This window comes from Artibeus jamaicensis, unplaced genomic scaffold (genome assembly GCF_021234435.1).
Source record: "Artibeus jamaicensis isolate MK-2021 breed Jamaican fruit bat unplaced genomic scaffold, CSHL_Jam_final scaffold_847, whole genome shotgun sequence".
NCBI lineage: Eukaryota > Metazoa > Chordata > Mammalia > Chiroptera > Phyllostomidae > Artibeus > Artibeus jamaicensis.
The window spans coordinates 3,557,552-3,701,730 of record NW_026522057.1 but is presented as its reverse complement, the minus strand read 5'-3'; the positions used below and the strand labels follow the sequence as shown (position 1 = coordinate 3,701,730).

General features: G+C 41.9%; 3 protein-coding genes across 5 annotated transcripts; 1 reads left to right on the top strand and 2 right to left on the bottom strand.

Annotated features, from left to right (window-relative positions):
* The first annotated feature begins 14,694 nt into the window (after window positions 1-14,694).
* On the top strand, window positions 14,695-17,260 carry GUCA2B (guanylate cyclase activator 2B). The gene is made up of 3 exons (XM_037149839.2): window positions 14,695-14,814; window positions 16,023-16,209; window positions 16,996-17,260. The coding sequence occupies exons 1-3, from the start codon at window positions 14,695-14,697 to the stop codon at window positions 17,055-17,057; spliced, it is 369 nt and encodes a 122-aa protein (XP_037005734.2). The 3' UTR covers window positions 17,058-17,260.
* A 3,866-nt stretch (window positions 17,261-21,126) lies between these two features.
* GUCA2A (guanylate cyclase activator 2A) lies at window positions 21,127-24,000 on the bottom strand. Its single transcript, XM_037149199.2, has 3 exons — window positions 23,912-24,000; window positions 21,787-21,967; window positions 21,127-21,343 (listed from the first exon to the last, which is right to left on the bottom strand). Exons 1-3 carry the CDS (start codon window positions 23,984-23,986, stop codon window positions 21,279-21,281), a joined length of 321 nt encoding a protein of 106 aa, XP_037005094.1. The 5' UTR covers window positions 23,987-24,000; the 3' UTR covers window positions 21,127-21,278.
* Window positions 24,001-34,344: 10,344 nt separating this feature from the next.
* On the bottom strand, window positions 34,345-140,223 carry FOXJ3 (forkhead box J3). 3 transcript variants are annotated; one of them, XM_053660372.1, is made up of 13 exons: window positions 140,052-140,223; window positions 120,502-120,563; window positions 101,350-101,674; window positions 94,925-94,999; window positions 75,557-75,640; window positions 66,255-66,356; window positions 53,550-53,678; window positions 50,281-50,455; window positions 47,113-47,529; window positions 43,548-43,649; window positions 42,974-43,165; window positions 39,361-39,468; window positions 34,345-37,452 (listed from the first exon to the last, which is right to left on the bottom strand). In XM_053660372.1, exons 2-13 carry the CDS (start codon window positions 120,543-120,545, stop codon window positions 37,337-37,339), a joined length of 1,869 nt encoding a protein of 622 aa, XP_053516347.1. In that variant the 5' UTR covers window positions 120,546-120,563; window positions 140,052-140,223; the 3' UTR covers window positions 34,345-37,336. The 3 variants fall into 3 exon arrangements, with proteins under 3 accessions (XP_053516347.1, XP_053516348.1, XP_037005205.2); XM_053660373.1 differs by lacking the exon at window positions 140,052-140,223 and adding an exon at window positions 120,744-120,845; XM_037149310.2 differs by lacking the exon at window positions 66,255-66,356.
* Between the last annotated feature and the right edge of the window lie 3,956 nt (window positions 140,224-144,179).

Sequence of the window (144,179 nt, the reverse complement as noted above, 5' to 3'; positions counted from 1 at the left end):
GTCTCGTCCAGTCTCCTGGCCTCAAGGAGGTCAAGTATGGATAGTTGTCCATCCATTTCGCAAGGATGGATAGTGCGGAGGGGCTCAGCCAGGGGACTTCTCCCAGGGAGTACATGGCAGCACCTGGAGACGGTTCTGATTGTCATGATTCTGAGTGGGGAAAGGGTGATATACGCGACTGGCCCTGCTGGATGGAGGCCAGGGATGCTGCTAAAAGTCCCACAGTGCACAGGGCAGCCTCTCACGATAAAGAACGGTTCGGCTGAAGCTGTCAGTAGCACCCAGGGTGAGAAAAAGGACCCTGGGGCTCAGGCATGAATTCGCTGAGTGCACACCCTCACGCCCTCCTGCTGCCGGAGCCTGTTCCTCCTGTTGTCTACCCTGCCAGCTGTGCCAGTTCAAGACTCCCCACCTTGGGTTTGTGTCCTCCCACCACACCCCCAAAATGTGCACACCAAAGAGCCAGTGGTGATTTCCATTGCAAACCATTTCTAAGCATCGTTAAAAATCTTCACTTGAGTTTGTGGGAAGAGGGCAGGAGCACCAGACTGTGAAAAGAGCTCTGTCTCCACCTAGCCCTGTCTGCCTGTGGAGTTTGCCTCCACTAGTGACAGGCTGGAATATGCATGAGACAGCCCACATCCCCAGGGGACCTTGACAACGATGAACACACAACCTGGGGCGGAGAAAACGCCGGGCCCTGCCCTTGGAGACTCGCCTTCCCTCCCTCAGCTCCCTTAGCGGTGCTGCCAACTGACTGACAGCATCGCTGAAACGCACGGATCCTTCAGCTCCCTCCCGCACTCCATCACGTGGGAAGGAGGTTTAAGGAACACAGCTCCGTAGAACTCATTTGCTACCAGGGCCTAGACGACACATTTGTAAAGCAGGGAACACTGACTGAGATTTGCTGGGGTTTCCCTGGGCCTCCTCCCCGTATCTTCTGAGCAGACCCCACCACCATGCCATGTACCCCCAAAAGTGTTGCTGCACCCCTGTGGATGCCCCTCCCCAGAGGTGGCTCTTCTCTAGAGCAAAATGACCCAGCTCCTGGGGCCACTTGGATGCAAGGTACACGTAGACACATAGGCTCTTAAGAATAAGAAGGAACTTTCAGGGTCACCCAGCTCAGCTCTCTGCTGACACAACACACCCCCAGACCCCCCCCCGGAGGGAGCCACCCGCCTCACCAGGTGACTTCTCCGCTTCTCTCTCTCCAACTGTTAGCCACCCTCCTGCTTCCTTCCATGTAGCTTCTGAGACAACAAGGCCACCCAGCAAATGCTCTCTGAAACCAACGGGGTTCCAGTGGAGGTTTTCCAGGGCAGTATTTGCCAAGCCTTTTCAGCAGGACACCTGTGGTCTGCCAGGACAGGCCACCACACCCCTCACTGTGCTCTCGAGTCAGGGGCCCTGGCTTTGCTGGCTCCTGGCTGTGCTGCTGGGGACACATCACCTCTCGGAGCCTCCGTTCTCTGTCTCTGAAGCGAATGCAGGCAAAACCCTGACAACTGCCTGCACAGGGCAGTTGCTCCATCACTGCTGAGAGCGGATGAGATGGTGACAATCTCCATAAAGGTCCCAACTCCCCAACAGCCTTCCAGGTCTTTCTCCAAATCATGGTGAAAGAAGAACTGGAACAACTGGGGGGACGTGTGTGTTGACAGCACAGTGGGATTTTACAGGACACACATCCTTAACGCTGCCCCTCGATTGCAATGCCTTGGGCCACCCAACCGTGCCTGAGAATCTTCAGAGTCCCTCCAGGAGCACCAGGAGTGGCACACCTGCCAGGGAAGCTGGGGACAAGCTGGTGTGCCATGTGAGGTCCGAATAAGACAAGAAACACCATTTCCACTGGAGCAATGAAAACATTGTGGAACGTGCAGACTACGTCACTCCTTTGAAGCCGAATGGCTGTTTCAACATGCTCATTCTGACCCTTTCCCCATATTGTTTCCATGGCTTCTCTGATCTGCTCATTCAAAAACCCATGTTGCCTTTCAGACAGACCGCCGTCTTCCAGTAATTCGCCAAAACGGCCAACCCGAAGGGAAAGAGGATGAGACATGAGCTGCGCGCTCTCTGGGCCTCGGAGAAAATGTTCCATTGTCCCGCTCGCGGATTCGTTACACGCAAGTCTACAAGGAAGGAGCAACTACAGACATCGAGGGGATGGGTGCTGTTCCCAAAGGAGCAGCCCGTAAGTGTCGCTATGGTCAGGCTGGAGGAGTTCACACGTATCCCAGCCTGCCACGGGCTTCGCTGTAAACAAACAAGTCAGAGGCAAGATCCTTGCCAAGCAGATGAATGCACCTGTGGAGCATATTCGCTCTAAATGCAGAGACGGGCTTCTTAAAGCGGGAGAAGGAGTATGAGCAGAAGCAGGAGGGTTCGACGGAAGCGCCAGCCTGCTCCACCCGAAGAAGCAGCGCACCTTGCGAGCACCAGTGGAAAGCAGCTGTGGAACCCTAGGTTGGAAACAGGCACCTGTATCAGCCCATTTATTCAAGAAATACTGAAGGGGCATGTACAGTGAGCCAGGTGTGTGCCCGAAGGTGGGGCATGACTGTGAGTGCCCGGACTGGGTCCCTCCTCACGAAGGGGAAGGCACGCCTGGCTGGGGGGTCTCACAGGTGCTGAGCGCCACGTCGGAGTAGAGGGGTCTGGGGACCACTCTGACGGCTTCGCGGGGGCGAGGGGGGTCCAAACACAGGGGAAGCACAAGATAAGGTCACGATGTCAGACTGCCTGGAGTCCTCGAGGACTTGAGGGAAACCCAGGGCACCTGGTATGTAGACAGAGAGGCCGGGAGCGTGCTGGGGGCAGCTGGAGAGGTAGTGTTCAGGGGCAAGCGTGTCTGGATCCTTTATCCCGAAGCAGTGGGGGAGCCGCAGTGGGGAGACTGCCCATTTTCACGGGGGCCCCTCCTGGTTGGCAGGCTGCTGCGTCAGTACCTCCTGCCCCAATGGAACAAACCGCCTCGGAATTTCGGAGGCACAGGACAGGGTTTATGGCACAGGCATCTGGAGTCCCGTGGGGCTCAGCTAGATGGCTCTGCTGCTCTCTCTGGGCTCATCCACCGGGCGTGGGGCGCGGCCTGGGGGCCGGTCCAGGCTGGCCCTGGCTGAACCAGCGGGTGACTTAATTCGCTGCGTGTGCCTCCTCCCCTCCAGCGGACCAGGCAGGAGTATTCATATGGAGATAGCAGAGAGGCCGACAAATAAGCAGAAACATGGAGGATTTCTGAAGACTTTGGCCTGGATCTGGCCGCCATCACTGCTGCCTCATTGTATGGGCAAAGCTATAGGATATATACTCAACTTTAAAGGGAGGAGCCCTGAGCTTACATGACGGCGGCGCCAATGCCGGGAGGGACAAGAAGTGGGAGCATTTAACCCACTCTATCTACCGAGTCCCCTCTCCTCAATGTGTTGATTCTTGAGAAGAAGCCAACCCCCAAAGCTTTGTCGTCATCTGAAACTCATCAGTAAACGGGGAAGTAACGGTGGAGGCGGCACACTGGCACTGAGGAGCCTCGAACTACAAGTGGCCCACATCACTTCCTCCCATTTCCAGTGACGAAGCCCAGCTGCAAGTCCCCAGCCAGACAGCTGCCCTCCAGTCAGGTCTGTAATAGTACAGGAGGGGACAGGGAACTCTGATGTGACCAGCCCTCTCTGCCACAGGAAGTGACTCACCACTGTGCTTCCCTAAGGCCCTAGGGAATGAGGATGAGTAGAAACTTCCTGCCTCATAGCAGTGCCCCAGGTAGAAGTGATGGCAACCGCCCTATGTCAGCCCAAATCGCCCAGCCAGATGTTTCACAGGGACACCAGAGAGCAGAGGGCCTGCTCAGGCATCGCCCCACCAGCGCTGCATGAAGCCAGTCTTCGCAGACCCCAACGCAGCAGGTAGAGAGAGAGGGGGGCACACTTCATTGTCCCTGGGCTCCATACAGCCTTCTGAAGTCACACCCAAGCTCCCTCCCAGTGGGGATAAGTGAGGGGATCCACCTCCCCCACTGAAAGTGCCCTCCCCCACAAAGAGACTGTCACGAATGCATGAGGACACCCAGCCAGCATCAAGCTCAGGGCCTCAGCCACCCGGGCAAGAGGAATCCCGGCGCCCTCGGCCTGCTCCGCCTCTGAGTGATGGCCCAGGAACTTGAGCCTCTGGAGAGCAGCAGGTCGGCTTGTCAACTGTCTCTCCCCAGACAGCCAAGACAGGAAGTGAATGCCAGCGATTCCCCTCGGCAGTGAGAAGGGGGACGCAATTAGAGCAAATTCTGCTTACAGTTCAGATTCAATATTTGGAAGGGATAAATCCTGAAATAAGAGATTGCCTGATTTCTCTCCCAAGCCTGTGAATGGTTCATTAGCTCCTATTTGACATTTGATGGTTGAGTCTGATTGGCTTTATTGTGGAGTTGGACTTCAAGAAGTCCCCAAGACAGAGCAATCAAGTTTCACAATGGTCCCCAACTGCAAAATTAAAAACATAAATGGCAGCTGTGCCTTGGACCTCAAAACACACTGCAGGAGAATTTGTATCTCATCCCCACTTAATGAACCTCAACTCTGCCCTGCACAGCGGGGCCCCTGACTCAGCAGTTAGGGTTTCCTCAGCGGCTCGGCCTGGGTGCGGCACACAAAGAAGCCCCAGACCAGAGCGTCATAAAAATGAGTGTGTCCCTGTCTTGCGTGGGGGCCGCGGAGGCACTGGAGGAATGTGAGACGGAGGTCATGCCCCGGATGGGAGGCAGACTAACTGTGCAGATGGGTCCTTTGCACCAAAAACAGAAACGATACAGATGGCAGATGCTCTGATCCCTGATTAGAGCGTAAGGGCTGCCGGAGTCCCCAAGAAGAGGAGAGTGGGAAGGCCCATGGTCAGGGCTGGCTTCCTGGAAGAAAGGGCCTGAGCAGGATGTAGGAGAGGGTAGGGGGAGGCACGCTGGGCCGGAGATACGAGCAAAGGGCCGGAGGAGCCCCACAGCTCCCCCACTTTCTCACTGGAGGCAGGCAGTGCTACCTGGACTTCCCCCCACATAGCACGGGGCTCCTGACCGGCCGTGGCCCCTTGAGGGCCGGGACTATGGTACCCATTTCTGAGCCCTGGCCCCCAACAAGTGTTTGTTGGCCAGATGAAGAAGTGCACCTGGCCCCCCAGTCCCTGTTATACACTCTCAGTACATTGTTGCTATTGTTACTGTTGCTAATGGTGTAGTTATAAACCAGCGTTTGTGTCATTTCTTTGTGAGACCAGGATTCCAGGAGCCCAGGAATCTCTGTAGGGTTGTATTTATGGGGGAAAGTGGAAAAAGCTCGCTTTCTCCCTCAGTAGCTCTTTTTAACACCTAGAAGGGACACTCAGAGGCTAGGGGGGACAGAGGGACACCTAGTGAGGGTCTACAATGTGTCTAGTACTATGAGGGGGTGTCTTATATCCACTTACTGCTCACAATGGCCAGGCATACAGGGCTTGTGACGCCAGCCCAGGAGCTCTGCCAGGCAGGTGAACCTCTCTGTGCCTTGATGTTCTCTGCAAGAGGGGTTTTCTTCAGCCCAGGGCCGTGTGAGGCACCTGTGTGCTTGTACTTGTACAGCCCTCCGGTCAGGGCCCGACCCATCACCAGCTACATACGGTGAATAGTGGCTGGCATTCCTGTGCCCTCCGTTCACCCTCACGATCCCCATGGTGCGACCAAGGTGCGTCATTTCCATCTCACAGCGGGAGCACTGGCACACGGAGAAGTGAACGTCCAGATGGGTGCTGGAGGGAGATGGGGGAGTTGAAGAAGGGGGAACACTCGGATCTGGCTGCCGAGGCCTGGACGCCTTCCCGGGTCCCCCATATATTCCCCAGTGTCCAGGCAGCCGCACTGCAACCTGCCTCCCCCAGCTCCCCACCTTTCTGTGTCCCCACCGTGAGCTCTGCTCCCACCCTGGCCCCAAAGCACCAGGTCTCCTGCCTCAGACACGACCCTTGTCACCACCCAGCCACTCGTCACAGCCAAGCATGTACAGTCTTTCTTCCAGCACCCAACACACACTCTTACACCGCCTCACACTCACATTCACACAGGCACATGCTGTCATGTCCTACTCAGGCTCATATCTACTCACAGGCATGTTCACATGCATGGCCTACACACTCATACATGCACATACCCACACACAGATACACATGGACACAAAAGCACACCCGTACACATGCTCGCACCAACACACTATTCTCACTCCTGGCTGCACATGCTCACACATGCGCTATCAGACGTATGGGGTCTGTCCGGGAAAAGTCCAGCTACTTGTGATATCATGAGAACAGTTTGCGCAACATAAATGTAACCCAGCAGCCAAGGACAGTGGACTGGATTGCACCTGTGTGAATAGTGATGATGTCACCGTACTAGTCAGTGGGGGCAGTAGATGGTGATGTGTGAGCGTGTGCCCTGTGTGACTGTTGCTTTCAAAATGACTGAGCAAGTCAAGCAGGGGCATCAGACTCATTTTCACCGGGGGCCACATCAGCCTCATGGTTGCCTTCAAAGGGCCGAAGGTAATTTTAGGACTGTATACATGTAACTACTCCTTAACAGTTAAGCGAGAGCTCAGCGCTGCCGCTGGGTAGAAACAAGGTTCTGGGCCGGGTAAAACAAGGTGGAGGGCGGGATTCGGCCCACGAGCCTTGTGTCTGTGGCCTGTGAAGGAAAGCTGCATCAGATTTTGTGTTAAGGTTGAACACTCCTCCGCGGAACTATTCAGATGAGTCCGAAGGCCGCAGGTGTAGGCAACTGATGATTGGCAGCTTCTTCACGACAACGTGCCTGCTCACTCACCACGTCTCGCGCAGTTTTTTGGCAAAACATCGAATCACCCAGGTGACTCAGCTCCCAATAGCCCAGATTCAGCACCCTGTGAGCTGGCTTTCCCCAAAACTCAAATCACCTTTGAAAGGGAAGGGATTTCAGACCATTAATGAAATGCAGGAAAATATGACAGGGCAGCTGATGGGGACTGGGAGGACTGTGTGAGGCCCCAAGGTGCCTACTTTGAAGGGGACAGGGGAATCACTGTCCTGTGCACAATGTTTTTTGTATCTTGTATCTTCTTCAATAAACGTCTCTATTTTTCATAGTAATTGGCTGGATGCTCTCTGGACAGCCCCATGCATCAGTTCATATTCACTCTCACTTGTAGATACAGAGAGCACACATATGTACACATGTCCCCATACATATGCTCATAGTCATGTAGGTGTGTACTCATATGCTTACGCACAAATACAAGCTCACACACACACCCAGGCCACACCTGCCTTTGACCACCGTGGGAGACGGACAGAACTGCTGGCAGGAGCCGGGGTCGGAGGCACACACGGCCTCCTCCCAGCAGAACAGCCCCACGCAGGAACACGGTCTCTGGAGGCCCCCGCCTCGTCCTCTCTTGTCCACTCATCCTTGTCTCTCTCTGGTTCTCCCACTGACTCTGCTGCCCACTGGCTGTCCCCAAGACCCGACTTCAGCACCAGGCCCTGCCTGGGGCCTGAGCTCTTTCCTTCCTCTCCTCCCCATTTCAGCCTTGCCGTTCATCTCAGCGTCTTCTCTCTGGAAACTGAGGACTCGGGCTTCCGCCAGAAAGTGAGGACTTTCCCCAGAGACCTCACTCATTGCCCTTCCTAGAAGCTCCAAGGAGTATCGCCAGGTGCTGTCACGGGCACGTGGTGGGACTCCCTCAGGCGTAGGCAAGGGGATAGAGAGGTTTTCCATTGCCCCTCAAATCAGGCAGCATAAATGTTTTTTCAACTTATAACTCTCAAGCGCTACCCCAGAGAGATACAGATTCATCTTCCTCTGCCTGCAGTGTTACCTGCCTTTCACCAGGGGGCAGTCCTGATCCACTTACTCGTGTTTAAACACATCACTCAACCCTCAGCCCAGAAAGAGGCTGGAGAGAAGGTAAACAAGCCTGTAGATCAGTACAGTATGGGTAGACTGGGTAAATGAGGCAAAGACAGATGAAATGAGATTCAGTTACTAATAGTGGGGCACACATTTGGTTCTGAGTTTCCTGTTGGTCAAAGCAAAAATAAAACCATTCACTGGGTCATCCACTTCTCCAGGGAAAAGCCAAAATTATACTTAGAAGGCTGCTGGGAGATCCACCACACCCTGGCTTGTGCGGCTCTCCATACGGGGTCTCCCAGATTGATTCTACTCCTGTGTCGGGCCCAGTACGATGATCCTTCTTTAAATTTATCACCTCTCCATTTCACTCAATTTGAAATGGTAGTCCAGAGCTCTTGCTCTGTAGCCAGGTCTCCATTCTCCCTGGGCCCACTCCCTCTCCTCCTCTCTGCCCTGATCCCACTCCAGTTAGATTTTCATACATTACTTTCCTGAAATTGGTCTTGCCAAACTCACCAGCAACTCCATGTTGCCAGACGCAGGGGCAGTTGCCAGGTTCAGCTTAGCAGAGCTAACCAGGTGAGCCAGTCCGTGCTCCTGAAGACACTTTCTGCACTGGTCTCCACCTATGCTGCCTCTCTGCCTGCCTTACTGATTCCTCCCGCTGTGTCTCACCTTCGACTGCTGCGTGCCCTTCGATCTGGGACCTCTCTGCTTCTCCATTCAATCACTCCCTCCATCCAGTTCCGGATACTCCCCGATGACCACAACGCGTGTACCTGTGGCCCTCGTCTCTACAGGCATCGCCAACATAACATGTCCAATCTTTGGGTCCTCTCAGCTGACATTTCTCATCTCACCGTTTGACTTGGAACAAGGTTAGAGTTGTCCTTGACTCCTTTCCCCACTCACCCTTCTGTCCTAGGAAACAGAGAATCCAGTGAATCTCGAGAAGCCAACCCTTTCTCACCACCTCTATTCCGATGCCCCGCCCAAGCCACTGGCACTGCTCTGTGGGCACTGGCTTTGCCTGGTTTGTTGGTTGGTGGGTCCCTTGTGCCCAGAATTGTTCTTGGCACATAGTAGGACATAGGTAAATGTTTGTTAAGTTATCAAATACCCTAGAGTTTGCTGTGCACAGAAGACACAAAAAGGATTCTGTATCTTGATAAATAAATGATTTTACAACTATAAAAATAATAACCAACATTTTCGAACATTCATCATGTGCCGGGCCCCTTACATGTGTCAGGAAGATGCAGGATGAGATGAATGAGGCTCAGAGAAGTAGGGAAGTATCCGAGGTCAACCTCTAGTGGCTGGTGGAGCAGACATTTCAATCATAGTGATTCATTCGATTTATAAACTATTTGTTGAGCACCAGTTACGTGCCAGGTATTGTTTATGGGGAAACCAAATAGACAAATTTCTTACTCTAATGTCTTACTAGAAATTACTTACTCTGTTTCTTACTCTAGTAGTTTCCTACTAGAGTTTACATTCTAATAAGGAGAGAAATGAAAGAAAAGAAACACATATATGAGACAAGAAAACAGGTAAAGAAATGAGTGGGAATAAGGGAAATCTCTTGAGAGAGGATGGTCAGGAAAGATGTGTTTGGGAAGGTGACATCTGAACAGAGACCTGGATGAAGTGAGGAGGTGAGCCACACACAAATGCGCAGGTAAAGAGCAAAGCACCCAAGGTAAATAGTCTTGGTATATGTGGGTGACAGTAAGGAAGCTGGTGTGGCTGGAACCCAGAGTGAAGGTCACAGATTTGGGGGTCGAGGTCGTGGATATGGAGGAATGGCACAGGGACTTTGCAGGCCTGTGGGAGCGCTTGAATTTTACCCTGAGTAAAGTGAGAAGCGATTACTAGGTTTGCACAGAGGAGAGAAATGATCTAACTTAGATTTGAATAGAATCGCCCTGGCTGATATGTGGAGGAAAGCCTACGGAGGGTCTAGAGTGGGCGTAGAGAGATCTGCCTGGAGATCTCTCTTGGCTAAGCTGTTGTGCCGTTATATGGTCAAATACTAGTCTAGATGTTGTTGTAAAGATATTATTTTAGATGTGATTGACATTTTATTTTTAATTAATGTATTTAATTGTTGTTCAAGTACAGTTTTCTGTCTTTTACTCCCATCCCAGCCCACCCCCACCCAGTGCTCCCCACCTCCCTCCCATTTTCACCCCCTTAGTTGTTGTCCATGTGTCCTTTATACTAGTTCCTGTAAATCCTTCCCCTTTTCCCCTGAAATTCCCTCTCCTCTCCCCTCTGGTCACTGTCAGCCTGTTCTCTATTTCAGTGTCTTTGGTTATATTTTGCTTGCTTGTTTGTTTTGTTGTTTAGGTTCCTGTTAAAGGTGAGATCATGTGGTATTTGTCTTTCACTGCCTCAGCATAATGCTTTCCTGTTCCATCCATGCTGTTGCAAAGGGCAGGAGTTCCTGCTTTCTTTCTGCCGCCTAGAATTCCATTGTGTAAATGTACCACAGTTTTTGGATCCATTCATTTACTGCTGGGCACCTAGGTTGCTTCCAACTCTTGACTATTGTAAATTGTACTGCTATGAACATTGGGGAGCATAGGTTTTTTTGAATTGGTGTTTCGGGGTTCGTAGGATATAGTGATTAACATTTTCAGTCAGTAGAATTTAAGCGATTAATGTAGGCAGTCTTCATCCAATCGACTGAAGGTCTAAAGAGCAAAGACTGCCCTGACTGGTGTGGCTCTGTTGGCTGGGCATTGTCCCACAAAGCGAAGAGTTGTGGGTTCAATCCCCAGTCGAGGCACATGCCCGTGTTGCAGATTCAGCGCCCATCAGGGCATGGGTGGGAGGCACCCAACTGACGTTCTTCCCTCTCACATCAATGCTTCTCCCCCTCCCTTTCTTCCTTCCTTCTCCTCTCTCTAAAAACAAATAAATAAAGTCTTTTTTCAATGGGGAGCGGGGGAGACTGAGGTTTCTTAAAGAAAAAGAAATTCTGACTGCAGCGCAGAAATCCTGCCTGAGTTTCTTGCCGGCCTGTCCTGCAATCTCAGACTCGAGATTGCAGCCTCAACTCTTATCTAAACTTCCAACCTTCCGGTTCCTTTAAACAAACCTAGATAGACAGACAGAGATCTATAATAGAATAGGATATCTACCTCTCTCCCCTTTTGATCTATTTCTCAGGAAAATCCTAATACAAGGCTGTTGCAATAACCCGTGGGAACAAGGGTCAGTGATGATGGCTTGGACTCAGCAGCAGTGGAGACGGTGAGACGTGAGTAGGGTCTAGAAACATTGTGAAGGCGGCAACACTGGATTTGGCTGTGAAATGAATTTGGAAAGTGAAAGAAAGAGGGGCATCGAGAATGACTCCCATATTTCTGTCCAGAGCAGTGGGATGAATGGTAGTACCCTCGACTCTTATTGGAGAAACTGAGGAGCAACATACACAAGTCCATAGCTGAGAGAAGAGGTCAGGCTAGGAAGTGAACAGAGCACCTACCGACAACTTCAAAGCCCTTGAGACTGGGTAAGACCATCAGTCTTGGTGACTGTAGACAAAGGAAAGTGGTCTGAGGACTGAGCTCTGAGGCCCCTGGGGCATTCTAAGACCTAGAGGTCAAAATGAGAAAGAAAAACCAACCAAGAAAAGTGAGAAGATGGGCCAATAAGATTGGCAAAAAAATCTGGAGAGTGTGCATCCCAGACACTAAGTGGAGAAAGTTCCTCACTCCAAGAAAGATGGAGTGGTTGGCTGTGGCAAGTGCTCCTGGGAAAACGGTCGGTTTGGAGTCGGGGAGAGTCACAGGCTCTGGGGCATCACGGGGGCAGGCACTTCACAGGGAAGCTGGTGTGGAGAAAGGAGCGGCCCAAACACACACAGAGGCCAACTGTCACTCACTCCGATAGAGGCTTCCACACAGAGACCAGCGTCACGGTCGCTTCCCACGTCCCTGGAACAGGGAGTGTCCTGAGAAGCATCTGTCTGCGGTGGTTCAGCGGATGCAGCAGCCAGGGTTTGCATCTGGTTCTGATGGATGGTGAGTCATTCGTGAAGCAATTAGGAGGCTATGGATTGAATTATGAATTCATGTCATGTTAGGTAGATAAGAAAATCACACCTGTTCCCAGAAAGAGTGACACATGGTGAAGCCCTGGCGGGAGGGGCTGGAAGGTGAAGAAGAGAAAGAGACCATGGCCTCAGGGCCACCAAACCCTGCAAGTTCGTTTCCTGTCCCTTGGTGTGGGGCGAGTGGGGACTGAGCTTGCTCTGGTGGAAAGAACGAGGATTCAGGGGTGGGGGGACAAGCCACCTCATGACAAACTCAAAAGCTGGAGACCGATCATCCTTCCACAGACGAGAACATGAGATCACAGAGGTGATGCCACCTGCCCGGGTCATACATTTGGTCATACCCAGTTCTGGGCAGATGGCACGGCATGGTGTTCGGGCTGCGCAGGACTGAGATCAGAATGGTTCCAGCTGTAGATTCCAAGATGGGGTTTGTTGGGGAGGACCCCATGATGACGAAGACGCAGGACCACCCCCGCCTACCCTGGGGTCCTGCCGGCCAGGCGTAGGCTGCTCACCCATCCTGGGCTCCGCTAGGATGGGATTTTTTTGTTTGTCCTCCCAACAGCCACTGTGAGGTTGCTCATTGCTTCTTCTACTTACCGACGAAGAACCAGAGGCTCAAAGAAGCTAAGTAACATATCTGAGATCACACAGCCGAAAAGTCATTCAAACCCAAAGCTTCTTCCCTCCAAGGCCAAAGCCCCTTTTCTTGCACCACCATAAGCCGAGCAGAGAATTCCAACTATAAAACCTGCTCGCCCCTCTGCCTCTCACAGTAACTGTAAAAAAACTAACACAACTGGAGCCACTTTAAAACGGAGCCCGAGCTGCTGGCCCAGAGGAACCACCTCGCATGTCGTCCGCCTCCAACCTTTGGAACGGCCCAGGGCCCAATAAACCATGGACTGGGCCTCTAGCAACACCGTGTCCCAAAGAGATGTTTGCAAAGATAACAAGAAAGCAGGTCATCGTGCTTACCAGACAGCTGGTTACCAGACTGAACCTGAAAAACGTTGTTTAGAATCTACATCTCTGTGTCGTTATCTGCGCTGACGGGAATAGGCCCCGTTCTGCTGATGTCCTTCTCCCCTTCCCTTTCTCATAAACATCTCTGGCCTTTGTCTCCTAATTGGAACATTATTTGGGCCACTATGTGAATCGGCGCTTCCCAAACAACTAGTCTTGGGTCTCTGATAATCGCGTGTTGCCTCCCACTTTGAAAGGTCTTGTACTGTTAGGGGTGCGTGGGGTCAGACGTGGTGCTCAAGCTGCTTGGTCTTTGGTCACTCAACTGCGAAGTGAAGACAAGCGTCACACCCATCCTACGGAACTAAACACGAGTGTGCTCATAAAAACAGCATTGCGCCCGGCACACGCTGTAGGTCCGAGGGACGGGAGCTGTGGGAACAGATGGCGACTTCCAGCTCACAGGTGGTAAAGCACGTAAGGGTCCATTAATGTCTTCACACTCTAAGGAGTGAAGGCTGAAGTCTGGATTCAAAGCAAGCTATGGGAGCTACCCGAGGGAAGAAAGGAGGTGAGCGTCGCAGGCAGGCGGAATGGGTCCGTGAGAGCATGAGACGAGATCAGTCAGGCCTGTGAGAGGAGGTCGTTCTGAGGGAGCGTGACGAGACCTTACGCACAGGTTGGAGGGTGAGCCTTGCCCACCTGGCCGGGCTTTCTGGGTTTCCATTCATCGTTCTATGTGGGTGCCTTCCATGTGCCGGGCTCAGTGCCCAGCAGGACTGAGGCCTGGCGCGGGCACTGTTTACAGCTGCCTGGGAAGGCAGCGGTGATAACGCCTTGTGGACTCTACCCTCTTGTCCCTGACCCAACCTTCAACTGCGGAGGCATGGGCCGCGCGCTGCCTGGGAAGCAGCTGTGAGCGTAGGGGCCCTGCCACGGCGCACGCTGCCCGGGGGAGAGGGCCAGCTCAGGCAGCCCCGTCCCTCTCCCGGTGCCTCACGCGGTGGGTCCCACCGCTCTGCTCGTTTGACAGAAGAGGAAACTAAGGCTCGGTCAGAGGTGATGTGGCCTGTCCAAGATGACACAGCTGCAGCAGACTCTGGACCCGGGGCAATCTGTCTCCGAGGCCAGGCTCTTTCCTCCATGCTGGGAGAGGCTACCGTGAAAGGCACGGACAGATGAGACGAGTCAAACGTGACCTGAGGCACCAGTGGGAGATGCTAGCAGCGGCAAGGTGAGAGCCTGGGCCCAGACTAATCAGCAGGATGGTCCTTAAATAGAGCTGGGAAGGGCAGGCAGAGGGGACGGGGACCTGTGGGCACAGGGATTTCTGTACGCACCTGCCTCACCTGGCACCAGCCTGTCTCCATCTTTTCCCCAGAGAGGAACCATGGACTGACCTGGTCACAGAGACCCACGTCCCTGCTTTGCCACTGACTAGTGCCATGACCTGGGGCGTGTCAGTCAACTCCCTGTTTGTAAAATGGTCTCCCTGTCATTTCACACGGTTGGGAATCTGGAAAAGTGGAGGAAATTGGTGTGGTCCAAGGCCCTCCCACAACATGAGGCACGCACTTGAGCCCTGGGCCGCCCTGCCTTCAGTCCCTTCCTGTGAATAGACTCTAGGCTGGTCACAGAGCCAGCCAGGTGGCAACCCCACCCTGGCTGGCCAGTTAATGAGTTACCAGGGTGCTGCAGCACGGCTTATAAAAGCTGCTGGCCAGGGGAGCAGATGGCAGTTTGGTGGATGGCTTTGGTGGGCTACAGTGGGGGCAAGAGGGGTGGTAGGACTATGTCAGGGCTTTTGCTTAAAGTGGCTGTGATCCTCCTGGTGGTCCTGCAGAGCACACAGTCAGTCTACATCCAGGTGAGTCCTTCCGGCCAGCATGGCCTTTGACTAAAGGTCCCCACGTTGGGAGGCTGGATGGAGAGGGGGCACTGAGAACGCCTGGGGTATGGGGGTGGGGGGCACAGGGCCTAGGATTCAGCCCAGTCCCAGTCACAGCCCCGGGACTAAGACACCGGTGGGTGTGGGCAGCTGTCGTGCCTGTGACTGTGGGGATGGTAATGACATCAATGACAATAAACTGCTGTTATTCATCATTGCTGTCCTAAAGACCCATCCTGGTCAGAGGCCAAAGTGTGGAATGAGACGTGCTGCCTGTCCTCGAGATGCCCAGAAGGGGGAGGGGAGGCCCCTGTGGGCTCCCATATGTGCCCGTGTATGGGTTCGGTGCAGGCGATGGCCAGGAAATGTGTCCTTGGTGGGGAACTTGAGCGGACGTTGCATGATGAGCAGGAGGCAGCCGGGCACAAAGGACACAGGCTGCTCCAGACGAAGGGCACAGCGTACGAAAAGCCCAGAAAGAAGACAGCGGGGAAGAGAAAGGGGAGGGAGGGCAGGTCTGGGCGCAGCAGGGGTGTCTCCGAGGCTCCAAGGAGTCACAGAAGCAGCACTTGTCTGTGGTGTGACAGGACGCCACTGGCCTTCCAGGCATGGCCGGGGACAGCTGCAGCTCAGGCGTCTCACACTGCTGACTGGGCAGGGCCTTCCTGAGAGGGCGTCCTGCAGAGAGATGCAAGAGAGCCTCGACCTCCCCTTCCAGCCCTGGCCTGGGGCCCGGCCGGCTTGGGGTGGCCATCGTTTTGTCATGCCAGTTCAGGGGAAGTCACTCAGTTATGGAGTAGGCCAGGCACTTGGGGCGGGGAGGACATGATTACCTCCATTTGTCAGCTGAAGCTCAGAGTTGGGGGGAGACAGGCACCTGGTTGGGAAGAGCTGGGATTAGAACCGGGGTCTGCTGATCTCCAAAGCCTGTGCCTTGAACCACTGTGCTCCACAGCCTCGCTGTGACCTCAACTAGCAGTTACTGGGGGCCTGTGGCACAAGGGTGTGAAGGGTCAGACACCACCTCGCACCTCCCAGACTGTCTTTCAGATGTGCCAGATTCAGCTGATTTGGCCCTGGGAGGGTGGCAATGGCTGAGAACAGGACAGGCTCACAGGCTCTGAGGAACCGCGGTCTCCCAGATGAGGGTCCCAGGTCCTCCCATCTTCTCCTCCTTCTGCCCCCAGTACCAGGGCTTCCAGGTGCAACTGGAGTCTGTGAAGAACATGAGTGACCTGGAGACGCAGTGGGTGTTCAGCCCCCGCCTGCGGGCCCGGAGCGCCCTGCCCACCGCATGCTATCACCCGGCCCTGCCGGCAGACCTCCAGCCCATCTGCACCTCCAAGGAAGCCTCCAGCATCTTCCAGGCCTTGAGTGAGTGTCCCCACCCCATGGAGCTTTCAGCCCCTATTCGGTCTCAGACTCCGTCTCAGGCTCATGCTCGTTCATCTTATGACACTTCTATTAAGCACCCAATGGATGAAGACAGGGAGATCCAAGAAACTCAATCCCTTACCCCCCACACACACGTTTTGGCATCAAAAGTCGGGCATGAGGAAGCCCCTCACTCCCAACAGCCTGGACCAGTCGGTTGTCCTATACAAAAGACTTTGCAGATGGGAGGCAAGGGGCCCTGGGAAAGGGACCCATAAGCAATGACAGAAATGCAGAGTGATAATGGGGGGCACAGTGCAGACACAGGGGAGATATGACTCATGTCTGGGGTGGCGTAGAGTCTTAAAGGCTTTCAAGAGGAGGTGACATCGAAGCCGAAATGTAAGGGATGAAGCGGAGCCGGTCAGGAGAATACAGTGACTAGCTGCTATCTACTGAGCACCTGCGCAAGGCCAGGCCCCACGCTAGTCCTTTTGCCTGCATTCCTTTCCCACAACCATGCTGTCGGCTGAGGTAAGAGACAGGGAAGCTCCGGCAGAGGGTGCGTGACCTGCCCAGGCTTAGCCAGGAAGGAGAGGACCTGGGACTTAGGCCCGGGATGTTCACTCTGCTTCTAAACTTTCATGCTCTTAATCTCTGAGAGAGATGGTGGCCCCCTCCCAGACCCTCTCCTCGGCGGGCCTTCCCTGGCCACCTGGCCAGCAGCTTCCTGGACCACACATCTCAAGTTCAGGTTCAGCTGACCGAACTTCTCTCCCTGCCCAGAGAACATCGCCAATGATGACTGTGAGCTGTGCGTGAATGTCGCCTGCACCGGCTGCTTCTGAGATGGCCCTGGGCACCTTGAGCCCACCCTGGACACCTTGGCCGCCCAAACCACTGCCCGCATAGCCCCATGGCCATCCAAGCCCTGGCCACCTCAGTCATTGCCACCCTCTCGAGGCCAAATCAGTCAGATCTGGCACAAAGCAGCTGGACCCACAGTTGGAGGAGCCTTTGACCCCTTAAGCATCCCTGCTGTTGAATAAAGATTCTCCACTCACACATGGAATCAGTCCCTTTGTTCATCCCCAGGAGCCATGGGCAGAGCCTCTTGGGAAGCTGGATGGGTGTGGACAAAGTTTAGACTAGAGTCAGGAATTTCCCTGGTTTCCAACACCCAGGGAGTTGGCTCACTAAGCCATGCTTGGTACAGAAGGGAATGAGGCTGGGGGGGGGGGCGGTATAATGAGGCACCCAAGGTCACAGAGCTAAGAAGCCACAGAGCATCCAAACTCATTTACCCGGAAGCTGCGCTCAAAGCCTGGCCCAGCCGCAGAGCCAGAGCTTCTGCTCTCCTGCTGGGGTGGGCGGGGGTGGTGCAGGGTGCAGGACGGGGGAGCTTCCTCTGGTGGTTAGGGCAGGAGTGGGTGAGCCCAGGATCACGTGGCACCCCTCCAGGAGCGCATCCTAGGGCTGGCTTCCCGGGCTGCCTGAGAAGATGGGCCTTTGTCCTTGACCCTTCTGTGCCTGAGCATCCCCCCTCCTTGGGCTCCCCAGGACCATCTGCCCAACTCCAGATAGATCTTTGCTCTCTCTCTCTCCATCCTGATGGCCCTGAAGAACATTAATAATAGCCACTGTTTATTGAGTTTTTGCTATTCTCTAGGCACTATTCTAAACCTTTGCCAGTATTAACTCACTAAGCCCTACAACATTCTAACCAAGCAGGTACTATTATTATCACCATGTCCACAGTACGAATAAGGAGACCCGGGTATGGAGATGACTAGTCGCAGGTCACAGGCTCAGCAAAGTGGCAAAGCAGGATTCTTCCTGGGATGTCTGGGTCGGAATCCATGCTCTGAAACCCCATGTTACTCGCTCTCTGTGACACCTGGCTGCGGGGCCCAGTGCCACCGCATTCCTGCAGTGGCCTTCAGGGCCTTAACTCCAGGCCCAGAACCATGCTGAGGCAGGGCCTTTCCACAGCATGGGCTCTCCCCCCACAGCCTCTGTGTAGGGCAGTCAGAGAGGAGGAGAGCCAGGTGCAAAGGGGCCCGGCCCTCTGAACTCAGCTCACACAGGGCCAGGGCGAAGGCCAAGATGCATTCCCCCTGCTGACTACCCAGTTCCGCTCGTGAGTCCTGCAGTCTCCTGGCCCACCAGGCCACAGACCACGGAGCTCCAGCCCCTTTCTCCTACTGCCCCCACAGGCCAGACTGGCTGGCTGGGGCCTTTGCAATGTGTCCTGTGTCCCTCTGGTCTCCTCCTACCCCTTTTACCATCACTCCAGCTGGGCCCTGAGCTCCCTCTCTGCCCTGCTTTCCCTATCCACCACACCAGAGGGACATCCCATGCTGCTCTGTCGGTGCTCATCGCCCTTGCCTGGCTCCCCGTGCTGCTTCTCAAGTCTAAACTGAGCGCCTCAGCCATCTGGCCTCATCTCTTACCGGTCCCTGCAGCTATGCTGGGCTCCCACCTGCCTGCCTGGGGAGGAGGCAGGGAAGAAAACTGCCACTGGCCAAGCATCTTCTATGTGCCAGACACAAGGCTGAGCCACCCACATAATAATAATAATAATAATAATAATAATAATAATAATAATAATCATAGCAGCATCGACAAAGCGCTCACCATGGGTCCAGCCGCCATAGCTCTGACAGCTTTGCCTCTATTACCTCATTTAATCTTCACTCAAGTGCATTTTATTTAGGGGTAAAAAACAAGCTTTAAAACAACTCATTTCTTAAAGTTCCAAAAGTGGAATTTGGAACTTCTGTCCCTCCTGTCTCTCCTCATTCTGTCATCCCCACTTTACAGATGAGAAAACTGAGGAAACAGGCTGCGTGACCTGCCCGCAGCTGGTGATGGGCAGAGCCGGCTCACACCCGGGGGCTCCAGAGTGGAGCATGAGATGATTCTGCTCCACCACCGGTCTCCTCGCATCCCCTGGCCCCTGGGAGGCAGGCTCTGTTCTCATCCCTACTTCTGGTGGAGGAAACCAAGTCTCACAGAGGGGCGCACGGCTTAGAAATGACATGCTCAGGCTCAGACTCAACCCGTGTGCCTCCCAGACTCTACCTGCCCATGTTAGTAAATAGAAGATTCATCCACTCGGCGCTAGCGGAGCCAAACACTAAACACCAAGAACTGCACTAGCTATTTTATTATAAATGGCACTACCCTGGACATGAGAGGCTATTATTCAAAAGCCTGAACCCCACCCCCCCAGTGCCGTGTAGGTTACAGATAATATAGGACCAAAATCACAAGACACTGTGATGGGTCATGTGGACAGATCTGAGGTCTGCTCTGGCATCTCTTGGTCTAGTTTCCTGAAAAAAGTAGCCAGGAGGTTAGTCCCCCTTAGGACTTAGGAGCTGACACCTAACTTAGCTTAGCAGAAAACCAGATCTTGTGACCCTTACCCAAGGAATGGCCGTGGTTCCTGGCTGCCTGAGGGGGTTAATGATTAGTAAGGGAAAGGGCTAAGGCTTACAGCACACCGTGAATGGAGTGCTCAGCTTGTACATCAGGTAGAAATCACACATTAAAGCACGACCCCCGTCTCACCCAACTGAAACATCCCAGAGCCTTGGACCTTCCTGCTTCTGTGGGCATCCTCACCAGCTCCACTTCTGGAAGGGAACCCCTCTGCCTCCCCATTTCCACACAGGTTTTGAAACTCCACCCATCCCAATGCAAATCCCAAGGGCTAATGCAAATGTCTGCCTCCCCCTCCCTTCACTAAGCCTTCCCTGACTTGGATGACTACACCTCACCCTCTGAATTCTGCAGCTCAGAGAACCCTGCTTCAATCACCCCGTGGCACTTCCTCTCCGCTCCACCCCCCAAGCTTACGTCCTCTTTCACCCTTCCCTTTACAGTTATGAACAGGTCTCCCTCCAGGCCTCACCTCCTCACCCCAGTCTGAACCATTCTCAGTTGCCCCTGGTTCCCCTTTCTTTTGTTTATTTATCTCTACCACTTATCGAATTCTCTTATGTTTGCAAACAGCCAGAACTTTACACACACACACATGTACACGCAGTATTTCCCCTAGTGTCGGAAGCAGGCGCTATGCCTATCCCAGTTTTACAGAGGAGGAAGGAGACTAAGACACAGAGAGGGAAAGCAACTTTCCTGACATCACACAGCACGTGGAAGGCCCAGGACTGGAACTGTGTAGCTCTTGCTTTCCCCTGCTCTCTGTTACAGTCTCCAGCCATCCTCCACGTGCTGGGCCTCGTGTGCTCTGACGGCCAGAGAGACTTCCTCGGGCACAGAAGCCATTATACTGCAGGGAGGCCAGAGCTGCGCGAGGGGTGCGAGTGACCAAAATGCCCTGGGAGCACCCAGGACAGAGTGGGAGCTGGAAGACCCTTCCTGGGAGAGGGGAAAGCCTTCTGAGGAGAGGCCCTGGGAGCGTGGGTGCCTGAGTGGGAGCTGACCTGGCCAGGAGTGTGGGCAGAGGAACAGCACAGAGGCGAGGGGGCCAGAGCAGGAGCTGTGGCCTGGGGTGGGGGCCCAGGGTGGTGGGGGGAGGGCAGGAAGCAATGCTAAAGTGGTCGGCAGGGACCAGGCGCCTTGATTGCTCTGGAGCTCGGGGCCAGTCTCATAGGTCCCTGTGACTACTGTGCTCCCATGTGGCTTAGTGACTTTGGTGACTCCAGGTGTGAAAGGAAAGCAGAGGTTCCACCTCCTCCGCTGGTGGTCTGCATATTCACGACCCTCAGTGCCTGTGTGCGGTGGTTGGTAGCTCAGCAGGGAGAGCAGGGTCCTTGCACTTAGCACAGCAAGCCCTGAGGGCAGGGAGGGCTTTCCTGAAATTGGATGATGAGTAGCCTGAGGGATGAAGAAATGAATGAAAGCAACACCAGGAGTACATGGGAATCTGGTTTATTAGATGCAGGTTGGAAAAGCTGCAGGCAGCTCGGATGGAGTTAGGGGCTGGGTCTTTCCAGGCTGTTCTCTCCTCAGTCCTCCGATGGGAGCAGGGTGGATTAAGCCGCCAGAGTGAGAGCCTTCTGTGGGGGAGGGGCAAAAGACAGCAAGCCCCTGCTGTCCTAGCATCCAGTACAGGCTGCATAGGCACAGATTTCACACAAGTTCGGGTCCTCAGCAATGGCCTCTGGACAGGAGAGATAGGGGTCCATGAGAGCCAGCTTCTCTTCCCCAAATCCCCCATCCTCCAGGAAGCCAAAGCTCAGACATCTGCCACCCAGCCCCCAGGAGAAACCTGGGCCTGTCCTCTGTGACCAGCTGGGCTTTCTGCCCCAAACCAAGACACAGGTACTGCTTAAGCCAACCAACCAATCAGAGCAGAAATTCTACCCAGAAAAGAGCTACAGCTAAGACTAGATGAACCATGACACAGAGCCACTTAAGCATCAACTCCAGCCAGGCCCTTCCTAAAGTAAGCCTTCCCAATCACAACTCAGAAGAGGGCTTCAAATGACCACCAATCAGAGCAGAGCCCCCCCCTGAAGCCCACCAATCAGAGCACATTTCTCCCTCAAGTGCCATCAGTCAGGGAATTCCCAAGCACCACCCATCAGAGAGGAAGCTACTCACCCAGCCTCTGGAGGACCTCCCTGGCATTACGCTCCTTGCAGAGAGGCCCGAGTTCTTTGGGAAAGTTGGGATGGTTACAGAGGGTGGGAGCCACACCAGAGCTCCTGCGGCTGGGCTGCCGGAGATCTCCGAGATCCTTGAGCTTCTTCACAGACTCCAAAGAAAAGGAGAACTTTCCATCCTGAGAGAGACATGTCCAGAGCATGAGGCCAGGCTGCAGCCTGCTCCCTGACCATATTTCTTCCAGTACTGGCCCCTCTCCAGCCCCCATGGCTTGAGCAGTGTTTGTGGCCAATGGAAACCAGACACCACTGCAGGCCCTTGTGAGGTGGTTAGAGCTCAGGACCCACAGCCAGACTGTGGGCTGGAATCCTGATTGTGCTCTGTGGCCATGTACAGGTCCTTACACTCTGAGAGCCCTACATTCTGCATGTTGTGAGGAATGGAGAAAACGGATGGAACGTGTCAGAGGTACAATAGGTGCCCAATATGTGGAGCCAGAGTGTTGATTTGTAGGAAGTGGTACACAGCTGGGACCAGGACCAGGTTCCACGTGGCCACGCCCAGGCCGTCTTCGCCCCTGCCTGACAGTCACGTGGGCTGATTACTTGGCCCCCAGCTGTAGCCTGCAGCCCGCAGCCTGGTTGAGGTTGGAGAAGCAATAAAAAGCCTCTCAGAGCCCTGCTGTGATAGAGAGGGAGCCCCCTACTGGATGCCAGACGGGCCTGTCACTGGCACCCACACCACATTCACACCCATGAACACGCGGTTCCTCCAGGATAACGGTGTGCGTCCCAAGATCCAGGTGGCTGCTTCCGCAGGGAGAACAGGACTGAGAAGTAAGATCTGGAATTGAATCTGAGGCTGGATAATAAGAAGCTAGGAAAATCCCTTGGCAAGTGGCATGGGGAAATTGAGACAGAGCTAAACACACTGGCCCAGCAATTTACAGCCAGGTACACGTCACCAGGGCCCCCTGGGTGAACTTTCCTCCCCGGGCATATCACTGGTCACATGGTTTAGACCCTCTGACCTTTCCTGGTCGTGGGTTTAGACCCCCTTGAATTCTCCTACTTAGAGTTACCACCTAGGCCTCAGTCGTATTTCACTCCCAGGCCCAGAAAAGCAGCACAACCAGCTGGGCGATGCTGGGACCAGCTGCAGTGACTAATGACCCCCCCCCCCGGCACTGACCAATCAGTGGAGACCACGATCCTGAAAGGGCACACCTGGAAAACTGATGAATATTCTGCTGAGACCTCCCCTTAGGCCTTCCCTAAGATTCTCACCTGCAAGAGAGAGAGAAAACCCTCGAAATGGATGCCCTAGCTCACTGTTCTCTGGGGAGGGGGCCCACGTCCTTTCCCCCTCCTCCACCCCCTCAGGCAGGCATCTCCTAAACTCGAAGGGACCCGAGGAGACTTGCAACCAGGGGAGCAGTGGGCAACGACAGCTGGTCCCAGGAGACCCCCTGAACCTACCTCCAAGGCTCCCTCCCTTTTCTCTGGCTCTCCGGTGAGGCCCCCCTCTTAGCCTCCTATTGCTTTTTCTACCCTAGGCCCTTCCTCGTTTCCTGTCCCCAGCTTTAATAAACATCCTCTCAAAATCGCCTCGACTTGTGTTGTGAAATCTTTTCTGCATAAAGTCAAGAACCCACCCACCACCAGCTGGCCCTAGGCAGACTAGCTCCGGGCCTGGTCCCCTTTCTGGTAACAAATCCAGCCCCTTCGCTTCCCAGCCATGTGCCCATAGCCAGTTCCAGAACTTCTCCGAGGCTCAATTTTCCTCCTCTGGAAAATGGAACAAATAATCCCTCCTTCCCAGAGTGATCTGGGGACCACAGTGAGGTACGGGAGGAACCTGGCCCATGTCTAGCCCTCAATAAACTGGCTGATCACCTGCCTTTCCCAAACAGCTATTTCTCTTCTCCCTGTCCGATACACATTTTCTTTCAAGTTTAAAGGGGGAGGTATGTGGGGCAGGACTGAGAAGGGGGACCCTGAGGAAGAGCCAAGGCTTAGGCATACACCCCCACACCAGCTCAAAAGAGGGGGTGCTGTCAGAGCACAAGCTCTGTGCGCTGGGGGCAGAGAGCCAGCTGGGCCAGGGTAGGGACGGGACTCACCTGCACAGTGACTCCCCCTGCCAGGGCAGCCCAGGACCCCAGGAGGCACAGTGCAGCGAGCAGAGAGGTGTTCATGGTAGCAGTGCCCAAGAGTGGGTGGCTGGTTCTGGATGCCAAAGGGAAACAATGGGCCTTTTAAAGAAGGCAGGGTTACTGAGTAACTCGGGAGCCTTTGTCAGAACCTCCTTGGCTCACTTGTAAATTAAGGCTAGTCAGTTAGGGCTCAAGATAACCTCGGCAGATAAGAGATCAGTCCCCTCTCTGGGCACTCAATTTGACACACAGCCAGCTGGGCCCTGCACTGGCCACCCGGACAGCTGCTCTGGGCAGGGCCCTGTGCTGGGGAGGGGCTGCGGCCCCGCCCAGCCCTTGAGGAGGGGTTCCAGACAGTGGCAATGCAGGGTTGTTAGGGGAGTGGGAGGAGACCGGGGTGGAGAATGGAGGGGGCACCTCACCCAGGCCAAGGTTAGAGCAGTTCAAGGAGACTTCCCAAAAAAGGTCACGCCAACCCCCAGTTCTGGAGAATGGGTGGCTATTTTCTTAGAGAAGGGATTGGGAGGAGAGACCATTTCTTGCAGATGATGCTACATTTATGACAGCCAGGAGGTGAGGTAGACCTGGGATATTCAGGGAAATGTGAGAAATTCAGCCTGAGGGGAGGAGGGCGTTTTGAGAGGGCGTCAAATCAAGTACCAGGTGCGGCCACTGTGACTTTGAGGAAGCCTCAGCTCTGCCATCCCGCAGGCTCGGGTTCAAGTCTTATCTACCTCGCTCAGTTTCAATGTGTGTGAACTTGGGCAAATTGTCCTCCCTCTGATCCTCAGTGTCCCTTGTGTCCTCTGTGGGGACTAATAAGCATACCTGCCTCATAGGGCTATTTTGAGGATTAAATGAGGCTGTAGCAATGTTTAGCTCAATGGCAGACACAGGGAAAGCAGTCAGAAAAGGGTAATTCGGTTATTATTCTTACCAATAGCAGCATCCACTTCTGGTCCCCACTGGCCTCTCCGGTGACCTGCCTACCTGGGGTGAGCCACAGCCTGTGCTCACCCTGTGCTGATCCCACTGTCCTGCCTGTCCTCCAGCCGCGGGCTGTCCTTAGATGAGCTCCTTCCCTCGGCCTCCCGGTTTCCTCCCCCGGGGCCCCAAGCTCCTCCTCTTCACTCCTGCTGTTTCTGCCTGCCGCCCACCCCCCACGTGTGCCCTTGCCCCCAACGAACCGGCCTGATCTCCCCACCCTGGCCTTCGCTGCCAGGCTCACCTCCCCAGCCCTTCCTGAACATGCTTCCTCACCTTTAAACATGATGTTCCACCTACCTGGAAGACTTTCCCTTTCCTGTCTCTAGATGAACTCCTCAAACTTTGAGGCCCAGGTCAAATAACCCCCACTGCATCCCGAGCTAAATAACCTCTCTTCGTCCCCAGAGAAGCACGTACATTCCCCTGCCAGGGATCTCGTTGGGTGGGATTACCTGGCTGTGTGTCTCTCCCCCAGTAGACTCTGACCCCCGTGAGGACTGGCATGGTGTGTGTTCATTGTGTTCTGTTGTGAGCAGGGCCCCCAGGCAGAGAGGAAGGGAGGTCCTACGAGCTTTTGACTCTAGTCTACAAACAAGCCTGGCCGGAAGCCAGGAAAGGGCCCGGGATAGAAATCCCTGGGTGGGGAGAGTCAATATTGAAGCAGGAATTGGAGGAAGCAGCACCTGACAAAGAGGGAACTTCAAAGGGGTCCAGCCCCAGGGAGGGGCAGCAAACACCAGTTCTATCCACCTTCCCAGGTACCCCTCTGAACTAGACTGGACTCCTCCCCTTAGTGACGTGTGTGTGCTGAGGGGTGTGTGTACACTGCATCTGTGTATGTGCTGAGGTGTGTGTGTATGCACTGAGGTGTGCATGCTGAGGTGTGTGTGCCTCACTCAGGTGTGTGTGTGCTGAAGTGTATGTGCATCTGAGGGATGTGTGTGTGTGTTCACACTGAGGTCTACACATCCAGTCCAGCCATGGGGTGGCCTGTGCTGAGAGCTGGGTGTCAGTGAGCCCCGGGGGAGGGTCCGGGGTGAGGCAGAGAACATTGGGGTCGTGGGTGGGGTCTGGGTTGAAGGTGAAGCTCAAGATACACCTCAGGGTCGAACTGAGTTCAGTGGGGACGAGGTGAGCGCCAGGCACAGGTCCGGAGTGCTGCTGAGGGTGGAGCTGGGTTGGGGTTGAGGTTAAATGGGGGGAGACGCCCCAGCAGTGAGTGGTGGGAGTCTGAGTTAGGATCCAAGCTGAGGGAGGTGTGGGTTAGGGTCAGGTATGGCATGGAGCTGAGGCTGGGGATGTCAAAGTGTCAGGATTAGGTTCAGAGCTGGGGGTTTGGTGAGGACTGGGTTGCTGCGGGGGACTGTAACCGACATGGAGGTTTGGGGTTCGGTGAGGGCTCCTTGGTAGAGTTAGGGTGGAGTCAAGTCTGAAGGTGAAGATGTGTTTGGGTTGTCTGTGTGAGGGGGACTGGATCTGAGACTAAGTGGGGGCTCCAGCTGGGTTGGGGTTTGGTTTTGCACAAAGGGTGGGGCCACTGGGGGCTGAAGGAGCCCTGTTTGTGGCTGGCGCTGATTTTTCAGTCTTTCCTTTGCTAGGGGACAGCAGGGTTGGATACACAGGCAAGGGGCCCTGGTTCCTGGAGCCCCTTTCTCCCTGAGTGCCCTGCCCAAGCCTTACCTGGTGCAAGGCCAGGCGGGGGTCAGGGTGCGAGGCTGTGGGAGTGATGTGAATCCGCACTGTGGGAAAGAGGAAACGGCTCCGAGGCCTCAGCCCTTTGGGCCTGCCCTGCCCAGCCTCACTTCTGACATCCACCCTGGGAAATGGGAAAAACTCCCCTTCCCTAACTGCCCCTACCCCCCACCAATTCCCCAGCTTGGCCTGCGCCCAGGTGTGAATTCAGGCCCCTGCCCTCCCCTCTGCATTGAAACCTCTGGGCACTGGATCTTGGGTCCTCCCAGTGCCCCAGGCTTCCTGGTCTCCAGGCCCACACCTGAGTTCTGAGGCACTGGTCCCCAGCACACCCCGCCCCCCGGCTCCCCACCCTTCATCATTCCTTATTGGTAGCAGGTGGGGCTGAGGGCCTCACATCCAAGGCCATCTCTTCTGGCAAACTCTCCCTCCTCCACGGCCTCCAGGCTACGCCACCTCCACTAGCTGTCTCTCCACCCGAAAACCCGTCATGGCTGCGGGAAACCTCCACAAGAAACCTGGGTTTGGGGCCCTTCATGATCAAGCCCCTGTTCACCCTTCAACCAGGGCCCCCAGGAGGGGACTAGGAAGAAGGGGCCCAGACCCGCAGTGCCCAGAAAGCCCCGCTGGCCTGACAGCCCAGGGCCAGAGTCCGGCCTCCTCAGCGAACAGCTGTGTGACCTTTCCAAGCCTCGGCGTCTGCATCTGAAAAATGGAGATAATAACAACTACAGTGTGCATTTCAGATTGTCTAGAAAACCTTCCTCGCTGATGCCCAGCAAGCCTGGGTTAGAACTGTATCCTGTCTCCACCGGCCTCCTACACGCTTCGTTATAAAACTTAGCAACTGTCTGCCTCGCCCAGGGTCCTGCCAGCTCCTGAAAGCAGAGCCCTGTTTTGCCGTCGTAGCCCCAGAGCTCACACAAGGCCTCAGGGGGCGGGGGGTGCTCCGAGCCCTCAGGGCTGTGGTATGCATAACAATCAGAACAGCAGCCAGGGCAGTGACTGTGCACTCGCTCTGGCCTGAGTGCTTTACAGGTGGGGAAGCCAGCCCCAGCCCCACAGCCCAGGCCCCCCTCACCCTTCTGCCAGCAGCTGCAGAGGACTCCCCACTGCCGGCTGCCCTCGGTGTGGCTGAGGAGGCTGATGCTATGCCTTTCGGCCCAGAGGTTGTTTAACTCTTGGGTTCGTGTGATCTAACATGGTTCCAGTGTTCACCAAGGCCCAGTCCTCGCGGGCCCGGCTCCCTCCCCTGCTGATCCCAGTGGGAAAGGCCTGGAACAGAGCCCAGCTGGGAGCCCACACGGGTCTGTGTGACCTTGAACGGGGTGTGGCCCCCACTGCACAGCCCCGCCATTCTGCTGGTGAACATGTCCGGCGGCTGTAACAATCTCGAGTTCCTCTGACAGCCCAGAACTGCCGGAGGGAGACATTACACCGTTTGTGGACCTCCTAACAGCTCTGGGAATACCTAAGAAGTAACTGTAGGACCCCGCTTCACGGATGGGCCAACTGCAGTTCAAGGCCCAGAGGAAGCGTCTGAACCGTGGTATGGGCCGTACGCTGCACAAGGGCACCGTGGGCCAAGCGTGGGGCCACCTTCTCGGAGGGGAAGGCACGACTTTCAGACTCACTGCCAGGGAGATTTGGTGGTGGTTGCGGCCACCAAGCCGTGAATTCCAGAACAGAAGCCAGTTCTCACAAATGCCAAAGAAGAGCCTTCTCCTCAGTCCTCACCTTCCGCTCTGCCTCCCTGGCCCCCGACTCCCACCTCCAGGGAAGGGGAAGAAGACAGGAGCCCCTGCTACTGCGTCAGTCCCCCTGGGGTAGGTCAGTGATGCCCATTTACAGAAGAGGGTGTCCAGTGTCACGCAGAAAGTGGGTGACTGAGGTAGAGTTTGAAGCCTATCGGCTTGAAGCCAGGCTGGGGTGCAGGGCTCCCTCACCTCCCCCAGGCCCTGGGGTGAGCTGGTTCTTTCTCTTGATGCTCTCGGGGCAGCTGGGGAGTGAAGGGAGGGTGTGTCTGGTTGTTTGCTCGGCAGTGTCATCTCACATCCCCGGGGCCTGGCCAGGATGAAGCCGTAGGGGAGCTCCATTCACCATCTGCTCCCCACCCCAGCCTGCTCTGGGCTTCGGCCTCAGAGACAACCTCCCTCACCTCAGGGCCGCCAGGGAAGGACAGGGACACAGCTGGAGCTCCCGCCACGTGTCCCAGCGCCCACAGGCTGGAAGGAGAAGGGTGGAACGTGGGCACAGATCTCAAGGGGCTCCGCGGGGTGCTGGGAGAGATGACCCCCCTGCAGCCAGTTTGGAGAATGTCTGACAGTGGAGGTCGGGGTGCCGCTGAACTGGGCTTCGAATGACGGGAAGATTCAAATCCACAGAGGTGGGGCGTGTGGGTCAAAGGCCCGGCTGGGCCATACGAAGCACAGACAGGAAGGGCGGATGGACAGAGAGCAGAGAGCTCTCTGTCTTCAGCAGTTAGGGCTGAAGCACAGTGTCCAGAGGTGCTGCGGGTGAGCAGGCGGAGAAGGAGGCTTTAAATGCCAGGCTAAGGTGTTTGCCCTGGATCAGGTGAGAAAGGGAAGCCATGGGAGATTTCAGAGTGGGGGGCGCGGGAGAGGGGCTGGGGCTTAGAAAGACCACCAAGGCACTTGGAGGAGAGAGCAGACTGCGCGGGTAGGCTGCTGTCCCGGAGAGGTGCACCCTGCCCCCGGCAGCACTCCGGAGGGGGTGATGGGAAAGACGGTGTGTGGGAGAATCAGCTGGTCTTGGCCACACGGCAACAGACGGCACGTGGTGGCATGTGGGGCAAAAGCGAGGGAGGGGGCGGACAGAGGAGGGAGGGCCAGTCCCTGGGACCTAAGAGGTACAGGGCCCGCGTTGGCCGCTTTCTGTCTGACCGCTGACCATCTCTCGGGGACGGGCTCGTCAGCACGCTGAAGGTAGGCATTCCATCTTATTTTACAAATGAGGAAACTGAGGCCCAGAGAGGGCACTGTCTTGCCAAGGTGAACTTCTAGGTTCTTCTGACTCCAAAGTGGGTGTTCTTCCCATTGCTTCATGTGTCGCTCTGGCCTTTGGGGCCTGCAGGGCACACGCTCACCCGCCCATGGCGCAGCTGCCAGCCTGGCTGAGAAGCGGGGTGGTGGGGGCCGGGGGGAGCAGTTGTACACAGGTCAGGGATCCAGCTCAAAGGGCTACAGTAGCAGTGACGGGCAAGGCAGGAAAGTGACGGGAGAGAGGGAAAACTCGTTTGTATGGCACTTGCCGGGCCCGAGCTGACGGGGCCTAGAAACCCAGCTCTACCCCAGCAAGTGTCTCAGGGACCTGGGCTCTTGCAGGAGGCTGGGATGGCTACTAAGGCGCGGAAGGAAGTAGGGAGCCAGAGCTTCAGTGAAGAGCCATCTCCCTCCCGCCGGCCACATGCTTTCTCTCCTGTCTGCAGCTTAAAGGCCCACACAGATAGACCAAAGCACACAGCCACAATCACACGGGCTACACAATCACATGCCCTGCCACGGACACATGATCGCACAAGCACACGCATTCAAGGACTCAATCACATGGGGTCTCACGCATATACCAGGCCTCCTGGGCAGTCAGTCACACAACCACCTGCAGCGACCCTGACCAGCACTCACTTGGGTATAGGACTTAGACACATACACCAGTCACACAGAGTATGCACTCACACACTCACACGGAACCAGAGGACGGTTCCCAGGAAGGTCTCTGCCTAGCAGGGTCACTCAGGCCTGGGAAGGGCAGGAAGTGTCCTCAGTTGTCTTTATCGCCATTGTCTGGGAGAGGAAGTTGCCCCTCTGACCTCCTGGGGGCCTCATTGTGAGAGGCACAATTCACCCACAGGCCCCTGCTGCAGTGGGGTGGGTGGGATGGGGTGTGGTAACTGGCCCTGAGGGAGGTCGAGGGCAGCTGGGGATTGTTGTGGGGGAAGCAGTTTGCCTCAGTGGCAAGAGCAGACCAGAGTGCTGGTCCTCTGGGCAACCTCTCCACGGCGGTGACCTTGGTTAAGTGACTTTACCTCTCTGAGCAGCAACAATGTTCAGCAGGAAAAGGAGAGGATAATAACACAAATCCCACAAGACATTCAGGAGTGCTGAGAGAATGACGGCCAAGTACTGGCAGAGGGCCTGGCAAAGTGGCCACAGTCCCAATGCTTTGGTGGCCACAGGCGTCTGTGAGTGTGTGGGGACACGGAGGCCCACCGAGGCTCAGAGGAGGGGCGGGGAGGGCAGGGGTCAACAATGCCAGTCCCAGGATCACCTAGTCCCAGAAAAGCAGCACCTCAGGAGACTCAGAGTTTGGGCTGATGGTGAGCTGACCTGCCCCCCCCCCCCCGTGTTGGAGTAGGGGGGCAATGGGTGTCAGGAGGGCTGGGCGGGGCAGCGGGCTCAGAGGCAGCTCTGAAGGGGGTCCCACCAGTACGTTTATTGCTGAGAACTAGAGGGGTGCCTTGGCTCTCTCCAGCAAGCTGTGATTCAGAAAAAGACTCTGAGGGCTGGCCGTTGGGGTCCCTACCAGTCTTTAGGAACACCCAACTTGGGGCTACGGAGAAGGAGCATAGCCCCAATGCTGAAGAAAAACTTCCAACAAAGGCACACAGGCGGCAGCCCTCCGCCCTCTGCTGGCCGCCAGTACTTACTGCAGTCTCATTGCTTTGGTCTAAGGCCCTTGTTTGGCCCCTAGCTCAGATAATTGGGCCAAGGAACTGACAACCTAGTGTGGTGAACAAGGTAGACGGTGGGGCTGGAAGGCCGGGTTTGAAATCCCAGCTTTACTGCTGCTGCCATCACCACTTCCACCACTTACGAGCTGGGTGACTCTGGGCAAGTGACTTCATCTCTTTGTGGCTCAGATTCTTTATTTGCAAAATGAGGTTGATAATAATAGTATCTACCACACAAGTTGTTTTGAAGAGTAAATATATAATCCACAGAAAGTGCTTAGAATAAGTAAATTAAGTAAGAAGTCATAAACGGTACCTAGCTGTCCTGTTTTGTACTGCTGGGGTCAGCACAGCTTAGAGGTGCTGCTTGAGAGTTGGGGGTCAGAGACAGCCCTGACCTGGGGTTGAATTCGATTCTGGCTCCCGCGCAGCCACTTGCCAAGCTTGTGCTTTGCAGTGTTGACCAGTCACGTGTCACATGGAGGGAGAGATAACAGGAGTAAGTTTGAAGTCACTCTTCAAATATCTTTTAGGAAGACACCATGTTGGGGATAAATAGGCCATGTTTCAAAGCCCGACACAGCCAGTTTTTCTAATTCTTGGTTATAGTCTGTCTTTGAAGCAGCTGGCTTGCACGCAAGGGCAATGATGCACAGACCACGTGTATCTTGAACACTGGACTCATACTCAGTGGCGAGATGCTCACACAGAGAAGTACATGGAAGCAGATACCTTAGAGTCTCAGGTCCGAATCTTCCATCTCACACTGAGTGAGGGGCACATTTCATCACAGGCAGGTACTCACTTCGACATCACTTAAGATTTCCATTCTCACCATGGCTGATGTGGCTCAGTGGGTTGAGCACTGGCTGGACTGTGAATCAAAAGGTTGCCAGCTCGATTCCCATTTAGGGAACATGTCTGGGTTGCAAGCCAGGTCCTGGTTGGGGGTGTGCTGGAGGCAGCCAATCGATGGCTCTCTCCCTTTCTTTCTCTAAAAATAAATAAAGTCTTAGAAAAAAAAAGATTTCCATTCTCTGTTTTTGGTCAAGTGTATAATTCAGTGTGTGTGCATTTGGGACACAGCTGCTTTGTGCCTTACCTTCCCGAAGCGGTTTCCTCTTCTGTAAAATGGGGCAGTGCCAGTGTGCACTCCAGCCGCAGGTTCTTGTGTAGATCAAGGAAGATTATGTGTGTAGGAGTTTTAAATGCCTGTCATGTAAATGACACTCTCCACTGCGCTCCCCTTACCCCAATTTTCCGCTAATTAGCTGTACAGCCATTTCCCTCTCTGGGTCTCAATGTCCTCAACGCAAAACATGGGGGGCTTTATCAGTATTAGATGACTTCAAAGGCCCCTTCTAGCTTGAAACTTTCAAGCCAGTCTGGCACAAATGCTGAGGCTCACATGGTCTTCCAGGACTGCTCTGTCCAGCCGGTAAGGGTGCACCTAAATATAGAAGCCCTTTGCCCACTGGAACGTGCTAGAGCCTTGAGAATTAAACATGCATCTCAGGGACCTTGTTTACTTTTTTCATTTGATCGGCACAAAGGTGTACTTCATCTGTGCCTGAATCAGCCCACAGTGACATTTAACTGTGCCCCCCACTACAGTCCTTCCGAGGCACTGCTGATGACCAAGATTTACCTGTGATCAGAGAAAAAGAGAAAAACAGCTGCCCTCTGTGAGCGACATGCATTGGACAGCTAGGCACTAGCCCTGGCTTTGGGAAAACCCCTTTTGGGAGGGCAGTAGGGTAAAAGGAAGTGAACCTCTAGGTCGGACCCCAACTGAGCCCATTTCCCCGCCTGTAAAATTGCAGTGGACCCCTTTCCTGGCAGCACTGTATGGGTTAAGTTGGAGTAACATGAGGCCTCAGGCAGGATCGTGGGTTGGTGGGAAGCACTCTCCTTAAGTGAGACGGACTGCGGTTTCAAGTACACTTCCACCATGTTGTTGGTCTCCCCACTGCTGAGCCTATTTCCACATCAGTCAAATCGGGACACCACCACTCAAAGGATTCTGTGTCTGGTTCTTCACTAGCAACCCATCCCTTCTCCTGCACCAGTCCTCACCCCCACACCAATCAAGCTGCCAGGCGGGGTGGGGGTGGGGCTCAGCGCAGTGGTATTAACAGAAACAAACACCTTCTCTGGTCTGTCTGGGACCCTATGAAGACTCAAACTGCCCATGCTCAGCCCTGACACTTTCCTAAACCAGTGCCCCAGCCCCCGCATGGCCTAACTCCTTGCCCCCAAAATCCTGCCTTGCCAGGCATACCTTCACAGTAGCCTCCCTGGGTACCTTCCCTGGGTTGGCAACTGCTGCCTGTAAGGGGTCAAGTCTGCATACCCTGAAGGCAGCAACTGTGGTTTCCTTATCTCTGGATTTCTCCTGGGAAGGTGAAAATAGTGTGCTCTGCAAATGTTAAGAAGCCTAACTTCCACCTTTTGGAAATGGCTCTCTGGAAAGATAGTGTTGGGATAACATTGAGGTCAAGGGTAAGGTTAGGGATGAGGACTTGCTTTGGAATAGAGAATGATGTGGAAGAACATGACAATGAAGTCAAAAGACCTGGATTCAAACCTCAGTCCTGCCACTTGCCAACAGAGAATCTGGGTAAGATTCTAGACCTCTACGATGTCCTGTATGTTGAGGGTAACACTGTCTACTTAGCACAGTACCTGGCACATAGCCGTACTTTTTTTAGGTCCTAGGTGCTGTTCTAAATGTTTAAAAGCATGCATTAATTTAATCTCACTACAAACCTAGGAGGCAGGTATTACTACTCTCACATCAGGCTCCATAAATGAGGAAAATGAAGAAAGTGAGGCTCACAGACATTAAATTACTTCCAGTCCACAGAGCTAATGAGCTGCTCACTAAATGGCAGCAATGACTGTTCGGAGCAGCAATACATGGCAGAGTCTCGGAGGCCCCGAGGACTGGCCGAGGGGCTGCTGCATCTGGACTAGTTCAATCTTATTCCGTTAATTGCAGCAAATGACACAGATGAGTTGGTGTTATAAATAGAGTTTACATAATATATTTATTTTAAGTGCCATTCATGCATATCAGTTCTGGCACCAACAATCCTAATGACACTTGGAATATTTCTTTAAAGCACTAAACAGTTACAAAGAATGGGTGTTGTTCATCATAGAGGCAAAATATGAAATCGTGCAATAGCAAAACTGTAGAAACATTAAAACACTGACTGTCCAACAGCAGTACAGAGAGCAGATTGTGTTTGCACAAAAAGCCAATGCATTTCATCACATATATACAATATAGATATGTACACATCACCCTTTGAATGGACAATATCAAAATACTCTATTCCATTTGAAATAATCCCCAGATTGATTCCCTCCCACTTCAAAGGACATCTGAGAGACATGTATTTACAAGTACACACATGAATACATTTACATTTCAAAAACTGCCACAAATGCCAGTCGGATTATTCTCCTGGACAGAGTACCCCGTTTCATTATATGCATTTATTCTTCTTTTCCCCAGAAGCCTTCAGCCAATTGAGGCCCGTGACAGAACTTTGCATTAACAACTACCAACTGAACTGGCCACTAGAGGGATGCTCCGCACCTCACCAGGTAGCCCTGTCTGGCTGGAGCCCGCTGAGAAGGCCTGACCTGGGCTCCCAGGTCACCTGAATCACAGGGTGGGATGGGTCTGGATGGAGGCTCTGCCTCCAGGGCCATTCTTGGTAAGTTTAAATCCTTATAAAAATATTCATCACTGCGAATCAGTAAACGAGTGCCAAACAGGAAATTAGCATCACACAATTTGAAAAATCCCCGTCAGTGGTTTCTACTCAAATCATTCAATGTAAGAGACTCCATTCCAATACCCAAACTGTTTAAAGTGCACACATTGCTGCCCAAGCAACTAGAAGTTTCAAAAGGGTCACTCTGGTGTCTAGAACACGGTGACTTCAGCAGACTGAAAATCACCTCTTCTCTTGGTGTCAAGCTTTTACTCTGCAGGCTGCTATTTCGTCTTGCCTCTGACGGATCTAAGAGGGGCCTGCTGGCTGCCTTTCCAGAATCTTCTGATATTCTCTGTTCCAAGGGGCTGGAACTGAGCTTCCTTTTTTTCATGCCAAGCAGGGTCTGGACAACAGGAACATAAAGCCCTTCCTTTCTCCCCAACCTCACCAGCCGTTAACCGAGGGCTGGCTTCCCAGTGATTCATTCAAGGCAACACTCCATTTAAAAACAAAAAAAACAAACACACACATTCAAACACTCTCACATACACATGTATAGAAACAAGGATGTTTAGTTCAAGTAGAGATCACTCAACCACAGAATCACTAAGGCTAATTAAATTGATTTAAACATGGATGACAGAGACTTGAGGTGCTAAAAGGCAACAAGTGAGTAATTGTTACTCCCTGATTTGATGGAACACACTTCCCCATTAGAACTGAAAAAAAAAAATTTCTGCTTTTTTTTCTGTAAGAACCAATTCAAAATCTATTCATTTAAAAAAACTCATTTCTTTTAGTTTATTACAAAACTAAGACAGTCAATCCATGCGAAGTAACTGTGCTATAATAGAAACAACATAATAAACAAACAATAACTAATAAAACCCCCCTAAGAGGTGGGCTGCATCCCAGAGCACGTAACCCACTGTCACACTAGCAACAGCAGGCCCTGGAATGGGAACCGGAACTGGAACTGCACTGAGAACTGAGGCGCACAGAGTCTACGCAGAGCACGTAACCCACTGTCACATTAGCAACAGTAGGCCCTGGAACCGGCACCGGAACTGCGCTGAGAACTGAGGCGCACAGAGTCTACGCGTGGCTCTGTCCTCCTACCGGTGCTTCCTAAGCAGAAGAGAACAGTGGGGAAACTCGCTTACACACAATGCCCTGCCACTCCACTGCCCCTGGGAACTCTGATTCAAACTCCAGGGAAAGTTCTACTTAGCTAGTAAGTCTCAAGCAGCAGGAATGCTAAGACAGAGAAACATACTCACACGGTATGAGGAGTAATGACAAAGAGAATAACAATCTCTCTGATTGTCTTGTCTGTAAACTCTTACCAAGAAAAATAATTCTGTGCTTTCAGACATCCCATTTATCCCTAATGAACCCAATTAGAGCTAAGCATTCATAGAAGGTAGCAATAAATATTAAAGTTGCACTTCTGAATAATAAATAAGTGGAGACATTGATTTGTTTAAAGAGCCAAGCAGTACCCAGCTTCTAATCAATCAAGTAAATTTTAGAGCTGTTACAATGCAGATTAGGAAATTAGACATCGACAAGGCACAACATAAAATCTATAATCCTCCAAGCTTCAAAAACAAACAAACAAACAAACAAACAAAAAGAAAACCCTTGGTCAGTTCTTTGTGCTGCTCAGGAACAACATGCCCCTTCGGACTGTTTGGAGATCATCAAACTCTGGGTTCTTTGACTTACTGGGCAGAACTTGATACCCACATTTCTGAGAAAATTCAATAAGGGGAACCAGGCTTTGAAAAAATCTATTTCCTTTAAGTTGCCCACATCAGTTAAAACCATCCTGCGGAAAATAGCCGAACAAGGAATAAAAACTCACAGTAATTTTCTTTGCAAGATCTAATAATCCAATTAGAAAAAATCGAAGCCTTTCAGTAAATTTTGTACATATATTTACACATATGTATCTATAAACTGCTTGCAGCAAAATAGGCTCTGTCTGAAAAATCAGTCTGGCACTTGTGGTCAACAACAAACTGACACAAATATGCAAAAGCTGTTTAACTCACACAACAGTCAGGAGCTACGGAGGGCAGCTGGCAGGGAGACAAACACGGAGTACTTGTCCGGGTTGGATAAAAGCAGTAAGTTATCCAGCTAAAATCGTTTTGATTGTCTTCAAAAGAAATTTTGATAGCATTAGTAAAGTGATTAGCAACTGTTTTCTCAACTGGATTCTCTTAAACCTTTCCCTTCGCTGCACAGAAAGGTGGCTCTGGGGCCTGGGCCTTGCAGACACAAGCTCTACACAATTGAATCCCAGTCGAAGTCGTCCTGGATGTCGTCGGGGGGCAGAGAGCGCCGCATCTGGAAGGCTTGGGAAGGCATCATGTGCTGCTGGTTCATGGCTCCGTGATGGCCTGGAAGGAAGCAGGCAGTGTCAGCAGCGGCTCGGTACCAAAGAAAGCCTACTGAGCACTCCCCACGCGCCAGGTGCTCCGCACACGTCTCATGCATTTCCGTTTTACAGATAAGTGAGGCTGGGTTTAAGAGAATGAGCAAGTTACTCAAAGTCACAGAACTAGTAAGGGGAGGAGACGGGATTTGAACTCAGTCCACTGGACTCCCAAACCAACCCTCTTTCCGTTACACAGGCTGCAGAACGAAAGGCATAAAGAGAGCAGCAGAGTGCCTGCTGCTGACACAGCATCTTCCTTATATCTGTTCCAGTTCAGGGAGTTTCAGCAGCAGGAGTCGGCTCACACGAGGACGGTAAGCAGAAGATCGATGTTAGTGCACCACTGAAGTCACGCTGGGCCACAGTGACTTTCCTCAGCAAGTTAATTTCTGTGCCACCAGGAACAGTGGGTGAGCAGAGGCCACAGGTGAGTGACTGCAGTAAGCCACGGAGGAACGAAGCACAGCACACGACGCCCGCCCCCCCACGTTCCCCGCCCTGCGTCGGTGCGGCCACGCGCCGTTCGTGCGCCCAGTTCTGGTGCCTTCTGCCCCGTCCCCTTCACTCTGACAAGCCCCCTTCCAAACCAAATTTTTTTTCAAAAAAATGATCTTTATTTAATTGTAGAATTTATTCTTTCATTAGAAATTAAACATGTCCTTTTAACATTATGAAATTTTTACTGATTGTAGTTTTTGTTAGTACTCCGAATACAAAGTTTCAAGATATCTGCTGCTAATGTTATTTTTCTCATAAACCCTGTAACTTTTAATGTGCAACTTTACAAAATGCTAAGGTTTTCAGTATATCACAGGACAGCAGAAGTGCCTTGTATTTACCTATTTTTCAGGTATAAATTCCTTACTTTGTGCCAGGCACTAATATAAGTGATTTACATACAACCCTCATTTAATTCTCGTTAACAGCCGTAGGCCTTAGGCAGCGCCATCAGCCCCGTTTACGGACAGGGAAGCTGAAGCAGAACAGACAGCTATCAAGGGTCAGCGCACAGGGTTCAAACCCTGGGAATCTGGCTCCAGGGTCTTAACTACCATGTCTTGCTACTACCTACAAGTGACTGGTGAGCACTGAGGACAAAAGAACACATCACCTGGTCCCAACTCTTCCTTCACTACTGCCAGGCACACAGTCCTTTTGAGGTTTTCAATCCATTCTTCCACAATGCCATTTGTAATGGGTGGCGTGGTATATGAGAAAAACACTGAACTCTCAATCTAGACATCAAGGCTTGAGTCTCGGTTTGGCCATTTACCAGACTGGGGACTCTGGGCAAGCTGTCGCTCCTTCTGAGCCTCCATTTCCTCACCTAGATGACCCTTCAGACCCCTTCCACCTCTAACAACGTGCCTCTGCTGCCCTGCGAAATACGACATCCCACATCAGGAACCTGGGGAAAAAACTAAACTAGCTAACTCCCAAAACTCCTGGGCTCTATAAGGTACTTCCCTGGAAACTATAGCTGGAGGGACTTCATCAGAAGAATGTATAGGAGTTAATCAAAGTGGGTTCTTAAAACCTGCTGAAGTCTATCACAGTTCAATAGCCTAAAAGATACCTAAGACCCCAGGACAAGCTCTATACCCCCAACCTCTTAGAGAAACAGGACAATCATCAGAACCACAGACAGCATCATGGATTAAGAGAGATTTCAGGTCATGTGATCCACACACCAAGTGATAAGTCATTCACCAACACCAGAGCCAAGTATGTCTCCAGACTCTGGTACCCCAGCAGCCTCAACTGAGTTCACTCCCTCGTGAGGCAGCCTTGCTCGCCGTCAGGACCCTCACTAAAGCTTTTCAATATTAAACACTGAGTACTAAGTGCAACGCACCACACCCCGAATTACCTGTGATTGTTGTTCCTGGAGTGCTGAGTGCCGGTGGGATGTGAGGATAACCAGGAGGTGGCATCACTGAAGGAGGGAGATTTTGCCTGGAGTCTATGTACAAATTTCCTAATCAAATTAAAGAATGGAAAGAAGAAAAAATATATTACCTAATAAATTCAGAAATAAATAAAACAAATCAAGCGTTAAAATCTTAATAGAATAGAATTGTTACCTACAACTAAATGAAGCAAGTAAGGTGAGGAAGAAAAGGGAAGAAAAAATATTTCTTCCAGATGTTAAAACTCTGCCAGGGTGGAGCTGGCATTTTGAACACAGTGCCAAGCTGGATGTAAGTAGCAGGTACAATTCCAGCACTGCCTGTAATGCAAAGCTCGTGTGCCAGTTATGTCTGCTACTGTTATTACACACCTTATTACAATTCAAAAGCATTCTCATCACTTCATCTGAACCTTCCACTAAGCCTACATGAAGGGGAGACAAGGATTATCCTCATTTTATAGATGAGGCAAAAGAGGCTCAGAAAGGCTAAGCTGACTGCCCAAAGACACATCAGTTTGGCAGGGCTGGGGTTGGCATCCAGTTCTCCTAACTCACGAGCTCTCTCTCCTAACGGTTCCCTGATTTTCTCACCCCCAAAGCAGACCTATGTGTGCCCAAGCTGCTTATTAACAAAGTGACCAGAGGCACAAAGTCATAGGAAAGAACTGCTGCACTAGATAAAGGACCTCCGTTAAGCAAATGTGATATGTATTATTTAGAAATGTGAAGATGGGAAACAGATTTCATTTAAGTGACATTTCAGAAGGTTCTTAATATATGTTTGACAGAAGCCATCAAATGTAATAGTTCCAAAATGTCAATTATGTTGCATCCTAATGCAAAACAGAAAGGGAGGGGAACAACTGTCATGTGCCCTCCCCAGTAACTCCGTGGGGAGAAAAACGTAACACTGGCTCACAAAATATGGAACGTCTGGAATTCCAAAAAAGCCGTTCTCCTAAGATATGCTAGTGTTTCATACAAATTATACATGCACTCTACCAATGCTGTCGTCAAATTAGAAAAGAACTGTTTTCCCAGAGGAAATTAAAAAGAGAAGAAAAACCTTCCCACTGTATTCAAGGCAGGGCACAGTTTGGCCACTCACAAGTTTCTGACTGACACTGGGCATGAGACTGGTGAGCGGCTCACACCTGAGGTGGTCCCCTCAGAGATAACCTCCTCCAGCCCTATCTGTTCATGTGCAGGAGGAGATGAGACCAGAGATAAAATGGGGCAGAACTGGGAACAGACCACAAGATCTGACTCAGGAGCCACTGCCTTCTAAGATGACATGCTTTTTTATAGTCAAGTTCAGAGTCAGAACTGAGCTTTTCTTTGACCAATTTACTACCCTGAAGATTTAGGAAGAAAAAAAATGTTACACTGTTCCAGGTCTAATACATTGGTTTTTTTTTAATACATAATTTATTTTTAGAGAGAGGGAAAGGGAAGGAAAAGGAAAGGATAGAAACAACGATGAGAGAGAGAGAAACGTCGATCGTCTGCCTCCTATACCCCGTATATGCCCCCACAGGGCACCAAATCCACCACCTAGGCATGTGCCCTGACTGGGAATTGAACCAGTGACCTTGCGCTTCACAGAACAATGCCTAAGAACTGAGCCTCAGTGGTCAGGACTCTAGTAAATTCTTTTGGGTCGAGGTGATTAGTCTTTACATGCATGGCTGGTGCACTGTTCTGAGTACTATGGTCACTCATTTATTTATCAATGACTTCTCAGCCTCTGTCCTGATGAAAATCTTAGCTCTCTCAGGAGCTCAAATCACAATGAAAAAACAACAACAAAAAAGATTTTTATTGAAGATCTGTCTTTATTTCTTTTCTTAAAAGATTTTATTAATTTATTTTTAGAGAGAGGGGAAGGGAAGGAAAGAAACATCAGTGTGTGGTTGCCTCTTGCACACCCCCACTGGGGAACCTGGCCCACAACCCCGGCATGTGGCCTGACTGGGAATTCAACCGGCGGCCCTTTGGTTCACAGGCTGGCGGCACTCAACCAACTGAGCAACACCAGCTGAGGCTATTTTTTTTTTTCATTTCTCGTTTTTTGGCTTAGTAATTCTAACTTTAAAAGAGGAGAGGGAGTGGGAACTGGACAAGGATTATGAAAATAGATACCCACATTAAACAAATAGCCTTAACTTTTTCAAACTGTTATATTCCTAACACTTTTCCTTTCAGATATAATCCTCATTTTTCTCATGTGCTCATTATAGTCTGAATAATGAGAGTCTATCTAAACTTTCTAAGCAAGAAATTAACTTCTGATGTAGCTCCCAGAGATTTCTGAGATCCTATAACATTTAGAATGTAGTTATGAGAATTTAAAAATCTAATCACACAGGTAAACAAGGTACTCATAGTCTCCCACAACTACATCAAAATTACAACTAAAGTATAGAACAAGCATTACTCAAAACCACCTGAAATCTGGCTGAATGGAAGTCTTACAAGTAGGGAATTAAAGAAGAAAGCCACATCAAGACTAGTAGGAGGGGCACAGATGTGGGACCAGCCTGTTCCAGGTGTGGTGGAGAAAAATCAGCTGCAGAGGTCCCACCTGAAGAGCAAAGGGTCCCAGCCCTACACCAGGCTCCCCCAGCCAAAGGTTCCAGTGCCAGAAAGAGAAGTCCCCATAACTTCTGGCTGTGAAAAACCAGCAGGGATTAAGACTGAGGGAGATGGAAAGCTTCTGGAATCCCAGGCAGTTCCTCTTAAAGGGCCCATGCCAATTTACATGGAATCACTCCCTCTGAGCTCCAGCACTAGGGCAGAAACTTGAAAGGAGCCAGGAACATTTGGAGCCAGGAACTGGATGGATTGTCTGGCTTTGGGGTGAGAGCTGGGCAGTACCTCCTCCCAGACAGAAATGCTGGCAGAGGCTATTGCTGCTTTTCAATCCTCCCCCACAGTGCCCGCAGGCAGGCATTATATATGACTCCAACCTAGCTCTCACTGTTTATTCTACCCTGGTGATTCCCTGAGGCCCTGCAGAATGGAAACTTCAGGAAAGAAAACTGTAGGCACTATAATCAGAGTAAAAGAAATGGCTACAATGGTAAAGGGTAAGGAAAATGAGATGAAAAATACAGAGCACAAATTTTGAGTCCAGAAAAAAACATCAATGAGACTACCTACCATTATGTCCACTCTTCAAGTAAAATTTCAACTTTAATATTAACATTCTTAAAAAGTATATAAAAATAGTATTTTCATTGCAAGTATATACAAATTTAGATTGAACTAACTTCATAACTATGTTCTTATAAAAATGCATGTATCTTAAACACATTTAATTCTAGTTTGACAACTGAAAAGGTCACAAAGGAAAGTCAACTGTAAACAATAATCATATAAATCATGACAAATAATTTATCTCAATTTTTCTCAGATATACCTTAAATACAGTTTGATTTCATTCTCTTCTTAGAAATTAAAAGATGTAAATGGATTGCTGTCACTATTAGCAATGTACCAAGTTCCCTCAGTCACTGAATTTGATACGAATGATAACAAGACAATATCAAGAAGATAACTAAGCCCATACCTGTTCCAATGTGCTGGGAAGGTTTGGTTGGATGCATGGCACCATGACAGACATTTTGCTGAACGTTACTCTGTGAGTGGATAAGGCCAGTTTGTGTAAAGAACTGATTAAGAGAAGAACAGAGATCAGCAAACTGAACCTGATCTAATGACCAGTTCTTGAGATCTGCCTGTCTCATACTCTCCATCAAACCTATGAGAAAAACATTAAAAATACAGTTGGCACAATTCTGTAAATTTGCAAGGAAAACAGCAAGACAATTTTTTCAGCCCTCAAAATTTCCACTGGCAGTGATTTGTCCATGCAATGAAGAATGACATTATAAAATTATTCAAAATATGATCCTTTTAAGTGGGGCCAAATTGTTTTTAAAACTCTTGTCTGTGATCCTTTGCTCTAACTGGCCAAAAGATTTAATAATGAACTTTGCAAAATGCTGTCTTTAAGCGTATTAGTGACAGCAAATAAAACATTATATAAGAAGATATTTATTTCTATTACAAAGAAACTTATAATCTATCAGAGAAAACAAGATGTATATTTGGTTACATGTCAAAAAAGAACCAACACTCACCTTGGAACTGTGAAAGGTCTACATCTGACCAATTAACACTGGTAGCAATTCGACAGCTTTCTTTTAGCATATCAAGTGTTGCATACCAATCATTTGAAACACCTATAAAAATAATATTAACAACACTGTAAATCTTGGATAGTAAAAGTTTGAAGTATATGGTATAGGAAAACAACGCTGACTTTATTCCCAACATTGGCAGGTCCATATTCAGTTTTACAGATTCATACCTATTACATCATGTGTTGGGGCAATCTGAGACAGGTAAAAAGGCTATTATTTCTTTCCATTTTGCAAGTGGAAAACAAACAAACAAACAAAAGTTGGAATCCAGAGAGGCGGTATAACTTAACAAGGTCACTGTAATGAATCTAAGACTTGAGCCCAGGGCTTCTAAGCTGTAGTCCGGCACTTGAAAATTGTCAAAGTTGATAACTGCTCTTTATATTTGTACAGCACAAATAGATGATCAGGCAGGACAAGTCATACAAATCAGTATTTCCCTCCATATAAAGTTCATTTTCCTGTTTTGTTGCCACCCTAAGAGATACACTCTTTGTAATTTAGAGGCAGATACACATTTAAAAGCAATACACAGTTTAACTTAAAGCACTGACTTAAAGGAGGTAAATTAGATGTATAGCAAGAGGGGTTTCTTACAAAGCAAACTGAAAAGTGAGAAATGCCCTAACATAGTTCTCCTGTCAAGGTAGCAAGGGAGAGGGTTCCAAATTCTATAGGAAATGCTGACGAATCCAAACCAGGGCATTTCTAGTCAGGAACAGTATCCTCTGGTGTGACATCATTAGAAAAATTAAGACCCCACAGTCTGTGTCAGCAAAGCGGTCACCACTCAGAGGCATGGATGGGGCAAGGACTGCACTCCAAGAGACCATGCTCAATAGATAAAGAGTATCTTCCATTCAGTGACTGCTGCACAAATTCCTCTGTTTTCAGGATCACCCCTGGATAGATGAAAGAAAGAACTAATAAAAAGAACTTTTCACTACATAACAGATAACTGTGTATCAACTACTGGCTAGGTGACTTACAAAATTCTGCCAATTATGGGTTTTTAAAAAAGTAAACAGTGAGCCAGACACAACATGACCCTACCCTTAGGCAACTCACAATGTAGGAAGAAATTTGCTGGGGGAGGGGAGGATTAAATTAATGCCTCAATGAGCCACAAACATCAAGTCTATCAGACTTGTAGATCCTAATGAATGCTGACTTGGCAACACAAAATAAAGCAATCTCTGCAGACAGAGTGGCTGAGAAACCCCTTCCTACTCAGTAAATGTTTGCTGATTTTTAGTCCTTTTAAACAACTGGTGTTAGACTCTAACCTCTGATAGGCTGGGGTATAAATTCCAGTTCTACTAGTTATTAGCAGTATGTTCTTCAGCAAATTGCCTGAGTTCTTTCACTTATACTTTTCCTATCAAATATGGTTAACCTATACTTGATTTAAGAGAATAATATGAGATAATCTACCTAAATCGCCTTGCACATAATGGGCATCCAGCAACAGTGAGTCCCCTCCATTCCCTCCCTGTTAGAGACAACCTGCTAATTAGACCCACCTTATAAGTGAGAAATTTATTATTCAAATACTATTATCACAGTCACAATTTTTCCCAGCTCCCAAGGTTTTCATCTGACAAGCTACCACTGGGATAACAGGCCATTAAGGCGCATCACGGATGGTTTTCAACAACATTTGGACTTTTTTCTCCCCCGGCAAACCTTAGACTAACAAAGAAAGGTATGACCAAAGGAGAGCATCGCAACCTTCTACCAATGCCCAGTTCTCTATACTTTTTAGTAAATCCTCAAAAGCATATGAAAAACAAGCTTAAATTTCTGAAAAATGTATAGACATTAAAAGGTAGGCAATAATGAGTGAAACAGAAATTACAAAGCAGAGCTGTATTATATACCTTTTCCTCTAGGCACATATCTGAAAATAACTTCAAGATGTTCTAGGACATTTAGGCCATCAAGGCAAGAACTAGATCCAATTCTCAATTTTAATCTAGATTTTATTCTACTTAGAATTAGTAATGGAAAACAAAATAAACTGTTAAAAGAAGCTCACTAAATTCCAAGTACCCTGCTACTAATTTTTATACTTTATCTCAATTAATACCTCCCAAAAACATTTATGATATTTTCCATGTTGTAAATGAGGAAACAGTTTCAGAAAAATTTAAGATTTAAAGCAAATCAGAATATTAGAGACAGCACACACTACCTAAAGCTCATTTCCCTAACAACAGTTAAACTGCTAAAACAAAGGTCATTTTTAAATTGGCGAGTAAGAACTAGCACTGTCTAGCACTTAGCAATCGTCCCTTCAGAATATAAATCTCGTCAGTGACGTCGGGGGGAGTGGACAGCCAGGAAAGCCAAGAGAAGGACTCGTACTCTGCACAACTCCCAAGGGCCCCGCCCCGTTCACCTTGAGTCTCTGCCTGCAGCACCCCGTGGGGCTGGGCAGTGCTGAGACTACTTGGTCTATCAGCACTGTCAGTTAAGCATCTCACCTGAAACCATCAAGACCCATCGGAAGAGCAATAGATTTTTCAAAACATCAGGATATGAAAAATGTTTTCTTCCTTTGCAATATACCATTCTAAAATGAGATAGCTGGCAGGAATTAAGCAAAGAAAGGAACAGAGGGAACACTGACTGAATACTTTACAAGGTACTAGACAAGGCATTTCACATCTGTATTCTTGATATGACCCTTGTACACACTATACCAGAGTCTTTTTACTTTCGCTCTTATAGATGAAAAGATAACAAGTCTAAAAGAAGTTAAGTGATGTACCAAAAGTCATAAGAGCTATAATGAGGATTCAGATCTGTGCTCTTTCTTCTATACCACTGAATCATAACAGATTGCAAACAGACTGCACGTTCCATTCTTTTTCAAATACACCTGACCCTTGAACACCACAGGTTTGAACTGTGTGGGTCCACTCACATGCGGATTATTTTCAATAAATGCACAATTTATAGTATTTTCAATCCCCAGCTATGAATCCACAGATATGGAGGGCCAACTGTACGCACTGTTCTACGCCATTTCCTATTAAGGGACTTAAGCATCCATGGATTCTGGTATCCAAGTAGGGGTTCTAGAACCAATCCCCCACAGATACCAAGAAATAACTGGGGAGTCGAAAGTCATACACAGATTTTTAACTGCTGGGGGGTACGGGGGTGATATGAAGTGGGAGGCCCTAACCCTGCACTGTCCAAGGGTCAATTGAACTCACAAAAACACTTGTTTTCCAAAAGGATAAAACAAGAGTTAAAACCATAAAACCTGCAAGGGTTGCTGCGTTTGCCTATATCGACATAATAAATTTTAATCAAGAAACTCTCCAGGCCAATCTATGGATTAAATGAGTTACAACTAGAGGATCAGAACAAGGAAACACAGAAAAGAGAGATAGAAAGAGGGTTAGCAAAAAATACAGATAAGCCCCAGATAACAAAGGACAGATATCCTAATTCACAGTTAGCCAGACACAATCAAGAGACAAAAACTTACCAGAATTACAGGGTACCTGTTGTGGGGGTGGGGGTGCCTGATGTGTTAACGTCTGATGCTGATGGTTCGAATGATGCTGCATGTGTTGGTGTGGAGAGGGGTGCTGGGGATGAGGGGACTGGAGCTGGCCGTGTTGCTGTGGGTGCGGTGCTGGATGCTGGGGACGCTGCGGATGCTGTGGTAAACCATGTGGTCGGTGGGGCGGATGTGGAGACGACTGTGTGTGCATCTGGGGGTGGGACAGCGAGACTTGGGCAACCGAATTACTGCCAGTGGTGTTGAGGCCACTGCCATGACTATTGGACAGGCTGCTTTGGTTGCTGTGTGGGTGAGAGCTCACTGTACTGCTGGGAGACTGCTGATAGGAACACGAAGTGTGGGGCTGCTGGGAAGATTCCGAAGGGATGTTCATCAAACCTAGAAACAGTCAGAAAACGAGATCACTTATGGTCAGATTTGTTATATTTTATGACAAATGTTTGCAAAATTATTTAGAAAGTAAAGGTATATGTTGTCAAAAGGTGTCTCTGGTTCAGTTTAACAAGTGCTGATGAAATATCCACCATACACCGGCTCTGTCACTGAGAAGAGTAAGAAACATCATTTCCTGCCCTTGAGTTGCTTATGGCCTAGGCAGAGGTGTCCAACCTGCAGCCCAGGATGGCTGTGAATGGGCCCAACACAAAATCGTAAATTTACTTAAAATATTACGAGATTTTTTGTGATTACATGTTGCAATGTACTTAAAAGTGTGGCCCAAGACAATTCTTATTCTTCCAGTGTGGCCCAGAGACACCAAAAGGTTGGACAGCCCTGGTAGTGGAAAAGTGACACAGAGATATGTCCAACATTTGTACATATGTCCAACATTAAGTACAAAGGCAAAAGTATATAGCAAGGATACTAGAATTTTGCTTCTTGTCTGTTAAGAGAGACAGGGCTGAATATACAGAGAAGCCTTCCCTGAAAAGGTGGTATCTGCCCTGGCTGGTGTAGCTCGGTGGCCCACGAACCGAAAGGCCACCGGTTTGATTCCCAGTCAGGGCACATGCCTGGGTTGCAGGCCAGGTCCCTGGTAGGTGGGTTAGTGAGAGGCAACCACACACTGATGTTTCTTTCCCTCTCTTTCTCTCTTCCTTCCCTGTCTCTAAAAGTAAATAAATAAAATCTAAAGAAAATAAAATAAAAGGTGGTATCTGAGTTGAGTCTTGAAAGATGAATGAAGACAAAACAAAACAAAACAGCCATCCCCATTATTCTTCTGCATTACTTTTACCAATCAGAATCTGAGATGCAGTGTAGGGGTTAAGACTGCATACTTTAAAGCACCAGAAAGTGGGGTTTAAAGTCTTTGCACTGCACTTAGTAACTCCACAAATTTATTAACCTTTCTAAGCCACAATTACCTCAACTATAAATGGGTATGATAATGGTATCTACTTCAGAGTTGTGAGGGTAAAATGCCATGATGCAAGTGTAGATGAGCCCAGTAAATGTTAGCTATTATAATGATGACGATTAGGCTGGAAGTGCCTAATGTTAAACATGGTAGATGTGTGGCTTGCAGGCAGACACTCATTTTGATAAAACTACTGCAACATCTGATTCTACAACTAGGTTATTTTCATATCCTAAAGGATGGCTCATACTATGTTTTGCTGAACCAAACACAAAAAAACATTACTAAATGAAAAATAAAATCCTGCAGCATAGGGTCAGCCAATAAAAGAATCAAACTTTTTAAAACAAAATTATTTTCATACTTGTCATTAATAGTCAAATTGTATTAGAGTACACTGTAAGATAATCTTACAACTTACTAAGTTAAGGTTTTATAAGCACAAGAATTAATAAAGAGTTCTTGCCTTGGCCCTGGAAAACTGGTGTTTATAGGAACTCTACAGAGTTAGTATAGAAGACGAAAGAAAGCTGTCCTTTCATTATCTATTTCCAATAAAACCCTAGCATTTTAAGAGGGAACCCAGATATGCTCCATACCAACATTTTCAATCTCAAATTATTTTTAAATAACATAAAAGAAAGTATCTTTCAGAAGCCCAATATGTAAAACTGATAAATGTGAAGTTGCTGTTTTTGAAGTCAGGGAAGAAAGCCCGCTAGGTCTCCCTCCTCATCTGCACACTTCTACTCTACAAAACCATCACGAAAGCCAAGGACTCCAAAGAGAACACAGGAGACCGATGACCTGATCCGATCGTCGTCATGCAAATGAGGATGCTGAGTTCGAGAGGCAGCAGTAACTCAGCTGACTTGATGGTAGAACCAGGACTAGAACTCGGAGTTCCTATCAATGCTCTCTCTCTCCTTTTAAGTTTGAAAAATTACAAATATTATTAAAATGTAAACTCTTTAAGACAGGGATTTGTGTTCAAAATATTTTGTGCATTGCTGTGAACAGGTAAACTCTGAGTTGAGGTATAGACAGTTAATCTGTCAAACAGAGAAACTGGGAAACGTCTCCACAGTGGAGCCCCCAACAACGTGTGCCTAGTGCTCTTTAGGGAGAAGACAACATGGCATCTTGTTACCACGTGACTGACTAGAGCCAACAGCTAATGGCACAGCAACAGAAACAGCAGCTAACTAGCACTGGGTTCGTGCAATAACTGCATCTCGGCCAAAACCACTTTGAGCATTAAAACCTGACTCAAATATGTCCTATAAAACCAGAACCCAGAGCATACCACTAACCAATGTGATTACTTCTGAATGCCATACACGAAGTCACAAATTTGGTGCTACCACATTCCAATAGTTATCTCTTTGCTAATTACCAGTAAGAAGAGAAAGGCAAGGCCCATCTATTCCTGTAGTGCAACATTTATCACTAAAGCAATTCACACGGCAGACATCACTAATTAATAATGCACTTTCCCACATGGCACAGATGCAGTATTAGAATTCTTCAATGCGGTGCTCCAAGACACCACAGATAATCACATGAGGGAGGCAATTTATCTGCCTTTCTTGTACTATGATATAAACACACACAAAGCATAGTAAAGGCACAAAAAGCATTCAATTCTAATCATGATGATAATGTTCTAAGACCAAGAAAATATAACAGCTGCTAAGCGAAAACAATTTTTAAATGAGCATGTTACAAAAATTTACTTTATAAAAAGTAAAAAAAAAAAGCCATCTCACCTTGTTGACTAAGTGACTGCTCAAAAACTGACTTATAAAGGCTCCGAAATGAGGCACTGAGATCTTCAAAGTTATATTCTGAGAAAAGCAGTTGTTTGTCTCGTTCTGGAAGGTTGTACTGTGGCTGCGGTTGAGGAGTTAGTGACTGAGAGACTGGTTCCGGATGGTTTGTCACCTGACATCAAAAGAAAATACTACTAATTTAGTAGCTCTATATCAGACCTGATTTGTTACATAAAATATATAACGGAAAATATTAAAATATTTTCCATTTATAAAATTCGAAGTTTCCCTGTCTGGGGGTTTTCCCATCCCCTGTTTAAGTTGAGTATATACATAAGGTACAGACCACAAAATTGTTAACTCAGATCCTATAGAACCACAGAAATCTAATCCAACCTCCACATTTCACAAAAAAGGAGAAAGTTCGAAGAAGGTAAATGACCTTCACAATATTTTACAAATAAGTGATGAGCTAGGTGAAGTTTCAAGTTTCTGTAAAATCTTCACCTTGATTTCTATAGAAGCAATTTCATCTCAAACACCACTATATTATAAAACTATCAGCATTTCTCATTCATTTAAATTCAAATTCTGTTTGAGTACTGTGTTCAGTTTTTGTGGCACTACCTAAAGCATCAAAGACCTTCAATATACCTAACTCATCATTTCTAGGGAAATTTTTATTAAATTAGAGGAAATGAGAAATGAAGGGTAAAGAGACAAAGGAGATTCTGAGGAAAACAAAAGAGGTAGATCAAAGGCTTAAGCTATGCAAGGGGAAAAAAGTACCCACAGAAACATCTACAAAATAAACAAAATAAGAATTACCTTTAAGGCAGAATGACTAGAAAAAAAATTACAAAGGTCAGCTGTATCTCTTAAAGATTATATCAAGGCATGGTTTTAGTGTTTGGGAAAGGTAAGATATGGACACTCACCATAAATTTATGTAACTATTCGAAACAACGCTTACAGGGAGTTTGCAATGATATGGGAAAATACGCATTTTGTGTAGGGCAAAGCCTCCACCACTGGCACCTTACTTGTCACTGGGTAACCTTACTTGTCTCCACACAGGCCATGGAGACAAGCCTCAACAGCAGGATGACCTACGTCTTGGTGGGTCACTGTGATTATCCAGAAACAAGGGATGATAACTTGTCTTATGAGAGGCAAGTTCTCATCACCATTCTATTTTGCAGGAGGCAGACATAGGGCAGTTTCTTGCCTACCTCTCCATGTTGCAGGAAATTCCTCAGAGACAGTCGCTCATCTGCCCCTCTGTTTCCAGTGAGGCAGGGGACTTTCTATTTTATTCCCGTAGGGTAACCTACAAGTTACACAACTACTTAGCTGCAGTATGGAATTCATTCCTCCATTTACAGTGACCCACCACATATGTAGTCTGTCATGTGGCTCTTCTAATTTGAGGTTGTCCTGTGGGATATATGACATCATACTGATGTGGTATATACTGTCTGTATAAGTAATACACTGTCTCAATGCATCTGGTCTCATTTTGTCCTTATAGGCTCAATCTAGACATGTGATAAGCCCAACCAGCAGCTGGTGCTGTACTGTTGTTTAAGGGGTGTGTGATGACCAGGCTGATATCTTGTTGTTACATGAAAACAGCAGTCTGTAATGTCTAGCTTTTAACAGAGGAATTCTACCTTCATTCATGTACTGGCATAACTGGCATGTTTGTTCTTACTTCTGTAACCTAGTTCTATAAATGTTTTTAAACCTTTTCTTCCTATCATATTTGGTGATACAATAACAGGGACTCTGTGTTCTTTCATTTCTTTTGGTTTCAAAATTTTCTACACTCAAATTATTTTAAAAGCAACTTAAAATCATTAAATCTTTGCATAGCTTGTTTCAATGCTCCAACTAGTCCTTTTGCATCACGACTTTCTCATTACCGAGTGCTTTACTTTAAGTCACCTCTTGATAACTACGGAATTATTTTCAGGAAGGGCACAGGGAAATAAGAGGAGTCCTTTCTAAGCTCTACAATGTCTTTCTCTGGCTTCACGTCTGAATGAGAAGCTGGCTGGGCATAATACTTATTCCAAACCAATTCCCTAAAATTCTGCATAGAGTATTCCATTATCTTCTGGCATCTAGTATTATAGAAGTATGATTTGTTTTTTTGAATGTATCTTATTTCTTCTCCCAGAGTATTTATATGAATAATTACCTCTGAAATTTTATAACTTGTCATGATATGTTTAGATATGAGGGTTTTTTTACCCATTAACTTTTCCGAGAACTCAGTAGCACTTTTAATATTTCTTCTGAAAATTGCTTCTGTACCAATATTCTAGTTTCTTCTTCAGAGGCATCCATAATTCTCAGTTCTCCATATCTATTCTCTTCTTTTACATAACTGTCATTTCTTATCTTCTTTCTGCACTCTGTGAGAATATTTGAATTCCCTTTTCCCCAGAGCACTGATAACAGTTTTGCAGAATCACTTTACTTTTTACCTACATTCAATGAAAATTTTAATTCTGTTCTGAGTTTTGTTTCCTTTGTGTTACTTTCGTATTTCAGCCACCACCCCCACCCCGACCCCAAGCTTCTATCTTTCTTTGTCCTGTATAAGTTTTTACATATTTAGTCACCTGGTGCATTATCTGTAACATTGAACTTGTATCAATAACAGTGTGGTGTATGGCTCTTGGACTCTGTTCTGTCTAATGGTGAGGACAGCTGCCAGATGATTTGAGAAGAAGTATCAGATAACCCAAGGGAGCAAGAATATTCACACAGGTCCCTTTATAGCATAGCTTTGTTTTCCAGACAGAAATTGAAAATACAAAACTGGTTAACAATTAAGTACAAGGCCATCCTGACCTCTGAGGCTTGTAGAAGCCCCTTTTCAAATCTACAGTTGGAAAAGAAGGTGATACACATGTACATCCTATCCTCTAGGCTCTTACCAAGGACTATAAAATATTATCAAATATAGCTTTGCTAGACTGAGGTATAAATTTTTTTCCTAGTCCAATTAACACATGGGAGTAAAGTAAACCAACATATATAACACAGTACAATCATACATTTGTATGTAACTTGGTAAAAGATAACTACCCAATTAAAACACCATCAAGGTAGATATCTGTTCTACTTATATAAGCTAGTAAATTGGTTAGTAAGAAGTAACACATCTTCACTCCTACTTGCACTTCAATCACGTGTGGTTTAGTTGTAAGCTTAAATGAGTACTCAACAAAGAAGTTAACTTCACCAAGACTTACCGGTGTGTAACTATGCACACTTCCAACACTGTTCAAGTTAACAGATGCCAAACTCTGGTCGGAGAGACTGTTGTTAAGGCTACTGCGTGGGCTGTCACTACCATCCTGATCAGTGTTGTACAATGTTACCTGGATTGAAAAGAAAAGAAACATCTGAATAAGTAGTTCCTACTAAAAAGAGTACTTTTGAAGCAACTCTACAAAAGTACAAGTAGCTGGGATATGGCAGGAAGACAGGATGATGGTGGTCTTTCCGTTCTCATGCCCTTCCCTGCTGACTCTGTGAAATAACTGACTCTCAAACTATGGGACATATACTACCCAGAAAGACATAAATTCAATCTACTATCAGGTATAAATTAGTTCATCAACATTTGGTAACAGGGGATTACAGTAGATTTTAACTATTTCTATAATGTATAAATATATTTTTATTCAAGCTTTAAGCAAAGTTGCTTTTCACTATTAAAATCTTAGGCATCAAAAAACCCCACAAAAAATAGAATTAAAAAAACCATGGGCATCAATGTTTATAACTGAAAATGAGAAACTCAACTATCCAACATATTTGCAAAATCAGATATGTGATCTAATTTTTAAAAATAACATTATGCTAACAGTAGGCAAAAGTAGATTTACAGTTGTTCATATGAAAAATAATACAGTAATTAATAAATAACAATACAACAATAAACTCTGTGTTTCACATGCTAACAACTGTAAACCTACTTTTGTCCCACCCCATGCGTGCATTAGACATAAAGGGCTATACATAGCACACTGTTAACAATGGTTAATTATCAGGGGCTCGGTATTCCTGAAGACTTTTATCACTGATAACATGTATTTCTACAGTGCTCGAGGTTGTTTATAATAAGCATAATTTTTAATTAGAAACAAACAAAAAAGATTTTTTAATGAGTTTTTAAAAATTTTTTAAATTTATCTTTAGAGGGGAAGGGAAGGAAGGAGGGAGAGAAATATCAATGTATGGTTGCATCTCGTGCGTCCCCTGCTGGGAACTGGCCTGCAACCCAGGCATGTGCCCTGACTGGGAATCAAACCATGATTCTCTGGTTCACAGGCCTGTGCTCAATCCACTGAGCTACACCAGCCAGGGTTCAAAAAAGATATTTTTTAGAGAGAGGGCGAAGAGAGGGAGAGAAACACAGATGTGTGAGAGAAACATCAATCCGCTGCTTCTTGCACATGCCCTAACTGGCAACAGGCCTACAAACCCAGGCACATTCTCTGACCAGGAACTAAAGTGAACCAGTGACCTTTTGCTTTGTGGGACAAGGCCCAACCAACTGAGCCACGCTCAGTCCAGCCAGGGACCAAAAAGATGTTTTTAAAACTAGCCTAACTATCCTTCAAGGTTCTACTCACATGCTACTATCAAGTTTCCTTTCTATGTCCTTACTTCTGTGGGAACAATGAATTACACTGGCTTTATGTCTAACTAATTTTTTATTAAATTTTTTCACTACTAGCTCCTTGAGTCACCAGTAAGTAATCATAAACAGCACAGTGCTCTTCTCAGTACAAAGTTAATATGAATACATGCTGAACTTAACAACCAATTGAGGTATCACCACCCTTCTGTCTGCGCTAAAATGTGGTCACGCTCACTGCTGGCAGACACTCACCAAAAGAGACTGAGTGAGTTATGTTGAAAACTAAGCATACATGCTTCTACACTTAAGGCAGAGCCAAATTCAAATCCCCATATTCAAATTCACATCAGTGAGGAACAATTACATGTCTAAGAACCAATAAGGGAAAAGAGTACGGTGGGTCTTCTCCCCACCCAGTTTCAATTACTTGTAGTCAACCACAGTCCAAAAATTTTAAATGGGGAATTCCAAAAATTTTAAGTGGGAAATTCTTAAGTTTTAAACTGCGTGCTGTGCTGAGCAGCATGAAATCTCATGCTGTCCCACCTGTGAGGCGAATCATCCCTTTATCCAACACATCCACACTGTGTATACAGTAGATAAGGTGTTTTGAGAAACCACATTCATATTAACTTTATTCCAGTCAGTTGTTATAATTGTTCTATTTTATTAGCAATGTTGTTAATGTCTCACTGTGCCTGATTATAAGTTAAACTTGATCATAGTATGTACATGTAGAAAGAAACACAGCACACACAGGGTTTGGTACTATCAGTTGTTTCAGATACCCACTGGGTGGCTGGAGAAGGGGAGAATCCTACAATAAAAAAAATAAGAAGGAATAAAGCAAACTGGCAACGATTTTTTTTTTTCTGGTACATACGTCCAGTTTAAATTTCGCTAAAAAAAAAAAAGGATTTCAACCTATGGGCTTGTAGGAAAAATCAAAACACTATAAAATACAATACAATACCGACAAATCACAAGTGTCCTACAGTCATTTTCTTGGCTGCTCATTCTCTCCTGTCCCTGCTCAAGTACCTATCACTCACATCTGAAACACTTTCCATCATCACTGGGTAGATCCTCAAAGCTTATCTTGTTTGGAAGGAGGATAAACATTTTCATTAAAATGTAATAGAGTGAAGCACACAAATTACTAGTTTATTAAGTAAAAAATGGGCATACTCATGTAACCATCTAGATCAAAACATAGAACAGCAGTCCTCAAACTCTGATCGTAGAACCCTCTTCCAGCCCTAAAAATTGAGAAGTCAAGGAGCTTTTGTTTATGTTGATATAGCTGTCAAAAACTGGCAGATTACAAATTAAAACTCAAAAATTTTAAATGTATTACTAAATTTTACAATAACAATTACAAACCCAAATATATCTTGACATAAGAAGTATTTTCTCCCAATAAATAAGTAAAATTAAGAGTGCCACTGTTACATGACATTTTTATAAATCTAAATGCCTGGCTTAACTTAATAGCCAACAGCTAGATTCTCCCATCTGTTTCTGTGTTCCATCTGTTGCAATATGTTGTTCAGGTGGAAGTACAGAGAGAAAACCTAGCATCGCCATATATATTTTAATAAACTTTTCAGATAATTGCAGAGAGTCTTTTTTGATACTATACCAAACATGACAAGTAACAATGTGGAATGTGAAATGATGTCAATAAATATTTAATACTCTGTTGCATGAAAATCCACTGTTCTAATTTGTACTTTGAGTGAATAATTTATCCACACATGATTTTGCAACATAATGCATTAGTTATTTGGAAAATAATGATTCACTAAGTTATGCAGATCTGCCAAATATTGACATGTTTCATTACACAACATCAAAATGTCACATGTTTGTAAACACTACCAATAATCTCATTAGAAAAGTCTGTAAAGACTGGGAAGCTATCAGACTTGCTGTGGTGAATATAAGTTTTCCTAACTTCTATTTTTTGCTAAAAAGCTCGTATTTTATCACTGGCCAGAGATGTTGTTAATTGTTTTCCCTGAAGTGACAGACTCACTTTGTATGTTTTCAAGAAAACTTCTGCCAAATACCCAAATCTAAACAATCAGTTTCAGTTGTTCTTTCAAGTAAAAACAATGATCCATGAACAAAGCCAGTTCAACATCCAACTCAAATAATCACACACATGCCATTCCTTGAACCAGCCTTTGTTCTTCAATACGCAGTGTAAGTGCTTTATACTTCCTTCCCCACTTCATCACACAGAATATTAAAAAGATGTATGCTTAAAGGTCATGACTAAATAAACCAATTTTCCCTGCTTCAGAGATATTAAATAAAATTAGTATTTTTTAAAAATTTGAAGTGTATGGCAAATACCCAGTAGTTAGAAGGCACTGCCTTGATTTGTAATAGCCTTGACATATTAATCACTTTTGCTGTATCAGTGAAAATACAAAAATAAAGGAAAAAGGAAATAATATTGAAATATTATCATAAAAATAATTTTGACCTCAAAGACTCCCTAAAAGCGTCTTGGTTACCCAGGTGACCACAAACCACAGAACTGCTGACTTAAACCATCTCCAGAAGGCCACTAATCCACTATCCTAATCATCATTCACCAACCAGGCATTACCCACCCAATTCTTCTGCCACAGGTAACCACTATGCAAACTTCTAACAGGACTGAATGAGTTTCCTATTTTTTAACTAAGTATAAATGTGATCATGCAATGTATCCTTTTCCGTCCTTCTGCAGCAAACTTCGCTAAAGGATTACACAAAGGTTTGTTTTCTACTGCATTCTCAGTTCTTAATCTTTATTTCTTCCTTGTTTTTTAAAATTCATTTTATTTGTTTTCATGAAATTGAGAACTTTATCATTTTATCCTTTATATTTATGTCTGGAACTGACTTTTGTAAACAGAAAATATGATTTTCCATTAATCCAGCAACATTTGTTGAAAGATGTCACTAAATTCTGGTCCATACGTCTGTCTACTCTTATACCAATATCACACTTTCAATTATTGTAGGTTAACTCTTGATATTTGGAAGTATAAATCCCCTTTTATCTTTTTCAATAATGTCTTCAACTACTGTTTGCCATTTGGATTCCCACTTATATTTTATAATCAGCTGGTCACTTTTTATTCCCCAAAAAAGCATCATGAAATTTTTACTGGGATCACATTAAATCTGTAGATTTAGAAGAAATAGATTTCTTTACAATAACCTCTGTGAAAATTATATATCCATTTACCTATATCTCCTTTGTTTTATTTCAGTAATTTTTTAGAGTTTTCACTGCAGAGTTCATTTTTCATTTAACCCTACGTATGTGGTATCTGAATGCTGATATAAGTGTTATCTCTTTAATTTTATTTCCTTCTTGTCTACAGGTAGTATACAGAAATACTATTAATTTCTCATGGATCTTCTATCAAGACCTTGCCAAATTCACTTATTAACTCTAAGAGTTTACCTTCAGATTCTTTTTAACTTTCCATATAAACAATCATGTCATCTGTGAATAATAATAGCTTTACTTCTGTCTTTCCAAACTTAATGTTTTATCTTGCACAACACTTCTGAATTTCTCCTCTCCTCGCCTGAACTGTACTGTCATATAGAGTTCAGGGTGGGACAAAAGCAGGTTTACAGCTGTTCATATGGAAAATAATGCAGTAAGTAATAATTACAGTACAAGAGTAAACTGTTTCATGTACTTACAAATGTAAACTTACTTTTGCTCCACCCTGAATTCTACTTCTACATGTTATAAACCCACGATATATTTTTTGCTTTAAACAGTATTACAGAGATTTAAAATTTTTAAGTTTTATGTACATCCATGGATTTATTCCTTTGTATAGAGCCAGATTTCCATCACAATCTTCAAATATATTAGGCTGCTCGAAGTTCTCCCCAGAGCTCACTAATGCTCTATTTACTTTTTGGACAGTCTTTGCTGCGTGTTTCATTTGGACAATTTTAATTGCTTTATCTTCAAATTCACTAACCTTTCCTTCTATAGTGTCTAATCTACTGTTAATCCCATTAAGTTTATTTTTCAACTCAGACATAATTTTTATTTCTACAGAATTTAATTTGGGTCTTTTGTGTGTCTACATGAATCTTTCATATATGTACACACATGTTCAACATGTCCTTTAGCTTCTTTATAGAACATAAGAGCTTTTTCTTTCCAGCTTTATTGAGATAATTGACATGTAACATTGTTTAAATTTCAAGTGTACAATTTGTCCATTTGATGCACTTATGTATTGAGAAATGATTACCATGATAGCATTAGCTGATAACTATCACCTAATTACTGTTTCTTCTTTGTGGTGAGAATATCTAAAATCTACTGTCTTAACTAACGCTCACATATACAACACAGTATCACTATCATGCTGTACATTAGATCTCCAAAACTTAATCATCTTATAACTGAAAGCCTGTACCCTCTGACCAACACCTTCCTGCTTCCCCCACAGCCTAAGCCCTGGTAACCATGATGCTACTATTTCTATGAGTTTGACCTTTTAAGATTCCACATACAAGTGGTTATCACACAGTGCGTGTCTTTCTCTGCCTGACTTACTTAGCATAATGCCCTCAAGATCCATCCACATTTTCACAAATGGCAGAATCTCCTTCTTTCGCACAGGTCATAATATTCCATTGTACATTACTACACACACACCCCACGCCACATCTTTATCCACTCATTCACTGATTATTGTTTGTATTACATCAGCTTATGATAACTGTCTTAATGTCTTTTTCTACTAATTTTATCATCTTTGTCATTTCTGGGTTGAATTCTAATTGACTAATTTTCTTCTCAATAGGGGTTGCTTTTTACTACTTACTTGCCTGCCTAATAATTTTTTTACCGGATGCCAGACCATTGTGAATTTTACCTTTTAAGTGCTGGATATTTTTATATTCTGACAAATGTTCTACAGCTTCACTGGGGACACAGTTAAATTATCTGACAACAGCAATGAAGTACTGATACATGCTACAACTGGATGAACCTAGAAAACATGTTTCGTGAAAGAATCTGGACATAAAAGTCACATATTATATGATTCCATTTACATGAAGTTTCCAGACTAGGCAAACCCATAGAGTTAGAAAGTAAATTAATGTGTATCAATGGATGGATAGAACAGGGAATGAATGTTAATGTGTACAGTGTTGGTTTTGGGGGGAAGGGAAGTAATAAAACATTTTGGAAATAGATAGTGGCTAATGGTTGCACAACCCTGTGAATACACCAAAAAACCGCTGAACTATAAACTTTAAAAGGGTGAGGTTTTTTTTTTAAAGATTTGTTTGTTTGTTTGTTTGTTTGTTTATAGACAGTGGGGAAGGGAAGGAGAGAGGGAAACATCAATGTGTGGTTGCCTCTTGCACACCCTTAATGGGGACCTGGCCTGCAACCCAGGCATGTGCCCTGACTGGGAATTCAACCAGTGACCCCTTGTTTCACAGACATGAGCTCAATCCACTGAGCCACACCAGCCAGGGTAAAGGGGTGAATTTAATGGTCACATCTGAAAAAAAAATTAAAATTTAAAAATAGAATTACTTAAAAAGTTTGACCCTACTGAGTTTTGCTTTTAAAGTGTGTAGGTAGAAAAAAGCAGCGTTTTAGTCTAGGGCTGATTTTGTTCCACTACTGTGGCAAAAGCCTCCGTACTTTGCCTACTGGCCTATGAATTATGAAATATTTCATTCTGATGGGAACAGAAACCAGGCCTGGTCCTATATGAGACTCAATGACTGTCCAAACTGATTCTTTAGGTGGTTCTCTCCCTCGACTCTGGTAGCTTCCTTACTCATGTACTGAGAAGTACCCAATTGCAAGGGGTACCCTCTGTGTATCTCTGGAATTCTATCTGTTGCAGCTCTCCCTCTCCAGTATGCTGCTGCCCAGTGAGCTCTAGCCACCTTGAATTCCATGATCTTCCAGCTCCACCTTCTCGATTCAAGGAGACTTCTGTGCCTTGGAAACATTCTCCAGACAGTAAGCTAGAACAATCACACAGCTCAACTTGTTTGCTCACCATTTCTCAGGAATCACTGTTCTCAAGGTCCAATCTCTGAAAAACCACTGTTCTATACATATATTTTTTCCAGGTGACTCTGGTTATTCTACCTTGGCTGGAAACAGAAGTCCCTAATCAACTTTATTAATCTTTACAAAAAAACAACTTTGTTGACTTTTGCTGCTATATATGTGCTTTCTATTTTGTTGACTTCCACTATTTTTATTTCTTCATTCTTCAGATTTATTTTGTTCTTCTTTCTCTAGATGCGTACATTGTTAATATTCAATCTTTGGTCTATTCCAGCACATATATTCAAGACTAACACTCTAATAGCATCAGACTGTTTTTGACATTTCATATTTGTTTTTTATAAATTCAAAGTATTGTCTAACTTCTATTATAATTCTCCCTTGATCCCTGGGTTATTTATAATTATACTGCTAAATCTGAAAACTTGGTGCATTTTCTGATTATCTATTTGCTAGTATTTCTACCTTAATTCCACTTTGTTGGGAAATATATACTGTATAATGTTGGTCTTCCAAAATTTACTGAGACTTCCTTATGGTTTAGCATAAACCGGTATTGCATTATCAATTTTGGTAAGTATTCCACCTGTACTTTAATTATGTATATTCTACAAGTGTCGGGTACAACATTCTGTATGAACCAACTGGGTCAAATTCTCTAATTCTGTGGTTCAAATCTTCTGTGTCTTTAATGAAATTTATTTGATTTGTCATGTTTTGATTTTGACCTGCTTCTTCTATGAACTGTAAAGAGATGTGTTCGAATCTACCTCTTTGGTGAAGGATTTGTCCATTTCTCTTTTTAGTTTTCTCAGCATTCAAAGCTATTATTAGGCATATACAAATTTAGCACTGTTATAGTTTCTTACTGAAATGATCCCTTTTCAAAATAAAATGCTTTTATTTGTGCTGACCCTTCATTTAAAATATATCTCTTATGAACAGCACATAGTTGGGTTTTGTTTTTTTATCCAGTCTGACAATCTTTGGCTTTTAAATTAAATGTTCAGTGCATTTAAATTTAATTATATTTCCTAACACAATTAGATTTAAATAGTATGTTTTCCTGTATTTACATCTCTTTTTTTGTTCATTTTTTCCACTTTTTTTTTTGCCTGTTTTCAAATTAACCAAGGACTTTATTGTTTTCCCTTACTTGCTATTTATTATTCTTTTACTATTCTTGTAGTAAACTAGAGCAGTGGTTCATAAGGTATGGAACCCAGACTATAACACGACCAGTATCTGAAAACTTGTTGGAAACACACAGTTTGAGACCCAATCCAGATCTACTAAATAAAAATTTTCAGGGTGGGGAGTGGGGAGATTGGAACGGACAGCAAAATGGGTTTCGACAGCGCTCTTTATAATTCTGATGTACACTGAAGTATTAAGGACTGCCCTAGACTTTACAACATTCCCTGAACTCGGGAGGAGTTTTACCACTTTCCATGCAATGCAAACACATTAACTGCATATATTTCCTCCTGCCTTGTCATTTAACTGTAGAAGTTAACTTCTACAGTACTTTAGACCCAAAGGAATTATGGTATACAATGGCACTGTTGTTTTAAACAATCAACTCGTACTTAGATTTTTACTGACATACATACTCTTTTGGTGATCTTCATTCCTTCCCTCACAAGACAATTTTCCCTTTCATCTGAAAAATTAACCCACTTTTAATCTTTTAATACTGATGTACTAATAACATATCTCTCAGATTTTATTTTTGTAAAAACCTGCTCATTTAAACCTTCATATTTTACAGAAATTTTAACTGATTTCTAGGTTGGCAGGTATTTCCTTTCAGCACTACACAAATTTCATTCTGGGCGCCAGCCGGTGTGGCTCAGTGAACTGAGCGTGGGACTGTGAACCAAAGCATGGCTGGTTCAATTCCCAGTCAGCGCACACGCCTGGGTTGCAGACCACGTCCCCAGTAGGGGGTGCACTAGAGGCAACCACACGTTGATGTTTCACTCTTTCTCCCTCCCCGCCACTAAAGATAGATTAGATAGATGGATAGTTAGATAGATAGATATAGATATCTTTTTTAAAAAAACATGAAATTTCATTCTGTTGTCTGGTTTATTGTTGCTTCTCTGAAGTTGCCTGTTTTTCCCCCTCCAATTTTAAGATTTTTCCTTTATCTTTGTTTTCTAGCAGTTTAATTTTTATTTGCCAAACAAGATTTTTTCATTAATCCTTCCTAAGGTTCTTAGAACTTTCTTGAATCTGTATGGTTAACTTTTTCAGTTTAAAAAAAAATGAAAATATTGCTGCTTCTCTATTCCTTTTTCCTGCCAAGTTTGTTAGACCTTTCCCCACATTCCAGTTCTTTCTTAAGATTTTCTAAATTTTCCATAGTTTTTTCTTTCTTTGTGTTTCAATCTGTATTTTCCATTGATCTATCTTCCAGTTCACTAACTCTCTCATCTGATGTTTTAATCTCTTAAAACATCCACCAAATTCTTAATTTCAGTTATTTTTTTTCAGTTCCACAGTTTCCTTTTCATTCTTCCATACAAATTACAAATCTGATAAATCGTCAATAATTCATGTATTTCTTGAACACAGATTACTTGTGGATGTTTATACTCCTCGCCCCCCACCTTGGTATTTAATTATTTGGCCCTGTTTCCCAGAATGTTTGAAGATTTGGATTGAAGGTGAGACCTTACTTATAAAAACTTACTTACGAAAGCTCAGGGTGATGTTATCTTCTCACAAAAAAACTTTTGTTTGATTTTGGCAAGTAGAAGAATATCAGCATAACACCCTGATAACAATAAGACTAGCCTTTTCTTTTCTTTTTTTAAATCCTCACCTGAGCTTTTTTTTCATCCCTCTTAGAGAGAGGAAGGTGAAGAGAAAGAGGAACACCAGTGTAAGAAAGAAACATCAATCAGTTGCTTCCCATACATACCCTGATCAGAGACAGAACTTGCAACCCCAGGTATGTGCCCTAATCAGGAATTGCACCCACAACCTTTTGGTGTATGGGATGATGCTTCAACCAAGTGAGCCACACTGGCCAGGACAAGACTAGTCTATTTTGATTTGCTCTTACTCACAGAACATAACCCTTCTGAGGTATCAATTTGAAAGCCTTGGTGTTTACCATGGCTCCCCCTCTGTCTTAAAGATTCACAAACTATAGCCCTGACTGGTGTGGGTGGTCCAGTGCGTTGGAGTGTCATCCCCTCAACAGAAAGGTTGCAGGGTCAGTCCCCACTGGGCCTTGTGTGAGAGGCAACCTGTCGATGTTTCTCTCCCTCCCTTCCCATTTCTCTAAAATCAATAAGCATGTCCCCAGGTGAGGATTAAAAAAAGACCCACAAACTACAATTTCTGTCTTTCCCTTCTTGGTAAGATTGCTGAATTCTGGCTAGTGAAAAAATCTATTTGATTTGTCTATGTCTGAGCCCAAGCATAACAGATTAGGGAGTTAGCAAATGCCTTAAAGAGGATGTTGCTTACAAAAAGGTGAGGTCACTTCTGAGATTTCTCAGGATCTTACTCCTCGGGCCCTGACTGCTTGGTGTTCCCAAACTCCTGTTTTTGTTTCCCCAGCTCAAAGACTGCTCTAGGCTGCTGCTCTGTGTTCAGCTTCTATGTCATGCACTGAGAACTGGTAAATGTCCCAAGGGAAAATTTTCAGGGTTTATCTCAATGTACTTCTTTTTTCCTGAGCTCCTGGACAATGAAATCTTGATGGTTTAGTTCTCCAATGCCTCCCTCCACTTTTTTATTGGTGGTGGGGTGGGATTTTACATAGATAAGCATAAGGGTTCAGCTGAGTCTAGCTATTCCATTATATCTGGAAGCCGAAGTCCAAAACCTCCAGCTTCTTTGACTCCCATATTTGGTCAGGAAGTCCTAGCATTACTATTTCCTAATTGTTTCCTGACAGCCCCCACCGTCTATGTTTAGGCCTATCTCCTACTTGGACTACGGCAGAGACTAGTTTTGGATATTTCTGATTACAACGCACTTGTTTCACCAGAAATTCTCAGGTTAAGCTTGGCATCATTAGGGATGACTTTTAAAGTACAGATTCTTGGGCCCTATCCACAAGGATAAAGTAACGTATTTGACAGGCCTATAGTGGAATCTGGGAATTACCTACCCCCACCCCCCTAACACACCCCTCCATAAATGATTGTGATGAAATCATCCCACAGACTGCTACTTGGGAAAAAAAATCACTTTACAGCTTAGCTGGTAGTTTCCTGTCTAAACTGGAAATCTAATTAGTCATTCTAATGTCTTCAATTTATTCTTTACCATTCTACAAATAAAATTCCTATGTATACTATATTAGTGCAATTCTGTATATATATGTGTATTTGTATTTATGTGCATCGTGAGTGAGTGAAGAGTGAGAGACGGGATAAAGCAAGTGCCAGTGAAAGCAAGGTGAAAGGAGAGGGTGAAAGGAGAGGCTGAAAGGAGAGGGTGAAAGGAGAGGGCGAGAGCAAGCCTGCAAGGAAGCATGGGTGTGAGAAGTGTATGGCTTCACGGTGCTTACAGTCCAGTAACCAAGGAAACAGATGCATAGGACTGAGTTACTTCGCGAATCTTCCGGAGCCATTTTAGGATTTTGAGATATGAGGTTATGAAATTACCTTGTAAAGAAGAGACATTTGTATCCCACTAGGTATCTAATGAGTTGACAAAGTTTTAACTCTTGCTTCAAAAAACAAAAAACAAAAAAAAAGAAAGAAAGAAAGAGAAAATTGCAGCAAACTATCCTACACTAATTCTGGGCATGTCCCTAGACCCGAATATCTTGAAATAGGTTGACCACCTTTCCAATAAACTCTGTGAGTTTGTCCTAGTTACTTACTTTGATTCTGTTGACTCCCTGGGGGTTTGACGATCTTTTTTTTTTCCCCCCCATATATTTGCAGGGGTAATCAATGATTTGAAACAAACTGATACAATAAAATGCTGGCTCAAAAATTCTATCAATGACAGCGGGCAGTGTCAAGAATTTAATATAGAACTTCCCAATATACTCTTCCAATTTTTCCAGAGAAAACTTTTCCTCTAACTCATGCAAACCCCAGAATACTACAGATTCCACTTTCATGCCGCCATACATGGCCTAGGTGAATTCGTATCACCTTTAAACTCAACCATATAGAACTCTATTGTTATTTTAAAGGCAAATTAAATGTAATAATGACATTTCAAAAGTGTTTTTAAAAATGTAATTACTTTGTTAGTCACAGTGTTGATTGCCAGAGTTGGAGAGGCACTTCCCGAAATTATACACTCCATTCCCAAAGAATCTGAATCTATGCTATATGGAGTTGAAGCCTAAAATATAAGAACAAAATAAATAATTATTAGCTTGTATATCCAGCAACTTTAACACAATTTGAAAGTACTTCATCAAATTCTCCAACATCCAGTTCTGTACTCTGTTTCTGAAAATGAACTTAAACTAATGGGGGACCTGGAAAAGGCAAGATTAGAAGCATGGATATCTGAATGACCTGTGGAACAGAGCTGGTTATCTGTCTGATCCACTATCAACTCGCACTTTTACCACCTAACAGAAATAAATCTCCCTGGTTTAGAAATCTCAGGATTTTTCCCCCCCTCCATTGTCTGTTAGTGCAATTGAACAATATCCTAAATAACACAACTTCATATACACTGTCTATAAAACCAGCATGGATGTCAAGATCAGTAATAGAAGGTTTTCCACGTCTGGAATTTTGGATATTGTGACAACTCTCTAGAGAAAGTTTTTACTGCTTTGGTGAGCCTTTAAGAGAGTTTTTAACTTCAATGGTGAAAGTTAAAGAAGGACAGATATAAATCATTTGTGCCTATGCTAATTCCGTCTATATTCCCTCTCTGTCAAAAAATATTTGTCCTATACAATCCCAATCAAACACACATTTTTAAAAGATCATATTGGATGAGAAAGAGCAATATCAGTGAGGCATATTTCTAAGATTAATCTATCACTTAATTCCTCAGAATAAAATTTTTTTTCATCAGGTCATCCACAAGGGTAGGGAAGAGGCATCTTGACTGAAATGGAAAAAGGATAAGACAAGGGTCACCCCTAGAAGGCAGAACCTAGCACTGAGGTGTGGGGTACACAATCAGAGTGAGATGAAAATGGAAAGGGGCTTCAAAAAGACAAGTGGAAGAACTACAAAGGAGTCTATGCCTCAATTTTGGTGCCAACCAACACAGCTATACCTAAATTCACGTAAGATTTACTTTAGACAGCTACAAATCTCAAGTTTCTCTACTCCAAATCAGTCACTGCAGTCCAGACTACTGTTTCACTATTTAATTCTCACTAATCACCACTGGTAGGAAGAGCCATGACTGTGTTGTGTGATTTCATGCAAATTACTCAATCTTTACATATTTACTGAGACTTGTTTTGCAGCTCAACATGTGCTATGTCTTAGTGAATGTGTGCATTTGAAAAGAATAGGTATTCTACAGTTGTTTGGTATAGTGTTGTCTAATATCAATTAGATCAAGACATTTGATAATGTATTGCAATGTTCTTTACTGGTTTTTATCAGTTCTTGCTTCTAGTATTTTGAAGCTCTGTTATTAGTCACATTCACATTTATAAATTATCTCTTTATCGATTATGCCTTTATCAAATGTTTTTAAAACTTCTGATATACTCTGCCTTAAAAGTCCTGTATCTGATGTTACCATTGTCATTGCAGCTTTATGCTTACTGTTTGAACAGTATACATTTTTCTATGTATTACTTTCAATTCATCTGTGTCTGTGTATTTCAAGTTTTGACTCTTATAGTCATTTAGCTGAGTCTCGCTTTTTTTAGCATCTGACAATCTCTGCCTTTTTATTGCTGTGTTTAGACATTTTAACATTAATGCAACTGTTGATATTGTTAGATTTAGATCTAAACTGTTTTTGCTTCACTTCTATGTTTTTAGTCTTATCTTCTACCATTTCCCTCTCTACTTTTAGATTATTTAGATATATTTTAGTATTCTAATTTATCTATTGGCTTTTTAGGTATAACCTCAAACAAGGCTTACTAAAGAATGTCCTCAATCAGAAAAAAGGCATCTACAGAAGACCTACAGTTCATGTCACACTTAGGGGTGAGAGACTGAACATTTTCCCCTTCAGAATGAAAAAGGCAAGGATGCCTTTTACAACACTCCTATTCAACACTGTACTGGAGATTCGAGTCACTGCAGTAACGTGGGGAGACAGACGGAAGGGGAAGAACAAGAAAACTGTCTCTCTGCAGATGAAATGATTGCTTATATACAAAATCCCAAGGCATCTTCAAAACAATGACTAGAACAATATTAGAAAATACAATTATATAATGTAAAAAATTAATTACATTTTTATATTACTAGCAGCAAGCACCTGGAAAATAGATTTAAGAAGTGTTCATAGCATCCAAAAACAAAATATTCAGGATTAAGTCTAACTAGAAATATCCAAGTCCTCGACACTGAAAACTAAAACATTTCTGAGAGGAATAAAGACCTAATGAATAAAGAGACAGTATATTTTCATGGCTTGGAATAATCAATATTGTTAAGATGTTAATCTCCCCAAAACAGGGTTGCCAGAGGATGAGAACAGAAGGAGGCATGAATCACAAAGGGGCATGAGAAAACTTTGGGGAGTGACAGAAATGTTCATTTGACACTGGTGATAATTTCACATGTCAAAACTCCTCAAATTATAAACTTTAAATATTCAATTAACTGTATATAGACTATCTCTCAAGTATTAAAAAACAAACAACTAAATACTACCCATTCATCAAAATGATCCTTCATGAAATACTTTCTGGTCTATAGCTCTTCATTAAATAGGTTTCCTCCAACTTAAAAGTTTCCAGAAAATTCTATGTACATATATCTCCTCTAGGGAACATGTAGTACCTCCCACATAATGTACACTCAGCACACGTTTGCCAAGTGCTTTTTCAGCTCTATGAGTTCTGAGAGTAGGAACATAGATTGCACTCCTTCCTTTGCTCACTTGAATATTTAACCCTCACTCAGACTCAGACTCAGAGAAGGAAAGTACACAGTGGGGCATCACTTAATCTACAAGACCATGCTGTATAACAATGGAAGAAATTGAGACACAAATAGCACAACAATCTCAAATATGTAGCAAGATGGACAGTATCCTGTCTGAAAGACTATCCTCTATTTTACCCATCCATCCTCTAGTTATCCTACTGATTAAATTTTTAATCATCTTTGAACTATAACACACGATTTAGCTCTTACTAAAAGAAAAATCAATGTGTATTTCCTCATTTTTGTCCCCCAAAAGTTGGATAATTGCAAATTATGTGTTTTTTGCAGAGGCCAATATATTTAGAACAGTGATTTTATACACAGCTATCTGGCCTTTACTCCCTCAAATAACTTCCACACAATGTATTAGAAGAGTTAAGCAGAACTACTGGCAATTTCCTCTTGATCTGCCTGCTTCCACCCTTTTACAGCTTCTATCCCACATAGGAGCTAGAGTGATCCTATTAAAATGTTAACATTAGGTCACGCTTTGCTTATATCCCTCCAATGGTTTTCCACCTTCCTCAGAATAAAACCCAACTCATTATAAAGGCATACAAAGCCCCAAAACACTTTCTTCCTGCTCCTACCGCTTACTTCTCTAATGGTAAGTCCTACTATTCTTCCCTCCTCACATATACCAGTCTGTCCACAGTGGCCTCTTGTTGTTCCTCCTGCCAAGTATGTTTCTATCTCAGGGCCTTTACACTGGTGGGAGATTCTCTCCCAGGCCTATACAGCTGACAATCTACTTACATATATATAAACTATGGCCAAATAATAAAACTATGGTCAGAAAAATTAAACATCTAAGTTATAACATATAACTTCAAAATGAGGTCTCTTAACTTCCAGGCTATTAGTTATCTCCCCTATATCTCGTACTTAAAGTGACACCTCAAGACTCTGTAACATGACTTGGTTCTGCTCATAATCTTACTACATTCTTAAACCATCAGAGAAACTTCAGATCATTAATTGCGGGTAAAATATAATACAATCTAATGGGCTGTTATTGTGTTGTTGTTGTTTCAGAATTTCCCTTTTCTGCCACTGGCTTCCCTCCATCCTCACCACTGTTCAGATATTTTACATTTCTGGCAGGGCCATTATTTCCTATTTCTAACTCTTTCAAAGCACTTTACCTGTGCTAAGCATACAACAGGAACACAGTAAACATGTGACCTTGCAGCCCATAAGCAAGTTACATACAGCCTTTTCAACTACTTCCTTAAAAGTAATAAATTTTACTTGTATTTTAAAACCTGAATGAGGAACTTAAGCAAACACTAAGCGGTGACCAGGAACAGTCTTTGAATTGCAAGGAACAATATACTCCACATGACACACCTTCAGTGTAGTAATTTAAGAAGAATACTATTATACCCATGCACACCCTGAAAAGACAAGAGGTTTTTTTAAAGGATTTCTAGTATTTAGGGTAGGGATAGCATCCAATTTAAGAACTAAGTCAAAGGCTATGGAAATAAATGCAGGAGGCTGTGAAAAATAAAAGGCAAGGATACACACAGATCTGAAAACCCACCCACACACACTCCACCAACAGAAAACACAAGACTTATAGCAAACACAGTCAGAATATAACCATATTCCCTCTGCGTTCATTCCTACACTCTGAAGGCTGCTTACCACAAACACCTGCAACTCTCTGCCTGAAGGTTTTTTCTTGTTGGGGAAGATGCTTTGGCTCTCTGCAGGGCATGCCAGAAATTCAGAAAAGCTCATGTCCCTAGCAACATCACTCATTCAAGGGGGGAAGAGTTGATACATAAATATACCAGCCTGTTGCCCACAGTTCTAAATGCCCCAGAGCTCCAAAAGCTTACAGTGGTCACTGACTTGATAATTGCCCCACTTCCCTAGGATCACCCCTCAAACTACCTGCTGTCAATCCTTATCTACTTCTGGGGGAACTCAAATCACTACAATTATCTTTCCCTTTCTCAAAAGAAATGTCTCCTGGGATGAATACAAAATCTTCTTTTAACACAACAGTTCTCAAACTTTTAAATATAATAGTTCTCAAACTCTCTGGTTGCAAGACCTCTTCACACTATTAAAAATAACTGATGAAACAGGCAAACAACTGTACTTGAAAAATAACTAAATAAAATTTTTGAGAAAACAAAAAAATAACTGAGGATCCCAAAGAGCTTTCCTTTATGTGAGTTGCACCTATTGATATTTACCTATTAGAACTTAAAACTGAAAATTTTTATTAATTTACTTAAAATCAACAATAACAAATATACTGCATATTAAATATTGTTTTGTGTGAAAATAATAGTCTCCAAAACAAAAAAACTTGGAAAAATGGGATTGCTTTATAGTTTTTAAAAACTGCTTTAATATTTGGCTTAATAGAAAACTATCAGATTCTCATATCTGCCTCCACATTTGGTCTATAATAAAATCACAGGTCATATAACCTCTGGAAAATTAGTAAGTAAAAAAGTCATGGAACATCTTGGTATTATTATGAACAAAGTTTTGACCTTGTGGACCTCCTAAAAGGGCCTCACACATTGAGAATCACTTTAGCAGAACAGGTTCCTAAAAGCAATGTATAACATTATAAAATAACCAACACAGAAGTTTGAAGTTTTTTATAAAAGGGAGAGGAAATCCCAGAGTAAACAAAAAAAAGCACTCATTCTCTCAAAGCAGTTGTTCCCTTTCTTCTATTCTTTGACACCAGTTCCCTTGAAATAGTATAAGTGCTTGCCAGTCCTAAAAGAAAAAAAAATATTGAGCTGATTTTGCTTTTTTCTACCCTAAGCAGCTTCCAATGGATAGAGCACTTTTCATTAATAAAAAAGCAACATAGCCTTTGTTTGAACTGAACAGACAAGACCAAATTAAAAAGCAAAATGCAAAAGGTTAAGATTCTGGTCAAGATGGAAGAGTAGGTAAATGTGGTACTCACATCCTCTCACAACCACATCAAAATTGTAATTAAACTACAGAACCACCATCATTCAGAACTGCCTGAAATCTAGCTGAACAGAAGTCTCACAGCTAAGGACATAAAGAAGCAGCCACATCAAGATGGGTAGGAGGGGCAGAGAAGCCGAACAGGCTGGTCCCACACTCACATGTGGCTACGGAGTTCCTCCCCGAGGAACAGCGGGCCCCAGCTCCACACCAGGTCCCTCCACCAAGGGTTCCAGTGCCAAGAAGTCCCTATAATTTCTGGCTGGAAAAACCAGCTCAAATTGTGGCTCAGTGAAATGGAGGACTTCTGGAGTGGCAGGCAGTCCTTTTAAAGGGCCCAGACATGAACTTACTTGAACTCACTCACTCTGAGCTCCAGAGCTGGGGCAGCAGAGCTTGAAAGGCACCGTGCGCATATAGAGAGGAACTGAATTATCCAGCATTAAGGCAAAGGCTAGAAGGACAGCTTCCCTTCAGACAAAAGAGCTGGCAGAGCCCACTGTTCCTCTGATGAGCTTCCCCACAGAAGAGTCAGCAGGTGCGCACCATATCTGAGTCTTCATCAACCCGGCCAACACTGTTTGTGCCACCATGGTGATTCTAAGGCCAAACCCAAACCCTTTCTAGTAGCTTATTTCATACAAATGGCCTGTCTTGTCTCATGCTCTCAAATTTCCTAAAATCTCTCAAACCCTAAATAAGAAGTATCTTGCCAGAGCATGCCCCATACCTCTTGCTAAGTGGCCCCAGGCCCAGCACTAGGGGCAGCCATAAACCTGCAAGCCTCAATTTGCAGCTTGGCTTCTCCTTAGCACCTCCAAGCCCACAACAAGCAGCAGCCATCTACAGATTGCTCTGCAGGTCATGCGGGGTGGCCCTGGACAGAGCAAAGAGTCAGCTGACTCCCACACCTCCCAGGAGGCCCCAAAGCTAGCACACCTGGTGGACAGCTTCAGGCCACACAAGAGCACCATCCAATCGCCTTTACCAGCAACACACTCAAGAAGCAGACTCATCTGGCATCAGAGTCTACTCGAAGCAAATCCTGCCCTATGATCTTGGCCTCCGCATAGCATCTTATCTGCTGTAGATAAGGCCAGTCCAGGCAGCAGATCAACCTGGGGGTAAATCCCTCCCATGACATGTGAACAGCAATCAAGGCTCAATTCCAACAGGAGGGTATACAAAGCCCACATGGGGAAAACACCTGGCATGCCCAGCTAGGTGACTGGGGAGGCTATGCCACTGGGCCCTACTGGACACCTAGTATATAAGGCCACTCTACCAGGATTGGGAGATACAGTAGCTCTACCTAATAGATAGAAACAAACATAGGAAGGCAGCCAAAATGAGGAGACAAAGAAACATATCCCAAATGAAAGAACACAACAAAACTCCAGAAAGAAAGAAATAAAATGGAGACAAACAACCTATCAGATTCAGAGTTCAAAACACTGGTTATAAGGATGCTCAATGAACTTACAGGAAGAGTCAATGGACTTAGCATAAAATTCAACAAAGAGACAGGAAACAAAATGGAGATAAAAAAAACATAAAGAACCAGTCAGAAATAAAGAATAAAATACCTGAAATGAGAATTCATTACAAAGAGTCAACAGAAAGTAGAGGAAGCAGAGGGTAAAATCAGCAATTTGGAAGATAAAAAAGCTGAAAAACACCTAATCTGAACAGCGGAAAGAAAAAAGAATCAATAAAAATGAGGATAGTGTAAGAGGCCTCTGGGACAACTTCAAGTGAACAAGCATTTGTATCATGGGGGGTGACAGAAAGAGAAGAGACGGAGCAAGGAATCTAAAACCTATTTGAAAAAATGATATAAAACTTGCCTAACCTGGTGAAGGAAATAGACATACTAGTCCAGAAAGTGCAGAGAATCCCAAACAAGATAAACTCAAAGTGGCCCACTTCATGTCACATCATAATTAAAATGCTAAAGACAAAGAATCTTAAAAGCAACAGGAGAAAAGCAGTTAGTCACTTACAAAGGAACTGCCATTAGACTATCAGCTAATATTTCAACAGAAACTTTGCAGGCTAGAAGGGACTGGCAAGCAATATTCAAAGTGATAAAAAACAAGAACCTACAACCAAGATTACTCTACCAAGAAAGCTATCATTTAGCATCAAAGGTCAGATAAAGAGTTTCCCAGATGAGAAAAAGCCAAAGGAGTTCACCATCACCAAACTAATATAAGAAATGTTAAAGGGTTTAAGAAGGAGAAAAATAAAAATATGAATAAAATGGAAATAAATATATATCTATCAACAATTACTTTGAATTCAAATGGGTTAAATGCTCCAATAAAAAAATATATGGTGCTAAATGGATAACAAAACGAGACCCTTACATATGCTGTCTACAAGAGACTCACCTCTGATCAAAAGATGCACACAGACAGAAAAAAAGGGATAGAAAAGTTATTTCATTAAAAAAAAAACAACCCACTAGGGGAGCAGTATTCACTCCAGAAAAAAATAGACTTTACAACAAAAGCTACAGCAAGAGACAAAGAAGAATCCAGCAATTCCACTCCTGGGTACTTATCCAAAGAAACCCAAAACTTTACAACAAAACAACATATACATCCATATGTTCAGTGAAAAATTTTTTATAACAACCAAGATATGAAAGAAACATTAACAGGATCACAGCACACACACTTAAGAGATTTCTACAAATTGTGAGAAAGCCTATTAAAAACATGATAAGAACTCTGCAAGAATGCAAATGAGTAAATGAGGCAAAGCTTCACGATGTAGTTAGCATTTAAAATGGAATAGTAGGTTAGAATGTGGGTGTGTGTGTGGGTGTGTGTGTGTGTGTGTGTGTGTGTGTGTGTGTGTGTGTGTGTGAGCTGAGATGCTGGAAATGTACAATGAGAAAGCCGAAAGGTAAAGTTAATGTCTGGTGACAGCCTAAGTGCTGACTAAACTTGTCACAATAAACAACTTCGGATACCAACTAGAGGTCCTTTATCTCCTTCATTCTTGCAAATTAATTTTTAACCAAGTAAGAATTATCTCACATACACTTAAGAGATTTTGTGTATAAAATAATTATTACATGGTTGGAAGCAGAAAAAGCATTTTAAAGACAGTCAGGAGAATTCAATGTAATTAGAGTATAAGCAGTGAAAGGGAATAGTTTTGTTAACTAAAACCAGTCTTCAATGTTGTAGATGCCAGAGAAAAGAGTTCAAAATTAAAATTAAAGAGACCTGGATTCAAGTCTCAGACAACAGCTGTGCCTAAATTACAGAAAAAAACAAACAAAAAACACTTTTTACTTAATTCCTAAAAAATCCCACCTCACTCAGAGATGTTAAGATCAAATAACAAATTTGAAAATGCTTCAAAAAAAAACCAGATAATGCTATACAGATTAACACACTGCCTTCATCTATACTGGAAATGAACTTTTAAAATCTGTATTTCTGACATAATAACGTTGTCACAAACTAAATAAAGAGCTTTTACCCGTTCGACAGATCGTGCCCTCTTCTTTGGCCGAGTAGGCAGCACATCTTCCTTCGGATTGGTGTCTATTGCCCAATAAGATCCCTAAAGGTAAAGAAATAAATTATATTAACAGTATATCACAGCAACTCTGTAACATTAAAATGGATTGTTACAATCCTCTGCTTCAGAAGGATTGTATTTTTGCAGATATAACAAATGTAACCTGAGAGAAAGACTAGTTTTGAACAAGTTCATATGAAAAAGAAAGTCCACTTATAACTAGATTGCTAAAGACAAAAAAATCACAAACTAAGGAAGCCAAGTTCAAGAACTCCTGCCACAGACAAAAAGAGAAATGATCAACTGAACACATTTTAAAATATATGCTAACTTTTCATTGAACACATAAAACTACAACAGCATATGACATTCAAGACTAATAAAATTTTATGTATAAAGATACTGTAATTTCTGCACCCCAAGACCTCATAAATCCAAATGGTAAGTGAAATAATTTATAATGACAAACTGTTTGAACATATTTTATGAGTAAGTGTATCCTGGGAAGCAATGGTCTGCACATAGATCTTACTTAAAAAAAAAAAAAAATTTTATTTATTTATTTTTAGAGAAAGGGGAAGGGAGGGAGAAAGGGAGGGAAAGAAACATTAATGTGTGGTTTCTTCTCACACAGCCCCTACTGGGGACCTGGCCTACAACCTAGGCATGAGCCCTGACTGGGAATTGAACCCAGTGACCCTTTGGTTCCCAGGTGGGCACTCAATCCACTGAGCAACATCAGCCAGGAAATCTTACTTTTTGATATAAGTTCTCAAACCCACTCTTTCAAAAATACATATGAGCATCTACTGTGTTCTAGGCACTCAGAAATTGTGACTGCCTGAAAAAATATTTTGAAAGGCATAGATCATAAAGTTTGCTATACATAAAGTTTCATTATATAGATGAGGAGACCAAAGCTCAGAGATAAGTGGTTTGCTCATCCAAGGATATGAGAGCCAGGTCGTGAATCAAGGTCTTAGTTCCTTTCTTCCTCAGTTATCCTGTCTACACACACATGCATGCATACACATGCACAGGAGAGTAAGAAAGGAAGGGAGGGTAAGACAGGAAAGAGAGAGTAAAGAAGGAAAGAAGGGAGGGAGGAAGATACACATTTCAGAAACAAATACAATGCATGTCCTGGTTATACAATAATCTCAGTGACAGTATTAAAGTTTAGTCTTTGCCTCATTATTTTATTAATCTTCCCAGTCTACTTTTTCAGGCAATATCTGTCCATGAGTTCTCATCTACCAATCCTCACACTTTGTGCCTAGTATGAATTATTTGCTCACTGTTCCTTAAACATGCCATGTCCTTTTATACACTTGTGTCTGCTCTACATGCTGATCTCCTAACCTGTAATAGCCACCCTATGATCCACTACCTATAATATACCCTCTGACAAACTCATATTCTACCTTCAAAATCTAGCTCAGATGTTATCTAAAAGAATTCATCATTCTCTCCTTCTGCAAGATCTCTATACTTTCTATATATTTAGACCACAGACTGCACTTAACATTACTTAAAGGTCTGTATCTCTTCTAGGTTATGACTTCCTTAAGGCCCCTACTGGGGACCTAGAAACTTATTTTCTGTATTACCATGATAGGCACAATGTCAGACACAAAACAAGTACTCAGTAAACATTTGTTGAAAAGAAAAAAACAGTTGCTGAACAAACTGTGCCAAGAATATCAGAGTATGATTCCAGGCCTTCCCAGATCCTAGTCTATTCAACTACCTGAACTTCTACCCACCCACTACTGGGGCCTTCTTCCATGTTATCTTTCCAAAGTAGTCACTGCATGTCAGCTGATGAGTCTACCAGCTGTATGCAAACTTGTCAAGAACAAGGTAAAATATAGATGCTAGAGAAATCTGGCAGTCAAAGTGAAAACTGCATAAGCTCAGCTATCAGTTTCAAAATTAAGTAGGAAAAAATTTTATACTTGGTTTTTATAAAAGTTGAAAATAAAACATAAAGAAAAACACCAAAACTCAACCAACAACAGCTTACAAACCACTGTATGTGAAAATGATAGCAAACTCAAATTTTCTGTATCATATATATATATATAATACATATTATATTTAGTATATTCAAATATTCCTGGTTTTGAAGGTAAATATACTAAAATGGTCAAGATCTCTGGAATGGAACTAATTTTCAACTGTCATGCATAAAACTAAAATATCTATCTGTAAATATTGCTTCTTGGTTTACAATTTGTAAAATGTTCTACTTTATTATTACTTCTGGTTCTTTTTCTTATATATTACTGTCAAAAAGGCAATAGTGATTCCAGATTTCATATACATATTTAACAGATTCTAGCATATTACTTCTGTTTCTTGTACTTACATGTTCAAAATGCAATACTTTTGAAATTTTGGGTGTTTCAGAATTTTGTTGAAAAATGGCCACCTCTGGTACATAATTGCAAAAAATATTTTCATATCTGGCTATAAACACCAAATAAATGATGAATCCAATTAATTTTTTCATTTCTTACAGCATCTATTTCCTTGCAAGCACTTCTGTACACACATCAGACTTCAAGATTTGTCCACTTATGAATAATCATTTCAAGTGATTTTTGGTGCACAAACATCATAAAAGATGAAAATGTGATGATTCTAGTCATAAAATACTGCATAATGAAGACCTTGCTAAATGACTACAAGGATGAAAATAGCACATTTTTTTTCCTTAGAAAGAAATAATTAACTCGATATTACTTTGGTTTGGGAAAATTAATGTAGGATGTCACTGACTCAAGTTAACCATCATAATTAGAGTCTAGAGTGTTGCTGTCTATTTTTATGTTCATCTTCTGATTTTACCAAAAATAGTACACAATTTTCCAGTCAATTTTCATTTCTTTATCATTATGAGCAGGAAAAAAATGTAAACTCTCAACTACATCGAATGAAAGCTAAAAGAAAAAAGACTTAAGATAGCATCTATATAGATTATGCCTTTTTGAAAGATATAATATCACAAAAAAACAAACTATGTGGAATCTAATGAAAAAACTGAACAACAAAATTATAAACAGACTCATAGACAGCAGGACAGCTTGGGGGAGGGTAGAGAAAGGGGTTGGTGGGGTGGGAATAGTTGGAGGATGGAGAGACAGAGAACAAAAGAGAAAGAACCCACGGATGACAGTATGGTGATTATGTGAGGAAGGCAGGTGGGTAGAGGTGGAAGAGGGTATGGGGGAATTAATAGTAATAAAAACATACAATTAAAAAAAGAAAACCAGGGACTTCCAGCCAAAATGGAGGCATAGATGGAAACACTGAACCTCCTCCCACAACCAAATTTAAGGGCAACAGATATTTAGAAACAAAAATACAACCAAAACAGACAGAAAATTGAACTGTACCGAAGTCCTACAACAATGAACTATTCAACCAGACCGGTAAGAGAGGCGGAGAGGCATCCCAGCAGGAAAAGGCGGTGGTTAGCAGACCTGGGCGGGCATGGGACAAAAACCCAGTAAGGCTCGAAAGGAGGTTGGCTGACCTCGGTCACACATTCACACGCAGATAAACCAGGCAAAAAAAAAAACAACAAAAAACGGGCAGTAAGACAGACCATGCAACCCAGGGCCCCAGCACTAGGAAATAAAGCCTAAAAGCACCAATTGGAAAAACTTTCGAGGGTTGAGGTGCCTGGAGAGGCTCCCAGCCTCACAGGAGAGTTTGTTGGGGAGACCCACAGGGTCCTAGAATGTACACAAGCCCACACACCTGAGAGCCAATACCAGAAGGGCCCAATTTGCTTGTGGGAAGCAGCAGAGGGGGACCAAAATCTGAGAGAGAGGAACAAGTGCCATTGCTCCCTCTCTGACCCCACTCCCACATATAGTGTCACAACCCAGCAATGTGGGTTGCCCCGCCCTGGTGAACACCTGAGGCTCCACCCCTCATACGCAACCACTGTGACCAGACCAAAAAATTATGGCTCAAACAGAACAAATCAAAGCCCCAGAGTCAATACTTTCAAGCGACCAAGAGATAGCCAACCTATCAGATGCACAGTTCAAAACATTGGTAATCAGGATGCTCACAGAACTGGTTGATTCTGGTTGAAAATTAGAGGAACAAATAAAGGTTAAACTAATTGAAATGAAGGAAAATGCACAGGGAACCCATAGTGATGGGAAGAAAACTGGGACTCAAATCAATGGAGTGGACCAGAAGGAAGAAAGAAACAACCAAACAGAAAAGAATGAAGAAACAAGAATTCAAAAAAAATGAGGAGAGGCTTAGGAACCTTCAGGACATCTTTAAATGTTCCAACATCCGAATTATAGGGGTACCAGAAGGAGAAGAGAAACAGCCACGAGTGGAAAACTTATTTGAACAAATAATAAAGGAGAATTTCCCCAATCTGGCAAAGGAAATAGACTTCCAAGAAATCCAGGAAGCTCAGAGAGTCCCAAAGAAGTTGGACCCAGGAAGAAACACACCAAGGCACATCATCATTACATTAGCCAAAATTAAAATGAAGGAGAGAATCCTAGAAGCAGCAAGAGATAAGGGGAGAGTCACCTACAAAGGAGTTCCCATCAGACTGTCAGCGGATTTCTCAAAAGAGACCTTACAGGCGAGAAGGGGCTGGAAGGAACTATTCCAAGTCATAAAAACCAAAGACCTACAACCAAGATTGCTCTATCCAGCAAAGCTTTCATTTAGAATAGAAGGACAGATAAAGTGCTTCTCAGATAAGATCAAATTCAAGGACTACATCATCACCAAGCCCTTATTATATGAAATGTTGAAGGGGCTTATCTAAGAAAAAGAAGATAAAAAAGATGAACAGTGAAAGGACAGCAAACTCACAGTTATTAACAACCACACCCAAAACAAAAGCAAATTAAGAGGACAGCCAGATCAGGAGCAGAACCACAGAAATGGAGATCACATGGAGGCTTAGCAACAGGGGAGTGAGAGGAGGAGAACAGGGGAGAAGGTACAGAGAATAAGTAGCACAAACAGTGGGGAGAAAATGGACAGGGGGAGGGCAAGAGTAGTGTGGGAAATGTAGAATCTAAAGAATTTATGACGCATGGACATGCACTAAAGGGGGGAGATGTGGGTGGGACGGGGTGTGCAGAGTGGAGGAGAATGAAGGGGAGAAATGGGAACTGTAATGGCAGAATCAATGCAGTATATTATAAAGAATAACAGTAACTAAAACAATTTTAGTGAAGCTTACTATTAAAAATAAAATACAAGAATAAGCTATACCTGGACATAACCTAAATACTATCTAACCCAACAATGGGGAAATTATCCAATGTCACATACTGAATTATCCAAACTGCCTAAAGGTCTCAAACTTTGGGCAGATACCAGAAAGGTAACAACCCTTCTCTTAATGACAGTTCATCAAGGGTTGACCATGTGCTAGTAGTCCAATGCTAGTACGAGGAATAGAAGTAAAAAGTAAGTCTCAGTCTGAAGGGTGGTCAGAGAGACCAAAAAAAAAATACCTGTATGGTTAAATCTCACCACCTTCATGTCTTTGCTCAAAATTCACTTTTTCAATGAATTTACCTCACTTATCCTTTTGAAAATTGCAATCTACACCTCAATCTACTTTGTCCTATTCTAATTTTCTTCTGACATTTAGAATGGTCTCACATTCTATATAATTTTCATATTTATTTTGTCTACTGTCATTCTCCCATAAGGCTGTAAGTTCCTTGAAGGCATGCATTTTGTCTGTTCTGTTTGCTAACGCATTCCAAATGCCTAGAATAGTGACTGGCACATAATAGGCAAATAAATGATCACAATACAGTGCTAAGATAAGTGAGCTGAGTCTCTGAGGATGGTCATGCTCAGAGTTGATAGAAGAGGGGAATAAAAACAATTTTAAGCAGAGGAAAATTGCTAGTACTCAAAAAGCATTTTTAATATTGTGTTTGTGGACTCCCTGAAGGCATGTGGACGGGAAATTCAGCATTTCCTTCCATTATGAACATACAGAACAAACCAATTTAGCAATACCTAAAAAATCAGTTTGTTTCCTATCACATTAACAGTTTTTGTCTCAAAATATCTACTCATTATTAATCTCTGCTTTTGTTATTTACCGTATTAAATTTTGTTCAATTTTGTAGTTTAATGTTACCAAGGAAGCACAGATTACTACATCACAAATTTGCTATAGTATTTTTATAACTATTTTAATATAACTGCTTATCTTTTTAATTCTGTGTATTCCAGTTAGACTTTTAAAAACATTCTGAGAAGGGGTTCACAGGCTTCAAGAACTGCCAAATGGAGCCATGGCATAAATAAGTGAGACAATCTGGTTAAAGTCTAACACATACAGAAGAGGAAAAGACATTAAGAAAACTGTTCCCTTCAATACTCTAGGTAGCATGCTGGTTTTTAATTTTCTTGTAATTAATTCATAAATCCTGAAAATTTACTAAAATGTATTATTATAATATCAAACCGTTCAAAGTTCAAAGTCTTACGAACCTTTACAGCATTTATTTAAGTTCTCTACAAACTATCAAAACTAAGTAACAGTGAAAGAAGTTGTGCTAATACACAATTTATAATCTCTTTTACATAGAAGCTTTACACAATGAAGAGTGAGCCAACAACTTTCAAGAAATCCTGATCTCTGAACCTAGTATATCATATGAAATTTTCTGTTTATAAATGATTTCTTCACTAGACCAGAAGTTTCGATGGCAGTGCTATATTCATTTCTTGTATCTCCACAGTCAAACTTGGTACCTACCAAAGAGTTATTAACAATAAATGTTTGCCAAACTTAATTCTGATGAATGTCATATTTGAAGACACACTGAAATTATTATCAAAGTAATTTAAAATATTAAAATATTCAGAACATCCAGAGCTATATGGGCCTATAGATACTACAGCTCTTATTTTTATATATACCTCTACTTCTTTTTATATAAACCCCACATGTTATTCCTTACATTAAAAGAAATAAAGGATAGAGAGATATCCTGTGGTTCATGGCTTGGAAAATTTAATATTAAGATAGCAGTATACCCCAAATTGATCTATAGATTCATTGCAATTCCTGTCAAAATCCTAGTCATCTTATTTGTAGGAACTGACAAGCTGATCTTAAAATATACATGTATTTGACCTAGTATAGTCAAAACAATCTTTAAAAAGAACAAACTTGAAAGATTCACACTTCCTGATTTTACAATATGCTACAAAGTAAAAGTAATTTGAATCGAGAATATAAAAATAAACATGTATATTTTGGGTCAATTGATTTTCCACAGGCTATCAAGATAATACAAATAAGGAAAGAATAATCTTTTCAGCAAATGGTGCTGAAAAAAAATGGATAGTCACATGCAAACAAATGAAATTGGGTCCCCTTACACACACATATATAAAAATTAAAATTAGCTCAAAGTGGATCAAAACTCTAAACATAAGGGCTAACATTCTTAGAGGAAAAGTAAGTGTAAATCTTCATGACCTTGGATGAGGTGATGGTTTCTTAGATATGACACCAAAAGCACAAGCAAACAAAAGAAAACTGATAAATTCATCAACACATAAAACTTTTGTTTTGTCAATGGGCACTGTCAAAGTGAAAATAAAACTCACACAATGGGAAGAAAATTTGCAAGTCATATATGTGATAAAAAGCTAGTATCTAAAATATATAAAAGGAACACTTACAACTCACTAATAAAAAGAGGACCTGGTTAAGAAAACAGACAAAGAATCTGAATAGACTTCTGTGATGGAGATCTATGAAAGCCAGTAAGGACATAAGGGCAACACAAATCAAATCCACACTACAGTGAGATAACCCTCCACACTCTAAGATGGCTACAAGTACAATAAAAAAGGCAAAATAAAAAATGCTGGCAAGACTGTGAAACACTAACACTTTATAATTGTGAAATGGTGCTACCACTTTGAAAAAACAGTATGGCGGGTCCTCAAAAGTTTAAACACATGATCCAGCAATTCCACTCTTAGAGAAATGAAAACATATCCAAGAGAAGTGAAAAATTATGTCCTCGCAAAACTTGTACACAAATGATCATAGCAGCATTTTTCATAATAGCAAAAAGTAAAAAAACCCCAAATGCCCATCAAATGATGAACAGACAATTGTTACATATTTATACAATGGAATATCATTCAGTTATACTACAACATGCTACAACACATATCCCTGAAAACCTTACACTAAATCAAAGAAGCCAGACACAGAAAGCCATGTATCATATGATTCCATTTATATAAAATGTACAATATAGGCAAATCCATAGAGATGAAAAGTAAATTAGTAGCTGCCAGAAGCTTGGGGGTTGGGAGAGTGACTTTAAAGGACAGAGTTCTTTCTGAGGTGACAAAACAAAAATGTCTTGGAATTTGATACTGGTAACGATTGCACAACTCTGCAAATACCCTAAAAACTATTAAGTTATACACTTTAAGTGATAAATTTTATGGTATGTGAATTATATCTCAATAAAAATACTGTCCTAATTAAGAAAAAAAGGAATCGCAGAGCCCTAACCTAGTGCAGTGGTAGGCCCAATATAGTCAAAAGTCATTTGCCACAAAGCAAACTCAGTGGTATTGCCCAGAAAGAACTCAGGTCTCTTGACTTCTGGTAGTTTACTTCAGACCATTATCAGTCTGTGATAAAAGTTCTAAATAGTCATTATGTCACACAAAAGTCAAGCAGTTCATCTACTTGAAGAATAAGAATTCCAAAACCTCTCTCAGATTGTAAGTATGTCAGTTATGTTAAGAAGTGAAATAAATTTTTGACCCCTGCCTTACTGATAAAAAAAAAAAAGCCTGAATAAAATGAAGCAGTGACAATTTCTAGAACACCTAAAAACCAGTTGTAATTTAAAACAGCGAGAGAATTAATGCACAATTAGAAATGTTTATTTAAAAAGAACTACTACTTCTTAGTTAACTAGGAAGAAACATCATTCTTCTGATAAACATTAAGTATCTACTATGTATATCAGATACTATGAAAATGTCACAGACCCAATCCTTGCCAACAAAAACTCACAGTTGAGTGGAACAGATCAAAATACAAGTAGTACATTATTCAGGAGCATTAATAGTTATATGGTCAAAGAGCTACAGTAATTTTAAAAAAGAGAGATAAAAAAAAGAGAGAGCAAGACAAGAAGGTGAGAAGGGAGAAAAAGGAAGGTTACCTCCTGTTTTCAGAGTAATGCTGACACCTGAGCTGGGAATCCAAGGATCAATAAGATGGAAATAAAGACTATTTTAGATACAATGAAGAGTATGAACAAAAATATGAAGATATACAACTGCCATCATAAATAAAGATAAATAATGGAATATAACTTGAATATAAAGTTAAGACACAAAGCTGAGGGCTGGAGTTGAAAATGTGGTGTTTTTACTTGTGTACCAAGCAACAACACAGAAAATAGAGCAATGGAAGTAGACATTAGTGAAAGAAAGGAGAACACTGGAGGTGACAAACTAATCCAAGTCATTTATCATTAAAATAATTTTATTTTTTTATTTCATTTCTTCTAATTACTTTGTTTTCACATGAAAAGTCAGGATCTCAAAACTTCAATGATGAAGAATTAGATGAAAAACTGAATTAGCTTCATGGGGTTCCTAACCCCTATATAGATCAAGACAGTATCTTCTTATTATAAAAACCCACAGTGAAGCCCTGACTGATATGGATCAATTGGTTGGAGCATAATCCCATAAACTGGAAAGGTAAGGACATTTGATGCCCAGTCAAGATACATGCCCAGGTTGAGGGTTCAGTTCCTGGGTGGGGCGATATGAGAAGCAATTGATCACTATTTCTCTCTCACATAGATGCTTCTCTCCCTCTTTCTCTTTTGCCCTTCCCCTCTCTTTAAAAATCAATAAGCATGCCATGGCTGGTGTAGCTCAGTGGACTGAGAGCCAGCCTGGGAACCAAAGGGTCGCCGGTTCAATTCCCAGTCAGGGTACATGCCTGGGTTGTGGGCCAGGTCCCCAGTAGCGGGTGTGCAAGACAACAATAAGTTGATGTTTCTGTCCCTCTCTTTCTTCCTCCCTTCCCCTCTCTCTAAAAATAAATAAATAAAATATTAAAAATAAAAATCAGTAAGCATGCCCTTGGGTGAGGATTGGCTAAAAAAAAAAACCCATGGTGAAGGAGAGGTGCACTGTGGCATATCTTATGTCTAGGAACGAGCTGCAAATAATACAGAAGTCCTGATGATCTAGCATCAGAGCAATTGGCTGAACACATTTTACTAATTATCTCTTAACATACACAAAAAGATGAAATTGAAATTCTAGAATTAAAAAGTAGTAAGTGGTATAAAGTGGGAGGTGTGAACTGAAAGGTGGTATAATATTTCCTCTACACAGACTTTGACAGCTTAGTAGTATACACTGTTAAGCTCTAGAATGATTACAAAAAAGAGCATACATAAGAAGTCACTAGATGAAATAGAAAACTGTATAGTACTGGGTTAACTCCAAAGGTTGCAGAAATGAAGCAACACAGGAACAAAAGAAAAAGAGCAATCGTACCAATAATCATATTAAATACAGACTAAGAACTCCAATTAGATTGCAAAGGCTGTTAGACTGAATTTAAAAAGAAGCAAGAGCCAATGACTACATGCTGTTTATAAGAGACACACTTTAAATACAAAGACATTTACAGACTAAAAGCAAAATACTAGGAAAAAACGCATCAAACGTGCACAGGAAAGCTGTGGTGGCTGTATTAGTATCAAAGTAAGCTTCAAGACAGTATTTTAAGAAATTAGTAACATTTTATAAAGATAAAGAATAATTCAACAGGGAAAATAAATACACTATCCATTAATATTAATTTAAAATGAATCACAGACCTAAATGTCCGATAAAATAAAACTTAAAAACCTATAACGGAGAACAGAAGACAAAATATTTGACTTTGGTTGATTTCCCAGACAAAACACAAAAGTCACTAATCACTAATTGAAAATGGATATTAGCCTTCAAAACACAAAACACCTACTCTTTTTGGTATACCATAAAACAAATGTCTGAAAAAACATTTACACAATATAATTCCAAGAAAAGATATAACCAGATATGTAAACAAACAAACAAACAAACAAAAAACCCTCTTACAACTCAGTAATAATGGCAGCCAAATTTTAAAAGGAAAAAGAAAACCAAAGACTTTAAAAGAACCTTCAGGAGAAAGGATAAACAAATGACCAGCAAGCAAATGAAAAATGCTCAACATCAACAGTCATCAGAAGATTAAAAATAAAACTATAACAAAATACTACTTCATAACCACTAAAAAGGCAGGTAACAGCAACTTTTGACCAGGATGTGGAACAACTAAAACTCTCATGCATTGCTACTGGGAATGTAAAATATACAGCCATATTGCAAAAAAGTCTGCCAGTTTCTTATCATCTTTCATCAACCATTGACAAAGCAATTATTCTATTATTCAAGAGAAGTGAAAGGATATGTCCATAGACAACTTATACAAGAATTTCTTAGCAACTTGTTCTTAACAGCCCAAAACTATAAAAATAATCCAAATATCCACCAACAGATAAATGGATAAAAAATATTGTGGTATATTTGTACAATGGAATACTATTTAGCAATATTAAGAAACAAACAAATGATATATGTAATCACATCACAGTGAGTGAAACAAGTGAGACATGAAATAAATAGAGTACATAACAAATAATTCCCACTTACGTGAAGAGTTTGATTATGTGACATTTATGTGAACTAATCTACTATGGAAAAATCTACTATGGACTTTAAGATCACTATCTAAAATGAGAGCCTGACTATATAATTGTTTGAAGGACTGAGATAATGCATGTAAAATAACTACCTAATCTGTAAAGTAATATACAAATGTAAACATTATTAATCCATATCAACAATTTTGGTACAGGAAGTTAATGTCCTACTGAGGAAAAAAACTACAATGTCTTTGTAAAATCCCCCCCAAAAATTGTAATTAGAAATGTGCAGCTTTGAATAAATATTCTAAAAACGAATCAGCTGCCAACTTCAAGATACCCTAAAACAAAAGGTTAATTATGGAGGGGAAAAAAAGTGGCACCAAATTGAAAACTAGGTGGCATTCTTAAATAGAAGTGACTAAACAAATAATACAAATAATTAAAAAACTTCAGGGAAATTAAGGTAATCAAAATATAGAAAATGCATCAGAATTAAAGATGCACTGAAAGCCAACATTGGCCTTAAACGCCTCTATTTTCATCATTACAAAATATTTATCACTTTAAATAAAGTACATTTTAATTATTCCAATAATTTACTTCTGATAGAAATTTTACGTCAACACAAAATACTCTGCTCCATCATCCTCTGTGACTTTTAACAGTCCTCAGATTAAAAACAGCCTGGTGAAAATGCCATTATTTGATTAAATATAAGTAAACCCAAGAAGCTAATGTTAATTTCATATTCCCAGGGAAAGCAGTCCCTATCATAAATAACCTAACATTCCAAATAACTAAATCCAAAAACGTTATGTTTTCACTAGCCCTACTGCGAAGTACGTACGCACATTGGTAAAGTGAGTCGTCATAGACTATTCTCTGCTCTTCTCAGCTTTCAATTCATACCATGTCAGAAGTCGCAGGCATAATGCTGGATCCCTTTTGTCCCTGATTTCTTTGGTTTCATACCATGTCTCAAATCTGTTTTTAGTCTCCCAGTTTAGATTTGGCAATGCAGTTTAAAAATTTTTTTTTATTTTTACCCTCCAACATCTTAGGATGCTGCTCCTAGTAGACACCCATAGCTCCAAGGCACAGTATTTGCACGCACCATAGATAGAGTGGACTTCCCAGTTTCGGTCTTGGTTTATACCTGTTGCCTAAGCATAATTAAAAATAATTATCATTCGTCTTTATTCCCAGAAGTTTCTAGTTGGAACAGAAGGTGAAGTAGTCACTCAGACTACAAAAATAGGCTATGAACCAGTCAAATATATAGGAGGTACTCAAAGGCAGGCAGGTCGGCTGGCTAGCTAGCTGAATGTATGAGAAAAAAACTATTCCAATGTCAGCTCAGATTCATGCAACATTCTTGGTTTTTATTACTTTTAAATATATTATCAAATAGCTTAAGCTAAGTATTGCCCAGGAGAGATCATTAAGGAATTTACTCTTAATCAATGGATTAAAAATATGTAATTAGCATGTTGATTATAGTATATCAAATAGGTCCTCTAAATGTTAAAAGTAGTATGTTCTAGTAAGTAATTAATAGTTGTCCATATCTTGTTTTTAAATCATTACTGCCTTAAACAAAATCCTTTCAGAAATTTTTTAAATGAAGATAAAAACGTTTGACTATATCACAAATGACTTCCAAAAGCTCATCTACATTTAATATAATTCACAAAGCAGTTCAGTATGACCATTATGTTAATAGTTTAAGCTAATTCAACATTCTCTCGTCTCTCAGTATATGTCAAATTATTGAGTATAAGCTCAAATTATTGAGTATAAGCTTAATTACTGAATATAAGCTTAAAAGAAAAGAGCTTGATGATCAAGTGAACTTATGACTGGCAACAACCCACACGTTCTTCAAAAGGTGATCACGGCAGTAAATCCATACAATGAGCCACATGAAATATGGAACTGCTGATACCACAACATGGATGGATCTCAAATGCACTGTGCTGAGTAAAAGAAGCCAGACTCAAAAGGCCTCCTACTGTATGAGTCCCATTTATGTAAATTTTGGGAAAAGCAAAACTACAGGGACAACAAAACAAATCGGTACTCGCTGACAGGGCCTGGGGGTTTGAGCGAGGTGCTGACTACCAAGGAACAGTACTGTCCTACATCCTGATTGTGGGGACAGTCACACTGTACAGATTTGTCAAAACCACTAGACTTACACAGCAAACAGTGAATTTTGCTATATAATTTTTAATTAATTTTAGAAAGAAATATTATATTTTAAAAGTGGTTTAGTTCTGAGACAAAAAAAGTGATCAATCACAAACTGTTATCTCCTACTCCTACTTAAGAAGGGAAGAGAACACGGCGTATTTGAATAAAAAGCAGCTCTAAACTGCTGTCAGGGCTCTAGGCTGGCACTTCTTCGTTTGTGCAGTGCTCTCTCTGAATCAGACCCTTATCTCTACACAACTCAATCCTTCAAACCCTCTCCACATGCCTCTGCTAACTCTGAGCTTTCTAACCTTGGTATGTCTAACAGACTTGTCTCACATTCTGCCTTAACATGCACTCACTGGCTTCAATCCTTCATTCACTCTTGGGCCTCATGTTAGTACTTACATTAATTCCCTTAATTCCTGCTTCTATCTCAACTTTGCTCTCACCGGTCCCTCAGCTAAACTTGATCATGTCCTCTCCTCAACCTTCAAATGGGCTTACCTACCATAAGTTTGAAACACAAACATTAGTAATTTCAATCATCTTTTAAGTGCTTTAGAAGGGGCAAACTCTAGAGCCTCTCCCCTAGGGACCCTACCAGTGTTTTCTTCACTCCAACAAATATGGTGTCCTTACTTCTGTCCAACCAAACCCTTGCTTATCTTTAAATTCCACTCATGTTTGGTTTTATACAAAAACACAGATAAGAGGTAAACTACCTCCTCACAAAAATCGTCCATTTTAAATTAGACTAGTATTAAAATTACACTTTTATCTTCCTTCTTCAGGGTATATACACCTATGATTCACTCAATACTGTTTATCATTTAATGTTACACCTTATGTTCTCTTAAACCTCTCCAGTTTTTCTACATCTTTTTATAAATAAAGTGACCAAAACTGGATATCGACAAATAATAGATAATTTACAAATAAATACAACACAATACTATCATTACCCCCCCAAAAATACCCTTGGAAAAAAAGAAATCAGTGAACTATGTTATGGTCGCTTATACTGTGAAAGGGCAAGAATAGAAAAACAACACAGTCTCAGAACTTCTGAAAGTCAATTCTCTAGCAGTGACTTTGCTGTTTCCTCACAAACCAGAAGAGCCAATATTCACATCTGCTGAGCCTTTACAAGGGCCCCATCCTCAGACAAGGAAAACTTACACTCCCCTCCCCCAATTAACCTCTTTCTTTTATGAACTCACTGCAATTATCCTTCCCAGGACAGGCAGATAGCCTTGATAGTTTCTTAAACTTCTTAGCTATCAGTTTTATTAGAGCCCATTGTTGCTAATTAATTGTTAACCATATTTCCCAAAATCTTTTATTTCCTTTTAAGTCAAAATATCATTTTTCTGAGCTGAGGAAGAGGAAACAATGTTGAGAAAAGATTAAGTGGAAAGCAAAGAAAGATAACTCTATATTCTTAAACTAAATTTAGCTGATAGGATTTATTTTCCATAATGTGAACAAAATATTCACCTTTCTTTAAGATAAGTAACAGACATGTGTGAACTGCAGAAGACTTAAAAAAAACAAATTGGATTAAAAAAATAGACAAAAATACAGAAAGTAAAGCTAATGAGAAAAGAGGAGACAAAAGCCAAGAATAAAAAAATGGAGACAGACTACAGTATGAAGATATAGGGTTAAAAATCAAAGAAAGAAGAAATGGAAATCTGCCCCCCTGAAAGCAGCAGTTATCGATGCAAGATATAATTTCATTTTGTTTGTTTCTTAAAAAAAATAATGTGGCTGTTTGGAATCAGTTTCAAGAAACAGAGGAAAATGGATTTCAGCCCATCAATATACATGAGAGGGTATCAAATATTAAGGGCTTTTATGATAATGACTTCTATCAAATGAAGGAATGAGTCAGAGATAAACGGCCATATGAAAATATCTGTAATTCAACAGTACCCTTCAAGCTTGGGCTGGCCTTCACACCGCTCTGGTAATATAGTGAAGGGGAAGCTATACCATAAAAAAACAGCAAAGAAGACACTATACAGGCTACTTCTATCTCTTCCTCTTGACCCATCTGTGTCATGGCAGTAGCCAGCCAAATCCTAAGGGGCAAAAGTCCACCCCATACCCAACGACCAAAACTACTCCCACCCCACCTTGGCTCAATGGTTTTCTCCCACTGTGGTGAGGGTGGTTTTGGAAAAGCTCCTCAAATGCCAGGAAACACTGTAATACAAAAAGAAAAAACAATTCATAAGTACCAAAACTTAACTAACATTTTGGCCTCCCTCTCAAGGAAATTGGTATAGCGGAAAAAGCACTAGTCTAGGAACCAAGAAACCAAGTGTACTGTGTTCCTTCAGCATTCAAGGGCATTTGTTATACTCCAGGTGACTTGGAGGGAGGATAGTCTCTTTCAGCTAAGGGTTATTACTAAAGCAGCGGAATATGAGCCAAAAGCTGCTGATGGCTATCCCTGAAAATGTAGCCAACAGAAAACTAAGGGATGTAAAGAGAAATTCCTGACAAGAAAACTTAAGAACCAGGGTCTGGTTCTTACTGTAGATACTTTCTCCCTTAAGTTGATCTACAATGAGTTTCTATGACTTGCAAGTAAGTCTGCCCAATATACTTGGGTTCTAGCTCTACAATGAACATGGCCAAGCCACATTTATTGGCCTTAGTTTTCTCTTCTATAAAATGGGCTACATATGAGGTTTTCAAAACTTTAAGCAATGGTACTTTTTTAAACAAAAATTTTATTTTCGTATTAAAAATTAAAGTGACTTGTCATGGCTGATGTGGCTCAGTGGACTGAGTGCTGGCCTGTGAACCGAAAGGTCACTGGTTCAACTCCTGGTCAGGGAACATGCCTGGGTTGCAGGCCAGGTCCCCAGTTGTGGACAAGCTGTGGGCCTGCCAGCAGCAGCTCATCTGTATCTCTCACATATCAATGTATCTTTCCCTCTCTTTCTCCTTCCCTTCCCCTCTCTCTAAAAATACATAAATAAAATCTTGTTAAAAAGTTAAAATGACTTTATTCATATAAATGTATTTTATAAGATCAGATTTACAACATTTATTTCTGACCAAAATCAATAAGGATGGTGGATATTTAAATCTCACCTTGAGACTGGGGAAAAAAAAAACCACTTATTAGTATAAATGTACGTTATAAGATCAAATATACACTATTTACTATTATGACCAAAATCAATGAGAACAATGATGCGTTTTGATAAAAATAAGCTTAAAATTAGAGATCAACAGTAAAAACGGAAAGCTTTTATTTACCTCTCAGGATTCTGCTTATTTCTGTATTTTGTTTTGGCTGCACATTAAGACAATCCTGATTCAAAAAAATAAAACGGTTGTAAAGAGTAACATTCTGCACCTCCCTTACCCCATGTACTATTTAACTAAGATGGAGAAAAAGGTTTAAGTTTTGAACAAAAGAAAATGTGACAGTACAATTTTTTAAATAGGTCTCCAACTGGTTAAAATTCCATTCATAATACAGTTATACATTTATGTGTGTCAGGGTTTTGTTTAATGATTTAAACTTCATTTAAAAATTAAATCTGAACCACATGTTTACAGAATCCAATTAGTACCTTCATAAAACTCTTAATAAAACAGATAATTGCTAAATTCTTAAGAATCCTTTCAGTCAGATTCATGTATACTCACTGCTCATAGTAAATTGCAATGAAGCAAATATAAAAAGTTATTCCTTTTAAAATAATAAGCCTGCTTTAAAGGAAAGAAAAATTTCACCTATTCCTAGTTACTACCTTGGAGAGTTATGAACATAGGCAAATAACAACCTGGGTCAAATATGAAAACTATTGTAATAACCTATTCAATCTTATTAAGAATCAACTTGAAGGGGCAGCTCACAGTAGGTGCTACAAAACATTCATTACTTATAGAGTGCCTGCTTTACAAGAGAAATGAGTATCTCTGTCTCTAATCTTAACAAGTTAACCATCTATCAGAGTATGATATAGTACATTCATTTATTCATCAAAAGAGTAAACAAAAATACACATGATCCTACCCTCTTAATTTAGATTTTAACATAAGGACTGTAAACAACTAATCGAGATTTTAAACAAATGGTACAAATGATTAAGTTAACATTTTTGAAAGACCCCTGGCTACTATGTGAGTTATTATAAATTGAAGATATAAGTCCATGGATAGAGAGGACGGTTATGAGCTACTACCATGATGATGACAAAGTAACAGGAACTCAAAAGAGGGAACAAACTCATCTGACTGGTGGGGGAAGGGGAGAGCTGTAGAGACATACTGTTGCAGCGCAATCTTAAAAGACTCCAGAATGAGCCAGACAAGTAGAGAAAAGGAGTTTGTGCTTAAAGAGAAGACCATATGAAAAGTATGTTGGGGAAATTTCAAGTAGTGCCTCACAGTGGGTCTTGAATTGAGTGAAACATAGCTAGAAAGACAAATCAAGAAAAACACAGTAGAGGATATTTTATAAAAGAAACATCTCCAGAACACTGAGTACTTACGTTAAGCAGGATGTTAACGTGATAAGGCTTACATTTTTAGAAAAAGTTTTCCAGAGACACTCAGCCTAAAGAAGACAACACGAAGTCTAAACATCCAAACAAGAATGCATGCCTGCCAACAGATATAGACTATCTCAAAATCTTAATCTAGTAATTTATCATGATTATCAAATATGGTCCAAGCAAATACTCAGCTTAGAAATCAATCAACTAGTACCAAGTTCAGGTTGCATTGCAGTTGACATGACTATTGAAACAAACGAAAAAAGTCTCTATAGATAAAATACTAAAAATATGATGGTGGCAGCAGGTGAGATAAAAAGAACAAAGAAGAAAAAACAGCAAGAGGAAATGACAGAAAAACATTTTTTCCAGGGTAACAATTACTTCCACTTGTCAATTACACACAAATCTACCTCTTCTAACAATAAAGTGTAGTTTTTAACAAGCAGTTCAAAAACCAAATTAATACACACACTTTGGAAAATAATAAAACAAATGCTAGACTAGAAACAGCACACTGTAACAGGACCAGCACTACACTAGCTAGCTTCCCCCTGCTTAAAAAGAAAGCTCTCCCTGCCAGGCTGGTCCTTAAAACATCAGCATAAAAATACAGGTGAGGTGGAAAGGGGTAAGGTAGGGTGGGCTGAAGGGACTTGCTATTTTCACAAATACCCCTGATCAATGAGCTTGAATGCTGTCATTCTAATACTTTTTCTTTGTACAACAGATAGAGCTTAGGTATAAACATATAGCTTAGGTACAGTACAAACATGACAACAGATATATAATGAAGAATCCACTTATTTTAAGATAATAAATCCTACCTTTCCGGGGTCATCCTTGGATCGAGGCACTTTAAGGAAACACTTGTTCAGTGACAGATTATGTCGTATGGAATTCTGAAATTAAGAAAAGCCACACAGTCATTGAAATCCAAAAAATAAAATCCACCTTTAAAAACAGAATAAAAAATCTAAGTAACTCTATGTACTTGAATATGACTACAAACTGTATTTTAATTGAGCTTCGAATTGGAATCTTTTTGATTTTCAAATTATGAATGTTACAAAGGGAGTGGTTATTGAAAAAGTTTTGGGTGAATGTTACATAATTCCAAATAATGCAATATATGCCCCATTTAAAATGTTTATTAAAACCTTTTAATGATGCAGGAAGATGTCTATGATTAATTATTTTGGTCAGAAGAGTACACATACAAATGAGATCATATGGTACTTGTCTTTCTCTGACTGGCTAACCCATTGTTTTCTCATTGTTTAGAAGGGATCATCTTTGTAGCTGTCTACATTCCAAGCAGAAATGGAATTCCCATTCATAAGTTTTAAACTGAAGTTTTGGTAATAAGATAGGCTTGAATTTACATTCATCTTTAAAAAACTTCTTTAATACAGTATCATCTTGTATGTTCATAGCAGTGTTATTTACAATAGCCACGATCTGGGGAAAAAAATCTGTCTGCAAAAATACCAAAAGCATATTTAGGAAGTAAAAACACCTAGAGAAATATGAGAGTCAAGACACGTATATACACACACACAATGAAAAAAAGAGATAACTTCAAATCTCACAACTTGGGCAGACATTACCTCTAACAATCACAAGAAAAGAAGGTAGAAGGGTAGAGAGTAGAAATATTTAGGACGATCCAGTCAACCAGGAGAAAAATAGCCCAGGTTAAATAACTAATCAAGGCAAACTGCTTGGCCTTGAAAACGCCAGCCCCAAAAGTAGTTTCTCTAAAGTACAGTATACTTGCATACAGTCTGCTTGCACTAGAATCACCTGAGATAAGTTTTAATGCAGAATCCTAAACTCCATCCAAGATAACTAATTAAAACTGGAACTGTCACTCAAAAATCTAAGTTTTAAAAGCCCTCTTGCCCTGGCTGGCGTAGCTCAGTGGATTGAGCGTGGGCTGAGAACTAAAGTGTCACTGGTTCAATTCCCAGTCAGGGCACGTGCCTGGGTTACAGGCCAAGTCCCCACTTGGGGGACACACAAGAGACAACCACACATTGATGTTTCTCTCCCTCTCTTTCTCCTTCCCTTCCCCTCTCTCTAAATATAAATTAAAAAATCTTTAAAAGCACTCTTAACTGATTTTTATTTTAAACTTGGCTGTAAACTAGCACCTCCAATTCAAATCAACAACCACATTCTCACCTGTGTTTCTCTTCTTGTACCATGAGAGAACTGGTTCCCCAAAACATCAAACATGTGCCCATCTGTTCCACCCTATTAAGCACATAAAGCTGTTTCACTGTTTCTCCCAACTTCCCAAATTCTTTTCTTGGAGTTATTAGAGGTAAAGACTGACACCAGCAAAATATCAGTACTAAAGACAAATCTATTAAAGTTCATGATTTCTTTGCAATTCTTTTCAACCTTAGTATGTATACTACAAAGGCATACAATCAGGAAGCTCTTTTCAAAAGTGTCAAAAAAAAGTGTTTTCTGTGATTACATTACCCATTTGATATGATGTAAGCTTGCTTTTGCTTATATTCGGTTTTAAGGTTTCCTTTCCCCATCCCTTTTGTTTTCTATATATTTTGGGGTTATTTTTAATGTGTAAAACACACAATTCAAAACTATACAAAAAGGTGTATCTGAAATCTTATTCCCTTCTATAACTCTGCTATTGCAGTTCCATCCATCCTGAAAGGTAACTGTGTTTATTATGTTTCTAGTTTATTATTTCTAAGTTTCTTTTAACAACACTAAGCAAACACATAATATATTTTTATTTTTTCCCCGCCACATAAAAAGTAGCATAATACACCCCCACATACACATAACATTCTTCTGTATTTTTTTAGTACCCTATACTCCAGTAACATAATAGGTTAATTTTCCTTTGTAAAGTGAATAATGCAAAAATTATGCACTATTTAAGTTTAAATAGTGAAAATAATTTAAATTCTTTTTCATATAGTTCAGGTTACAAAATCAATCATGGAAAATTCAGAGTGTTTTTTAAGAATTTATTTATTTATGTTTGTTTGTTTATTTATTTAAAGAGGGAAAGGGAGGGAGAAAGAGAGCAAGAGAAACATCAATGTACAAGAGAAACACTGATCAGCTGCCTCTTGCATACCCCCAACCAGGGACCTGGCCCACAACCCATGTGTACCCTGACCGGGAATCAAACCAGCAAACTGTCAGTTTGCAGGACTAAGCCCAATCCACTGAATTGTACCAGTCAGGGCCAGAGAGTGTTTTTTAAACTCTTCTAGAATATTCAAAAAAGTTATTTTAATATGAAATCTCCCTTTAATGTCCTGGCACAAAATGAAAGAGAGTTTTACCTAAACATTAAAATCCTATTTGAACGCTCTTGAGTGACCATGGCAACACTTCCTCCTCTGGGTGACATTAGTTGGCTCTACATTTCTGGAAAGGTATTTGACAACTGCTTTAGGATCCTTCTTCCACCCTACTTGGACCAATATAAACTAACTTCATAAGTTCTAACTGATCTCCGATTTTCCCCTAACCCATCTCCTCTACACCTAATGAAAACAGTGAGCAGCAGAGTGCAGGAGTGTGCCAAACAAGTCTAAGGACAGGGAATGGGAAGTAAAACCTGAAAAGACAGGGAATGGGAAGTAAAACCTGAAAAGAGAGATAGGACCTGAACAGAAACCCTTTCTCGTTTTTTAGGACAAAAACCAGTTTGCATTTGTCCACATCTGAAATTCTCAAAATAGTTCTATGTTTACAAAAATAAAGTTAAAAGTGATTATGGCATGTTCTAGGCACATAAATTTGGGTTGAAGAAACGTTCTAGAAAAAATAATTATGAAGCAGCTATTTCTGGAAATATTAAAAGTCTGACTAAAGCAACAGAACAGGCCAGATAATCTCTCTGGTATACCCTTAGTTAGAAAAGCAGTAGCATCCTTCTTTATCTACTCCCATTTCTTCTCTTTTACCTCCCTTTCTTCACTGTATCTAAATCATGCATCTTCCAGTTGAAACTGTATCACTACTTCTAACCCAGTTATAGACCATGACTCCAGCTGGTGAGCAGCAAAAAATTTAGCAGTCTGGATTTGGCACTTTCAGGTTCATTTACACTTCAGAAGCTAAGGTTAGACAGGTAAATGAGGTATGTAACTGAACTTAATATGCTACTCCCTACCAAATATGGACCAAGCTCTTCAGCTTGGCATTCATATATTCATGGGAGCTCTACACTCTGGCTCCACCCCAACTCTTCTGCTTGCTACTAAGAACCCTTACAACCATTTCCTAGAAGCTACTACAAAGACCTCCCTGAACTTTACTCTTCTTAAATTCCACTTCCTCAATAGTTTTCTAATGTCTCTTCCCTTCCTCTACTCTCATAACACTTAGTTTTTATGACACTCACTTTATAACCTCATTGCACTTCCCATAAGCTCTTCTAAACTCTCACAGCAACTGCTAAATACACCCTTTATTTAGTACTTTTTACTAGGTCACATATATAATGAATATTTTTATGGCTTACACACAGTAGGTGTGCCCAATTATTCAACTCTTCATAGTACAGCATTCTATGCTTTCTATTAGACCTTTATACATAGCATCATAATTGCTTGTTTATATGTATCCCCCTCATCCAATAAAAAGCTTCCTCAACAAACAAGTGTTGGCAAGGATGCAGAGGGAAGGAAACCCTCATGCAACATTGATAGGAATACAGATTCATGTAACCACTATGGAAAATAGTATGGAGGCTCCTCAAAAAATTAAAAATACAACTACCTTATGACCAGCAATTCCACTTCTGGCTGTATGTCCAAACAAACCCAAAACAAAAATTCAAAAAATATATGTACCCCTGTGTTCAATGCAGAATTATTTACAACAGACAAGATATGGAGGTAACCCAAGTGCTCATCAATAAACGAATAGATTAAAAAGCTGCATTACACACACATACACACACACACACACACACACACACACACACATATATACACACACACCACGGACTATTACTTAGCCATAAAAAATGAAATCTTACCACTTGCAATAGCACAGTACATCACTGGTCACAAAGCATCAGTAAATGTCTTTAATAAGTACACGGGAGGCTTAGAGAAACACAACTACCATCTGACGGCATGCCTGAAACTCTATAAACCCCTTCTTCCAAATGCAGACACATGCCCAACACAGCACACAACCGGTTAATTCTGATATGAGAGTATGAATATAACATGTGCAGATACAAAAGAAAGTTTATTTGTTGTATCACATCAATTAGGTAGGTAACTAACTTGATGGAACATCAAAAAGCCTAGATAAAGAACTATGGATTCTGCTCTGGCTGGTGTAGCTCAGTGGATTAAGTGCTGGCCTGGGACCCAAAGGGTTGTTGGTTCAATTCCCAATCTAGGGCACAGGGGGCATGTAAGAGGCAACCACATGCTGATGTTTCTCTCCCTCTCTTTCTCCCTCACTTCCCCTCTCTCAAAATAAGTAAATAGGGATTCTTAAAAAGAAGTGGTTGACTGTAGGGCTGCAGCAGGGAAGGTATAAGATGAGCCTGGAACATTCTGTGATGCCAGAAAAGTTAAAAAGTGCTAAACCAACAAAAAAACGTAGTTATGTCAAAACAGCACAGGAGCCAACCTATAAGAGCTACAGTGATCAAGGCTGTAACAATCTGAGCAACAAACAATAATAGCACAAAGAGTAAAATAAATATCCATGAGTGTATATTATAAACAGGTGATCGCATAAATAAACAAAAGGGGAACTGGTGCAAGTCTTTCTTACAGAAGAAAACCAGTTAATAAATTGAAAGAAATTAACAAAAAAATAAAAATCACCACTAGAAAATAATAAAGACCGCAGTGGTTATGATTTACTAACAAATGGTAAAATTAATGAGCAAAATTTAAGAAGAAATTAGGTACCTGAATGCCCTCAAAATAGCTCCCTAAAAAATTTTAAAATTTGCCCTGGCTGGTGTAGCTCAGTGGATTGCTGGCCTGTGAACTCCGGTTTGATTCCGTCAGGGCACATGCCTGCACTGTGGGCCAGGTCCCTGGTTGGGAGCATGCGAGAGGCATCCAATCAACATATCTCTCACACATTGATGTTCCTCTCCCTCTCTACCCTTCTCTCTAAAAATAAATAAAATCTTTTAAAAAATTTTATAATACACAAAGTGAGAAATAGTAATTTTATAGTGGAGAAACCTGGCATATACCACATTAACCAAAGAACTAAGGTTAACATTACCAGTAGTAAGATACAGTGACACGAAGGACCCCCCCGCCCCATATGATACACAGAAAAGGGCATATCACCTCTGCATAATTCCTCCCCTAAATACATTATCTCAATCTAATCATGAAAAAACAGACATTTCCAAACTGAGGATCATTCTCCTGTACCTGATAAGTGCTCTTCAAAAGTGTCAAGGTCGTAAAGACAAGACTGAGGAACTGTTACCAATTGGAGGAGACAAAGGAGACATAACTAAATGCAATGTGGGGTCCTGGATTGGATCCCAGAACACAGAAGGACATTATTGGGAAAACTAATGAAATCTGAATAAAGTCTATAATTTACTTAGCAGTTAACAGTACTGTTTCAGTCAAAAGTATTGTACCAACATTAATTTCTTAGTTTTAATCATTGTACTACGGTTATATAAGATGCTGATACAGAGGAATTAGATGAAGGACATAAGGAAACCCTTTGTAATAACTATGTAACTCTTCTATATATCTAAAATTCTTTCAAAATAAAAAGCTTCTGTATTTGGTTGGTGTGGCTCAGTGGATTGAGTGCTGACCTATGAACCAAGGAGTTGCAGGTCTGACTCCCAGTCAGGGCACATGTCTGGGTTGCGGGCCAGGTCTCCAGTTGGGGGCATGCAAGAGGCAACCACACACAAGCACACGTCGATGTTTCTCTCCCTCTCTTTTCCCTCCATTCCCTTTTCTCTAAAAATAAATAAATAAATAAAATATATTTTTTTAAAAGCTCCTGAAAAATGGTGGCTGATGAAGACAGTACTAATTCCAATACTACATTGTTTTTTAACCTTAGACTCACTAGAAACTTACCTGAACTGTATTATTTTCCAGTGAATGCCACATTACCTCTGCTCTAATCAGAATTTCATTTTCAATTATAAGCCCCCAAAGGGCTTTATCTTCAATAAAAGCCAATATTGCCACTGCTTACAGCATAAAAATAGTAATTTAAATAAAATCCTTACCTTCCAACCACTGCCAGCCTCTCTATAATATGGAAAATTATCACAAATCCACTGGTAAATCTCACTTAGTGTCATTTTCTTTTTGGGTGAGCTATTAATTGCAAATGTAATGAGGCTGGCATAACTGTATGGAGGTTTCCCGTCTTTGTGCTGTTGGACTTCCTCCTGGTCCAGGGTTGTATTTGGGTCGAGGAGTGCATTCTTCTTGGAGATCCCTGTTCCATGTGCATTCTGTGTAGCATCGGATTTTTGGATAGCTGCTCTCATGGTGAGCTGTGGTAACCAGTCCATAGATGTTAGGCTGCTCTCCAGTTCAGATGTCATCCTGAAGGTAAATAGACTCCTTAGTCAGTATCAAGGAAAGAACCCCTCTTTCTCAAAATATCCAATATTTACAAATCTAGGAGTTCCAAAGTGAGGGAAAGCCTGAGTTAAATCTGGAGGAAAAAGATTTCAGCATGTTAATGAGCAAAATAAATATTTAAGAGATGGACATTTTCAATCTTTTTTCTTATTTCCATCCTCTCCAAAACACAACAAATTTGGTTTTAAAATGTTTTAAGTCACAGAACAATACATACCCACAAAGTGATTCTGATGCCAATCTCTACTCACCAATAACAAGAGTCCTATAGAAACTTAAGACTGTACATCTGCCATTTCTTTTACACAAATTTTAGAGGAGTCATGAAAACAAAAGAGCACCAATAGTGAAATGGAGGCAAGAGGTCAGAAAAGTAACTGAGAAATCAGCACAGGAATTTATACAGAGGAAATAAGGTAGAATTGAGATGGTAAAGGGTAAGAAGAGTACAGAATAATAGACAGGAATGTCAAGGAGACACTAGTTGGGGGAGTTGATAGGGAAGAAGGATACAAACTCAAGGGCACTGATGAACAAGAGAAAAAGAGGATAGTAGGACCAGGCAATTTCTTCTTTAAAAAAAACAAAAACAAGTAAAGGAACAAGGTTAAGAAAACTAACCAAAGATCTGGAAGCACTGGATATACAACATTATATCACATAAATGGATGTTAAGAAAAGAAGCCTTAAGAGCTTGAATACAGGTTTAATGCAAACATCCAGTGATCTGAATTCTGAATATATTTTGCTCCAATGATGAAATATTCAGATCATTACTGCCCAAAGGAAAAAAAAAATCTGCTGGGTTAACACATTCTGGAGAAAGGAGGAAGCTCCTCTAAGAAATTAAAAATGCAGAAACAATATACTTCACAATGGAATTGCTAACTTTCAGCAGAAGGTACAAACCTTTCTATCCTGGGATCAAAGAAGTGGGAATAGTGACACAGACTGTAAGATAAAGAGGAATGAACCCTGGCTGGTGTGGCTCAGTGGAATGAGTGCTGGCCTGTAAACCAAAAGGTCGCTGGTTTGATTCCCAGTCAGGGCACATGCCTGGGTTACTGGCCAGGTCCCCAGTTGGGGATGTGCAAGAGGCAACTGACCGATGTTTCTCTCCCTCTCTTCCCCGCTCTCTAAAAAATAAATAAAAGCTTTTTAAACAAATAAAATAAAGAAGAACGAAAGACTTCTAAGTGGTATCAAAATAAAGGAAAAGGAAAACAAAATAAGAAACTTAAAGTACCTCAAAAGAAAAAAATGTATGGCTAAGAAAATCCCATTTAGGTCCTTCCTCCCAAGTGGCTGCAGAAAGAAAGCAACTTGGGGTATGTACTTGGGATCTGAACTTCTGGCAGGCATGTAGAATTGATAAAGAACACATGCTTTTAGGAACTTCCGCCAAGATGAATGCGTAGGTGGAAACACTTTGCATCCTCACACAACCAAATCTAAAAACAGTTTTAACAACAACAAATGCAACCAAACCACACAGAAAATCGACAATACAGAATCCGAAAACAACGAAATGCTCAGCTGAATCGGTGAGAGGGGCGAAGCCAGCAGCAGAGTGGGTTGGGCAAAAAAGATCCTCAACCGGGGTGGTGCACAGGCAGCCGAGGGCACGGATCCCAGGTGCGGGCTACCTACAGGCAGACACAGGGAAGAAGCGAGGTTGCGCATTTGTGCGCAGATAAACCAGTGAAGAGGTGAGCATTGAGACTGCGCAGCACAGGGCGTCGGACTGCACATTTGCACTCAGATAAACAGGCAGCTGGCGAGCAGTGAGGCAGACTGGGCAAGCGGAGAGGACCGCCATTCCTCCCTCTCTGACCCCGCCCCCACATACAGCATCACAAACCAGTGACCTGGGTGCCCCCCCCCCGTAAATACCAACACGCCTCTCCTCGTACATAATAGGCACGAACAGATAAAAAAACATGGCTCAAAAACAACTCAGAGCCCCAGAACCGATAAATCTAAGAGATGAAGAAATAGCCAAACTTTCAGATGCACAGTTCAAAACACTGGTGATCAGGATGCTCACAGAACTGGTTGATCCTGGTCACAAATTAGAGGAACAAATGAAGGCTAAACTAACTGAAATGAAGGAAAATGCACAGGGAACCCATAGTGATGGGAAGAAAACTGGGACTCAAATCAATGGAGTGGACCAGAAGGAAGAAAGAAACAACCAAACAGAAAAGAATGAAGAAACAAGAATTCAAAAAAAATGAGGAGAGGCTTAGGAACCTCCAGGACATCTTTAAACGTTCCAACATCCGAATTATAGGGGTACCAGAAGGGGAAGAGAAACAGCTACGAGTGGAAAACTTATTTGAACAAATAATAAAGGAGAACTCCTGCAATCTGGCAAAGGAAATAGACTTCTAGGAAATCCAGGAAGCTCAGAGAGTCCCAAAGAAGTTGGACCCAAGAACGAACACACCAAGGCGCATCATCATTACATTAGCCAAGATTAAAATGAAGGAGAGAATCCTACAAGCAGCAAGAGATAAGGGGACAGTCACCTACAAAGGAGTTCCCATCAGACTGTCAGCTGATTTCTCAAAAGAGACCTTACAGGCAAGAAGGGGCTGGAAGGAACTATTCCAAGTCATGAAAACCAAAGAGCTACAACCAAGATTGCTCTATCCAGCAAAGTTTTCATTTAGAATGGAAGGACAGATAAAGTGCTTCTCAGATAAGACCAAATTCAAGGACTACATCATCACCAAGCCCTTATTATATGAAATGTTAAAGGGACTTACCTAAGAAAAAGAAGTTAAAAAAAGATGAACAGTGAAAGGACAGCAAACTCACAGTTATCAACAACCACACCTAAAACAAAAACAAACTAAGAGGACAGCTAGATCAGGAGCAGAACCATAGAAATGGAGGGTTAGCAACAGGGGAGTGGGAGAAGGAGAAGGGGGGAGAAGGTACAGAGAATAAGTAGCATAGACAGTAGGTAGAAAATAGATAGGGGGGAGGGCAAGAATAGTATGGGAAATATAGAATCTAAAGAACTTGAGACACGTGGTCATAAACTAAAGGGGGGAATGGTCGGGGAGGGGTGTGCAGGGGGGGAGGGAAATGAAGGGGGGGAAATTGAACTGTAATGGCATAATCAATAAAATATATTTTAAAAAACATCATAATCTAGCCCCCTAGAGATAACTGTAAAAAAATGAGAAAAATAACCTCACTGATACAAAGTACTCAAAACAGTGACTGGCAAGTAGTAAGTATTCAATAAATGTTAGCTACTGATGGTGTTGGTGGTAATAGCAGTTACTGCTATTATTATTCACATTTCATTCTATAAACACTGGCTATTATTACACCATGCTGTCATTCTATTTGCCTCAATTAAGTCTCCACTGAGTAGCTTTATTTTGTTCAAATTCCCAAAGCAGCCAGCCAGTCACATATACTTGCAAAGTTAATATAAAAGTATATTCCAAATTGGACTATAACTGATATTGCAGATGTCTCCTACTGAGAACCATCTTCGCCTTATTCCCTTCAACCAGTACCACTAACTGACTTTATGATAGGCCATGGTTGTAGGTTAGCTCTCCAGTCAGGGCACAGAGAAAAATCATCCAATGAATACAAAAGTAAGTGGAACAACAAATCAATGTCTCTCTTTTTCTCAAACAAGGTTTTAAAGATACTTTATGCCCTGTGAACCAAAAGGTCATAGGTTCAATTCCCAGTCAGGGCATATGCCTAAATTGTTGGCCAGGTCCCCAGTTTGAGGTGAGCAAGAGTCAACCAATCAGTGTAACTCTAGCACTTTGATGCTTTGCTTCCCCACTTTCCCCCTCTCTAAAAATACATAAAATTTGAAAAAGTAAAAGAGACATTATGAATCAAATATAATGAAACATACAATAGGTAGGTACTTAATACATTATAGCATTCAATGAGAATTAATAACTAGATGCGTATAGGGCTAAGCTACAGTAAGATTTTGTACACATAAACACACACACACAAAATATGATCAAAATTCCTGTCCTCCGGGATACCATAGTCCCATCAGGAAAGCCAAACACAAGAGCTGAAAAAGAGTACAAAGCTGAGCTCATGCTGCAATGGCTCAGAAAAGGGAGAAGACAACATGGCCTTAAGAGGTACAGAAGGAAGACATTCAGTAAAACTTGAAGTTAAGTCCTAATGAGGCAGGGAAGACTGTCCCAAGTCATCAAAGACATCATGAGTGAGAATTACCCCACTGCTGTGCTTATTTTCATCAGTTCTGCTGGAGATGATCTGAAGTACACATAAAATCTCTTTTAAATTTAAACTCTGGAATAGAGGGGTTTAGGTTTCGTTTGAAATTTATTAAAATTTTATATACTCTTGGTAGGGCAGTGGAAGAATGCCTCCCTTGTTGGTGCTTAGATTAGCTGCTGCAGTGGTTCTCCATTAAGCACCAAAAACACAAAAAATGATCATTAGATTTGGCCAGATCAGTAACTTTAGAAAGAAACCTCTCAGTGAAATGAGGATGACGGAGGTCCACTTCTATAAAAGAACAGATTGTAGTAAATTTTAAAAGAGCATGGGAGGCTCTGAGGAAACTGGTTATGGAAATCTAGTTAAGAAATGTCAGGCCCTCAAGACCTCACCTCATTCCAAAAGCTTCCTAGCTGGCCTCCTAGACTCTTGATTCTCACCACTCCCCCCTGCTAATCATCTCCAGAGATACATACACTGCAAGAGAAATCTGCAGGAATTGTTTTTCATATCACCATGACCCAACACTTTTAAATGGTTCTTTCTCCTATTATACACTAAATCTAAGCTCCTCATTTTCAACTACCTTAGATTTTATTAATCTTTTATTAATCTTTCTCTAAATTCTTCGAGCAACAATATAGCCTCAGTCTGGCATTTACCCTGATGTTTTATGTGTATAATTATATCATATGACTAAGCTTTCTACCCTCGCTCCATCTTTCTGCACCCTCCCCATTAAGGATAGTAAGCTTACTTCATTCAGATGCTACTTAACATCATGGCAGGTACACGTTATCTGAAAAATATTCAGATAATGAGTAATAGTCTTCCATTCTGAAATGCCTTTTTCTTCTTATTCTGCCTACCTGGTTCCCACCCCCCACAAGATTCAGCCCAAATATCTCCCCCTCCAGAAAACCTGGTCAGTCTATTCTTTCCGTCCTCTATGCCCTACTGAACTAGATCCTACTCCCATAGAATATAAATACATCTATTACAAGACTTACAAATAATTATAATTATCTTTATCTTTCTCCCATGAGACTATGAGATCCTTGGAAAACACATTCTTACTTTTTTCTGTCTCCCCAATGCCTAGTAACATAGTAGGTAAAAGGTCAATAAACGGTGGTTAAATAATTAAAATTGTGACTATCCAATGAATGTGTGAATGTGCTCCTCCCCAAAGAAGTGAGACTATACACACTTAAAAGCTAAACAGAAGAAGTGAAAGAAAAGACAACTCAATAGCATGAAGTAAGGACAATCACAGGGTCAAAATCCTTTATATGAATTATGAAAAAGTATGACTCAGTGCACAGACTGACAAATGGCACTACACAGGTACAGACAGTCCTACCTAAATAGAAGAGATAAATGGGAAGATGGAAGCAAAGATAACATTACTTGTGGGAGAAAGCAAACACGGAGAACTTATAACTTAAGTTCTTAAATCTCTGATGATATCTATTTCTTAAAAGAAGTTCCACAAGGAATTCTTTCTGCATAAAATGAAAGGTAAAGAACATCAACATATAAGAATTCAACATTAAGTCAGACACAGGGGGAAGAGAGGTGGTTCTGACCCCACATGAAATACTGTCACTGATACGACCCCCATTATGCTTTTAGCTACTTTAGCACATTGCTTGGCCTCCCTCTGCATCTTCCCTGATTCCCAAGGAGTAGCCACAGCTTTCTACTAAGAAAGTTTTCAAAAGTGGGGAAATGGGTAGAAATATTATTAGCTCCCCAGATGTTGTTAACAGGAAGACATCAAGGAAAATAAAGGAATAAGTAAGAACAATGAGGATAGTTGATGCTGTTGACCTAGATATTCCTGAATCCTCCTACTCCGTTCTGGGCTCTTGGCATTGCATCATAAGACTTGGCAGCACATGAAAAATTGAGCAACTAAAAACTCGAAGGAAATCTTTGTAATTACCGCAGCAGTAATTGTGGTCACATCTCAGGGGACACACACGTATTTTTAATATACGCTATTTTATATAAATATAACTTATTACAGCATCTCAGCACTCAAGCAAAGTCTGTGGCAGAGACTACTTAATTGCCTAACATCTGTTTTTACCTCTTCCTTAGAAATACAACCCCAATTCTATCCTGGATGGCACTGCAACTTTTTCCCTTCCTGCTCTCTAGAGTGTGGACACAATAGTTGTTGCTCCAGTGGTCATCTTGGATCATAAGGTGACCTTTGAGAATGGAAGCCACACGCTGAGGATATGGAAGCTATAGAAACAGAGAGAAGGAATCTTGATCACTGATTTTTTTTGTGAAGCGATTATGAAGCTGCTGTAATCCTTGCTCCAAGCTGCCTGCCTTCCAGACTTTTTATGTGCTTATCTACTATAAATCTCTACCAGTAGATGAATACAACTCCTAACAAACACAAAATCTGGGACATGGAAGTGGGGTCATACAAGTAATAGAATCTAACATAAGATACCTTCTTAAAAGAAGAGTTGATGAAGCAAGCATTCTGATATTGCAGGTTGGAAAGCTGTGACACTTATTAAAGAGTGATGAAGAATTTGGTCAAACTGTTATCTACAAAAGTTGGCAAGCAAACCATATGCCAACTGAAACTACAGCAAGGCAGAAATGTAGGGAAAATTTAGAATGTTGGCATGTGTTGGCTCCATCTTGCCACTTAAAGCCCTAGGAGAGAAATAAATTTCAATTAGAGCTGCAAGAAGAGATGGAGAAAATGCAGATTTGCCAAGTGAGGTACTCCTTAACCGTGGTCTACAATTTAAGATGAGTCCTATAATTTAAAGCCTTATGTGGCTGAAAAAACACCAACTGCTTCTGAAGTGGCAAAGTGAAGTAACTGAGGACTAGCTGCAAAACTGCAGACTTAGCAGTAGAGAAGACTGGTGCTTTGCCACACAAAAGAATATTGTAAGGGGGGTGCTATCTTTCCAGCCGAGACTATTGTTCCAAACGGCCTCACCAGAACCATCATTCTCTCAGGAGCTAAAAGAAGTCAATGAACTTAGATGGGAAAAATTTATTCTTTATATCCATTAACCTGTAACTGAAATTTAACATTTCTTTTAATAGACACCAAATTATTAACAGTAGCATTTGCCATCAATAAAAATCACAAAATATTCATATCAAGTGACAAATGTCATAGCTCAAGTTTTTATTTAAACTCATCAACTACTTCAAAATTATGAATGCATTAGACTTGCCCCTAGATGTTTTTATTTAATGTGCTATTTTAAAGGCATATCTATTTCTCTGCTAATCATATTTCAATACAATGGGTTTCCTTGGTAATTCTAAATGTTTTGTTTTGTGAGTTTTGAGGCATTACTCTGAGAAAGATCCACAGGTTTCACGAGACTGCTGAAAGGGCAGCAAACAAGATTAGAAATCCCTGGGGTAGGCAGAGCACAGAGGGCAGGGTCTTCACATTCTGTCTGGGTAGGTCCTTTGGCTCAAAGCAGCAAAAAATCTAGAAACTAAGTTTTTACAGATAAACTATATGAGGGTTGGGAGAGAAAAAAGAATCTAGACTGCAAAAGCCTCGAGTTTCCAAAATAATACCCGTCAACAAGCTCATCAATAAGAACTGAGCTGTCAAAGTTGTGCATTCCCCAGAAAAGGCATTTTCACCAATACCCATCTCAGATGTGGCCATGGAGGACACTGCACAAAGTAAGATCTTTTAGGAGGCACAGGTGACAACAGAGGCTCCACTGAACAGCAGAATCAAGGAACTTTTTACATCGCCAGGAAGTCTCTGCCTCTCCTACCCAGTAGGGTTTTATAATCAACATGTTCTAGTGAGTTATTGAGGGATTTCCATCATCCCGTTTTCTGCTTTTACTGCTATTATCTTATTCTTTCTCCAGAATGTATTAGATATGCAGAATGAACACTTGGTTTATAGGTCTTTGAACAAGAAGCCACTCTAGGACTTAATGAAAGCTTGCAGAGAACCTGGTTTTTCAGCTAGATATAATAGCTGGATGAAACTCTGGGTTATCTCAGAGTAAAAAGGGCAAGTGAGCTCCATATACCAGAACAGTACATGTAGATACATGGGTACCCACAGGAGCAGACAGTGGCAGAAATGTAAAAATAAATGAAATAATCTATTACAGATTGACTTTACATTTTTGTAACTATGTAATTTTTTTAAATTTATAAATACAGTAATAATTTAAGCTATTTCCAAGCAAAGGTAGCTGACGTTACTTTTTTCAAAATTAGTTATCATATTCCAGCCAGATCAAAGTTTATATTCTTTTAATTTCAACAAGTAACACAGTGAGGGTCCTACATTGGAAAGATATAGTTTAGTAATTAAGAACACAGGCTCCAAAGCAAGACTGCCTGGATTTAAATCCAAGCTCTTCCACTTTTAGCTATGTGACCTTAAGGAAATTAACTTCTTTATGCTTTAGTTTCTTTATTTGCAAAATGAGGATAAAAACAGTACCCTCGAAAAACAACTGTGGGACTTCCGCCAAGATGGAGGAGTAGGTAGGAACACTTTTCGTCCTCACACAACCAAATCTAAAAACAACAAAGTTTTAACAACAATAAACACAACCAAACCACACAGAAAATCGAACACGAAGTCCGGAAACAACGAACCACTCAGCTAAACTGGTGAGAGGGGCAAAACCAGCAGTGGAACCAGTTGGGCAAAAAAGATCCGGGTGGTGCACAGGCAGCTGGGGGCGCAGATCCCAGGTGTGGGCTAGCTAAGGGCGGAACCCAGGGAAGAGGCACTGCTGGCTGTCTGCAGTCGGTCGCGCATTTGCACGCAGATAAACCAGTGAAGAGGCAAGTGTTGAGACAGATCTCGCAGGGCGGCAGACTCGCACATTTGCACTCAGATAAACAGGCAGCTGGCGAGCAGTGAGGCCAACTGGGCAGCGGAGAGGACCGCCATTCCTCTCTCTCTGACCCCGCCCCCACATACAGCATCACAAACCAGTGACCTGGGTGCCCCCCCCCCTAAATACCAACACGCCTCTCCTCGTACATAATAGGCACGAACAGATAAAAAAAACATGGCTCAAAAACAACTCAGAGCCCCAGAACCGATAAATCTAAGAGATGAAGAAATAGCCAAACTTTCAGATGCACAGTTCAAAACACTGGTGATCAGGATGCTCACAGAACTGGTTGATCCTGGTCACAAATTAGAGGAACAAATGAAGGCTAAACTAACTGAAATGAAGGAAAATGCACAGGGAACCCATAGTGATGGGAAGAAAACTGGGACTCAAATCAATGAAGTGGACCAGAAGGAAGAAAGAAACAACCAAACAGAAAAGAATGAAGAAACAAGAATTCAAAAAAAATGAGGAGAGGCTTAGGAACCTCCAGGACATCTTTAAATGTTCCAACATCCGAATTATAGGGGTACCAGAAGGGGAAGAGGAACAGCTACGAGTGGAAAACTTATTTGAACAAATAATAAAGGAGAATTTCCCCAATCTGGCAAAGGAAATAGACTTCTAGGAAATCCAGGAAGCTCAGAGAGTCCCAAAGAAGTTGGACCCAAGAACGAACACACCAAGGCGCATCATCATTACATTAGCCAAGATTAAAATGAAGGAGAGAATCCTAGAAGCAGCAAGAGATAAGGGGACAGTCACCTACAAAGGAGTTCCCATCAGACTGTCAGCTGATTTCTCAAAAGAGACATTACAGGCAAGAAGGGGAGGGAAAGAAGTATTCCAAGTCATGAAAACCAAAGACCTACAACCAAGATTGCTCTATCCAGCAAAGTTTTCATTTAGAATAGAAGCACAGATAAAGTGCTTCTCAGATAAGATCAAATTCAAGGAGTTCATCATCACCAAGCCCTTATTATATGAAATGTTAAAGGAACTTACCTAAGAAAAAGAAGATAAAAAAGATGAACAGTGAAAGGACAGCAAACTCACAGTTATTAACAACCACACCGAAAACTAAAGCAAATTAAGAGGACGGCTAGATCAGGAGTGAACCATAGAAATGAAGATCACATAGAGGGTTAGCAACAGGGGAGTGGGAGAAGAAGGGGGGGAGAAGGTACAGAAAATAAGTAGCACAGACAGTAGATAGAAAATAGGGGGGAAGGTAAGAATAGTAGGGGAAATATAGAATCTAAAGAACTTGAGACACATGTTCATGAACTAAAGGGGGGAGAATGTTGGAGGAGGGGTGTGCAGGGTGGAGGGGAACGGAGGAGGGAAAATAGAACAAATGTAATGGCATAATCAATTTAAAAAAGTTTAAAAAAAACAATTGTGATGATTAAATGAGTTTATACATATAGACCACTAAGAACAGTTTCTAACTCATAGTAAATAAGCACTCAATAAATATTAGCTATTAATATCATCAAACTCATACTTTTTAGAATTTTCTAAATTTTAAATGGCTGCCCATTTAAAACCTCTTACTCAATGTTTTTTTAATGAACATACCCTAAATCCCTCAATAACGATTTAGCAACTTCAAGAGAAATGAGCTCCTCATTCAATTATTTACTCTAAAGAAGTAAAGCAGTTCTAAGTCCACAGACTAAGAGGGTAAAAGCCCCAGTTGCATACCTTGTAGCAGAGAGACAAAGGTGCAACAAGGAAAAGAAGTAAGTTTTATCCTTTTCCTACTGTATGACAGCTTGTTCCTGACAAAATTTCAGTACAGTGCACATCTGGCATACTTCTACCTGTGTCCTTGGATCTCCTACCTCACAGTACCCTAAGAGTCCAACATTGGTCCCCAATGTTACCATTATAAATTCTAAAATTAATTACTTGCTCTCCTCCAGTAAAAACTCCCACTTATTCAAAGCAGTTGATCTCTACTCCATTCAGAAGGAAAGCAGACAGCATCAAACTAATTCCTACTAAGATATGAATAACTAACTGAGCATTTAAACTTCCGATGAGTTAATAACCTTTATAAAAGATAAGCTTAAAAAATCATGGATGCAATGAAATACAAGTGGAAAAGAAATTATAAGTTAGCCCTGGCTGGTGTGGCTCAGTGGATTGAGTGCTAGCCTGTGAACCAAGGGGTCGCCAGTTCGATTCCCAGTCAGGGCACATGCCTGGGTTGTGGGCCAAGTCCCCGGTGGGGGTGTACACTGGAAGCAACCACACATTATGTTTCTCTCCCTCTCTTTCTCCCTTCCTTCCCCTCTCTAAAAATAATAAAATCTTTTTTAAGAAAGAGATCACAATTTAAAATAAGGAATCTAATATACAAATAGCAGGTCATTCTTCAAAGCTCAACCTTCACTTTTCTTACACCACAAAAATTCCAAAAATAGTCACAATACAGCTTATACAAAAATTGGGGGAATTTAGTGAGCAACTTCATTTGTAAACACGACTGTGATTTCAGAGCTATTTATTATAAAATTAAAGATTTAAAAAACCTCATTAGCTTATTTTTTCAATTCCTGTTATTACTTATTTTAGTGACCAACAAAGGGAAGAAAAGTTCACAACTCATTCAAATCTGTTGTAAGGTTTGTAATTAAAAGAAGAAAAAGTTTCAACAGGCTAATCTCTATATTCCTTGCTATAGAGAAGAAAATTTCCTTCAATTCTATTCTAGAAAATGAGAACTGGTCAGAGTTCTTCTCTTCATAATGATACTTTATATGTTTTACAGTAATAACACATTGCAGTTCTTTCTTCTCTCAGTTTAAAGTTCAGAATTTCTTCAACCAGATTTCATTTGAGAATCATAATATGTCTATTGCTCTTCTCTAGATTCTCTCCAAATATTCCACAAATATGTAATCTTAGATTCCTAAAACTGTATTCTAATTTCATATAAGCCACACTCATAGTTAGAACTCCATTCAGGTTACAAACTTAAGAGGTCATATGGTCAAAAGATATCTTTATACTATATGTGTGATCCTCAGCTTAAAAATATTTTACTCTATAGATAAGGGAGGAGAGATAAATATTTTGAGGCATTAACCACTAAACTACTTTCTATCATTAAATAAATACTACAATTTGCATTTAAACCTCACTCTACCTACTGAAATCTCTGTTTCTGAGCAGCTGGAAAGACTGATGAACACCAGTCTCTCTGACACTGGAACACCCAAAGCTGCATCTGCAGCTGTTATTTAAAAATCCAGACAGAATCTGCTATTAATACTTCCTATACTTAATTTTAAAAATATATAAATAATAAAAGTTCTCTGAGTAACAGGTGTCTACTGGTTCATTCTGTCCCTTTAAAGTATTTATGCTGACCTGTTTGAAACCACACAGCTCCAACTCACCATACAACATTTACTGAATACCATACATCAGTACCATCTCCACACATTCTGCGTCCAGGGCATTATGCCAGTAGTATGGCATCGGAGTTCACAAAGGACTAACATTGTGGAATGTGATCCCATCTTATCTTTTAGTGTTAAGTATGACACACCAAAATAAATGCTAAAGAAACAGCTCAAGCTGCTACATGTTGATGTCTATGGTTCAGCAGTCCTCAACGTATGATCCAGAGATACTTTCAGGAAATCTGAAGGGTCAAAACAATTTTCATAATAAGATGTTATCTGCCTTCAGCCCTGGCCAGGTAGCTCAGTTAGTTAGAGCATTGTCCCCATATGCCAAGGTTGTGGGTTTAATCTCCAGTCAGGACACATATAAGAAACAACCAATGAATGCATAAATAAGTGGAACTATAAGTCGATGTGTTCTCTCTCTCATTTATAAATGAAATTTTTTAAAGATGTTATATTTGCCTTTTTTACTCTCATCTTTTCATAAGTGTACAGCAGAGCTTTTAAGACACTGTACAATGGGTGATATTACAACAGACAGACTGCAGAGGCTAAGAATCCAGCTGTCTCTATTAAGCTAGATATTTTAAATTTTTGCAAAAATGTAAATACCAATCTAAGGGGGTTTTTTGGAAAATAGTTATTTTTCATGAAACATGTTATCGATATTTTAATTTTTCTTTGTTTTAATTTCTAATGCAATAAATTTTTAGATATAACTCATATAAACCAAAGCTCATGAGTCCTAAATAGTTTTTGAGAGAAAATAAAGTTTAAGAACAATGTTACACTAAGTCATCTCAAAGACTGAAGGTAACTGTTTCCAATATAGTATAATGTAATGGAAAGAGTAAGGGCTTTGAAGTCACTCAAAACAGCTTGAATTCTTTTGGGAGTGATAAATATGCTGTGGTAAAGATTTTATGGATTTATATATGTGTCAAACTTATCAAACTGTTCTATGTCATTTATATCTCGATAAAGCTGTTTTTAAAATAAAAAAGTAAAAATATTTGCAGTTTAGTAAGGATTAGTCAGCTATGACATAAAAAGAAAAATCACTGAAAGAATAAATTGGTTAGCTGGATATTATCAAAACTGAAAAAATATCTAAAGAACTCTCACAATGCAATAATAATAAGACACAGTACCATGAGAGGCAACATAATGTTTCTCTCCCCCTCTCTCTCTCCCTTCCTCTCTTTCTAAAAATAAATAAATAGCCCTAGCTGGTATGGCTCAGTGGTTTGAGCATATACCATATGCTACATGTCCTTGAGTTGCTTAACTTTACCTCAGTTTCCTATTTTATGATCTGAGGATGCTAACTGTACCAACCTCAAAGAGTTGCTGGTAGAATTTAATTAACATATTTTAAAATGATTAAATAATGCCTGGTCTAGTAGTAAGAGCACCATAAATACTAGCTATCAAAGCCAGTATTTAGTCACAAAAGTAACTTTTATAATGCCCTTAAGTCAATGAATAGTCAATAGTACTCTTTTAATACCTGATATTCAAAAATGGAAGCCCTAAAGGAACTGGGTCACCTTAGGCCAAAGATTAAATTACATCTCGGATGATGTAGACCAGCACTGTCCAACAGAACTTTCTGCAATAATAGAAATGTCTTTGTGCTATTCAATATGATAGTCACTAGCATGTGTGGCTAATATGACTGAGGAACTGAGTGAAAATTTTACTTGTTTTTAATTAATTTAAATTTAAATAGCCACATGATGAGGCTAATGCCTACCAATTAGACAGTAGAGCTTTAGAAGCCAGAAAAGTTCAAAATACATTTTAGAAAAAGTTGTTATAGTGGTCAAAATGAAGAGTTTTTCATCAAAATGAAGAGTTTTTTGGGTGAAACATCAAATTACCCAGGTGACTCAGACCCCCTTCAACCCTGATTTGGCGGCATGCGACTTTTGGCTTTTCCCGAACTAAAATCACCTTTGAAAGAAAAGATTTACACTGTTGATGGCATTCAGGAAAATCAACAGCGCAGCTGATACACAGTGGGGCAACTGACAGCAATTGGGAGAACTGTGTGAGGTCCCAAGGTGCCTAATTTGAAGGGGACTGAGGCGTCCCTGTCCTATGTACAATGTATCTTGTATCTTCTTCAATAAATGTCTTTACTTTGCATATTATATGGCTGGACTCCTTTCAGACAGACCTTGCTATAATATTAAATGTCTGCAAAATCATTAGCCTGAGGCCATTTACAAACCCAGACACTACTGGTAGATATTCTAAAGTCTTATTCTAAAGTCTAAGAATTTGGGCTAAGAGAAAAACGGGACAGGGGGAAGAAATCTTCTGCCCCATGTTCCTGAGTTGACAGTAAAGGATACAAAATCTGTCCTCTTTCATTCTAAAAATTATGAGTCCTTTTGTTTTCTACTACTAGAAAATGAAGAAGAGGAAAAAAATATGCTACATGCCTTATGTATGTATTCAATCCCATGAATCCTAACAGACCAGTGAGGTAAGCATTAACAATTCTATTATAGAAAAATTAGGAAAAGTGAAGTAATTTGTCCAAGATCATAGCAGTAATATGTGGCAGAAATATGAACCTGGATCTACCTGATTATATAAGGTTATATACCAGAGCTGCCTATGAATACCAACCCTACTACTACAAACAAAGCAACGAGAAGCTTTAAAATAAATCTGCCCTCCTCTGGTCATTCTAAATAGCAAGGTCATCAATATCAACAGGAGGAAAAAAAGGAAATGGACAGGAAATTCATCTGGGACACTACAAAGGTCTTCTGTGATGCTAAAATACCTCCATGTTCCCTTGCATATCCTAAATAGATATACTGGATCAATAATAAAAGGCATCTTTAAGAAAGGAGCATAACAAAAAAGAAAAAAATGAATGTGATAAAAGGGGTGAAAACAGAAAAAGATAACAAGTGGGAAAGATCTCATGTGGAAGATAGTAAATGAAACCAGAAACTACTCAAAGTGCACTGATAACCCAGTATCTCAGGCTGCATACACGTGAGCCATAAAATAAATCTTTTAATAAATGTCAGCCAATTTTGTCCTGGCTGGTGTGACTCAGTGGATTGAGCGCCAGCCTGCAAATCAAAGGGTCGCTGGTTCAAATCCCAGTCAGGGCACATGCCTGGGTTATGGGCCAGGTTCCCTACTGTATGGCACACGAGGCAACCACACATTGATGTTTCTTTCCCTCTCTTTCTCCCTTCCTTCCCCTCTGTCTAAAAGTAAGTAAATAAAATCTTTTAATAAATAACTAAATGTTAGCCAATTTAGAAATGCAAGAAATGCATGAGAGGCAACCAAACACTGATGTTTCTCTCCTTCTTTCACCTTCCCTTCCCCTCTCTAAAAATAAATAAATAATCTTTAAAAAAAACGATAATAATAAACTATGGCACTGATAATGCAAAAGCTATTTCTGTCACTGTGTGGGGCCAACCTGAGAGCATAAAATTATATTAATTATAAAAATAAACATGCAAGGTCTGTCCCCAAAAAGACCAGCCATTGTTAATATAACGAGAATGGTAACACCTTGTAACAAGTCCAAAGAAACATCAAATTTTGTTTTGCTTTGATCAAACCAAATCATAAAAAAGTTTGTTGCTATAACATATGAAGAAGATGTTATTTAGATATGTGTTTACCTGTCAAAATAAAGCAAATGTTCAAGGAAAGCTTTTGCTTTTTTCAGTAAGCTTTTGCTCTTATTGAATCTGTACCTGGAAATAAAATACAGGTAGGTATACCTCAGGATTCAAACTCATCATATGCAAACTCAGAAACCAAAGAGATTCTGCTAAATTTTTGAAGATTCTATTGTTTTACGGAAACTGAATCCATCATTATCTGAACTCTCACTCTTTGCTATCCAAAACTCAGGAACTGAATAAATACAGACGACGCAGTATTCACTATCCAGACTTTACTCAAACTCAAGATATGAAGGCAGTAGATTCAAACTGCAAGGCATGCTTGTGAATCCTATATACATTTTTAATATAATTTCACATGATTTACAAAATTGGGGTGTTTTTAAAACAAAATGTAAGTACTCTACAGAAACACTGGCTGCAAAATAGATGAGAGTATCTTTTTATACTGTATTTCTTAGTAGTTTGCTGGAACAAGTTATGAAGTTATTAACCCTCAGCTCCAAACCCCCAACCTTCTTCCCCATTTACTAGAACTGGGACTCTGTACACCACATTTCTGATTTGCTGCTGATTGGTATAAGGCTCTGCTGTATGGATTTAGAAGCCTTTTTGGAGTTACTACTTTAATATATGATTATTACAAGTGATTTTTATGAAGCCCAAAGAATAGAAAGAAAGGCACAAGTCTTTCCTTTTCCAGGCTTGCGTCCATCTTTAGTGCCCCCTCTGAGCAGAGCAATTCGGTTAAAATTAAAGAGTATACTTAGCTACTGGTATAAAATCTTTTGCAATAATTCTTTTAAAAGAAATTTAGTGGGCTTTTTTTTAGTCACATACGGTCTCTACTAGTAAAAATTACATGATATGAAGGTATTAATAAGAGGTATCTGTGACTCTCCAAATTATCTACAATAAACATGTATTACCTTTTAATTTTTTTAATGTGTGTCAGGCTCTATGCCAAGAGTCTTTATTTATCTCATTCTTTCTTCTCTAAATTAAAAAAAAAAATTTTAATTACACCCTGGCTGATGTGGCTCAGTGGATTGAGTGCCAGACTGCCAAGCAAAGGATCACCAGTTCAATTCCCAATCTGGGCCCATGCCTGGGTTTCGGGGCAGGTCCCCAGTAGGGGTGCATAAGAAGCAATGACACATTACTGTTTCTCTCCCTTTCTTTCTCCCTCCCTTCCCCTCTATCTAAAAATAAATAAGTAAAATCTTTGAAAAAATTTTTTCCCATTACAAGTTTATATTCAATATTATTTTGTATTATTTTCAAGTATATAGTATATTGGTCAGACTATCATGTATTTTACAAAATGTTCCCCCTGATATTACTAGTACCCAAATGGCATCATACATAGTATAGTATTAATGACTATATTTTCTATGCTGTACTTTACATCTCCGTGACTATTTTGTAACTTCCAATCTGTACTTTCAATTCCTTCACATTGGCCCTTCCTGGATTCCATCTAACTGAAATGCACATCTTCCATCTATGCAAGAAATGATTTACTGTATCACTCTTTCAGGTTTTCATTTAAATGTCACCTTTTCAGTAAAGCTTTCCATGACTACCCTATCAAAAAACACCACCCCTATACTTTCTATTCCTATTTTATTTTTTGCCTTAGCCCTTAGTCACTAACAGATACCTATTACTTATCTTGTTCATTAATTGTCCCTTCACCAGAATGTAAGTTCCATGATTATGAAATTTTTATCTGCTATGTTCACTGCTGTAGCCTCAGCATTTAGAATAGTGCCTGACAACATAGGCACCCAATATACTGAATGAATCAATGATACAGCTACCCCCGACACCACAGGTAACTGGTGGGTACTGCCATCAACACTGCATATTCAAGTCTGAAAGATTTCACTAAACAGATTAGATTGAGGTTATTTTATCAAACTGTGCTCTGGGAACTGCAGCAATCTCTCAGGGATCAGGATGAGGGGAGAAAACCGAAGCCTAAGCAATCAGAAAAGTCCCGTATTTATCTGTTTTTTTCATTGGATTTCACATAAAATTTAATTTGTAAATGATTTAGAAACTTTGAAAAAAATCTAAAACCACTGAGTTGTATATAACTTCGTTCCTAACTTATATTTTACATTTAAATTATTTATTATAAATGAGGATAACCTAGGTATCATGTTTACATCATCCTTTAGAAAGAGGTTAAAATTAGCATCTAATCTTATTTAGTAATCTGCTACAAAGGCAAACAATATTTACTATATATTTTCTAATTAAAACAAGCAGAGAGAAGATAAGGTTTTTTAAGAAATGAAAGTATAAAATTATGTTATTTCATGGATAAGAACATATGTAAACACACCAAATGATTAAGAAAAAATCCAAATCCCCTTACCCTCTGTAAGCAAAAATATCTTCTAACCCCACCGTATAGCACTATTTGACAAAAAAAAAAAACCTACAATATTTTATTCTGAACCTCGCCTTGAAATTATTCCTAATGTGACTTAACCAGCAAAACTTTAAAAAATATTACGTGTTTAGTAAAGAAAAAGAGAAGCACTCACCTTAATGAAGTTACAGATGGACAAGCCTGTCCATACAAACCCATCTGGCCACAAAGAAGAATCTGAAAAATAGAGAAGAGTTATTTATCAGATGCTCCAAAGTGAATGAAACTATAAGTCATGTTACAATTCTAATTAAAACACTCCAAAAAAAGGAATAGAAGGCTAAAAGGTTTACCATTTTCTGAACACATGAATCAAAAATGCAAAAAGAGGGCTTACACTGAGGAAGACAGACATACCAGTAGGCATTAAGAGAAACAGGCATACTATAAACTGTAATATCCAAAGGAGATGGAAACTCATAAAATTTTACAAATCATTATGTTTATGCAAAGAATGGGTCCAAACTGTTTAGTAGAATCCATCTACTCTTTAATCTAAGTAACTCTATCTTTACTGGCTTTACAGTCTGGACTTCACTGAGGCTTCATCTGAAACAGTTCCACTGCTCTAAAAAAAAGGGTAAAAATAGTAATGAAACAGAAAGAGCTCTGAATAAGACAGTTCTAGGTTCAAATTCTAGCTGGGACAGGATGGGACCTTGAAGAATTTATATAAAACCTCGCTGAACCGCAGTCTCTTATCTGTAACTGGGGGAATAATACCATCCATATAACTTTACTTATTCATAAGTAATAAATTGTGGGTTTGATATAAGAATTAAATAAATCAATGAACAAATGTGAAATTGTCTATTAGCACTACTACCCGGCACAAAGAGATCCACAAACGTCTACAGGTAACATGAATGAGAGAAGTTGGAATGGGTACATATATATATATGCATACATTACACAAGTGATGACGACTGTGAGCAACTAAAAACATGTTCACCCTTACTAAATCAGCTACTATTACCAGTTCTGGCCTATTGCTGCTAAACAGAACAGCAAGCCCAGTATTATAAGATTTTCTGATTTTTTCAAGAGAAATTAGATATCCAAATTTTTATTTTCAATCTCCTGATCTTTATTTTCTAAATACTATGTGAGCCAAACAAAACACTGGCTTTTGTCCCAAGTTTAGGATTTAGAGGCTGACTAAATTCTCTACATACAGTTGTCCCTGCATGCACTGAAGAGACAGACATTTCTATTTCTACTGGAATGATACAATAACTAGCTTGTTCAACATGCCATTAAAAATAACAAACACTAGATAAAATATTTTAAGTATCTTTATAAGTTAATCAATAGCATTAAAGAAAATAAGTTATGACCAAAGCCAAAAACTAAGTTTAAAAAAATTAGAAAAATATTCACAGGAAAAGCAACCAGCATTCATTCACTTCCAGAGCATTTTGTCAAACCCTATGATTCGGTTTGCAACTTTCAGTTGCAATTCTAAAGCCTACTGGGACCCAAGGTACAAGAGGCAAAGTCCAGGTGTTACCCTGGTGCAAGGAAAACTGTTTCTTACCCTTGGCACTGAGTGCTGATCAAGGAATGGGGGCCATGATAGCATGCAACAGTATCTTCCCTGATATTCACAAAAATAAGCTCCTCCTCACCTAGACTTTGGTTTAGAATTTTGTTTAGGGTAGTTCTCTGATTGGTAGTGTTCCCCACCCAACCATGACAGAAGCAAATGCGAATGCTCTCTGAGGAATCTGTCTTTGATTTCAGCATGGAAGAGTTCCCAAAGATAAGGTTCCAAAATTAATAAATTCACAATGAAAAAATCACAAAACTTGGAAACAAGTCACTCAGAATAAGATATAAATACAAGATCAGTTGGAAGAATTAAAATCTCAAAGACTTCAAGTATGGGAATTACTACATAATTTTCTCTACTTCTTTGCTTCATGGGTAATTTACCCACTCCTGTACTTCAACTGCCTGTATACAGATAAACTTCAAATCTGTATCTCAGGCAGGTGTCAATCACCTGATCTCTAAACATAAACATCTATCAAATTTATCATGTCCAAAACCGAATTCATTATCTCTCTTTAATATATTTCCTAACTTGATAAAATGGCTTTCAGGTTTCTAGCCTAACTCCTTTCATTTCCTTTGTTAGAGTAACACACTTCTTTCCAACTCTTGATTTCTATGAGGAAAAACTTCTCTAAATACTCCTGGGCTCTTAGCCCACTCCTCACCGAAGAGGTAAGTAACCTGGTTAGAGGAGAAAAGATAACTCCAGAACTCGACACCCAGGACTCTGTAAGGCAGTAATCTGCGTGAACCAACAACCTAGGCACCAGGTGGACTGTCCCATGGTCTAGACCGGGTTCTGTTAGGTGGAAAAGAGAAAATATAGAGTTAGCCTATTTGGCTTTTAAACCTAAGCCATATTCTATAATATTCTACAATATCATCCTTATCAGAAACAAAGGTAACTACTCCAAAAGTTACCCAGCAATTCTATTTCTACACACATGTATGTACATATGTATATAAGTATACATATATGTGTTAATTCTCTAGGGAATACATATATACATGTATATATGCATATGTATATATGTACATGTGTATGTACATCCCCAAGAGAATGTAAACATGTTCATAAAAAAACTTCCAGATGATGTTCATAGCACCATTATTCACAATAGCAAAAAAGCAAAACTAAGCCAAATATCAATCAACTGATAAATGGATCAACAAATGGTGGCTTTATCTACACAATATCCATAATATACAATGGAACACTATTCAGCCATAAAAAGGAATGAAGTACTGTTACATGCTACAACACTGATGAACCTTGATAGCCTTAGGCTAAGTGAGTGAAAGAAGTCATACACAAAAGGCTACATACATACTGTATGATTCCATTTATACAAAATATTCAGATTAGGCAAATACTAGAAATGGAAAGTGGATCAGTGGTTGCTAGGAGTTGAGAGAAGGCAAACAGGGGATTGGGGAGGAGTGAGTGCTAATAGGTTTCTTTTGGGCATAATGAAAATGTTCTGAAATTAGATAGTGCTGACTGCTGCACAACCTCGTGAATAAAAACCTTTAGTATAAAACCACCAAACTATACACTGTAAAATGGTGAAATCCTATGGTATTTTCTTTCATCTCAATAAAAAACTAGCTTACTAACAGTAATATTTTGTTTTTTATCTGCTGATTCTTGTTTTATTACTCAGTCAATTCAGAATTCAGGCAAGGGAAAAGGATCTTATATATTGAATCCCACAAATATCAACACCTTTAGAACCCCCAATTAGTTACCATTTACTACCAACTCTAGTTCTTAGATATCCTTCTAATCTGCTGTAGTCTCAATGCCTTAGTTTCCATTTTCTTCACTTTGACCTACCATACATACTGCTCCTATGTGGTGTCCTGAACTAAAAGAACAAACTTATGCCAGTCTTCTCCCTGCCCAGGCAAATGACCAGCAATATGGAAATCTCACAAGAAAAGGCTAAGGTTCACTGTGAAGTCAGGAAAATCTCAAAGTGTCCTACAAGAAAATGACAAGCTTACATCTCTGGAGCCAACCATAGTTGAACAATTATATTAACTCTTTCAATTACATCCATAATTTATAGTCTAAATTGGTGCCCAAAGCACATAGTAGCTTTTTCTCCTAATCCTTTGAAAACCAATAAGCAAGAATGTTGAATGACACAACCACAATATAAGTAGTAAAACCAGTCATTTATTGATGAGCATGCTCCAACAGAAGCTAATGTGTTATATCCCATCAACAAAAGAATATGGGATTCCTTTTAATATATGCAGTCTTCGAGTGTATGTTACACTGAGTTACAAACTATCACATATAGGAAGCAGACATTTAACAAACAGGTGTATGATAAGGCATTATTTGGGAGTAGGAGGTGAACCAGGACTAAGTATTTTGTAAAGCTCCCAAGCAATTTTTGAGCCCCCTCTCTCCTACCCACACAGATATAATGCTTTATAATTTACAAAGAATTGAGAGCACTTGTGACTCTGAAAGAAGGCTGAGATTAGAATCCCAGTTGTGACCATGGGTATATTGTTAATTTATCTAAGGCTTAATTTTCTCCTTGATACAAATGGGAATTCATGCCTGTTAATGTGACAGTAACTTGAATGAAATCACAAGCATAACACCAGACAAAAGAATTAAGTCTGCTGAAAGAATCTCCTAGGGCAAGAGAAATGAAGGAGAAGATAAACAAATGGGACTACATCAAATTAATGGTTTCTTTAACTGAACAGTAAAGAAACCATTTGATATAAGTGGTTTCTTTATCAAAATGAAAAGGGAACCAACTATATGGGAGAACATAGCTGTCAATAATATCTTCGACAAGGGGTTGATCTCCAAAATACATAAAAAACTCTTATGATTCAACACCAGGAAGACAAACAATCCAATTCAAAAATGGGCAAAGAATCTGAATAGACACTTCTCTAAGGAGGACATACGCATGGCCCATAGACACATGAAAAAATGCTCATCATCACTACCCAGCAGAGAGATGCAAATTAAATCCACAATGAGATCACCTCATACCTGTCAGAATGGCCATCGTTAATATATCAACAAACTATGAGTGCTGGTGAGGATGTGGAGAAAAGGGAACCCTAGCGCACTACTGGTGGGAATGCAGACTGGTACAGCCACTGTAGAAAACATTATGGAATTTCCTCAAAAAATTAAAATTGGAACTTCCTTTTGCCCCAGCAATTCCACTGCTGGGAATATACTCTAAGAATTCTGAAATACCAATTCAAAAGAACTTATGCACCCCTATGTTCATAGCAGCACCAATCACTGAATGAGTGGTTCAAAAAACTGTGGTACATTTACACAATGGAATATTACACAGCAGAAAAAAGAACTCCTACCTTTTGCAACAGCATGGATAAAACTGGAGACTAGTACGCTAAGTGAAATAAGCCAGTTGGTAAAAGATAAATACCATATGATCTCACTTATAAGAGGAATCTAATGAAAAAATAAACTAACGAGCAAATTAGAAGCAGCAGCATGGATACATGGAATAGACTGACAAAGGACAGGGGGGAGTGGCGAGGGCGATAATGGTGGAAAGAAGGGGAAGGGAATAGTCAAAGAACATGTATGAATGACCCATGGGATCGGGGTAGGGGGCAGGGGGCTGAGTGGAGGGCAAAGGGGGAAAAACTGGGACAACTGAAATAAAATAACAATAAAAATAATAATAAAGACAAAGTTTGTTGAAAGTAAATTATATAGCACTAGAGGTCAAGAGTATTCCATCTTTCTTAAGTTCTGAACTCAGCCCCTGTTTTTCAAAAGACTTAAAAGTATACAATTCAATAGCATCCATGAAAGACTAACCCCTCTAATTAAGGTTACTTGACTGAGCACTGTGAACTGTTATAGCCACAGGTAAACCTTGAAGCAGTCATGGAAATAACCTGTGTCTTAATCAGCCTGAACAGGAGAAATCCACCAGAGGAAGGAGTAAAGGGAACAGAATCCTGCTGAGTGAGCAGCAATCAGCTGTTCATCTCAGCTTCACGAGTGAAGTCTGAAAGCAGGTGAAGTCTGAAAGTAGGAGGAGTAATGGGACTAAGTAGAGGTAAAGAGGACTGACTGCTAATGGGTGTGGGGTTTTTTTCAGAGAAAGAAAATGTTCTAAAATTAGAGTACAGTTAGGGTTACACAACCCTATGAATATACTAAAAACACTGAATTTTACACTTTAAATAAGCAAATTATACCGTATGTATGTCAGTCAAAAAAAGCTGTTTATTTATTTAAGAACGAGTTTAGAACCATCGCACACAAATTCTCATTCTGTTAAGTTCCTACTTCTTCTCTCACTGTGTCAGAGGAGCCATCCCATCTCTCAAACTGGACCAGGAAGGGGAGAGTAAAGTAATCACTCCCGTTTTCAAGTCTATACCCCTTTAAACCATTAGTGGTTCAGGAAAGTTTGTTTTCTGGTGGGCTCCACTATATCCAAACCATACTGTCTATTAATTAAACATGTTTAATGAAGATACACTTATGGTTCATTTTAAAAAGTTATACACACCTATATACACTCTGAAAAAACTCTACGGAAAACCACTCTACCACTGCCTACAAATCAACTATTTAGGCTATACCCGTCTGCTCCTAAAACAAGACCAGGGCCAGGACTTCTCATTTTCTAACAGAAGATGAAATGACCGAAAAAAAAAAAAAAAAGAGCAAGCATGCCAACCAACAGTCAAGTTTAGCATTTTAAGAGTATTTTAAAGTGTCAGGAGTGTGAGTCTAAACAACTACCTCTTTACCCTCCACAGTTTAGGAATGGTGTCAATAAAACAGGTGGTAAATGTGGGGGAGGAAAGATTCTTGGCCAAACATCACAGAACTGTAACTTCTTCTACACCCCAAACCTTACTTCCTGCAATTTATGTAAACAGATCACAGGCCACTCTCTTCAAACCAAATCATAACCAAAGCAAATAACACTCGATTCTATTTCTGGGTCTGTCATTAACTCACTTCGACGATCCTGAAGTTTCAGTCTCTCTGCTTTGCTCAACAACTTAACCACAATTTATTTCCGGTCCCGAAAATCAAATCATGTGGACTAATAGAAAACTTTTTATGGAAAAATCTAACAAAGGTATATGGAATTAAATTATATTATATATAAATCACCATTATTAAATATACATAAAATATGAAAATTTCAAGATTAGTCAGTACAAAAATGCTGAGCTCCTCCAGTTTAAACTTTCAAAGGTGTTCACACAACAGAAAGAATAAGCTTTCAGAGGGTGAAGGGTTTTGAGACTTTAAATTTAAGCTCAGTTATATTTAGAAAACCACCTCTCTGTATCCTGTATCTTTATCTTGGGCATTTGATTCATGTGCTTTGCCTGGTGTAATTTAAAGCAAAAGACGCTACGACATCACTGCAAAGTAAAGTGAACATATATGACCATCAGAGAAATGACACGCTGTACTGCAAATGAAAAGATGGGAGTCTACAGTCTCCAGTGCTAGTACTATTTAACAAAATAAAATTATGCATTACGCGTCCGGTCCCCAAAGCCAGTCTACAAACCGCTGCCAACTCTGTAAGAATTACTTCTACCCTATTCCCAGAAATCCTGACTGAAGATTTCAGGGTGAAACCTAGGGAATCTAAAAGTATCTCAGGTGATTCTGATGCACAACTTATTTGGGAACTACTGGTTTAGAAAAAGGATAGCAAAAGGTTTCATAACACTTTGCCACTTATGCTGCATAGGTAGTGGCTGCCTGTAGTGCCTGAGAAGGTCATGTCTAAATTCGACCAGCAATTAGTGGTTTACCCATGGCGATGGGGAAGTGGCAACATGTGAACCATGTATCTGTCACCTGTATTTTAGATTGTGCTTTTTGAAAGGAGGCTTTTAGGTAAGAGAAGAGACTGAGACCTGGATTATTCACTTCTAACTGGTAGAAGCTCTGCCTGACACTGGGAAGGTAGTAGGCTGCAAGAATAGCCTACTGGCATATATACCAGGACTCTCCGAAAGTACTTCCATGTTTCCCTGTATTATAAAAAATAATAATAATAATATTAAGACTAGGTTTCTGCTCCCAAAATGTCCATAATCTTGAAAAATGAAAATTCTACATTAAAAAAAAAGGATGTTTGTGCCTTGAGAAGTCCCACTTTAAGTGAAGATGGGAGCTTGTGGGGGCATTGAGTAACAGGACAAAAATAGTATAGTTTGCACTGATTCAAGAGGGTTCTTGATCAGGACATGGTTACAGTGCTGTATTAAGAAGATCCCACTGCCAGCATGTTCTGAGGGGAGTGGGCGCAGAAGGCTATGTAATGAAGCACGACCCAGGGGAGACAGACAATCTGCTTCATACTGCTTCCATATGCATCTGTCTCTCTCACCGATCCCTGGCTCCTCGTGTGCCAGGTCCAAGTCAAATCAACCTTTCTATCTCCCACAATACTCAGCACATTTTGTACATAAATATTTCAAAATTTTTGCTGAAATTCTGTAAAGAAAGGAAAAGTCTTATAGACATATTGAAAGGAACAGTAAAAGAATTTGGTACAGAAACATGAAGAGTCAAAGGAGTGGATGGAATGAAATTATGCCAAAAAGTAAAGGTAGACTGTTTTTAGGTTGAAAGAAATAAGAAATACAACAAAATACAACATTTAGACCTTGTCTGGATATTGATTAAATAAAAAAACCACGTGTAAAGACATGTTTAACCCTGACCAGTGTGGCTCAGTTGACTGGAGTGCTGTCCCATAAACCAGAAGGTTGCAAGTTTGATTCCTGGTCAGGGCACATGCCTGGATTGCAGGTTTGGTCCCCAGTCAGGGTGCATGCAAGGGGCAACTGATATATGCTTCCCTCCCCATCTCTCTAAAATCAATAAGCCTGTCCTCAAGTGAGGATAAAAATAAAAGATATGTTTAAACAATTCAGGACATTTTATTATAAAATGGGTATTCGATGAAGTCTAGAAAATATTGTTCATTTTGTTAAATACAATGATGGCTATGTACAAATACAGCTATATTTTTTGGAGATGCATACTGAAGTTTGTGAAAGTGAAAAAACAAGGTCTGATTTTTAAATACTTAAGCAAAAGACAGTTGAGACAATATGTGGCAAACAGCTTAATAATGGTCAAATCTATTATGGGTATATGGCAATTCACTATATTTCATCTACTTCTGAGTATACTCAGCAATGTAATTGGGCTTTCATGTAACATGGTCAAATCCAGCACTGTACAATTAACTTTCTCCTTTCTTTCTCGAACTTCAGGAAGCTTAAGAATGACTAGTACTTCTGAGAAAACAGCCTACACTCAATCAGAAGAAAACCGGCATTCATTTATTAGCTCTACTAATAGGAAATCTCTCTGAATCTACTCAAAGAACTTCTTGTAAATTAATATGAGAACTGAATATGAGCCAAGAAAGTGACTCAGCTGCTAAAAAGAAACAAAATACAATCTCCGGCTTCATTTGAGGAATAGTACCCAGATCCCAGGAAGGTAACAGTCCCATGCAATCTTCACTGCTTAGTTCACAAAGGGAGTATTGTGTTCTATTTGGAGCACCTCATGTTGAGAACACTTACAAGCTAGAATGCTTGCAAGAAGGGATACCAGACTAGTGAGGAGTTTAGAAGCCAAATGGCAAGTGTAGAATGGCTGAGGAAACTGCATGTGTTTAGCTTGGAGAAAACATTTTCTTGGCCTTCCACGTCACCTCTTTAAAGGATTTATCAAACTGTTCAATATCCTAAAGTGTTTTGTGACTCTTCCAAGAAGAGGATGTTCAGTATTTCTCAAAAGTGACCATGTGGGAAATTCATTCAACAAGTATTTACTGAGCCCCAATTATTTGCCAAACGCTCCAACTTACCATACATTGGGCTTCCTCATCGATAGGTTTTTTTATTATGCTCTTAGCCAAGAATGCCCCATCACTAGTCTTAATTTAAACATTTTCCTCCATGAAGCTTTCCTGAGTATCATAAGCAAATACACTCTCTTTTCAACAAGCCATGGCTCTTTCTCTGTATCAGTTCTTTTCCAACAGCCTTTGCCTCTTAATTACCCTTCTTTAATTTACCATTGTGAATTATCTCTCACAATGCCCAAGGCAGTGTCTTGCATGTGTAGGTGCAAGAAGTATTTGCTGAATGAATAATCACATTCAAATATTTGAAGGTTATCTTGTTAAAGAAGGCAAACTAGGTCTACATGATTCTATAGAGAAGGATTAGGGGAGAGAGATGAAATTTGAAGCAAATTCTGCCTCAGCAAACAGACTACTTACAGCTATCAGTGACTACAGTTGTTCTAAGAGTAGCCAATGACTGTGTATCAAACGTTTAAATGGGATATCTCAGTGAGTAAAGGATTTAATGGGATATCGCAAAGGATTACCTCTTAAGATTCTAGGAACTACTACTTATCTCATTATATTAGACATAAGGTAACTTTACTAAAATTCTTAAAATTAAGCTAAAACTCGAAACATTCTTTCATTTACAAGTATAATGATGCCTGCTATGTGCCATGTATAGTGCTAGTATAGAGGACAGAAGACAAAAAAGACACTGTCTCCAGCCTAGGAGAGTCTACACAAGGTTTCTTAATAATGCTGCCAAAGCAAATCTGATATAATCTGAGTGCACAGGTTATCTACCTCAATAAAAAATGCTCCTTAGATAAGGAAATTCTTCAGATCAATGATTTTCAATATTTCACAGAGAAAAAACTATGAAGCCATCAGCACCTCACAAAACATCTATCCACACCACTAAATGTATTCAATTGTTTAAACAAGTAAGCTAGTCAGTCTGCCTTCCTAGTTAAAAACTAGAAAACAGAAGATATCTCAGGATACCTCCATATGCCAAGAGTATCTCTGTGATGTCTCTCCCAAACTAAAAGACAGTGTCTTTGCTGACAGTGTCTGTGTGTCCCTAGCATTTAGTACAGTGCCCAGGACCTAGCAGATGGTAAACAAATGAATAAATGAGTGAGAGAAATTAGTGAGTCCTGTCAGTGGATGAAAACAGTATCTTAAAGAAGCCCTTGGTTTTTCCTATTCGAAACCTGCTAAGGAAATGGAAGCATGAGTAGATCCTAAGCCTAGTTTTCATTATAAAGTAGTATACTATTTTTAAGTTATTTATTGATAAATAATTACTGTATGTAAACCTAAACTCTTGGTTGCTTCCGGAGGACTAAAATTAATTTCTTGAATCTGCAGAGCTAAATGACTAAATTATAATGCAAAGAAAAACCCAAAGCACTTACTACACCCGCAACTCAACCCATAAGATTATAATAATTTATCAAAGTGATTTATTAACATAACTGCCTAGAAAGCAAAATACTTTGATGCACCAAGCGTTAAACTGCTCTTCAAAAGTGCTATCATTTATTTTTCCCAAATTCTCATTTGAACCATAAAAATCATACATGTTTATTTTTTCTAACTATAAAAATGACAAGTGCTCATTGTAGAAAATATAAACAGGTTCAAGAGAGACAATAAAGATTATCCACTGTGATGTTTTCTTTCCCATCTTATTTTCTACATAGTTATGACTTCTTTATATACTGTCATTCTTCCTACCCACAGAGTGAAAGACAGTAACACCCTATGGCAGTAACCCAAGCACCCTCAGCAGATTGATGTTCCAGGTACAATTTCTCAGTGTCTAAATTTTATAGGTTTATACTTCTATAAAATAAGACCAATCTGCTATTTAGTCATCCTTAAAAGTTTCCCTTCTGATTCCATCTCCTCCTCACCTCTAGAATTCTACAAAGAAAGCAAGCTCAAGTAAAAATACATTCAACGACTAGAAATGGATCTAAATTTAACAAGGAAATAAGTTTCTCCCAATAGTTGTATGTCCCTAAGACTGATATTATCACAAGACAAGGGCTAGTCCAAGTAACCCAGGTCCTTTGGAATCCATAACATTTAATTTATACCTCAAAACCCAAAGTATGTTCCTCACAAAAAATCTGTTTCCTACTAAAGAGTTCAAGGCCAGAAACAGAATGCAGGATCTGGTTCCTGTCTCTGCTGTGCTACTAAATGACTGTGTGACACTAAGAGTCTTAGCTTGTATCTTATTCTCTCCACTTGTCTATAGGGATATTACTTGCCCTATCTATATTAGAGGGCTATTGTGAGGCTCAAAAACACAACAGATCAGAGAAACTGCTTTCCAAAAAGTATTATTCAATGGCAAGATGGAAATCTTTCCAAACACACATGCCCTATAATAAACAATATAAAAACATGACTTCCCCTGATAGGCAAAGATGCCGTTTCTGATGGTGATTACTACGTACACAGATGGTGGAACAATACTGTCAATACCCCCTTACACAGAGTAGACAAAGTATGTCAGAGACATAGAGACCCAAACACAGCGGCAAAAACTGATGCCATATATTGTTTATCTCCTGACATTGACAGTCTGCTCCATCTTCATCCAGAAGAGTAAATCTGCTCCTGACTACAGCATATTTGGCTGCTGTGTCTGTAATAAATTTCCCAGAGTTCTACAGCCAAGCCACAGAAACTTTTAAATTATATTTAATAATTTAATAAGCACTCAGGTAACCACCAGCCAAAAGCTAGGACCTTAACAACACTTCTACCATAGCAGACTCATTTCCCAATCCCATCTTTCTCTAAGCAAACAGAATATGAAATTAATATTAAGTTCTAACAGTCTTCTCTGTCATCTGCTCCTCTCACAGATCAATGTTCAACACACAGTAAGAAAGGCCAGGTCTTAACCCTAGGGAAAAAAGTTGATTCCAGCTTCCGAGATCTTTAATAAGGTCGCATCAGCACCATACCCTAGCAATCAATCAGAAAATCAATGTTATTTCACTTATAACCACTATACCACTGGGCAGGACTCTGTCTAGGTAGAATTCAGTCACGGCTTTCAGTTTTGTACTCCAGGTGAAATCTTAATTAAAAGTCAGTTTACTAAAGTATCCTTCATACACAGGGCCATATTGGAATAATCATTCAATTAGTCCATTGGAATCCATGACTTTCCCTACACATGATTTGAAGATGATGAAAAAAGAGCCAATACTATGAGTTCAGTGTTTGCGTCCCTGTGTTGAAACTGTAACCCCCAAAGACGATGGTACTAGGAGGTGGTCTTTGGGAGGGGCTTAGGTCATCTGGGCAGAGCCTTCACGAATAGAATTAGAGTCTTATAAAATGAGGCTCCAGCAAGACCCCTTGTCCCTTCCACCATGTGAAGACACAGCAAGAAAGTGCCAGCTATGAATCAGGAAGGAGGACCTACACAAAAAAATCATGCTAGCGCCTTGTTCTTTGACTTGCCAGCCTCCAGAACGGTAAGCAATAAATTTCTGTTGTTTATAACCTACCCAGTCTGTGGTATTTTGTTATAGCAGCCCAAAGGGACTAAGCCAGTCAACATGCTGGGTTTCTAAAGACTCTGTCTAAAAACTCCCACCCATGAACTTTCCCCACCCCTGAATTGTTAGCATTCGACTCAGTAGAGTTCTCTAAGACTGTTCTAACAGTTCCATTTATTAAATTGTGTAAGTTTGAGTCCATTATAAACTACTTTACCCACAGATGGTAGGAAATAAATTAAACAGCATAGTGTAATTAAATTAGGTCTGATTATGCCAAATGAAACCACTTTCGATTTCTGGTAAAATTCTTAGAGCAATCAGAGTGGTTTAGTAATGATTAGAAACTAGGCTTACCATGGACATGGACAAGAAGGTGGGGATTGACTGTGGGAGCAGGGAGGATGGGCGGGCAGGGCAGGGGACAGCAATGGGGGGGGGGGGAATTGGGATAATAAAATAAAACTTTTTAAAGAGAAAAAGCAATCCAAAAATAAAAATGAAAAACCACTTCCAACCCCCTCCAAAAAAGAAATTAAGCTTATTAATGGTGTCAAAGAATTCTTATTGAATACAGTTCTAATTACCCTATTGATACATACATAATTATCCTATATTTTATTTTGTTACAGAACTAAACCTTGATACTATACATGACTCTCAGTTGTTTTGTCTCAATTCCACAGAAAATAACCACTTTGAAAGACACTGCATTCTCAGGTTATCAACTGATATGTCAAGTAGAATAGCAACTGGAGGTACCTTACTAAAAAAGGCTACCTAAAGTAAGTAGAATGCCATTGTTATAAAGACAAATACAACATCTGGTTCCATATAACAAAGCTATTTCCATATCCCAACAGATGGCCCACAGTAATAATGCTTTGCTGATCTGGTTATAACAAATTCTATTAAATCCGAAATCCTGTATAGCAGATGCCTCTTCCAATTTCAGTATAAGTCAATCTCTTTAACCAAAACATTGTGCTTTGGTTCTTGTTATTTGTGCACTAAAATCCAGTTATGTCGATTAAGATGATCAAATTTTTTGAGAGTTGTTAGAAAATCCCACTGTGGTGTTTTCTGAGTTTGGGGGTAGAGAAAGTAAACAGTAACTCCATCTAGGACTGAAAGGCTAACTGTTCAAAATGGAAAACAAAAATTCACAGTTAAAGGAAGGCTGAGGAGAGGTAAAGCAAGTTTTAGCAGTCTCAAGCCAAGGTTTCTGAATAGTAGCAATGTGGAAAGCTATGTGACTAACAAAGCCGACAGTGAGAAGCACTGAAAAATACTGCATTTTGAGTTGAGAGGCTATTAGCAGGGATGAACAAATATACCTGAATGCCTAAACAACATGTACACTGTACTGTGTCAGGTTTCCATTTAAAAGAAATATGGATGCAATGTCAACTTAATTTTGCTGTTTGCTCCCCAACTATATGCAAAATCCAATCTTCGTATTCTGGCCATGACATTATTTGAAATATTACCCTCTATTAATCCATAACATAGTGAACAGTACAGTGTAGTAATTAACAGCCACTGAGTTCTGAAAACAGATTGCAGGAGTTCAAATTCTGGCTCTTTCCATTCCTAGCTATATACCCTTAGGCCAGTTATACTTAACTACTCTGTATAATAAATGTAAGGTACTTAGAACATTTTTGGCCCATAGTAAGACCTCAGAAAATGTTACCCGTTATTATTATCACTACCATTATCATTATCACATTAATCCTCACTAAATTTCTGGGGGGGGGGAGGCAGAAATATTAAATAATTTATCTAAATCACAGAGCAAACAAGTGATAGAATCAGGTTAAAAAAAAATCTCTTTATTTTAAGTCCTGAAGATTAAACATTAAAAATTACTGATTCCCTAAGAGAATTTCCCAGCCCCTCTAATTCTCCAGGAATTCACATGGGGATCCTTCAAGTTTTAATAGCACAGAGTATTGGAAATAGCAATGGACATGGACTAAGATGATCTAACTGCTCCATCAAGGACTTAAGTGTGCAATCTTGGGCAAGTCAGCAAACCTAAACTTCAAATTGCTCATCTTAAAAAATGCTCTGCCTACAGCAGGGCTGGCTGTGGATCAAATGAGATCAATACAAAATATGTAAACCATAAACGCACTATATAAATGTTCAAGGGCCATGTCTTACTCATCTTTGTATCCCCAATACCTAACAGAATGCATAGCAGAGGTTAGGATCTAAAAGAAAAGCCATGGGATGAGTGGAGTGGGTAGGATGGAGAGTAAGATAAAGATAGGGAAGGGCTCTGAAAAAGTAAAAAACCCAAAGGCCCATCAAGGGATAAATGAATAAATAAAAGGTGGTATAACCATACACTAGAATATTATTCACCAACAAAAATAAGGTACAGTATTTATATACATATATACTACAAAATGGATAACCCTTGAAACGTGCTATGTGAAAGAAGACAGACACAAGACCATATATTGTATGATCCATTTATATACAATGCCCATTCCAGAATGGAATGGAATGGGCAAAACTATAGAGTTTTGGGGTAGAGAGTAGAGAAAGTAAACAGTAATTCCTGTTTAGAGATGTACAGGAGTTGGTATAAAGATGATAAGTACATTAGTGGGTACCTAGAATCCAGGGGGAGGGGGGAAATAAGGAGTGACTGCTATTGGGTACAAACACTCTTTTTGGGGACAATGAAGTATCTGAAGATGATTTGGAGATGGATGCACAACTTGGTAATTATACTAAAAACCACTGAATTGCATACTCTAAATGGGCAAACTGCATACTATGTGAATTACATCTCAATAAAACTTTTAAAAAATGTTTGAGAGAACTGTTAAAGCATACAAACCACAAGTTTTCTTTTCTGAAGGAAAAAAAGTTTTCCGATATTTGATTAGCTCTGATACGTGGACAAGAATGAGAGACTGGAGGGAGCAGTAGGGGGAAATTCTCCAAACTACCATACCAGATCATAATGGGAAACAAATCTGGCACCTATTCTTATCCTTCCTTTCAAAATTCTAAGGTTACAAACTACCTCCTGGTCTCAGTTCAATTTTCATCACGATCACTTTCTTAACTTTGAGACTGTATTCGCTACTGTCAACCACACTACCTTTCCCAACCTTGGCTTCTGTAGCATTCTCAAACGGCCAGCAGCTCAGGGCAACTTGGGGTTTGGTCGCTCAGAGCAGTGACTGAGGAGTGGAGGTGTCCAAGGTGGCTCTGTAACTGAGGACAGAGAGGGCCTGTGGCCTTGGACCCTATGCCTTGGCTCTTCTCAGAATGCTTTACCTATGTGCCTATAATGTCTCCCAAAGTTCCCAACTTCAAAACTATTTCACCATCATATTACTGTCTTCCCAACACTCACATGTTTTTTACCACTATCTATAGCCCCGATCAGTGCACAATCTACACTGCATCTCTGTTCACCCCATAGCAGAGCAGTACCCATACTTCTACTCAAGTCAGTTCTTGATCACCTTCACTATGGCTGGAGAGCAGTGGGTTGGCTCGACCAAAACAAGTAATTCCTATGCTATTTCCTGTGACTCTGCAATGTGGTATACATTTTTTCTTCTGAATACGTGTTGTTTTAATTGTTTTGCTTAAAATAATACTAAACTAAGTCTGCACTTCCACAGCCAAACCGGCAAGGGGAGACTATCAGGAGTGGCAGGAGCCTGCTACTGAAACATTGAGCACAACCTAGAGTAGCCCATAACCAACCACAGCTCCTTCTCCTTCACACTGACACTTTCCTAGTTTCTTCACTGTATCAACCATCCTTCCTGGATTCTAGGCTCTCATCTTTTAATATGTTATTTGCTCTTTCCTTTGCCCACATTCAATCATCACTGAGTTCAAGTTAATTTTTACTCACATATACACACATCTCTTTGGACATATCTCTCTATACACTTCTCTTAGGACAATATAATTTATAACTAAAGGCATAAGCTCAAACCAGACTGTCTGGGTTCAAATCTTGACTGGCTCTGCTGCCTGGGTTCAAATTCTGACTGGCTCTGCCACTCACTCTGAGTTTGGTCAAATCACTTAATCTCTCTGTAACCCATAATAATAAGAGCATATTATGAAGATTTAATGAGTTAAATACACATAAGAACTCAGAACAATGTCTGGCATTCTGTAAATACTCAATATATATTAGTTATTATTTTATACCCATGATCATTATCTTATGTTAGACTCTCATCATCTTATTCCTAGAATTCTCTAATAGCATTCAGTCTCCCCACTCCAGGACACTCAGCTAACACAAAAACCCTCCTCAGAAACAATATGCATCATCTTACACTTATTCTTTAGAACCCACTGCAGTACCCCATTACACTAAATCCTATATCCTTGATAGGTCCTCCGCCAATACCCACTACACATTCTCCGTGCCAAAATGCTTGACATCTTTGTATGTGGCCACTTCTCCATCATTGCAAATACTGGTTCATTCTCCTGGAATACATCTGTGCCCCTTTGAAAATTTCTATCCTTTTCAAATCTCATTTATACCTTTGACTCTGGTTGCACTGTTAGCCCAAAGTTGATGTTGCTTGCTAATTATGAATGAAGGACATTATGTGTTATTTCCCCAACAGAAGTTGAAGCATTTGAAGAGACCGTGTATTTTATCTCTTGTGTCTCCTTCATACAGACTACTTCACACATATCACAGTATTTTGCAGATGCACACGAATGCTGACTGACTTAATAAAAAAAATATGCCTCAAAATATACCACAACATTCTCTATTTTCTACTGCCCCACCCATACTTAGCATGATGAAAGCAGATCGAATCTGTATTTAAATACTTTTACTTTCATGGAAGACTATACTAACAACCACCAGATTAAAAGAAATATATATACACTTAATGAGAATGCACACTGCATTCTCAAACCAAGAAAATGCAAAAATGCTGGCCTTTTTGGAATCTAAAAAGTGACTTCGAAATATTAAGTTCATCCAAACTAATGAACCAAAATAAGCCAAAATAAACATGTCCTGATCCCATCCAAAAAACACCTAATAAAGGCATGACAAAGTCCCCAGTTTCTTCAGCAGCACAAAACCAAGACACACACACAAAAAAAACCAACAGGAATCCTCAGGTTTCTCTTAAAAAATATTTGCAATTACATCTATATATGCCACCCAAACATAAAAATGGAAAGGAGTCACTACTTCTCTATAAATATCTGCTAAGGCCTGGATGGAATAAAAGGCTCCTCTCACCGCTACTGTGGCCTGTTGTTCCCTGTTAAGGGGGCAATGTATGGTCATAAAAGAGCAAAACACTGGAAAATAGAAACCTTAACCTCCTGGAAGAGACCTAGAAACCTAGAGGAGACATTAAGGAAAGAAACTACTCGAAACACGTTTTAAAACCAGTTTCTAAAAACAGAGCGTAATGATATTCAACAGAGGAAAAGTTAACTGAAAGAGCTCCTAAAAACCAAGTGACTCAGTGAAACTACCAGTGAAGTGCTGCGCACGTAACACTTCATAACTGACATAACTGACATGCTCACTTGTCTCACTGGGAAACAAAGTGAAAGGAAAAACTAAGTAAATGTAAGGAAAAGACAAAAAAAGATGCCCACTAACTCCCTGGCCAACCCAACTCAGCTCATTCAGGAGTCCAACTAGAAACAGAGACGTAGACTGCACAACACTGCAATGAAAATCCTTCTCCAACCACACACACAAAAAGTCGAGTGAAGTGAAAACTTCCAGGCACCAGCAGCTACAGCTATTCTCCCTTTAGGATTAAGCAGTAGAGAAAAGAACAAGAGCAATCAAAAGGGAGAGGAAAAAAGATGTCAATGAAACTAAGCCCTGTTGTCCCCTGCTGATCTCAATTTCAGAGTATACAACTCCTACTTCTTCCACCTAACCAACAGTAGGCCTCAGCAAAGAAGACTGACCCTAACACCTTCCACTCCGCCAGGAGGAAATCACAGAGGAAAAACCACCCCGTTAACCTCCCTCCTCACCAGCTGCAAAAATGGAGGGGGGAGGAACACCCTACCACGTGGGCAGGATGCAACACACATAGGACAGCAACACGTCCGCATGGAACGACTGCCTCGGTCCTAAGGCGGGCAAAGGACACGGCGACAGGATGGGTGGGAACACAGGCCCCTCGCAAGGGCCACCTCACCCCAAAGGGCACCCCCGAGGCAGGAGGTACTGCCCGCCTCGCCTGCAGAAAAGCACCCCCAAGCTTGAAGGGAAGAAGCTACATCGTGTCGGGGTAGGGGGCTGGCCCGGGCCAGGGGCAGGTCCCGGAGGGACGGAGACGGCCGCTGTCGTCCTACTCCGCACCCCTGGGAACCCCATTTGGCTCCCCGAAGCCCCGCCTGGGGGAGGGGCGGGAGACGCGGAGGCTCAGAGCCGCTTCCCGGCTGAGGGGCAGCAGCAGCTGAGAAGGGCCGCGGGGGAGGGAGGGACCCAGCCCTCACCGACCTCCAAGGCCCCAGCTCCGACCCAGGCACCCAGCTCCTCCCGCCACCCACCCCGCGGCGCGGCCCCTGCTGAGAGAAGGAAGAGGACGTCTCGCGGAGGGCAGCTTCTGCCTCTGTCCCGAGAGATGCCCCAGCCCCGCCTCCTCGATCGCCGCCCTGGGCCGGCTGCCTCGGCGGCGGCGGGCGCTCACCTCAGGCTGCGCAGGCCGAGGCGGCCCGGCCGAGCCCCCGGCCGCTGCGTGCGTCTCCGCCCCCCAAGGAAGATCCAAACGGCGCCTAGTGCGAGCAGCTGAGGCCCCAAGCAGCGACCAAAGCGGCGGCGGCGGCAGCAGGAGCAGCCAACATCCGGGGCCGCACACCCGGAACTACTTCCTAACCCGCTCCCCCCTTCCCATCCCCGCTGCCACCGCCGCCTCCGCCTCCCGCGACGTTGCTGCGCCACCGGCCCGGCGTCGGTAGCGTCACGGCCCCTCCGCGGTCGTAACTGCGATGACGCGCGCGCTATCCCTCCGCTGGGACAAGTAGTGCCCTGGAAGCAAAGGTGCTGTGCGCTCATACTGATGTTGTGAAACGGCTAATAGCTTCGAGCGACTTGGGGTTTGGCTCTGCAGAGCGGCGACTAGGAGTGGAGGTGGCCGAGGCGGTTCTGTAATAAAGGACAGCAAGGGCCTGCGGCCTTGGATCCTGTCCTTGGATTCCAAGGGCCTCATGAACCCAGGGCATGGCGCCTCGTGACCTTTCCACATCCTCATTTTCGCCACCTCACCATAACGACAGGCACCTTAGCCTCTCTGGGAAATCGGACCCCTTTTCCAACTTGGCACACCGCGGATTCCAAAGGCACCTTGAAGCTTCGGGACACTCTTCCTTTCAGAACTTAACAAGTACGGAGTTCCAGGCCCACCACTGCAGAGGCCTTTTCCGTCCCTAGCCTTAGTTTCCAACACCGAAGAGGTGGAACTGTGATTCCAAAATAGCTGCCAGGTTATGGTCCTTGCTCTCAACAGGTGAAGTGTTTAGAAGGGTGGTGCTGGCAACTTGTGAACTTTGGAATTTACTTCTACCTCAGTCTTCACTGATTCTCTGAATTATTAGCACTAGTAATTTGCCCTACAATTTCACACTTAATTACGTCCAGACGCACTTGCTATTGCTTTATTTGCATTAGTCACGTACCTAGCACCAAGCATACTCTGGAACTCAGAGTAGGTGCTCCATATTTGGATACTCAGATATTTGTTAAATGAGTATTAGGTTGATTGGATGTTAGGAAAAGGAGAGGCCTGAGTGAATTAGCCCTCGGGAACCTTTCTGACATAGTCTTCGGTAGTTAGCTGATTTACCCAACTGCTTCAGCAAACATTGAACACCTGCTATCCACCAAGATTTCTAGGCCCTGAAGATTCAAAGTACTGCTATATTCCTTTCTATATAAGACTAGCAACATCCTGAAGGCAAAAATATTAATTCATTCATCCAAGAAACATTCACCAATCACTACTAAGCTTGTCAGACACTACTGTAGTGCTTGGGATGTGGCAGTGAACAGAAGTGGTTGGAGGAATACCTTCCCTCTTGGAGCTGTGCTGAAACACGGGGAAAAAGATAATAAACATAACAAGAAAATTATTTGGTAGGATAGGTGTTCAGTGCTATGAGAAAAAATAGACCAAGCAGGGTAAGGTATATGAAGAAAACTGGAGGAGATAGAAGGTGGATTTTTTTAAAAGATTTTATTTATTTATTCTAGAGAAGGGAAGGGAGGGCAAAAGAGTGGGAGAGAAACATCAATGTGCAGTTGCCTCTCACGTGCCCCTTGAGGACCTCTCCCACAACCCAGGCGTGTCCCCTGACAGGGAGTCGAACCAGCGACCCTTTGGTTCACAGGCCAGCACTAAATCCACTGAACCACACCAGCCAGGATGCATTTTTTAATGTCTGTTCATCAATTATACATTTATTTGTTTAACAAATACATCAGCTTGAACCATGTGTGGGGTGCTGGAGCATCAGAAGAGAATAAGCCAAAGTTCTTATCTGGTGGAATCCCCAACTAGGGGAGACCACGTGCCAGGTATTTTCACATGTCTTCTCATTCAGTGCCTGTCCAAGTCCCTGAGGTCGGACCCCTACGCTCATCTTCACAGCTGATGACATTGAGGCTCAGAAGAATTAAAAATTTGAGCTAGAGGCCCTGGTGTAGCTCAGTGGATTGAGCGTGGGCCTGCGAACCACAGGATTGCAGTTCGATTCCCAGTCAGGGCACGTGCCTGGGTTGCAGGCCAGTTCCCAGGAGGGTCCAGTTTCCAGCAGGGGACACATGAGTGGTAACCATACATTGATATTTCTCTCCCTCTCTCCTTCCCTTCCCCTCTAAAGATAAGTAAGTAATCTTTGCCCTGACTGGTGTAGCTCAGTGGATTGAGCGCGGGCCTGTGAAGCAAAGGGTTGCTGGTGCGATTCCCAGTCAGGGCACATGCCTGGGTTGCAGGCCAGGTCCCCAGTGGGGGACACATGAGAGGCAATCACACATTGATGTTTCTCTCCCTCTCTTTCTCCTTCCTGTCCCCTCTCTCTAAAAATAAATAAATATATTTTTTAAAAAATTGAGCTAGGATTCAAACCCAATGTCTTCCAAGTCCAACTCCCTTTCCAGCTTCACCTCAGCTGAGATCTCACTTTTTTGTTTTGTTATGCCTCATCGTTTTCAAGTAAACTCATGTGTTAATCTAGATGACTGGCCTTAGGCCTGCACTGGGGCAAAAGGGAGGGAGAAAGGAAAATATTTAGTGGAGAGGGGAGTATGTAGAGCAAAATAAAAGGAGCAGCGAAGAAAATTTAGTGGAAGAGAAATAAAGGTAGATTTATGGCATCTTATTCCAATTCCAGTTTTACAGAATGGGATTTAAATAGAGCCATCAGTGAGAGCCTAATTCATAAAGTGACTTTAATGAAAAATTTGACAGAGGTTAGGGAGTGAGTGATGCCATTGTTGGAAAGAGTGTCCCGGGCAGAAGGAACAGCTAGTGGAAAGACCCTGAGGCAAATGCATTCCTGGGAGTGTTAGAAATGGTGAGAAGGCCAGGACACCTGGAGCAAGGTGAGTAAATGAGAGAGGAATGGGGAGAGAAAGTCAGAGTGAGGCCATTTTAAGGATCTTGGCTAAAATGGAGCCACTACAGGCCTTTTAACAGAAGACTAATATGATGTGTTTCATGCTCCCCCCCAAAATAACTGGCTACTGTGCCAAGAGTAGACAGTGAGCAGACAATGGTGGAAGCCAAAGACTCCAGCATCCAGGTGCAGGATGATGGCTTGGACCAGGCTGGTAGCAGTGAGTTGGATAAATAAGGTAAAGTCTCTGTACTTTAAGAACTCACAGTCTAATGGGAAGCAAATAGGGTAGGTAATTACAATACACTGTGAAAAAAGAAATAATGTCCTGAAGAAGAGGCCATTTTTCCTAGCTTTCCTGAGAGGGCAGAAGCACCTCTTCTATCAAGTTTCCAAGGGAATTGGAATTTGCTGGGTTTTGAGGGGACCATTGGGTGAATATTTGATAACAGTTAACACTTCTCAGCCCTTTAGGCTTCAAAGCCCACCATCATCTGGGTGGGGCAACAAGCCAGAAGAGTACTGAAAAAAAAAAAAAACAGTCTGTATCATGTATCTAAGGAGATAGGCAAAGCTGAGATTATCCATATTGGACAGAGGAAGAAAATGAGGCCAATAGTCACCAGGCTTTAACCTGGGATCAAAGTCCCAAACCAGGAATCTGAGTCACTTGAGTGGAGTCAACCAGATGATGGAGAAAAAGAGTAGAAAGACTCATATTCGGACTTCGTTCCAAATCTGGAGGTTTGGGTTCGAATTCATCATCTCTTACAGATCTTGGGCAGTTCCTCATCTCTCACCTGTTTGGGATTCCAAGGTGCTTTTCTAAAGTGCTTGTTTCTATCTGGAAGATAGGACTGAGGAGGGAACAGGGATGGGTAGCTGCCAGAATGAAGTTGGGGATTAGAAGCCTTGGGAAGGAAAGAAGCACAAGCCCCGGAGCGTCAAACAATGGAGGAGCACCCCTCCCATTACCCCCCAAAATAGTTGTGATGGCAATAGCAGCAGAGGGAGATTCTGGGACAGGACAGGAGGAAAGGCTCTCAGCCCAGATAGGGAAGGCAGACTTGAGTTCCTTCTGATGTTTCGTAGCTTCTTGCGTGCCTGCATCAAGTGATGTAGTTTCTCTTAGTCTCTATTTCTTTGCCTATTAAATGGGAACAATAATCATAGCTACCTGGCAAAAGAGATCATATACAAGCTGT

Excerpts from the sequence above, each read along its gene's own strand:
- GUCA2B (XM_037149839.2), top strand. The coding sequence starts at position 14,695 with ATGGCTTTGGTGGGCTACAGTGGGGGCAAGAGGGGTGGTAGGACTATG. Across the intron at positions 14,815-16,022 it reads CACAGTCAGTCTACATCCAG|TACCAGGGCTTCCAGGTGCA; the intron begins GTGAGTCCTTCC and ends TTCTGCCCCCAG. Across the intron at positions 16,210-16,995 it reads CAGCATCTTCCAGGCCTTGA|AGAACATCGCCAATGATGAC; the intron begins GTGAGTGTCCCC and ends CTCCCTGCCCAG.
- GUCA2A (XM_037149199.2), bottom strand. The coding sequence starts at position 23,986 with ATGAACACCTCTCTGCTCGCTGCACTGTGCCTCCTGGGGTCCTGGGCT. Across the intron at positions 21,968-23,911 it reads CAGGGGGAGTCACTGTGCAG|GATGGAAAGTTCTCCTTTTC; the intron begins GTGAGTCCCGTC and ends TGTCTCTCTCAG. Across the intron at positions 21,344-21,786 it reads GGAGGTCCTCCAGAGGCTGG|AGGCCATTGCTGAGGACCCG; the intron begins GTGAGTAGCTTC and ends TCTCCTGTCCAG.
- FOXJ3 (XM_053660372.1), bottom strand. The coding sequence starts at position 120,545 with ATGGGTTTGTATGGACAGGCTTGTCCATCTGTAACTTCATTAAG. Across the intron at positions 95,000-101,349 it reads AGGCTGGCAGTGGTTGGAAG|AATTCCATACGACATAATCT; the intron begins GTAAGGATTTTA and ends TCTTAATTTCAG. Across the intron at positions 66,357-75,556 it reads GGGCACGATCTGTCGAACGG|GCTTCAACTCCATATAGCAT; the intron begins GTAAAAGCTCTT and ends CTTATATTTTAG.